At 36.2% G+C, this 144,179-nt stretch overlaps 2 long non-coding RNA genes across 3 annotated transcripts; one reads left to right on the top strand and one right to left on the bottom strand.

The window, feature by feature from the left end:
• Nucleotides 1-8,751: 8,751 nt before the first annotated feature.
• LOC101129557 (uncharacterized) lies at nucleotides 8,752-13,399 on the top strand. Its single transcript, XR_010134376.1, has 3 exons — nucleotides 8,752-8,871; nucleotides 12,295-12,369; nucleotides 13,380-13,399. It is a non-coding gene; the product is annotated as an uncharacterized lncRNA (long non-coding RNA).
• Nucleotides 13,400-18,348: 4,949 nt separating this feature from the next.
• Nucleotides 18,349-69,251, bottom strand: LOC115934968 (uncharacterized). Of its 2 annotated transcripts, none has more exons than XR_008680713.2 (3): nucleotides 20,281-20,510; nucleotides 20,037-20,134; nucleotides 18,349-18,816 (listed from the first exon to the last, which is right to left on the bottom strand). It is a non-coding gene; the product is annotated as an uncharacterized lncRNA (long non-coding RNA). The 2 variants fall into 2 exon arrangements; XR_008680714.2 differs by lacking the exon at nucleotides 20,281-20,510 and adding an exon at nucleotides 69,174-69,251 and having other exon boundaries at nucleotides 18,383-18,816.
• Nucleotides 69,252-144,179: the final 74,928 nt, after the last annotated feature.

Raw genomic sequence — 144,179 nt, forward strand, 5'->3', positions numbered from 1 at the left:
CTGTAATGTAAAGTCCTCAGTGGGTATCAGAACACCTCAGGCTGTTGCTGATAAGGCACTGGATTTAGTATAAGACGTTCCATCACAGTGGAACCCAGTTATCTGGTTTAGAATAAGATGAGGAGTCATTTGAAGTTCTCTAATGCCTATTACATTCCTGACATTGGGCAATTCAAAGAACATGGCCCTCTACGTATAGTCTTTCTAACTATGTTTATGGCTCTTCATCTATGTGGCTTCATACTTGGTGCTTGTACTAAATGATTGTCAACCATTCAAAAAACTCCCTCCATACTGTGAAAAACTGTCTGGGTCCATGTTTTTCACTATACATCCATGCCTCTTTCAATTCTGACAGTGAGTCAAACCCAATTTTTCTTTTCTTTTTTTTTTTTTTTTGAGATGGGGTTCTTGCTCTGTTGCCCAGGCTGGAGTGCAGTGGCGTGATCTCAGCTCACTGCCACCTCTGCCTCCAGGGTTCAAGCAATTCTCGTGCCTCAGCCTCCCGAGTAGCTGGGATTACAGGCATGTGCCACCATGCCCAGCTAATTTTTGTATTTTTAGTAGAGATGAGGTTTCACCATGTTGGCCAGGCTGGTCACAAACTCCTGACCTCAGGTGATCCACCCATCTCGGCCTCCCAAAGTGCCGGGATTACAGGCATGAGCCACAGCGCCCAGCCAGCCAATCGTTTTTTAAGATAAATTCTGGCTCCAGGAGGAAGATCCTGAGTGTCTGCCCTGCAAAGGCTTTGACTCAACACCAGCTCAGATTCTGCTGCTGGAGACAGAATCTCACCTAGAGGTATGTCCTTGTTTTAGTGGATTGCCTTGGGTTTTTCCTCCTGACCTTTTATCTGGAGTATAGCCTTATACAGAACAACAGTGGCAGATAAAAAAATGGGAGTTTGAGGTTCCCATTAAGGACAATGGAAAGGTTCATTAATGGCAATGGAAAGGTTCATTAAGGGCAATGTGAAGAGAATTGCCTTGTTTTGGAGGCAGTGGGAGCAACTGAAATTTTTGCAATGAACCTATTGTCTGAGACACTGAAATGTTTTTTGAATGAATGAATGAAAAAGAGACGATTTAGAGAGAGAGAGATACCTGGATTGGTTGGTTAAAGAAGAAGACAGCTATTAGCTTATTTCCTAAAAGGGAATCATTAATTAGATACGAAGGTGGAAAAGGATGTAGAAAAGAAGGAATGATGGCAGACAAAGTGGCACCTAATTGAACTCAGTAGATATATTTTACATTAAAGTAGTGCTTCCCAAGCTTTAACATATGTAAGAATTATCAACAGAACTTGCAAACAGACTGATTCCTTGGCCCCTACCCCCAGAGATTCTGATTTAGAGGTCTGAGGCAAGCCCCAAGCATTTGTATTTTACTAAGCCAGCTCCCAAGATGATGCCGATGCTGCTTGTCTGAGGACCACACTTGTAATAACGTTGTATTTGGGCTTGGAAACCTGGAGCTAGAATATTTTGTTTTGATTTTGGTTCTTCCACTTACTGCCTGTGATATCTTAAGCAAATCTATTACCTTTTCCAAGTAATAGATTAATACTTAAAACACCATAATGTATCATTTGCTCAGGGATCTTGTTAAATTGCAGATTCTGATTCAGTTGGTCTGGGATGGAGGCTGAGCTTCTGTATTTCTGAAAGTCTCGCAGGTGACAGCCATGCTACTGGTTCATGAACTGGACTACTATTAGCAAGTACCTAGGCATTATTTCTCCATACTTCACATATTTATTACAATTAAATAAAAATATATAGATAGAAACAGTTTGAAAATTGTGGAGCAAAATGTAAATGTAAGGTGATAGTAGTGAATTGATGAAGACAGGAAATGGAAAAAGATGACTGAATTTTAAGCTGACTAGGAGAATTTTGGCACATACATAGAAATAAAGAAGTCAGGAATGACATCTGGTTTAACAGAATGTGGATTTTGGGGGGAAAGTAGCAGGCAGTTGAAAACGTAAGACACGAATAAGCTTGAGAAATAATTTAATTTTGAAATAAGAATTTTGGAGTTGTACACATATGATTGAAAGATATTTCTGTATATATGGGTATATAGAAAAAAAGAGAATAAGTAGAGAATCTGGGAAGAGATACCAGTTGGGAGATGTGAGAAGGAAGAGGTACTATTGGAAGATAGAGCATAGTTTAGCACCTTGTCATAGAGACATTACTTGTCTAACCTCAGGCTGTATCAACAGATTGTATATCCTCCTGATTGAGGATAACAGTCTATTGCATTTCCTAGGCATTTCCCCACTTAGAAATTATTGAAGCATCCCATTTGTGTATGATTTTTGTGGGCAGCGATTCCAAGAATGGTGGAAGATACGTTTCTAAGACTTACGAGTTCCTTGGACCAGGTCATAAGCATTTAGAAAGTAGAGTAATTGAGGGAGATCATGAATTGTATAGAAGTGAGGGATTCTGCAACTGAATATCCTTGCCTCATCAATCAATTCAGATACTTGGACATCTATGAAGCTCAAGACAAAATGTAGTTCAATACCTTACTAGGAGGAGCATTTTCACAGAGATAAATTATCCACTAGGGAGAATAATAAGTAGAATTACATGCCTATTAATAGTTGCGTAATTTTAAAAGAAAAGAGCATGATTTGTTTAAGACACTAGTGTGTTTGACTCTGTCATTGTGATGCTTTGGTCATTTTCTTAAGGATGCTTCCAGATAATGGCCTCAGATCCTGAAAAAGGTTAATAAGAATTCTGGCTGGATGTGGTGGCTCACACGTGTAATCCCAACACTTTGGGAGGCTGAGGTAGGAGGCTCTCTTGAGGCCAGAAATTCAAGACACACCAGGGCAAGAGAGTGAGACCCCATCTCTACGAAAAAACAAAAACAAAAACAAAACAACAACAATAACAAAAACAATAAAATCAATTGGGTGTGGTCCTGCATGCCTGTAGTCCCAGCTGCTGAGGTGGGAGGACAGATTGAGCCTAGGAGCGCGAGGCTGCAGAGAGCTGTCATTGTACTACTGCACTTCCAGCCTGGGTGACAAAGCAAGACACTGTCTGAAAAAAGAAAAAAAAAGTTTTCTTTTTTTCTTTCCCATAATTCACTGGCTCGTTTGCTTTTTGGGTACTTTTAATTTTCCCTCTAAATTTCAAAGTACTAGGTGTTAAAATCTGGACATTTGAAAGTTTGATTTGCAATCATCTAAACTCCTAAAAAACAGAGGTCTCTTTCTAACATTGATTTACTCTCAGAGGGTCACTCATAAACATATTCATTACAGGCACACTCCACGAATATTCAATAATACATCAATCACTAAGCTGTTTATGTTAAGAGACACAATTGAAATTGAACAATATAACTCAATAAAATTACTGGTCTTTTTATTTATTCATCCAAATCCTAGTTGCTCAGTCACTGTAAACAGATCCATTGGAAACAATTCACTTTTCTATTGTTTCAGGATTGATCTTCTCAAACACATGATTATTCTTAATTCAGACAAAATATTTCATTTCTTTAAGTACACGGGAAGGAATTAGAGCCAGCTGAATGCAATAAGAGATGAGGAAGGAAGACGCTCAATAAAAGGAAATCAAACCTGTTTACAAGTCTGGATCTAAACACTTGTAAGATTTGTGGTTTTGGAAACTACGTTCATATGTTAGAGGAGAAAATGATGAATACTGGATAAACATGAGTTTAAATGGCCTAGGCCGGATTCTTATTCCTCTTTGCACCCTAAGTATCTCTTTTAAACAAAGAGTTTCACTTAATTTCAAAAAGACCACATGCAGACAAAAGATCAATGAACAGCAGAGTGACAGAGAAATTCAATTTTTCCGAGAATGTTGATATATCTACCATCCAGAAGACAATTTAAAATGTGGAAGCACTCATAAAAACAATTAATGTATGTAGTCATCATGAGATACACCAAATTATCATCTCATACTAGTGGTAAATCTTGGTTTCCTAAATCTGTTTTTTGTTTCCCGTTCTTCCACTTTGAATATATGATACTGCAAATATGCTAAACAGGGCACTTGGGCAAATTAGAAACAGAGGTTGGCAAAAATATTAGGAATTTTTTTATTTCAATTTAAAATGTGTTTTTTTAGAACGTAAAAAACTTAATATAAGTGTATTCTGGAATCATAAGGATGAACATCAACTAAACGAGTCCTGTCCTGGAACTCTAGTGCCCTTTGGCATATGTATTTATTTATCTACATTTTAAACTTAATAATTTTTTAAAAGTATGAGGACAGCTGGGTTGAAGCTATTCAATATGCAGTCATTTTGGATCAATGTGACTTCAAGTGATGGGTTACCAGAAAAGATGCTGGACTGTAAGAGTTTTTGAATTTGTGGGCTTAGGAATTTTGATGACTGAAAAAATAAAAAAAAAAAGGCTAAAGGGAATTGGCATTTTAATTCCATGTGGCTGAGCTTTTTAGTTGCATTCAGACACTTCTATTTTTATTTCTTCAAGCTGGGCCTGTTTCCAAGAAGGAAGCTGTGGAATTATTGCTCTTACTCCCACATTTAGTGCAATCCCTTACAATACTAAGGATAGGTCAGATTTTTGCCTGTCCCCTGCATTAAACCTGCAAGTAGATCAGATTTCAGGATAAGCAACAAGCAAAAAAGGACAAAAAAATTTCAAGTGAAACATTTGAACCAGCTTGACTTGAATTAGGGTCGAATCAACTGCATAATCTAATGTTCACAGAGTGCTTTGTCTTTAGAACCTGGCTGGTTTTACCCTATAACATTTAAGTTATTCTTCCATTTATTCTTTTTCTTCTTCTCTTCTTCCTTTTATTTTTATTACCCCGCTGTCTTCCTATACATTTAAAAGGTTAGCTGTTTGTGTTTTATGCAATGGAAAAACTGTTGTTGAAGTTTTAGCCTTGAAAAGCACTGACTGTACCTAAAAACGGAAAGAAAGCACTCCTTTGCCTTGCCTCCCATTGGTTGTTTGGAAACAGCTGTTTGACGCCAAGTTTGTACTTCACTCTTATCAGCTCATTTGGTGAGATCAGAATGTGCCTGAATAACTCTGAAGGTTAAAATATGTTGACTGAATTTTCTGCTGCCACCATTCAGCAGCAGCTAGGCTATGCCTCTCATGATCATGACACGTAGTGGAAATTTTCCTGGCTTCTATACATCATCATCTCTGCCTGGTGAGTGTCATACTGAGGATGAGCACAGCAGGATGGCCTGCCAATGGGCCTGACAGAGCTGGCCTACGAACATATGGAATTGTGCTTCCAATGGAAAGCACACTATTTGCATTGACTTGTCATCATTCAGGGACCAAATTTTTTATTTTTGCCTTTTTATCAACCATTGGTGTCTTGTTTAGGGCATCTATAACTTTTTTTTGTTTTTCAGAGAAAATTGGGCATTACGATTTTCTTACTCAATCTCATAATCATTTTAAGCATTCCAAAAATTATATTCCACTGGTCCCGACTGCTACTTAAATTGTATGTGTTCTTTCCAGTCCTTATTTACAATGTAACTCCAAATCCTTGATTGTACAAACAGAAGAGCCTTTGATTTTGATTTTTTTTAATCATTCAATCTTACAGAATTGAATCATGCCATATTGTTATTTTTGCTCAGCAATTAGAAAATACTCACTGTCCAACAGTCCAAGAACTTTTAAGTATTACAAAATCCTTTTCCATAATCTCATGTTAACAATACAGCCTTAGTTTAGAAGCATTTTCTAAAAGATGTTAAGCATTAACCTTGTAATTTGTGGTGTGCTTATATTTATCGCCAAATAATTCGCAGCATTTTGTCAGTTATTTATCTAGTTATTTATATGTTTATCTGATGCCTATGCTGAAATATTCAAGGGCTTTTACAAGTGTGCTGTGTTAGCAGAAAATACTGTTCAAGGGAGAAAAAAAAATATTCTTTTTCACTTGACTACTTCAATACAGCAACTACAGTAGTTACTGTATGACTTATTGAACAACCATTAGAAGGAAAGAGATGAAATAGATCAGCCAATCCCCTAAGTCATAGATACTGAATATCTATTTCGTGTGGGTTTATGTCTAAGATATCATGGGAGCTCCACAAAATATATAACCGTTACCCAAATGGCAAAATAATGAACTTGGGATCAACATAAATTTTAAAAGGCTTGTACCTAATTTTTATTCTTTTTTGTTCCTCAAGTTCTTTTAAACTTAGAGCTTCCCTGGGCCTCAACCAGTGCCATCTGGGCAAAAATTCAATAACCTATGTGGAGATCATTATTGACCAAACATGTTATCAGATTTAGATGGTTTGATATGCAATTATTCTGAAGACCAATTAAATATCACACACTGTGGTCATTAATAGACAAAATTGTATTCTTATATGAATGATACATCTTAGTTTCCCATATCTTTTTTCTCTTCCCAGTATATATTTTTTGAATAAATATTAAAAACCTGCCACATGGACAAACCATGCCAGTGTTTCCTTTTCATCATATACAGTTATTTGAAGAGATTGGCATTAATCTGTGAATTCTCCATCTAGCTTATCAGGAAATAGCTGCAAAGAAGGAATTGTCAAATAGTTACCTTGGTCCCTGTGGGAAGAGTGGGGCTCCTTATGGGGAAGATGGGAGAGACAAATTTAGGAAGAAGAACTGAGAATTGTCTTTTCTTCCTAATTCTTGCCTAAATTCAGATAACTTATTATGGATGCTATTTTCATCTTCTGAAATATCTAACCACCTTTTCAAAGACTAGGTTTAATTGGGGAGGATTTTCCCTTCTACAAGGCTTGCTTCAATTCTAGACTCATTAAGATGTTGAGATATCTATTCTGGTGGTTCTTTCCTTAATGGTATCAGGTTGAATTCTGTCTGAAGTTTTACAGGTTCAGATGTTGAATCTTGTTAAGATGCAGATGTGGTCCAGGATCTCCACCTAGAACAGCCATTCAAAAACCCCAGAGTAGAGCTAAACTTTGTGTGCATGTGAAGTATGATGCACACACAAAACTACAGTGTAGTTGAGAAATGATTGTGAAGATAAAACCATGCCTCGTGTACAAAACCCCACACATATAAAAATAATCATCTTCAACTTTATGTAATTGTTCATAAAATAGATTATTTAATATTAGTTTTTTTAAACACAGTATGAAAGTAAAATTTTAAAAGTGTAATTATTTGAAATGCACAAGAGTGCTTTACATTAAAAAATTGCAACTATATGCCCCTAAGCAAATCAATTAACTTCTCTGGTTGTGGTTTCCTCCTCTGCAAAACCAGAGGATTGGACCAGCTATTTCTCAGGTTTCTCTCAGGTCCAGTATTTAATAATTCTGTGACTCATTTTATGAAATTCATCACACCTAAACTTATGAACTTCTAATTACATATTTGTATGTAGGCTTTTCTTAAAATGGTTTCATACCATTTGTTATATTAATACTTGCTTAACATTTAAAGAGAAATTAAAGATAGAAGAGAATGAACAAGAGACAGGAATAAGAAATAGTTCCTAAAGCCCAAAGTACTAAAAGGCATTACAGGCAATACAATTTTGTGGGTATTTTGAAGAAAAGGAAAGTCACTGTAAACTTTAGTTTCTATTTTGTGCCATATATGTTATGGCTGCTAGTTACTTAATCTCACAACTACTCTAAAATAGATATTAATGTCCAGTGTATATTGCTAAGTAAACTATGGCTCAGAAAAATCCAAATCCATTGAATTAGGAAGTAACACAGTTGAGGTCTTCGGGTTTGAGTGATTCTTTACATGCTCTTACCAGATCATGATGCAGTCTTTGTTTATCAGGATAAAATAGCAAAAGAGAACTGCACATAGAAGGATTAAGTAGCACATGAAATGTCTATGCTCCTAAAGAGTTCTAAAATAATGTCTTTTATCAACATTTGAATTTTTATTAAAAAATTCTTACCCAGGATAAATTGAAATAAGGTATAAAAGACCACATATGGTGCTAACAAAGACTTATGTCTGCTGATGCTATGCTATTCAGTGATATAACAATGCTAATCATAGCAATAAAATATTTACTAAATAAATATGGATTGAAGCTTTGAGCAAAGGCCATCGTTGTTTTTCTCATAACACAGAACTACTTTCACGAGATTGATATGTGCATAAAATTTGCCCTCTACAAGAGATTACCTAAAGAATTATTGTTATTTTGTAGAAGGTTTGTATTGCACTTCAAATCCAATAATGAATATTGAGGGCTTTCTGTTCAGATCTATGAAATAAAGGATAATTTATGCTTATTCATATAATAACTAAGAAGCTATCAAATATTTATTATTGGATTGAAGCAATGGAAATGGTGAGAAGAAGGGAGAATGAATCTATTTTTAAAAGAAGAAAAATGCAATTAAGTCTTTTTGGGGTATAAGAATTTGCAGAACTATTATAAATAGAAGGGCCCATCTCAGCTTGATTACTTCAAAACAGCTTCCTGCAACCTCCCACCAAGTAGATGAGCAATTAGTATAATCACAGCAATAAGTCAAAGACACTTGCTGTTCAAACTTGTGTTGCAACTTTTCCTTTTGGCATTGCTCCTAGCCTATTCCAGTTCCACACACAGACACAAATGCACATATTTAATAAAATTTTATTTGGTAAAAGGCAAATGCCTAGGCTTGACTTCTTTTTTTGTATCAAGGTTAAGTAAAGGGCACTGAACAAGTGAAGCTGTGCTGAAAACAACAGTGGCCAAGGCAGAGATATTCTTATACCTCAACCCGTTGTGCAGATGGAAGTCTGGCCAAAAAACCACAAAGCATCAAGTCTGACTGTGAGTCAATCTGTCAGCACAAGTACAAGGTGACTCAGGAAAAGACTACATTTTGTTTTCTGGGAAATACTCAGGGGTTCTAGTACATTTATGAGTGTTGGATATTGTTTTCAGGAAAGGATAAAAATGACTTCATAAATAGAAAGAATGAAATTTTAATAATTGATTCTCTGCTAAAAAAACAAAGAGTAAGAGTAACCCAAGCGAATTCATTTTTTAAAGAAATTTTCAATAGGCAGATATTAAACCTACACTTCAGTTTGAGATACTTCCATATTTGTAAATCTTATGCTACTAAGTTGACTCAGTACACAATAAATTGTTTCTAAGAAGCAGCAGCACAGTAAAACAGGCTTTGCAACGCCAGTCATGTGACCTTTCAAACTATGTTTTTAGCGTGTCTAATTTTAAGGTTTGCTTTAGGTTTAATCTACACAATTAATTAATTGTTACAAGTTGTCAAATTATTGGTTTGTCTGGATCTTCTATGTTAATATGAATTTAAAGGAATGTTTAATGTTGTTGAATAATAGGGAGAAGAGAGAGCTTTAGATCTTTGATTTTTCAGTCTTCCCGGTATTGCTAGGTATTTTAAATACCCAGCATTTGTCTATTCCATTGTGTCAATTATGACAGCCTTGATTTTTCACTAGTTTGGGAGTTCTTTTATGAGTGTTTCCAAATGCTTTCCTTCTTTTTTACCTAATTAAAGAAATTCACCAACTTATAGGGGAAAACATCAATTTCAACTTTTATGAAATTCTGCTGAGAGGTTACAGAAGGTATACAGCAAAATACATTTAAAACATTCCAGCTATTAAAGGACAACTTTTTTTTTTAATTGAGGATAAGCATTTTTTATGGTCAAAAGGAATCTGACTTTTCTATTGAAATGTTATATAGAAACACCTGAACACACATAGATACTAAGGCTGAGTTCTCAGGAAATAGTATTCTACCTCCCCAAAAAACTTTGCTTACTGAACACATTATTTTAAGAAGAGAGATTATTAGTAACAGTGATAAGTATCAAGGCATAAGATCAAAATGGAAAAAGAGAAAGCACAGAAGATTGGTTTCTAATAGTGTAAATTATCATGAAACTGGATACATGAAAGTTTAGAATAACAGGAAGAAAGGAGAAACTTTAGAGGCAGAAATTCAAGGTCAAAGGTCATCACCATATAAGAATTTGAATCAGCTAGAAAAGATAATTGCAAACCTTGACTTTGTCTTTAAATGTCACAAAAGGAAAAGAACAGTACAAGTATTTCAATACACAATTTACCATAGATGCCATACCATGATGATACAGATGACTGAAAGAATGCAGTTGAAACATATCAATGTAAATATATTATTATTTGAAATATAAAGGTAAATACCTCATAATATTGTGGAACTTGGCTTATTTTTAAAGAATAACTCAGTTTTAAGTAATGTGCATATTATGGGCTGAGTTTTGTTCTCCCAAATTCATGTGTTGAAGTCCTAACCTTCAGTACCTCAGAATGTGACTGTATTTGAAGATAAGGTCTTTCAAGGGGTAATTAAGTTAAAATAAGGTCTTTAGGGTGGACATTAATCCAGTATGGCTGGTGTTCGTATAAGAAACAGAAAGTTGGACACAGACGTGGACAAAGACCATGTGAAGACACAGAAAGAAGATGGCTGTGTACAAGCCCAGAAGAGAGCCCTCTGAAGACACCAATCCTGCCAACATCTTAATCTTTGACTTTCATCCTCCAGAACTTCAGGGAAATACATTTCAGTTGGTTAAGGCATCCACTCTATCCTGCTTTGTTATGGCAACTCCGAGATAACTAATTCAGTTGGAAAGCATTTTATTCAAAGGAAATTAGAAGAGAGAAGTTTCTACAGAACAGGAAACACTGATGATTCTTTTGGAAGACATGAAGAACCTCTTAGATTTCATCTGGCCCAAGTGCCCTTGCGATCAATAAGCTTCATGGGGATCCACATTTGATTTTCCTCATTTTGGAAATGAGTAGTAATTACCCAGAGTGACATGTTGAGAAAAAACTGAAAAACCACAAGGCCTTTAGGTGAGGGTGGGTGTGGGGGGAAGGGGAGAGCTCTAAATGAAGCATGTTCTATATTGATCGGTGATGTCTTCCCTGGGTGAGGGGTAGTGAGTGACCACACACATGCATGTGTTGACCCAGAATTGTATGGTAATTTTTTAATTCAAATGTCTCTGTGTATGAATCCGTTTGTTCGTGGGTCACCTTGGAATTAGGGTTATTTCATGTATTCCCTCATTCTTTATTTGACCAAATAGAAAAGTTTAGATATAAATAAAAACTATGAGACAAATTAAAAATATATAATGTGATGAATAGTATTTTTTCTGAGTGAGGCAAGGAAAGCCATCCTATAGTTACTGTTTTCTAGCAGGTGAGCTCTTTCACAAAATGGTAAAGCTAGAGAAGGTAACTATGATACTTAGATAGCACAGCTACTTAAAGGGTTGATATCCACATTTTCCAGATCTTACAGTTTTTAAATATTTAATGCATAGCAAAATATGATGGTTATTACAGTAATCATCTTTTCTGGATGCTGAGGGAGGGAAGATAGTAATATTTTTGCCTTACTTGCCTATTACCTCATATTATCTGCATTCTCAGAGGTTATAGTGTTCTTCCCCCTTGCTTTTGAAAATGTGATGCAAAGACATGGCATTCTTGTCACTTTTTTTTTCTGTTTTGATGTACTTTAGTGGCTGGAGTTAACTCTGCAATATTGAGCCCCAAATGGCTTCAACTTTGTCACTGAGGAAAGACTCTAAATCTGAAAAGATCTTTCCCATTCTGGTCTTCCTGACAGTTGCTCCTCCTCCCCTTGGGCAGGGAACCCAGAGAATCAGAAGCAGATCTTCTTGCTCTGGGGTCACTCTGTCAGCTTTGATGCTGACCAGCAAGGGATACTCAGCTACTGTTAGAGCAATTTTTTGAGGGGAGGAAGGAAGCTGCATAACCTGATTAAGTATCAGTACATCATTTTTAAAGGGATGCTATGTTCGATTCAGAACCATGCTCCTTTCTAGGAACATGCCAATTATTGGCTAATCAGTATTCTCAGTACCACCTTCCAAATCTCTACAATGTTAATGCTATTTTTAACATTGGATCTACAACAGGAGACCTATTATTCTGCTGAATATTCTGAAATTAGAGGCATAAAGATGACAGAAAAAGCAATTTAGAGATGGATCAAAAATATTATAAAATATCAGGGAGACTATTTCCATATAGTCTCTATTGATGTTATTTTTAATTTTTCAAATTTAGTTCCTTTGCTTTTGAAAACTAAGCTACCTATGTTTTGCACTTTTTAAGCATGTATTCTTTTCTATGCTGAGGTTATTAGTCACAAATTCATCTTTTACATTAATTTATCAAATATGACTTTTCTTCTGTGAATTTCAGATTGGTTTGCCATGGCTCTTTGAAACAGTTACTCTTGTCCTCATTGTAGAGATGGCGATACTAAGGCAGAAAATGGTAAGGTAATTTATTCATAATTTCCGAGAACTCTATACCCTGTCAACTTCAAATTACAAATCATAGTGCACGCTGGAGCATATGTTGGGCTTCCCTTTGATTAACAGGGAGGAGGTTGGGCTTGATGACCTCTGCAGGAGGCTTCCAGCTCTGTAATACTAGGATCTTAATTCTGATGAATGGTCCTGATGGTAACTAGAACCAAGCTACTCCCCCACCCTTTAGTTCAAAACTTAAGACAAATCACACACTCATGCAAAATATTTTTTCTCCCTACTAATTCATAGGGTAAAATATCAATTTCTGCTAAGCATTGTTATGTTCTGATTTAGTCATGAGTGTGAGTTGATGAAAGGACCTATCTTATTTACACTGTTGTTTGGAAACTCTACGGGGATTTTGAACTGGGGGAAGGACACAGTGGGAAGTTTGGTTCCAGCTCAGTGAATGACATGTTTATACTGGACAATGTAGCATAGTTTCTCCTAAGCTTCCAATCTGGGCATCAGCTGACTACACTCACAAAATAAGCTGATGATATTTAGATTTTACCAAGACTAATTAAGCAAGAAGATGCATATTTCCCAGTAGACATCTGTGACTGAGGTGTGAATTCAATTTTTTTAAAATTAACAAAGTGATTTTGTGTAGTTTCTTTTGTTAAATTAGTTTTTATTTTCATTCCAATGCCTTGATTCTTGGTTCATAGGAAGAACAATAACCTCATTTGATTGTAATTAAATAAGGGGGAAAACATTTTACTTTTTTTTTATTATTGCTTCTGAACTCCGAAGGAAGGAAATGACATACTTTAAATAAGGACAGAAGATTCTCTGAGTGGAACTATGATAGCAGTTATTGTGTATCAGATTTTCCTGAGCATTAAGATCTTCTTTTAGAAGTATGTTTATCACCCTACAAACCTTTCTGGAGGTTTAATGTAAACTTGGAGTAGCTGGTAGAGGTGTTGGGATTTGAAAAAGGTTTCTGTTCCTTTACTATTGTCTTAGTTTCTCTTGTTCATCGGACCAAAGTTTGGAATCACGTCTCATCTTCGTGTATTTTGAAAATCTAACAAATCTAGAAGATGGTGTGAATGTGCATATATTTAGACAATTTAAAATTTTGTCAAGGACATGAAAGAAAGACATGTTTTCTAACAAAACAGAAAAAAACAAAAATAAGAACAGAATGCTTTTAACATTGCTTAAAGAACTACAGAACTATGGTGGCAAAGTGAGTATGTCATACAAGGTAGGCTATGTAAATCTATGTGTGATAATTGTGTACTATTCATTGTTAGGGGATGTACTTTCTACTTAACACATGTTCTCCTAGATACCTTGCCTATAGGTACAGAAGTATCTATTATATTGGTTTAGGCTGATTCTAAGGGATATTTCTCTTAATGTAAGCTGAAGCAGAGAGAAACTCTATTGGCAGATGCAAGTGACCTTTTCATCACAATGAGTTACTGAAGGATGGACTCTTAAGCTATGGAATATTGCTGAAATCAAGGCTGCTATAATGCAGTTATACTTTCATAAGTCTGAATAGAAAAAAAGTCACATCATGGAAAAGAGAACTCAATCAAATATTGGACTTCCACACTATTTATGTGTACTATGTGTACTATGTGTTCTTAATAAATATTCTCATAAATACCTGCAAAATTCATGGGGTTTTTTTTGCTTCCAGTATTCAGCAGTCTTGAAGATACGTGATACCTTGGTTTAGGAGCTGTAGAGCTCTGACAGAAGACCCATATTATAATTCCTGCATAACTAAGAAAAAGAAAGTGGACGATACCAATAAAAAAAAAGACTTAGAACCAGAAAGCTGACCTGAAAAGCCATACGTAATGTGTTGATATTTTCAGAAATTGAAATTTATTTGAAAGTTTCTGGTATTTCATAGCAAAATATGATGGAAACTGACAAAAATGTAAGGTGAAAATTTTCCTAATGATAGCTCATTCTCCAAAAGTTTATTCTACAAAGATGAATGAAGACAAAATTTTAAATATCACAACGGCCCTCTTATTTGATGTTCACTGAGAAAGGAGATATTGTTTTTTTCTCTTAAATTATCCCCAGATTGTAATAATAATGTGTATTAACATGATTAATATTATTTATCGATAATTTTAATAACTTTTAAATCCATCTTGTAGGTTTCAGTTTTTCAAAATCTTTGTTTTAAAATTAAAAGCCCAAGCCCATATGAAAAGATACAAATTTTAACAGATTTTATCTGGCATTTAAAAGGCCTTGCCACAGTTTGGCTAACTTAGACAAATATGTCTATCTGGACATTGTAAGTGATTTGGTAGAAATAAAGGCATTACACATGTGGATGCAAACCCACTTACATAGTATCACTGGTAAAACCTTTAAAGATTAGCTTGAACAGCAAAACCTTATGAGAATATGAAGCTGCCACCTTAATAGCATTCATTATGTTTATTTTTAATAAAGAAATAGCTTTATTTTGGCATAACCAGTATAGGAAATCAAGTTGAATTTGTGTCACATTGTACCGAATAGGTTAGGCATAGGACATTTAGAACCTAAGGTTTTTTAATGTAAGTCAATGTTTTACTTGAATATAAGTAATTAATCAGTATCTAATGTGGTTTTGGGGCCACAGGGTAACTTAGTTTTCATATCCTAAACAAACCTACCTTTTTAGTTGCTTTCAGTCAATAGGGAAATGCTTCAAAGAAATGACCAACAACCAAGTTCCGATGGGCAAGATCTTACCAGTTATTATAAAAAGAAGCCTCAAATGCTGTTAACTTGCATATGGACAACCAGATTTACGCCATAAAATAGGAAATACTTCTATTGCATATAAAACTTAAAAAAGGTTTAATTTTAAACATATAAATCATACTTAATCTAACAATATGCACATTATGTGAAAATGTCATCTAACTCTTTGCCTTTCAAGTTCGTATAATATTATAGAAAATGCAGATATTTTCTTTATCTTTCTTTTTTAAAAACAGATTCGTTACCCTGTAGGTTTCAGTTAGTTAATATTGAACAGGGATTCAGGGAAGGATTCTTTTTTAAATTATTGAAGAGATCTGAATATGTTTATAAACTGAGACACATATCCCAGTGGAGGAATAATGAAACCAAAAACTGATGAAATCTGTTCACAGTCCTGGAGGAGATGAACAATGGAGACAGGGGAATTGGAGGTTAAAATTATATCATCTGCAAGTGGGTGAAGAAATTTGCTCTTTCAATGCTGTGAGCACATTGCTTCTCCAGTATAATCCTGGACATGCCCAATTATCCTATTATTTGTGATGTTTATAGATATATATATAATTGGTAAGATGCATTTCTGAGTTTGAAATAGCTTTGAATACTGATTATTTTATTTTACTGATACCTAATATTTTATATATTTGTGGGGTACATATGAGTATTTGTTGATATATTATTATTTGTGCTTACTTTTATGCATGACTTTTCTCTTTTCACATTGGCTCCAGGAGAATTAGAAATTAGGAAGAAAACAAAGAGCAAGTTTTGGTCATTGGTTGGCTGGTGGCTGGTTTTCTTTTCTTTTGTTTTCAAACTTCCAAAGAGGATCTTGAAGCATTCATCAGAAATAATTGGAGGTGGCCGGGTGTGGTGGCTCACGCTTGTAATCCCAGCACTGTGGGAGGCTGAGGTGGGTGGATCACTTGAGGCCAGGAGTTCAAGACCAGCCTGGCCAACATGGCAAAACCCCGTTTCCACTAAAAATACAAAAATTAGCTGGCGTAGTAGTGAGCTCCTGTAGTCCGATCTACAAGGAGGCTGAGGCAGGAGAATCACTTGAACCCGGGAGGCAGAGGTTGCGGTAAGCTGAGGTCCCACCACTGCACTCCAGCCTGGGTGACAGAGCCAGATTTTGTCTCAAAAAAAAAAAAAAAAAAAAAAAAGGAAAAAAGAAAAAAAGAAAGGAAGAAAGAAAAAGAAATAATAATTGGAGGTGTAGGGGAGCAATGTCTTAACTGACAGGCTGTGGAGCAGCTATTATTGCTAGAAGCAAAAACAATGAGGGAATGGAACCAATGCCTAAGACCACCTACTGGCCACCAGGTGAGCACCCCAGCCCTGCTGGGGATTTGCACTGGCTCTTCTCTTCAGAGCTGAGAAGAGTTGCCCAATGGGAGCTCCTTGACTATTGCTTGTTGGTCATCTTAAAATATTGATGGCTGCTTGTGTCCCAAGATATCCTCAGCTCTGTTTGTATATTTCCCTTTCCAATGCGTACCCTAGAACACTTACCACTTCCCCTGGGTTCTGAAGTGGGTTCCAAGATGAGCCAAGATGAGCACTTGTCCTTCAAGAGATTGGAAAGCAGTGACGTCTCAGCTGTTTTACACAGTTAGACACTGGGGATCCATTCAGTGCTTTTTGGAAAGAAAACACAAACATGGCAAGACTTCATGCTTAGGTAGCAAATTACAATTTCCAAAGTCTTTTTATGCCTTCAATATTAAATTCAGTGTTCTAATTATGGTAAATGTTCTAATTATGGTAAACCACCAAGGTTGTAGCCTGAGTTTTTGAGGCTTAAAATTTATACTGTTTAGACAGCTTTTGTTAGGAAAAATAATTACAAGATATAAATTCAAAATTAGATTGCAACGTAACTATTTCTTTTTTTCTTTTTCTTTTTTTCCTTTTTTTTTTTTTTGAGACAGAATCTCACTCATCGCCAGGCTGGAGTGCAGTGGCAAGACCTCAGCTCACTGCAACCTCCACCTCTCAGGTTCAAGCAAGTCTCCTGCCTCAGCCTCCCAAGTAGCTGGGATTCCAGGCACCCACCACTATGCACATCCAATTTTTTTGTGTGTGTTTTTGTATTTTTAGTGGAGACAGGGTTTCACCATGTTGGCCAGCCTGGTCTCGAACTCCCGACCTCAGGTGATCCACCCACCTCAGCCTCCCAAAGTGAGGGGATTACAGGTGTCAGCCACCACGCCTGGCTTAACTATTTCTTTAAAATGAGACATCACAACAATAAATTACAAAATTTTAAAAGCTGAGAAATTGCAAAATCAGAAAATCCAGAAAAAATCCAGAAAATAACATAATATTTGAAAGAATCAACTGCCTCAAACATGTCTGTACATTTTTTTCTATTTTTGGCCACACATTTCTGCTCACTTCTCCATATTACACCATTTATAATATTTTCTATAGAAACAATAAAATGATATTCATTCTTGCCTCTAGCATAATCCTTTCTTTACAACATTAACAATAAAAATAAACTAAAATAAATTTAAATACTTGACAGTTTAGAAAGTTTACTTCAGCTTCAGGCTAGTCATTGATGATGTCATTAAAAATTTCAAAATTGTTGTCATATTTAGAAGCTGTGGTCTTATAGAAAAAATATCTACAAAGTGTTTGTTGAGCACGATCCTTCTCAAATATACTTACTTTATATTCTCTGATACAGGTTTGTGCCCAAGAAGCACACATTTCTGGTAAATTTCATTGTGTGTAAGTCTCATACAAATTACATGGCAAATTGATAATTTGTGTATTTTTAATAACTTCCATTTTGATCAATCATTGATAAGAACCTATCCTTCACTTAGAATTTTACACAGCTAATTCTGTGAAGAATTTTTCTCATATTTTTTCTGGCCCTGTACATTTCAGTATTGTTTTTCATCCAATGTTCACACACTTTGGGTGCCAGTCATCATGGGACAGATTCATTTTGCTGTAGCATTTCTGGCCTTGTACATTGGTGTCATGATGCCAGGACAGTCAGCACAATGGGAGGCATGACTATTGCTGTAGCCCAGTCCCACACATGGAGAGAAGGCGACAACATAACCATATATTAAAGTGACTACAAACCACATCAATACATTCTAATGAAATCAAGCTAAATTATCCTATACCAGTTATCTACAGCTATGCAAGAAAAAAAAGTCCCACATTATGGTGGTTTGAAACAGTAAACATTTTATTGCTTACAGTTTTGTTGGTTGGATATTTGGGGCTCAGTGGGGATGGCTTGTCTCTACTCCATGTGATGTCAGCTGGGGTGACTTGATTAGGGCTAAGAGATCAAAGATTGCTTCATTCTCAATAAATGGAGCTTTGCTGTTACTGTCAAACTGGGGCAATGTGGTTCTCTTCCATGTGGCTTCACTATCCATATGGTAGTTCATTCACTATGATCTTTCTCTCCACATGTTCTCTGTCTCCGCAGGCTAGCCTGGACTTCTTTTTGTGGAGACTGGATTCCAAGATTGAAAGTAGAAGCTACATGTTTTCTCCAAGCAGGGCTTTCAGACTTCACTTCTGCAACATTTTATTGATGAAAGCAAGTCACAAGACCAGACTGATTCAAGGGGTGGAGAAATAGACCCTATTTCTTGATGGAGGGAGCAGTAGAGTTACATTGCAAAGGGATCTGGACAAAAAAAGGAGTGATTTATTAGGAATCATGTTTAACAATTTACCACAATCCCCAGCGCAACTGCCAGCGTTAGCTGGATCCCCAGCGTTAGCTGGATCCAGAAATGTCTATGACTACTGCAATGCCACTTGGCCTTAGGGGTGATGTGACCCAGTGTAAAGAGATGGTGGTCTTAACCAATCACAGTTAAGATAGTTTAGTTTTGGAAGGTATAAAAAATATGTAACAACATGAATGCACTTTTAGGGTCAGACAAGAGACTTGGAAAGAGCCTGCAAAAGGGAGGAACCCTGAGGCCTAAGTCTCATGGGTGTCAGTGCTTACCTGTATCTAGACACTGGCATCCCCCTTTTGATAAGGCCAAGAATGATTGTTTTCCTTTCCTACCTACCCTACATCTAATCCATGTGCAAACACTGTTGACACACAAAAGAACCCTAAATTCAACAATCTGTGAAGAATTTTTGCACTAACATGTTAGTTCAAAAACTCAACATTGCTTGCTAAGACTATTGCAATAAACTCCTCTATGATCCCCTAATTTGATTCTTGCTCCTCTTATTTTTTACACAGTCATCAGAGTAAATCTTTTCAAAGGTAAATTGGATTTTATGACTTTTCTGCTTCTAATTAGTTTCATCTATACATTAAAATATATTTCCAAACTATTCTACACTGGTCTGTCACTGGCCACCTCCAGAATGTGATTTTCAACCATTTTCTCTATTTTGCTCTCTATATCCCTTTCTCTCTGCTCTATTTTTATTATTTTTAACCACTGCTAGAATATAAGATCCAACTTAAGAAGAGAGATTTTTGTCTATCAGCTTATTCCCTGGGCTTAGCCTAGCACAACGTAGTGGCACAATAAGCATTTATTAAATAAGTAGATATTATATAATTAAAATTTAGCAACAAATTCTATAAGATATATATTATCATTCAATTTGAGTGAAGAAGTTCTGATGAAATAATCAAAATCACTTTAAGCATACGAAAGAGTTAAGGCCCAGACATTATTCTACTGCTGTCTGTAGTAAACACATGCTTATTTCTAAACACAGGCTTATTTCAGTGAGAGATTAACTTAACCCAGATTCTTACTATTATAAAGGAGTATCATGAACCCATGAAAGCTGGCTTTATTTCTGAATCTGTTTTCTCTTTTAATTAATAGCAAAACATTTACAAAGGAATAATTAATAGGCACTTACCCTTGGCATACCATGCTGGAACATGTGGTCATTCATGGTAGGGAGCATTTAGGCAAGATTTCTACATCAACCCCACTGTTATCTCTCCAGAGTTGAAGCTATGAGACAATTCAAAAATAATATGGTAGTCAGTTCTGTTTTCTCAGACAGCTCTCACTCACAAACGGATGATGAGTGACTTTTTATTAAGTTCCAGAAAAGAAATCACAGACTATCTTTTAAGAAGTCAGAGTCTCTTTTTTACCTGCTGATGAGGCACAGGACATGGAAATACATCCTCGGCATCCAATAACGACAGACCTTCCAGATCTTATGGTGCTGGGCACCACATGGTTAAGCTTTTTACCGTGTTAATTTGGTTTTGCGAAGGCCATTTATAAATAGAGTTATGAGGAGATGTATGGAAGAAAGGAGAGAAGAGTGGGAACAAAGCAAAGCTAACGTAAAGACTACTATATCATAAGCATCCTGGTTAGAGACAGTGTTGATTATGCTCAGTGTCACTTTTTCTCCCTGTAGGATTGGACAGTGAAGTTTCTCAGCTATCCTGCGGAGCCAGAGCATAAACTGAAACGAGCTGCCTCAGGCTCCAGGCAGGGGAAGAAAAACAAGAACCAATTCCTTTGCCTTGAAAAAGATACAATAAGCAAATAAGCAAAGGTTTAGTAAGGAACTAGTGAAAGATTTAAAATAATTTTATGAAGATTTCTAACCATACATCAGTCCTATCCTCAAGATATACTTACATCAAGAGTCAAATTTTCTCTAGAGATCTATTAGGTATGCCAACTAATTCCTTAATAAGCTTTTGAAATTTGCATATTCCTTAATAAGTTCTTTAAAAATGAGCAAGCAACATATTTATCAGGTAAGCAGTGCACGCTGGGTAAATAATGTATGTTTATTATTTACTTAGGGCATTGCTCTGATCTTTTATGAATATTGTCTGATGGTTAAGAAAAATACATATCTCTCTTCTTTTTTATATTTCTTAAGCCAAAGGCAGGATTTCTACTTCCATTAAAGATTTATTAAATTCAAAAATAAGGAAATTGCATGTTAAAAAAAGCTGGCCTTCTCTTTAGGCCTTTCATATTAAAATAACATTAAAGAAGATGAAAACAAAGCAAATTTAATTTGTTTCCCTGATTTCTCACTTCTTTATTCATACTCTTCTGTCTTCTATTAATTTTCACCAGAGCTAGATTTTCTCTTAACTCTGAAATTCCCTCACTTTTGTTGGTTTAAGCGATACCCACAGGGGACATTTTTCAAAGTGGTATGCTAGGTTTTAGCTGTGGGAGGCCCATTAATACAGCACATAGAATTTTACTCCCCATAATGACATTTAAAGAGAGCTATTTGTTTTGACTGTGTTCTTTGTATAGGCCTGAAGGTTACCATAGTAAAACCCCTTTGGCAAATGTGCAGTCAGAAATTTCTGGGTTAAAGTGGTAGGGGGTAAGGAAGAGGACAATTCCAAAATATTTCATGAGCAAAGTCCTGATAAAAGGGAGGGTCTCTGGGGTCTGGTTTGTTCCTATTTCCTTCTCTGAAAAACAAAGGCAAATGCCTCTCATTCCCTCTTCCATCTACCCTCAGAAACCTACACCTCGAAAACCTACAAATTCTAATCTTTCTGATTCTTGCTACAAATTGGATTTTATGGTATTGTTAGGTTAATTTTTGTTTATGAATATTCAGTTTCTTGACTATGGTAATAAATGATCATGAAACTCAAAACTTCAGAGGTAGTCAACAAGGAAGGACTTTGAAGTTAGCTATGCATTCAAATTCGTAATTTCCTTTGAGAGATCAGCTGTTTACTGTTTAAACTTGCACAAGGCACTTAGCTTCTCTGAGCTTTATTTTCCATCAGCTGTAAAAATGGAATAATACTATATCTTCTAGCAGAGTTGTTATAAAAACTGCTTGAGGTGGAGAGCAATTTTCCAACACAAATCTTGGTCTGTGTTAAGCACAGATAAATGTTAGCTTTCCATCTCTTAACATTTGCTACCGTTTTGGATAGAATAACCAAAGAGAGATGTGCATTCTTTTATTATAACGAATCTTTTGTAAAGTCTTATAAAGACAAGAAAACGGTAACCATCCTGGTTGCTGTAAGTATGCAGCTAAGAGGATTTCATTTGACCCTGCTCAATCTATTCTGTCTGAATTCTATCAGGTACATCCAAATAATGTAACATCCTCTTCTATTGTGGCTGAATGTTTATGTCTTGATGATTCATGCATTTGAAGGGAAACTGAATTAACCAAGGAGGGAAATAAAAAATTTAAGAATAAGTTTAACAAGATCAATTCTTTTATAATTGGAACGCTTGCTCTCAGCCTTGAAAAATAGCATTTAAAAAGGTGTTCATGGTCTGTGACTATCATTTGTAAAGTGAAAACTAAGTGTCTTGCCCAAAGGCTCAACAGAAAATCGTGTCTTTGAAGGGAATTTTTCATTTTAAAGAATCTCACAGCACCTTTATAGCATACTTTCTCCTAGATTATTATTCTTGTCACTATCTTGCTTTAAACTAAGAGTTTAGCATGGAAACATATCATACACTAACTCCTAGCCTTTACCTTATCTCTATCAAAATTGGTATTATTTTATTCTTACAAATTAGCATAATGTACAATAGCATTTCAGAGGTTGATAAAACCATCTGCTACTACTGGTTAGTAGTAGCCAAATGTAACATTTATCAGCCTCAGTTTCTTCATTTGTCAAAAGATATAATAATTCATTCCTCATATGTTTCTGTGATGCATTGATGAGTAATATTTACTGAAAATATCCTATGTGCTGATGTGGCAGTGAGACTCCAAAGCTGGCCACTTGAAAAGATGCCTCCTGAAACTGACACCCTCAAATAGCTTCCTCCCATATTGAATATGAATGGCCCCTGTGATGCACTTTGACACAACTAATATTTGAAAAGATGGGTGGGAGTAAAAAAGAAAAAACATTTTAGAAAAGGCAAAGATCATCAGTAAAAGCCACAGGATAATTTTGGATATGCTTCCGGGATACTAAGAAGACCAACTGAAGAGAAAGTATGCTGGAAAACGAAAGAAATAAAATTTGATAGGTGAATACTGCCGAGTTAACACTGTGCCAGGTCTAGGCCTAAACCTTAAGAAGGCCTAGAAGCATTGGCTTTTGTGCATTTAGGCACCCTGAGCTGCCATGTAGGAAGTCTGTCTACCCTGCTGGAGAGAACATCTGTAGAGATGATGGAGAAATTATCTCTACAGTACTCACAAGGAGCGAGAGAAGAGGCCATGCCATCCTGATATCTGTCCCAGTGTTCCAGCTAGCATGGCCTTTTAGCCATTTCCACCAAGGTCTCAGGTATGTGAACCCCATCTGCCAGCTACCTGAAGCTTCATTAGAGACCCCAAGCAAGATCAGCAGAGAAACCACAGAGCTGAGCACCAGTTAACCCACAGAATGGTGAGAAATAGATGGCTGCTGTTTTCCAGGATGAAGTGTTGTGAGAGTTCATTATACAGCAGCGTAAACAAAACAGCTGAGTACTCTACATATATTTCTTCCTTTTATTTTTATACTTCTTCACTTACTCTGCATGTTTTCCACAGTTTACTCCTTGCTCCCTCCTTCCCCAACATACTCTCTATGGAGAGCCAGCTGATTCTCACAGCTTCAACAACGAACTCTTCATTCACTACCCTGGGTTCTATTTCTCCATTCGTGCCCTTTCATCAGTATTACTGAACTGCAGCTTCACCAGCTTAGTGAATATTTCTTTTCCTCAAACTCATCTTCATAATTATAATACTATTCTATTTAAGGATTTCACTCACTATCCGTATAATTTTTCAAGACCCTCTGCATTTTGTTGGCATTTACCTATCAGATCTTATTTCTCCCTTTCCAGCATGTGTTCTGTTCTCTCATCAGTTGTTTTTTCACTATCCCATAAACAGTAACTACTTTTGTGCCTTTGCTGTCAGTGCTGTTTCTGAAATGTCCCCCAACTCCCCTCTATCTTTTAAAATATCATTCCTCCATTTTTAACTTGGGTCCTATGTCTTCTGTGAATTTCTTCCTAACATCTCTTTCATTGATTTTCTTTATCTCTGTGTTTCCACAGGATTGATGGTATTATTTATACCTCTTCATATATTATTTTATATTTTGACAAGTGGGTATATGTCATTGGCTACAAATCATAATAGATGCACTTTGATTTAATATTGAAAATATTCTTTCTTGAAATCTTATTTTAAGGTCCTATTCGAGTGCCAAATATAAACGTTTAGGAAAACATTTGGAAGCTGGAAATAGCTAGTAGTTTCACTTGGCTCATGTACAAAGTGCAGGGGGAAGGGAGCAGGAGAATGTGACGGGAAGGTAAAAATCATGAGAAGTCTTATGCTGTACAAAAACTTGGTATTTTAACCTGTAGATACTGGGGACCATGAAAATATTTTAGCAGGAGAGGAAAAGCCTCTGATTTATATGTTTGCAAAATAAAATGGCTGCTGTCAAGAGAATAGATTAAAGCGTTGTGCTTTGGTGATAGGGCGTATGGACGAATGTGAAAGTGGCTGCACTAAGATGAGTTAGGAAGCAAAAGCAATTGTTAGGTCAGGTGAGAGATGCAAAAGCCTGGATGGCAGGAGTAGGAGGGCAGAAGGGAGACAGAAAGAGCTCTAAGAGGTCTTCGGGGAAAAAATTTTCAGAACGTGGTGGCCAGTTGGCTAAAGGAGAGAGAGTGAATATGACTCCTAGATTCCTGACTTGGAGACTTGTGGTCTCTTACACCAAGATCAGGGGACAGGATGTGAAGCAAGCAAATAGGGGTGGGGCATGATTAATTCTTCTTTGGAAGTCTTGAACTTGAAATATCTGTTGAAAATACAAGTGAGACGTCTGGATCATTGTGAAAATATAGGTTTGAAGTCAAAGAGAGAAACAGGTCTGACTTAACGATATAGATGTGTGAATCATTACTGTTACCACATGTATAGTAACAATATGGGAATTAATGAAATCTCTCAAAGAGAGTTTTACTAGAGACCAGTAAAATTTGAAGACACGTGAAGAGAATCATTTGAAGAATATTGATTAGATGTGACCAGGAGAGAGAGTGATGGTGTGGAAGAAAGGAGAAGAGACTTCTAAGAAAGTGGTCATGGCCACATGTTAAATGTCCATAGAGAGAAAAAGTTAAGACATAAATTACACAACTGATTTTGACTTCACTAGGGATTTTATTGAAAGGGCAATATTTTCTTGTGGAGTGAAAGTGGGAGATGCAGTGGTTTAAGAGTGAATGGAAAGCAATGAGTAAAGTATGGCCGTGAAGAAAACAAGAGGGGTAGATTATCAATACAGGCAAATGTAATGAGGCAAAACTTTTATTTATTTACTTATTTTAAGACTGGAGACATTTGAGTAACTAAAGAAAAGTACAGGGAGAGAGAAGAGATGCTGGATGCTTTTAATTTCTAAAATTGTGTCCAAATTTCTTCTTTGCTAATGTGCATGATTACATTTGAATTATAATTAACCTCGGTAATTATCTTTTAAATCTGCTATATTAAGAAAATTTTTCTGTTATATAAACTTAGTCTTTTAGCCAAAAAGAAATTTGCTTTGAATGTGTTTCTTTCTTTTCATTAGATCAAGGGATATAAGATCCCACTCAATCACAAAATGTGTAAGAAAACAGAGAAGAACTTTATTTCACTAAGCTTGATTTGTTTTTACAACTACCTGAAGGTGAAATTAGATTGATATGGTTTATTGGTCATGAATGCTGGTATACAATTATCTTAGTATGTAGTTATCAAATAAACTTATTTTTTCTTTTCTTTTTTTTTTTTTTTTTGAGATGGAGTCTCACTTTGTTGCCCAGGCTGCAATGCAGTGGCATGATCTTTGCTCACTGCTACCTCCACCCCCCAGGTTCATGCCATTCTCCTGCCTCAGCCTCCCAAGTAGCTGGGACTACAGGCGCCCGCCACCATGCCTGGCTAATTTTTTTGTATTTTTAGTAGAGACAGGGTTTCATTGTGTTAGCCAGGATGGTCTCGACCTCCTGACCTTGTGATCCACCCGTCTTGGCCTCCCAAAGTGCTGGGATTACAGGCGTGAGTCACCACCCCCGACCTAAACTTATTTTTTCATAATGTTTATTGTCCCACTAAAGACACTAAAATGATATATTTTGGCTTTCTGTATTGAAATCCAAATAAATTGCTGAAAAATATAGAAGTGAATAAAAATTAAATCTGATAATAAAACATCTCTACTATTTAATGTTTTTAATTGCTCAGGCAAAATAAGTTTTTTACTACCACAAATTGACTTCATGAAGGGACAATACAAGAGCCTAGTACGATGAATATTTTCCGCTTACAGTATACTTTTGGAAAAATATAGCAAAATAGGTTTTGATTGTAAGCTAACTAAAGCAATGACCATGTCATCCTCATCATCTTCCTTCTCATCAGACTTTATCAGTAAGGTTTACTGAATGTCTTCTACATGTCAGGCTTACTACTAGGCACTTTCCAGTTCTTTCTTTTTATTCTCATAGTCAACCTATGAAGTTGGACTAACTAGACCACCTCCCTATCAAATAGATACTGGGGAGAAAAATTGCTTTCCTTTACCACACAAAGAAAAATAAAAACCTTTAAAGCCAAAGCCTGTTTTTTGTTCAGCTGAGGGGGCTCCAGTGTTGGCTAAGTATCAGTGGCACCCCATTCCTCTTAGCAGATCTGAAGGGGGAAATTTTTAGTTGTAGGGCACGGGGGTGATGTACCCACTCTTTTGTGAGAGTGTAGCCTTGCAAATTATAAGCAAATGGCAAATTATCTTATTAAGTTGGGTTAAACTGCATTCATGTTGAGAGTTAAGTTTGTCCTTGGAAGGCAGGGACACATGTTAGTGTTTGTGTGTGTGCATGTGTGTTCTAAAAACTATGATATGACAATTAGAAGAATAAAAGTATGAGCCTGAATCACACTGATTCGGTGACACAGAAAGTGGGGCTACTTAAAGTGCTTCCACTCTTCTCAAACTGTTTTGTGGGACATGAAGCTTCACAAACCGCAATGCTTTATGAGTGTGACTTTAGACTGAGGTTTGAGTCTCATCCAAACATCTCAGACATGAAGCAGACATGTCTGCTTGAGAGCTGAGTGCTAAATATAGGTAAGGACAGCTCCTCTAGGCAAGCAGCAGTGTTTCCTAATTGGTGAGTGAAGAGTCACATGGGGGAAGTTAAAAGGTGAAAATTCTCTCTGAGAGAATGATAGACATGGAAGTTGAGGGCGCAGCTAGGAACGGAGATGATCACAAAGTAAAATGCCACTCTTTGTAGAATTTTTTTTCTTGGAGTCATGTCTGTACACTTTTATTTTACTTACTTCATATACTGTATTTCCGCTTAGATTATTCAAACCCTTCTGATACAAGTTTGTTAGGAGAAATTTGGAATGAAGTTATATAATGGAGTGTTCTAAACAGAATTGTAGAAAATAGCAAAGGAGGAAATAGTCAAAATACAGGAAGAGGTTCTAGAACTGAGCTGACTTTTGTGGCAGCCACTAGTCACAGGTGGTTACTGACAACTTAACTACAACCAGTCCCAGCTAAGAGGTGTTGTACATGAAATACACACACCAGATTTCAAGACTTAGTATGAAAAAAAAGTCTTAGTATTTTTGTTGTTGTTGATTACTTGTCAAAATACTAATATTTTGGATGTATTAGTCTAAATAATATATTTTATTAGAAGTAATTTGCTTGTTTTAAAATTATTTTTAATGTAGCTACTAAATTACATATATGATTCACATTATATTTCCACCAGACCATGCTGTTCTAGACTAAAATGGATAGAAAGTGAACAGCGACCTACAGAGGAACAGAGGGGCACAAAAACTTTAAATAAGTGACAACTCTGGAGCAGACCCATAACAAACTGCCTAACAAACTTACTCTTTTCCCATGTTTACTGGAGAGTGATAGCCAAAAAGAGAGATGGGGAAGTTGATGCTTGAGTTCCATACATATGATTATTTAATTTTGTAAATTAGTAAATAGAAATACACAGAAATATAAAATATAGCAGCACACAGAAGATCAGATAAATAACTTTTCTCAGCCATTCTTAATATTTTCCATGTATCTTGGGAATGACTCAATTAATATTAATCTAATTACGTGATCATTCTCTTCTAATTATACAGAAAATAATATTTTTCTAGCTTACAGCCAGGAAAAATAAAATTTTTTTTTTGCTACTTTGGTCAGAGAGGAAAATTTATTTTCTAAGTTTCACAAAAACTTATGGGGAGGTGTTATAGAAAAGGCTGCCACTGCCAGATTCAAATAAAGGTCATCATGCTCCCATCCCTACATCCCAAATTCCCACATCTATGCCTATGGTTTATGCAATCAGGCTCTTCGTGAGGGGTTATATATTTTTTCCGCCTACTAAATCATCATAATACAGCCTCCTCCCACATAGTGAAAAAATACAGAAAAACACGCAAAGAAAATCTTAAAAACATCCATTCCATGTGTATTAAAGGAATGTTTTAAACCATTTTATGCATATATGTATACATTTAAAGTGTGTATATTGTTTTATAACCTGTTTAGATTTTCCTTAACATTTAATCTAAAACATTTATTTTCGTAATTTTTTTTTTTTTTGAGACGGAGTCTCACTCTGTCGCGCCACGTTGGAGTGCAGTGTGGCGAGATCTCGGCTCACTGTAACCTCTGCCTCCCGGGTTCAAGTGATTCTCCTGTCTCAGCCTCCTGAGTAGCTGGGAATATAGGGGTGCGCCACCACGCCCAACTAATTTTTGTATTTTTAGTAGAGACGGGGTTTCACCATACTGGCCAGGATGGCGTTGATCTCTTGACCTCGTAATCTGCCCGCCGTGGCCTCCCAAAGTGCTGGGATTACAGGCATGAGCCACCGCACCCAGCCTATTTTCCACTAAGTACTGTTCTAAAGCAGCTATTTTTAAATATGGGTGCCCTATAGGCTACTGTAAGGGCAGGTAGAGACAAAGCCAAGGGGAACTGGGATACTGTGGATTTGCTTACATCAGTACTCAGTTTTGCTATTCCTATATCATTGAGGTGTCATTTGAAGAGATGGCTCTTCTAATAAAATTAATGTGGGTATATTTTATTCTAAAATATAATGATTGAAGACTACTTGATATTCCATTGCTTTTATAGCCCATCCTTTATTTAACCAATCTACTGTTAAAGAGGATTAAAATGTATTTCTTCTTTTTTCACATTATAAATAACAATATAATAAATATTGAGTACATGAATATTTTATATATTTCAGATAGTTTTGATAAAATACATTTCTGGAAGTATAATCGTTCAGCTAGATGATATAACCAACCATTACTTGTCAAATGTCTTTCCTAACTTTCGCATCAGTACATATTCACCAGCAGTGTGTATATTTTTATTTCATCGAAACCTTGCTTACTATGGGTATTTTAATTTTTAAGAAAATTCTGTAATTTGCAACGTTTTTTCATTAGTTGAATGTATATTGCTTTCTTTATTCATATTTCATGTGCTTAGTAGTTTTTTTCTTCATATGTGAAATTTCTGCTTCTCTTCTTACCTCAATCTTTTCTCAATCATACCAATTTCCTAGACAGTTTTATATAGCAATATTAAGCCTTGTTAATAGTCTACATATATTTTCCCATGTTTTTATTTGATTTTAAATTTAAATTTTTTGCTTATAATGTTTTGACATATGGAAATGTTTAATTTTGTGTATGTAAGTACCTCTAAGATTTCCTTAAAAGATTCTTTTCTACATTTATGCCTAGAAAAGTCTTCCTTACTCCAAGATCAGATACCTTTTCTTCTAGTTCCTTTATTGTGTAAGTTTTTGCATAGATATGATAAATCCATCCATATATTTGAAGCGGGGAGGTGTGTGCAGGTACAATGCAAACTAAAGATTTTCTTTTAAATTCCATCAAGAGGGAATTAAATGACCTATGATCTAGTTATTATCCCTAAATTCTACACTGATTATATTTTATATTCTAAATTTTTCATTGAACTTGGATCCCTTTGATGAAATTTTTAAATTTTTCATTGATCTTTCTATTTTTATTATCATTTAAAAATTAGTGAAGCCTTATGGTGCATATTGAAATGCAAAAGAACAATAACTTTTTTATTAATTTTTTCTTTAAGTTAAATTTTTTTCAATAATCTGTCTACCGGTTTTTTCCTTCTAGATTGGTAGACTTTATATTTATGTCCTTATAAATTAAATGTATCTATTGATTTGGTAGAAACAGGGCAGATATGCTCCAATAAATTTTCTCATGCTTTCTTTGTCTGTTGACTCATGTTTTCTTTTATGCAATTTTGTTTAAAAGGTTTTCCAATAGATTATTGCCTGTTTCTTACTAAGTTTATTTGTGTATGTGGGTGTGGATGTAAAACAGTTTCTTACATATCAGCAATCATCAGTTAAAACATATGAAATTGGAAAATTATATTTGTTAAAATGCTTTTCACTTGATTCTTTGGATTTATAATTAGAAAGTATCTGAACATAATAATTTTTTTCTTTATAGTGGTTTATATCTTATATTTATTTTTATTTTCTTTTTCCTTTGGTGAGAACTTCCAAAGAAATACTAAATATTAGTACTTTTGGTAATAGTTGCTGTTTCTCACTTTAATGAATGCTTCCAGTGTTTCCCAATTATGCATAATATTAGCTTACGGCTTCAGATAAACATCATTCTTGTTTACTCACACTCTTTTTATTGCTTTTTAAAGTTTTTCTATCAGGGTAGAATGAAAAAATGTTTCCTTCCCTCTCTCCCTCCCTCTCTGTCTTCCTTTCTCCCTTCCTTCCTCTCTCCCTTCCTTCCTGCCTTCCTTCCTTCCTTCCTTTTGCTCGTCTTTTTTTTTTCCACTATAGCCATAGCCTGAGTAATGTTAGCTTCACAAAATTAATTCAAAACTGTTCCGTGTTTCCTGTGCTCAGGAATATTTGTCTTAGCATTGGCAGCATTTCTTACTTTAAAATGCATGTCGTCTGACTTTTTAAAGTGTTTATTTTTTAGAACAGTTTTAGGTTCACAGAAAAATTGAGAAGAAGGGGCAGAGATTTCCAACGTATCTCCTGTCCCCACACGTGCACAGCCTCCCCCTTTAATTTAACAACAGCCCCCACCAGAGTGGTACATTTGTTACAACTGATGAAACTTTTCCTGAATGTCAGATACTTGGAATGTAGTCTTTACCAATGTGGCGAAGCGTGGGGGTAAGACAAATATTCTATAGTTCTATGATTAGGTCTCAGTCTTTTAGTGAACTTAGGCCTCTGGACTGTAAATTTCACGAGTGTTTCTCAGTTTTTTCCTACTCTCAGGTGGGTTGGAGTTAGGTATTTTCCTTTTCCCATGTGGAAGGTTAGAGCTGACAGAACTTGGGTATTTCGCTTCCCCCAAGTGAGTTAGGCTCTGTTAACGCCCCAGCACGTTAGACTCTGGTTCGCTGGAGTCTCCTGAGGACAGGATTTGTGAAGCGAAGGCTTTGTTAAGAACAGAATGTTCTGCTACATTTCAAAATGGTTCCTTTTCCCCTCCCCCTGCTGGAAACACGAGGGAATTTTTCTGTGATATTTACTGTGAGAACCTGCCCATGCCCCTGGAGGTAAAACACAAAAGTGTGTGGGGGCCCCCTTTGACTAGTTCCTGGTGGAGTGTTTTAAGTCTCAGAACCGTGCACCCTGAGCCTCCAGCAGTTTCTTAATTACATTTCAGATTTTCTCACCAAGCCCTTGGTTCCCCCCGTTTCTGTTTGTGAGCCTTTGCTATGTAGATTTTTGTCTATTAGTCTTAATGCATTCAACTTTGTAACTTTGTCTGTTTTACTGCTATTTCAAAGTATTTATTCATTGCTTTGTTATTTAAAAATGATAATTTCTTGTATTTTTTTAAATTTCTGATTGTATGTTTGTCTTTTGTGAATTTATTGTTGAATTTAAGTAATTAAATAATTTTATTTTACTTTTTCTCATTTAATAATGAAAACATTTTGAGTTGTGGGAAATATGACATATAATACTTTTTAATTATACATAGTTTTGATTTCCTATTGACCCTAGGATTTCATATGAATATTAAAAAGAAAAAAACCTGTCATTTTGGGTTTTTTTGTTTTGTTGTTGCTATTGTTTCTGTTATTGTTATTTTGCTATTTTATTGTACTTGGGACAAAGATTATTGTTGGCATTGTGTTTGCTTTCTGTGTGTTTTGTAGGTTTCTTTGTGCCTTATTCTGAGATTAGTCTTTATAAATATTCCAAAAGCTGCTTTACAAGAAGGTGATCTCTTAGAACATAAGGCTTAATAAAAAGAAATTGTTAAATCAAACTTATTAACTATTCAGGTAATTATACATTTTTTTCTTTTTTAAGAAATGTCTATTTCCCTTATGACTTTTTCACTGCCCATTCAGACATCTCATTTTTAATCTCAACTCATATTTTTATCATTTCATCATTCATATCTTGTTTCATGGGGTCTATATCTTATTGAATTTTAGCAGTCGATAATTAATATTTTTGGAAAATTATTTGGTGTATTATATCCTCATTCAGTGCTTGTTGAGCACTCTGTCTTCCTCTGCCCCGTGTGTGTGTTTCCCCCTCTTGTTTGCATGCCAGTACTTCTACACGAAGTGTTCTGCAGTACATTGTTCAGATTCTCCTTGAATTCTTACATGTTTCACCTGGGTTACATTAGAATCACCTTATCAGATTCCAAGTTAGAAGGCTGATGTGTATTATCAATTCAATATTCTACATTCTGAAAGAAAAGAGACAGGACAATAGCCATTTCTGGCAAGCCTGAGTCCTTACTGTGATTTATTTTATTTTCTAGTTATAGAATTCTTTCCATTTTACTACAGAGATCTTGCTAGCCTAGTCTGTATTAGTGCCTCAGGCAAGAATTATGTAGCTTTAAATATAGCATCACACTGAGCCTTTTAATAGCAAATTCTTCCTGTGGTGAATGAATATCCAATCCGATGAGAGCCTAATCTTACTTATGGTGACCTGGCTTGAGGGTCCCATGGATGTTAGACTCTCCCTAAATCTATTGTATATATTTTTACACATTTGAACTTCAGTTGTGGGCAGAGATTTAGTTTTTTCTCATGGAAAACCTACCCCCTTACCAGGCTATTGCCTACACATCTGTATATCTATTATAAATATTTATAAATACTCCAAAATAATTAGCAAATTAGTCACTTTTTCACGTGACTTCACTAATTGACTTACTGATGGATATCAAACCCAAGATTGGATGATTAAATCTTTTTCTAAGATTCTTGGAATTTGAGTTGGCTGCAACTATAAGAATATAAGACAAAATTCTCAGAACTGGAATTCTGTTCATGTAGAGAAACCCCTCTAGTATGATCACAGGTGGGCACGGGTGCTCTGGCAAGTAGGCTACTCTCTAATGCTTATTCATCCCTCTTCCCACGTGTATATTTCAATCAGGTAAATTCTATGATTACCTAGAGTCAGCTGGATTCTCCCCCAACAAATATGCTAACATTCAAGCATTTGTAATTATACAATTTAATGGAATATTATGCATATTACAGAAATTAATGTATGATTAGGTGACCTAAGAGAGAGTAATCATTGTTTTATATTTTTTGTAAATTAGTAACAATTCTCCCTAATTATTCCAATTTAGCCATGTTTTAAGTTATAGCCTGCCTATCTGGGCTGGAGTTATGTTTGCCTATTCTTGCGTGCACTGTACCATGTGGTAAACTTTAGCCCTACTCATTAGGTTCTTTGCATTAATGAATCCTTCTTAACACATAAGCTAATCTGAATTAGGTTCTTGTATCATGAAAATAGAACTACATGACAAATACACATAGTGAGGTAACCTCATGACACAGAGAGTGATATGAGTGTGTGAACATTATGCAGTTACATCATTCTAAATGTAAAATAGACTAACCCACTATTTTTTGAAGGATTTTGCAAATACTGAAGAAACTCCTGATCTGCACTTGATAGGGTTTTCTGGGTCTCCAGAGAGCTCCATTCCCTCTGTACCATGTGAGCTGACTGATGCTTATAGAGTACTGGGTACTTGTGGCTAGTAAGCAACTCTAATGCCTACCCCCCATATGTATGCATCTACTAGATATTAATCTACTTTATATTTTTCACAAACATGCCAATATTCTTATATTAATAATTATGAAATCCAATTGAATATGAATAAAATTACAGAAATATCAATGTGAAAATATTTGTTATTTTGATGAAAACTAAACTGACTGCTTTGTAAAAGTTTGATAAAGGTAAGTGAAATTCTATGGGATTAGATCTACTGCGAACAATGAAAAATAATTTTGCCAAATTTTAGAAGATTTTGCATTCACATATAACTAAGATTTTTTTTGACAAGATTTGGTTATGCGAAAAAGATGACTGGAACTATAATCAGCAGATTCACACTCAAAGAGGACTTGCCCTAATGTCAAAATATTACTGAAAGAACGTAGATTAACATTTTCTAAGTTAAGGTAACTATCTGTCATTTTCATGATAATTCATTCCAAAAAATTTTTTAACTTGATTGAATAATTCTTGCCAAATCCTATTTTTGCTAAATTTTCTAAAAAAAAATCATTAACCTTAGGAGAATTCCATTCAATTACTTGAGTTTTTTCCTCACTTTTTTTAATTGTTTATTCCCTATTGTAACTCTCTTGGCTCTTTAATTTTCAAAGCCCAGAAATGGGCAAATTATTCCAATGTTAAACATCACTAAATACCAAGAAACCCTACTTTTTTCTGTTTAAATTAATGCTATTAAATAGAAAGAAGATTTCTTAGGATAGACAGTGGAGAGCCGACTTTTTTGAAGAGGCAGGGTGAAGCAGATCAGAGAATGTGCTGGGAATAACGTAATCTGCATTCAAATCCTGATCCTGCCATTTTCTTGAGTGACTTTGTCAATTTATGGTAGTTCTCTGTGCCTCATTTTCCCTTTGGGTAAAATAAGAAAAGCCATATTGCCTACTTCATATGGCTGTTCTGAATATTAAATGAGTAAACACAGTTAAAGCCATTTAGAATACTGTCTCATTTTTATTAGCCAACTGTAATCTTTAAATGTCTTCAGATTCTTCGAGTTCTCAGATTTTGAGAACTAAACCTAAAACTTACAGTACCCCAAATATTTCTTCTTTCATATATATAATTAAAATACCCATGTTTTTCATAATATTTTGTTATTAATTTTTTGAAAGACATAAATGGGTATATGTGTGTCTCTGTGTGTGTTAAATATAGGAGAAAATTAATTAGAAATGAGTACTTTTATATAAAGAAAGCTGCCTGGTAGGCTGAAACAGTATCTTCAGGGGAAAAAAAATAAACTCAAGGCCTGGATTATCAAATGTAGCAGTTCAGTGGTTCAATTCATACCTGACAGGCTTCAAAGACTCTATGCAAATTGATCTCCCAGCTGCAAGGGTAATGAACACGGGTTTGTTGCAAGGATCTGTTCTTCTATCCATTCTTCTTCATGATTATTTTAGTAGCTTAACAATAGTCTGTAACTACTTAATCCAGTGTTAGAGCAGATATAAAATTACCTTACTCTTGCGTGTAAAATAAGACTTCTACTCTTCAAAATGCCCTCTGCCTACTTGATATGCTAAGGTTGGCATACCAGGTGGAGACGCAGGATAACTAGATGCAGGTAAAATAGCCCTTTTTCATTCAGATACTTATTTGAACTGCTCCCTCTTGATCTTCTAAGTGTTGCATACTTATTAGTGGATTTACTATTAATATTTCTTTTTGGTTCATTAGCAATGAAGCATGTGTGCGTATCTATGTGTGCCTGTGTGTGGTGATGGGTTTTGAGGGGAGAGCACTCCATCTATCATCTAAGCCATCAAGCATAACTGTACTTTTTCTAGCCAGAGAAAGCCACATAAGCTGTTAATAATGTTATAAATGATTAAATAATTAAGAATCACATTCAGTGTTACTCATAGACTCATCACAGTTCTTGATGAGCTTACAGGAGCTGATACAAAGTGCGCATTCACACAATGCTGCCCATTCAGCACTTGAATATGGGCATCTCTACAAAACGAATTTGTAGTAGCTCAGTAATTCAACAACAAAAAATAGCACTTCTGAGTATGGCTTATGGACATAATTATGTAGTTAAAATGTAATAAAATTAGAAATTATAGAGAGCTGACTTTAATACTGTGTCTAGTTAGAAATGGAACAAATCATTTAAAAGTTGGTGGCTTACCACAACAATACTATATTTACCCTTAGGTATCACTGATAAAGAGTATTCCATTGTTTGAATATCCCAGGGTTTATTTTTCCTTTTAACTCTTACTGGCAATCTATGTTAACTTCTGTTATTTCTCCTTGTTTCAAATAATGCTTTTTTGTCTCCTTGTGCATATGTGTGAGATTTTCTCTAGGATTAAACTGCTAGGTTGATGGATGCGTTTTTTCAACTTTACTAGATATTGTCAAATTGCTCGCTAACTGGCTAAACATATGTACACGCTATGGATTTAATTGTGATCCTGCAAAATTGACACGTTGAAGCTCATGATGGGATTAGTGCCCTTGTAAGAAGATAAACTAGAGCTCTCTCCGCACTATGTGAGGACACAGCAAAAAGGTAGCCTTCTGAAAGTCATGAAGAATGTCTTCATAGGACCTAAATCAGCTGGCACCTTGATCTTAGACTTCTTAGCCTCCAGAACTATGCAAAATAAACATACATTATTTAAGCTACCCAGGCTATGGTATTTTTGTCATGGCAGCTCAAACTAATACAGTACACCACTACCAACTGTGTAAATTTTTGTATGTACTCACCATTCACCATCTCTTGGTATTGTCTGATGTTTAAAATGTTGTCATTATGATTGCATATGAAATATCTTGCTATGTCAATTTGTCTTTTCGTGATTATCAAGATGGTTGAGCATCTGTTCAACATTAATTGATTTTGTAGGTTTCATCTTTGGTGAATTGCTCTATGTATCAACTGCCCTATCTTCAATCATTTTCTTTTATATTTGCTTGTATTAATTTCTATATTGCATACCAATCTATTTTGGTCTGTAGATTGTGTTTTCATGTTTTAGTGCCTTTTGATGTATAGCAATTTTTATTTTTATTGTAGACAAATTTGTCCATCTTTTTCTTTATGATTTTTGTTTTGGGGGAGTTGATTAAAAATTCTAACATATCACAATGTTATAAATATATTTTCTTTAATATCCTCCAAAAGTTTTAAAGTTGTACTTTAAAAAATTTGTTTTACCTCAATTGATTTTTGTACATGATATGAAATAGTGACTTTTATTTTTTCACTATGAATAACCATTTGTCCCAGAATCATTTATTGAATAATTAATCTAAATCTTCAAATCCTGTCATATGTGATTCACTTCCAGAGTACTCCGTTTTGTAATATTGTTTTCTTTATTTATTTCTTTACTAACTTCGCAATCTTGGTGATTACTATAACTTTCAAATAAGTGTTGAAATCATCTCATGGGTTATCAGAAAAATTTAAATTATATACATAATTTTAAACATTAACTTGTCAATTACTAATCAAAATCTTACTTGGAATTTAGTCAAAATTACAATGAATGGATAGATTTAGGAAAAACTACTTTTTACTTCTTTTTTTTTTAAACTTGATCTTCTTACTCATGAGTATAGTTTACTTTTCAGCTTATAGATTTTTGTATCTTTCAATAAAACTTTTTACTTTTTCTCTATATTTCAACTAAATGTCTTCAATATGCCCTATTTTTGTGCTATTGCAAATGATATCCTTTATGACACTTATTGCTTTGGAATAGAAATTATAAGTTGATCTTCTATTCACCAGTTTATTCAACTAGTATTAATTCTTGTTGTTTTTCTGTTGCCATCCTTAAGTAATGGCAGTTTATTACTTTTTCCCTAATTTCTTATTAATACAATCTTGTACCAGCAAGAGTCTCATAGCCAATGGTGGATTATGTAGTGATGATGTCTGTTTTGATCCTGATTTTAAAAGCAATGTTTCTGAGAACTCTTCTTTACATGTATTTTAGCCATTGATTTTGGATAGTCTTTATCAGATTCAGTTTTGTTTCTGTATCTCATTTTCTAATACTAATTATGAATAGGTTTTGATTTTTAAAACAAATAAATTGAAAATATCTATTGAGATATTTTTCTGCTTTAATCTGCTAATGTGGTAAATTATGTCGATATTCTTATCTCTAAAACATTTTGTATTCATTGGACAAATCTTAGTCATGATGTATTTTTAAAATAAATCAATAGATACTTTTGCCAAAACTGGTTTAAAATTTTTGATTCCATGTTCATGCATAAAATCATTTGGTGATTATTCCCCATTTTTCTTTTCTCTGAGAGAGTTTGTATAAAGATAGAATTATATGTTTCCCAAAATTTTAGTAGAACATCTCCAGTATCTCCCCTTCTCGCAGAACTCTTAACCCTATTGTTCAAATCCTATGTCTTACTAAGAGAGTATAGATGTGTGCTTCTGGAACTAACATTTCCCTTGAAGGATATTTCCACTGTTTTACTAATCCTTCGTTTCTTCTATTACATACATCTTTTTTTCAAAACCACATATATTATCATTTCTGATAGTCTGTTATTATCTCCACTACCTTATTTTGCTTACCTTGCTGTAACAGAATACGTGAGACTGCGTATTTATAAAAGAAACAAGTTTATTTGGCTCATGGTTGTGGAAACTGGGCAGTCTTAAGAGTATGGCTGTAGCCTCTGGTGAGGGTTTGAATTACTTCATAACATGGCAGAGGAGCAGAAGAGAAAGCAGGCAATGCAAAAGGGGCACCAATGAGGTAGTTAATCCAGTCCTGAGAGAATGAGAACTCACTCCCACCAGAACTAACCCAATCTCCTAAGAGTGGCATTCATTCCTTGTAACCACCTAATCACCTTTTAAAGGCCTTGTCTCCCAGCACCACCACACCAATGACCAAATTTTCAACACAAGGATTCTGGGTAATAACTCAAACCACAGCATTCATTCTGCCTTCCCTTTATTCTATCTTAAGATCTAATTTGTTTGGTTATTTATTTATTGGGGGGAGCAATAAAGACATTTCTTAAGTATTTCCCTTCCATCAAACTCATCCTAATTTCAAGAAGTGCCAGAATGTCTCTGGGATTGGGAGAATCAGGCCAAGAGGAAGTTGAGTTGGGTACATGTAGTTTGGGATTAATAGGATACAATTAATTAGCTTAAACAGTCAATTTCATTTAAGTTATGTTATTGCTACCCACCCTGGTGTATGACTAGCCCCCCAGTATACTGCTACCAGTGATTGTGCCCATCTACTCATCATTGTAAGTCAAAGGTGCGAGTTCACAAGTTATTCTATGAAGTGAATGTTCCCTTCAGCAACTGGCACTGGGGGCATGTTAGCAGTGAGAGAAAAGCAATATTTAAAAGCACAGAGCAAGAAATTGATCTGTTAGAAATTATTCCCATCATTAGGTAGGTAAAATTATAATTAAATGTCTTTGTTTCTCCTGAATACCTAGGAAAAAATGAAGAGTTGTTTTCCCAGAATTATAGAAGTATATCCAGTAAAGTAATTATAGATACACCATACGTTTTTACTGTTGGGAATTACACAAAATAGAGTTGACTAATCTCTGTGCTTTAGTGCACAGATCTGTAGTGAGACTAGAAAGAGTCATACATTTGCATGAGAATATGTGTGTTGAATGTACCCCAACGTATGAGATTGTATTTTAGCAAGTGACATATTTTGTCTTGTTGAAGTCTAGTTGTCCCGAACAGAGTGGATTTCTAGAATGCCACCCACACAGTAAACTGGCCTAAAGATAAATGATTTCTAGTGACCAAAATCTAATGTATACCAATTAGTGAGTCAATGTGAAAAAGGAGTAACTTGATTATACAATCTGCAGTTATTAGAATGTAGAAGCAATTTCAAAATGCACTTAAATTGCCTGTGTATGTGTTAATTTCAGGTTAAATTTGTATGTGACTTTTTCAGAATTATTCATCATACCAAAATGCAAATGTAATAGAAAGCCAAGAATTTACTCCAGAAAAGAAAACTTGTAACTTTAAAATATAAAATAATTCTAGTTTTTCACAATGAGTGCTAGTTATCCACAACTTTTGATGCTGTAAGAAACTCAAACTAGGTTTCCATTCCAAGATGGCTGAATAGGAACAGCTCCAGTCTGTAGCTCCCAGCGTGATCGACACAGAAGACAGGTGATTTCTGCATTTACAACTGAGGTACCTGGTTCATTTCACTGGGACTGGTTGGACAGTGGGTGCAGCCCACGGAGGGCAAGCCAAAGCAGGGCGGGGCATTGCCTCACCTGAGAAATGCAAGGGGTCAAGGGATTTCCCTTTCCTAGCCAAGGGAAGCTGTGACAGACTACCTGGAAAAACGGGACACTCACGCCCAAATACTGCACTTTTCCCAGAGTCTTAGCAACTGGCAGACTAGAAGATTTTCTCCCATGCCTGGTTCGGCAGGTCCAATGCCCACAGAGCCTTGCTCACTGCTACTGCAGAAGTCTGAGATTTACCAGCAAGGCTGCAGCCTATCTGGGGGAGGGGCGTCCACCATTGCTGAGGCTTGAGTAGGTAAACAAAGTGGCCGGGAAGCTTGAACTGGGGCAGAGCCCACTGCAGCTCAACAAGGCCTACTGCCTCTATAGACTCCACCTCTGTGGGCAGGGCATACCTGAACAAAAGGCAGCAGTAACTTCTGCAGACTTAAACATCCCCGTCTGACAGCTCTGAAGAGAGCAGTGGTTCTCCCAGCATGGCGTTTGAGCTCTGAGAACAGACAGACTGGCTCCTCAATTGGGTTCCTGACTCCTGTGTAGCCTAACTGGGAGACACCTCCCAGTAGGGGCCGACAGACACCTCATACAGGTGGTTGCCCCTCTGGCATGAAGCTTCCAGAGGAAGGATCAGGCAGCAATATTTGCTGTTCTGCAATATTTGCTGTTCTGCAATAATTGCTGTTCTGCAGCCACCACTGGTGATACCCATGCAAACAGGGTCTGGAGTGGACCTCCAGCAAACTCCAACAGACCTGCAGCTGAGGGACCTGACTATTAGAAGGAAAACTAACAAACAGAAAGGAATAGCATCAACATCAATGAAAAGGACATCTACACCAAAACCCCATCTGTAGGTCACCAGCATCAAAGACCAAAGGTAGATAAAACCACAAAGATGGGGAGAAACCAGAGCAGAAAAGCTGAAAATTCTAAAAACCAGAGTGCCTCTTCACCTCCAAAGGATCACAGCTCCTCACCAGCAAAGGAACAAAGCTAGAGGGAGAATGACTTTGATGAGTTGACAGAAGTAGGCTTCAGAAGGTTGGTAATACCAAACTTCTCCTAGCTAAAGAAGCATGTTCTAACCCATTACAAGGAAGTTAAAAACCTTGAAAAAAGGTTAGATGAATGGCTAACTAGAATAAACAGTGTAGAGAAGACCTTAAATGACCTGATGGAGCTGAAAACCATGGCACGAGAACTTCATGACGCATGCACAAGCTTCAATAGCTGATTCGATCAAGTGGAAGAAAGAGTATCAGTGATCAAAGATCAAATTAATGAAATAAAGTGAGAAGACAAGTTTAGAAAAAAAAAAAAAGGGTAAAAAGAAACAAACAAATCCTCCAAGAAATATGGGACTATGTGAAAAGACAAAATCTACGTTTGATTGGTGTACCTGAAAGTGACGGGGAGAATGGAACCAAGTTGAAAAACAGTCTTCAGGATATCATCCAGGGGAACTTCCCCAACCTAGCAAGGCAGGCCAACATTCAAATTCAGGAAACACAGAGAACACCATGAAGGTACTCCTCGAGAAGAGCAACCCAAGACACATAATTATCAGATTCACTCAGGTTGAAATGAAGGAAAAAATGTAAAAGGCAGCCAGAGAGAAAGGTCGAGTTGCCCACAAAAGGAAGCCCATCAGACTAACGGCGGATCTCTCAGCAGAAACTCTACAAGCCAGAAGAGAGTGGGGGCCAATTTCAACATTCTTAAAGAAGAGAAGTTTCAACCCAGAATTTCATATCCAGCCAAACTAAGCTTCATAAGTGAAGGAGAAGTAAAATCCTTTACAGACAAGCAAATGCTGAGAGATTTTTTTACCACCAGGCCTGCCTTACAAGAGCTCCTGAAGGAAGCACTAAACATGGAAAGGAACAACCGGTATCAGCCACTGCAAAAACATGCCAAATTGTAAAGGCCACCAATGCTATGAAGAAACTGCATCAATTAACGGGCAAAATAAACAGCGAACATCATAATGACAGGATCAAATTCACACATAACAATATTAACCTTAAAGGTAAATGGGCTAAATGCCCCAATTAAAAGATACAGACTGGCAAATTGGATAAAGAGTTAAGACCCATCAGTGTGCTGTATTCAGGAGACCCATCTCGTGCAGAGACACATAGGCTCAAAATAAAGGGATAGAGGAAGATCTACCAAGCAAATGGAAAGCAAAAAAAAGCAGGAGTTGCAATCCTAGTCTCTGATAAAACAGACTTTAAACCAACAAAGATCAAAAGAGACAAAGAAGGCCATTTCATAATGGTAAAGGGATCAATTCAACAAGAAGAGCTAACTATCCTAAATATATATGCACCCAATACAGCAGCACCCAGATTCAAAAAGCAAGTCCTTAGAAACTACAAAGAGACTTAGACTCCCACACAATAATAATGGGAGACTTTAACACCCCACTGTCAATATTAGACAGATTGAGACAGAAGGTTAACAAGGATACCCAGGACTTGAACTCAGCTCTGCACCAAGCGGACCTAATAGACATTGACAGAACTCTCCACCCTAAATCAACAGAATATACATTCTTCTCAGCACCACATTACACTTATTCTAAAATAGACCACAAAATTGGCAGTAAAGCACACCTCAGCAAATGCAAAAGAAAAGAAATCACAACAAACTGTCTTTCAGACAACAGTGCAATCGAATTAGAATTCTGGATTAAGAAACTCACTCAAAACTGCACATCTACATGGAAATTGAACAACCTTCTCCTGAATGGCTACTGGGTAAATAACGAAATGAAGGCAGAAATAAAGATGTTGTTTGAAACCACTGTGAACAAAGACACAATGTACAAGAATCTCTGGGACACATTAAAAGCAGTGTGTAGAGGGAAATTTATAGCACTAAATGCCCACAAGAGAAAGCAGGAAAGATCTAAAATTGACACCCTAACATCACAATTAAAAGAACTAGAGAAGCAAGAGCAAACACATTCAAAAGCTAGCAGAAGGCAAGAAATAACAAAGATCAGAGAAGAACTGAAGGAGACAGACAAAAAAACCCTTCAAAAAATCAATGAATCCAGGAGCTGGTTTTCTGAAAAGATCAACGAAATTGATAGACTGCTAGCAAGACTAATAAAGAAGAAAACAGAGGAGAATCAAATAGACACAATAAAAAATGATAAAGGGGATATCACCACCGATCCCACAGAAATACAAACTACCATCAGAGAATACTATAAACACCTCTATGCAAATAAACTGGAAAATCTAGAAGAAATGGATAAATTCCTGGACTTTTTTTGGTTGGTAGGCTATTAATTATTGCCTCAATTTCAGAGCCTGTTATTGGTCTATTCAGAGATTCAGCTTCTTCTTGGTTTAGTCTTGGGAGGGTGTAAGTGTCCAGGAATTTATCCAGATGGATTCACAGCTGAATTCTACTAGAGGTAGAAGAAGGAGCTGGTACCGTTCCTTCTGAAACTATTCCAGTCAATAGAAAAAGAAGGAATCCTCCCTAACTCATTTTATGAGGCCAGCATCATCCTGATACAAAAGCCAGGCAGAGACCCAACAAAAAAAAGAGAATTTTAGACCAAAAGCCCTGATGAACATTGATGTGAAAATCCTCAATAAAATACTGGCAAACTGAATCCAGCAGCACATCAAAAAGCTTATCCACCAAAATCAGGTTGGCTTCATCCCTGGGATGCAAGACTGGTTCAACATATGCAAATCAATACACGTAATCCGTCACATAAACAGAACCAATGACAAAAACCACATGATTATCTCAATTGATGCAGAAAAGGCCTTCGACAAAATTCAACAACCCTTCATGCTAAAAACTCTCAATAAGCAAGGTATCGATGGAATGTATCTCAAAATAATAACAGCTATTTATGACAAACCCACAGCCAATATCATACTGAACGGGCAAAAACTGGAAGTATTCCTTTTGAAAACTGGCACAAGACAGGGATGCCCTCTCTCACCACTCCTATTCAACATAGTATTGGAAGTTCTGGCCAGGGCAATCAGGCAGGAGAAGGAAATAAAGGGTATTCAATCAGGAAAAGAGGAAGTCAAATTGTCCCTGTTTGCAGATGACATGATTGTATATTTAGAAAACCCCCATTGTCTCAGCCCCAAATCTCCTTAAGCTGATAAACAACTTCAGCAAAGTCTCAGGACACAAAATCAATGTGCAAAAGTCACAAGCATTCCTATACACCAATAATGGACAAACAGAGAGCCAAATCATGAGTGAACTCCCATTCACAATTGCTTCAAAGAGAATAAAATACTAGGAATCCAACTTACCAGGGAGGTGAAGGACCTCTTCAAGGAGAACTACAAACCACTGCTCAAAGAAATAAAAGAGGACACAAACAAATGGAAGAACATTCCATGCTCATGGATAGGAAGAATCAATATCGTGAAAATGAAAATGACCATACTGCCCAAGGTAACTTATAGATTCAATGCCATCCCCATCAATCTACCAATGACTCTCTTCACAGAATTGGAAAAAACTACTTTAAAGTTCACATGGAACCAAAAAAGAGCCCACATTTCCAAGACAATCCTAAGCAAAAAGAACAGAGCTGGAAGCATCACACTACCTGACTTCAAACTATACTACAAGGCTACAGTAACCAAAACAGCATGGTACTGGTACCAAAACAGATATATAGACTAATGGAACACAACAGAGACCTCAGAAATAACACTACACAACTACAACCATCTGATCTTTGACAAACCTGACAAAAACAAGAAATGGCAAAAGGATTCCCTATTTAATAAATGGTGCTAGGAAAACTGGCTAGCTATATGTAGAAAGCTGAAACTGGATCCCTTCCTTACACCTTACAAAAAAATTAATTCAAGATAGATTAAAGACTTATATGTTAGACCTAAAACCATAAAAACCCTAGAAGAAAAGCTAGGCAATACCATTCAGGACATAGGAATGGGCAAGGAATTTATGACTAAAACACCAAAAGCAGTGACAACAAAAGCCAAAATAGACAAATGGGATCTAATGAAACTAAAGAGCTTCTGCACTGCAAAAGAAACTACTGTCAGAGTGAATAGGCAACCTACAGAATGGGAGAAAATTTTTGCAATCTACCCATCTGACAAAGGGCTAATATCCAAAATCTACAAAGAACTTAAACAAATTTACAAGAAAAAAACAAACAACCCCATCGAAAAGTGAGCAAAGGATATAAACAGACACTTCTCAAAAGAAGACATTTGTGCAGCCAACAGACACATGAAAAAATGCTCATCATCACTGGCCATCAGAGAAATGCAAATCAAAACCACAATGAGATACCATCTCATGCCAGTTAGAATGGCAATCATTAACAAGTCAGGAAACAACAGGTGCTGGAGAGGATGTGGAGAAATAGGAATGCTTTTACACTGTAGGTGGGAGTGTAAATTAGTTCAACCACTGTGGAAGATAGTGTGGTGATTCCTCAAGGATCTAGAGCTAGAAATACCATTTGACCCAGCCATCCCATTACTGGGTATATACCCAAAGGATTATAAATCATGTTAATATAAAGACATATGCACATGTATGTGTATTGCGGCACTATTCACAATAGCAAAGACTTGGAACCAATCCAAATGTCCATCAATGATAGACTGGATTAAGAAAATGTGGCACATATACACCATGGAATACTATGCAGCCATAAAAAAGGATGAGTTCATGTCCTTTGCAGGGACATGGATGAAGCTGGAAACCATCATTCTCAGCAAACTATCACAAGGACAGAAAACCAAACACCGCATGTTCTCACTCATAGGTGGTAATTGAACAATGAGGACACTTGGACACAGGGCAGGGAACATCACACACCATGGCCTCTCAGGGAGTGGGGGTCTGGGGGAGGGATAGCATTAGGAGAAATATTTAATGTAAATGATGAGTTGGTGGGTGCAGCAAACCAACATGGCATATGTATACCTATGTAACAAACGTGCACGTTGTGCACATGTATCCTGTAACTTAAAGTATAATTTAAAAAGCTCAAACTAAAATCGATTTCTTCTTCTCAACTATTTTTTTAAAAAAGATCTACTTTATTGGAAGAAAGATTGATATGTCCATCCTCTCATAGAAAATTACATAAAGATTGTTAGGTAATGGGACAGTAAAAGTATATAAAGTTAAAACACGTAGAAAAAAAGTGTTACAGAGATATATTAGACAGTTAATTTGAGATATATTAGACAGTTAATTATGAAACCATTCTAGTTTTTATTACAGTATCTTTGATTACTTTTAGTTTCTAAATTTTCTTTCATAACTACTTTTGTGTTTTTAAATTTTTCTAAAATTTCCTGTTTTAAAAAACTCAGATATATGCAAAGTTGCAAGTAGCGCACAAATAACTTATTTTTCCTGAATCCTTTGAGTTATTGACGTTATGCTACATTATCCTCAAATACTTTCATATGTATTTCTTACATAAGAAAACATTTTCCTACATAGTCATGATGTAATGGTCAAAATCAGAAAATTAACATCAATGCATTACTACCATCTAATCTTCAAACTTCACTTACTTTTACCCATTATCCCAATAACGACTTTGACAGCAAAAGGATCTAGTTTAGGATTTTGTTTCATTTATTTATCATATGTCTTTCAATCTCCTTCAATCTGTAATAATTGCTCATCTTTTGGTTTTTATAATTTTATTTTTAATTTAAGAATCTTGGCACTTTTGAAAATCATAGAGCATCCATTTTGTAGAATGTTACTCCAGTTATATTTGTCTGATGTTTCTTTGTAATTCCATTGTGACTAAGAGTCCTTGACAGCAATGTCACAGTAGTGACCTTATTCTCATTGGGTACTGTCATGCAGGCACAATTGTATTTTGTCTCATTACTGATGATATTAATGTTGATTACTTAAGATAGTGTCTACCAGGCTCCTTCATGTAAAGTTAATCTTTTCTCTTTGTAATGAATAAATATTTTTGAAGAGATAATTTAAGACCCATTCCTCATCAATATTTCAGTTAATTTGTTTAAGCTATATGGACTCATGCTTTTTCATATAATTGGTTATATTCCTATATTATTATTATTTGTTTTGGTGCTTGAATTGCCCAATATCTGGCCAGTGAGAGCCACGTTTCACTGGCTTCTTTTCATCTTTCTTGTCCTCATTATTCTTTGAGCACTTGTTTAGTTTCTTGTACAATGAGATATTCCAGGCTCATTTTCTATTTTTTCCCTGCCTTATTAGCTTAGAATTATCCATTTCTTTCTTTCTTTCTTTCTTTCTTTTTTTTTTTGAGACAGAGTCAGCTCAGGCTGGAGTGGAGTGGCATGGTCTCAGCTCACTGCAACCTCTGCCTCCCAGGTTCAAGCTATTCTCCTGCCTCACTCTCCCAAGTAGCTGGGACTACAGGTGCGTGCCACCATGCCTGGCTAATTTTAATGTATTTTTAGTAGAGACAGCGTTTTGCCATGTTGGCCAGGCTGGTCTTGAACTCCTGGCCTCAGGTGATCCACACTTCTTGGCCTCCCAAAGTGCTGGGATTACAGGCATGAGCCACCGCTCCCAGCCTCCATTTCTTTAAGGAGCCCTGACTCCTTATTGTGGAAAAAAATATTTAGAAACTAATGTCTCTGCACTAGATGTGCCCATTGCTTTTGAGTATTACTATTACCTTTCTTCCTACTCTACTCTTCTTGTGCATAATCTTTTACCTTGCTCAGCTCCACCTAATGATTTAGACAAAATTGTTTAGGAAAGGCAGGTAAGAGGATAAGAAACAGAAGAGGAAGAGCCACCAGTTTGAATTATTTTTCTTAAAGAGGTTTTCCAAAATTCTATAATCTTCAGGCACCCCAAAATTTATTTTACTATTCTACCATATAAATTATTCTTAGTCTTTCTTGTTTGTTTCTTTTCTCACTAGCATATCACTTCTAAGAGTGCAAGGATTATTACCTTTTTTGTTCCCTAATCTGTTCCAAGGAGATTTATAGTGAAAGGACAGCATTTGCTTCTTCTTGGTGACCAAAAGGGACCTTAGCAACTTACAGTTATGGATAAAAAAAGCAAATAAAAGTAACATACAAATTACCTTTGGGTAGAGAGTGATTTTTTTTCAAGATTAGAAAAAAATGAATTCTTCAATCTTGATTGGCTTAGTGTATTTACCCCTTTTCTGCTTAAGGAATTTTTGCCCTTTTTTTCCTTCGATGATTTATAAAGATTGTCAGAAAAATTTGTATTACTCATTTAGGGACGAATTTTTATTTTATTATGAAATTATTTTCACCATATATCCTAAAAACCAGCACTGGACTTATCTGATCCAGTGATCTAGTCTTGGTTTCATCTGCCTAATTATCTTATAGCAGGAGAATGGCAACACATGAAGAGTAGGCTGTTCAAGAAGAAAGGCCCTGAAAAAAAGTGAAGATGAAAGGTAATTGATCAAACAGAAATGATACATTGTGAGTTACAGTTAATCAAAAGCTGAAGTAATTATGGTACATTATTGTTACAAAATTAGTATAGTAGTTAGGAGTCATTACTGGGATTACAATAGATACTCATTCAAGAAGCATTTATTGAAAACTTCCTTTGTTTTGAGCATTGTTCTAGAAGCTGGAAACGTGTAGGCAGATTAGATATAAACTCTACATGCAAAGACATCTAATCCAGAAGGGAACTCAGTCTATATATGAATAATTACTGGCAGTGTTATAAATACTTGTAGAAAAGTGTCAGAATGCTGAGGGAAATCAAGACCAATTCATCCTCTCAACATACTGGGGTTATATTTAGCTTGGAGAAAAATATACAGGTGGTCTAGGGTTTTATCTTGTCATCACTGCTATTGAGTAGAAAGAAATGTTTCTTTTATGATACTACCAGCATTTTAATGTCTATGGTTTATATGCAAATATCAGGCTGTACTGGAGGTTGATTTTAGGGATATGGTTGAAGATTTTGGCCAATATATGAAGGTAATGAAGTAGTCAAAACCAGAATAAGTTAGAACTCATAGCAAGCTTTGGAAGAATCTGCAGTCATACAAAGCATATTCAGCATGAATACTTCAGAGTGGCATTTCTCCCATCCTTGCATATATGAAAAACCTGTCACAATCACAGTATTTCTAGTGCAAAATACTATATAATAACATAGTGTCACTCATTGGATAAATTTTGGAAGATTTTCCTGTTTTAAAGGATTTTATTTTATTTATAAATTTATTCAAAGAAGCAGTTTCTTCACTTTCTTATAATTCTTAGGGATAAAATATATTCGGCAAGTAAATTATGTCTAAATTTGGGTTCACTGGTTGGAAATAAAAAAGGAAGTAGCTTATCTTTGTTACAGCAATTTTTCAAATGATAGTATCTTTTTACCTTACCAGTTTGTAGAATTACCTCAGTGAAAGAAAAGGTCTATGCCAAACATTTTTCTGCAATCTGGACCAAATGTCTGAGATGAATTAAAATAAGAGAGGTTGGAAATAAGGGTGGAATAGCAAATTCTGGATGTTTTTGTGCATACTTGTTTTTCAGATCGTGTAATATATGATAAAAAATATAAATACCCATTTTTATAAAATCAAGTTGAACTTAACTCAAAAACAATACATATTTGGGGGCAGGTATTCAGCTTTGCCAATATTTAAAAATTTTTCATTCACTCGAGTGTTGAATTTAGCAATTGTCATTGTGTTTAGAACTAGAAATACAATGAAAAACCAGATAGACATGGTTATCTGACCACGGAGTTCAAAGTCTAGCAGGTAAGATAAACAAACTTGAAATTGAAATAAGTGTAATAAATGCCTTGATGGGGAGTGACAGCGGCGTCATGGGTGGGAGGACATAGAAGGAGATCAAGTCTTGTGTGTGTGTGTGTGTGTGTGTGTGTGTGTGTGCCTGTTTGGTGTGTGTGTGTGTGTGTGTGTATCTGTGTACCCATGGAGATGTGCAGGTGTGTGTTTAAACTTTCCAGGAGAAATGATGGTTATGCTGGTATCTTAAAAATAAACACAAAATAAAATAAATAGAATATAGTCTCCATCATCCATAATGCTAGGGGAAATTCAGAATAAAAGAAATAATGCCTTTGAAAGCAGTAATTGCTTGTGTGCCTTAGGTAAGTAATTTAACAGATTAGATGTAATTTAAATATCTTTTTAACTTGAAATTCAATGACTTTATTAAATTAATTCTGAATGGTTAATTTTTTTTCTGCTTTGCAAATTTTATGACTGCAGATTATCTAGATACTTCATAGCTACAACTTATCCATTTTAATTCTGAAGACTGTCCAACACATTAAAAAAAAACAAAACTCTATCTAGGGGAAAATTGTGAATTCCGATTGAGCATAAAGCTAGAAATTCAATAGAAGGAGAGTTTTGACTTTTGAAAGATGTGTTGGCTGAAAAAATATACTCTGTCGTTTAGATTTCCTTTGTGCAGTGGAATAAATAGAGGGCATGAATTCTAGGATGATAGATGAAATGCAGTTTCTTTCAAGGTCTGAGGTGGAGAAAAGTTCAGTAAGAGAGCAAGCAACGGTGATATTATGGTGAATTCTGATCACTGAGGTAAACCAACTGGCAGGGCATTTATTTCTGTCATGTTATGAGAAGCATATCTAGGAAAAGAGGAAAAATATTAAAATGTATACTTTCATTCAATATTTGTTCCACAAATATTTACTGAGTATTTTCTGTTGGACACATACCAGGCTAGCCAAATAAGCAGCTCAAAGTCTACTGGAACTGACAGATAAGAAAAATCAATTATTTCTTTAATAGTAACAGTAATAGTTAATGATAAACAAGGGCCTACTAGGTGCAAGACACTGTGCTAAGTCCCTCACATGGCTGCTCTGATTTAATAGTCACAAAAGTATTATAAATACTTTTTTATGGGTACATTTGCTATTTTTAATCTGGTTTTATAGAAAAGTAAACAGGCTAGAGAAATAAGGTCAGTAGCATACCCCAGGTGATTCAAGTAGTATGGTAATTGCTATGAGAGATGTAAATGCAGTTTTTTTTTTTCTGAGAATATTTTAAATAAATATTTTGTTTTGAAATACATTTAGATAATACAAAGATAGTGTACAGACAGTTCCCATATATTGCTCACCAGTTTTAGGTATGAAATCTCCTTATGTTACTATCTTATGTTTCCATGGTACATTTGTCAAAGCCAGGAAACACACATTGGTACATTGCTATTAACTAAACTCCAAACTTTTTTTGAATTTTAGCTTTTCTTTTCTTTTTTCTGTTTCAGGATCCAATCCAGGATACCATATTATTTCATGCTATGTCTGAAAGCCCTAAAACAGAGCACAAAGAAGGCTCACTAAGGTAGGATGGGTGTGGCAGGAAGAACAATGTGGGGAAAGGATAGACGAATATATACAAAGAGGAGGTGATGCTTGCACTTGGTCTTAAACATTCAGGTGAAGTCATTAAGGAAAAAGTAAGAGAAAAGCATTAAAGACAAGGAGAAAAATATGTTAAAATATGGTGTAAATGGGTAAATTGCAAGTGGTTCAAAAGGACTAAATCATATATTTAGAAAAATGGCATGAGGTAGGACTAGGGAGTTAGGCCAGCAAGAAAACTTAAGGGTCCTGATACCATGTTTATGAATGTTCCCTTTATGTTAAAGTCGTCAAAGCCATTGAAAGATTTAGGCAGAGAATAACAGTCAGATTATGTTTGAAACTGAATTTGATAGCATTATGGAAGTATAGATGTTGAATGGACAAAGAGATTATTTAGAATCTATTATCATAGTCTGGGTAAGAAATAACAGAAATAATGAAATACTGAACAAAATCTATGCCAGTAGATATGGCAGAGTTATACAAAATATGAATGAGTTTAAATTAATATCACTGGAGAGAGATTGAGGATTCAAGTTTAACCATTTGGTTGTTTGATGAACGGTTGTGCTATCCACTAAAATGGGAGATGAAGAAAGATAAATAGAAATTGGAATACAATTGTAAGTTCAATTTGTAACATCTTTTTTCTGAAAAGTCTTTGGTACCACCATTAGCAGGAGTCCAAAACACCATTAAAAACAAAAATATTGCGATCATATCTGAGATGACCATATAGATTTTAATCTCTTTGCATCACATCCATAATGCTAAAGCTAAGCACTGTAAGATTATAGGGTGATAGTAACAGAATCTAAGAACAACAAGGGATTCTATCATGGAAAAATCAGACTAAAGTGAAAAAGCAATACTGATAACGGACTGATATGAAGGAGGGAGAAAGCTGCAATAAATGATGACAGAGAAGACAGAAGAGAAAAGAATTTCAAAAGGGAAATGTGGTCGACTTTGTCAAATGTTTTATAGTTCTCGAACAAAATAAGTGAAAATTAGGCACTTTTTGCTTTAGGTCCAACATGTGAGTCATCATCCCCATTCTTAAAATAAGAAAAAGGTTGAACAAAATGAAAGCACCAACTTTCTTGGACTAATTTTTGCGTGAAGTTTACAGGGCAAAAATTGTCACCCCAAAAGCTGGAGAGTTAGGTGAATACAGAAAGTGAAAGATGCTCTATTACCTGAAGCAGAACCCACTGGAGCCATAATCTGGTAGGGAGACTTAAATGGGAAATTTGACAAATTGAGGAAGCTGAGCGGACCAGCCTGAGAGTAAGAAACTCCTGGGGTATCACATTTCCCTGGTTTCCTCTAGAAATGTCACCAGGTTCTCAAGGTAAAGAGTCAAAATAAATTCCTTCATGACTCTGGCAGGAGAGGGGAAAAGTAACCATTGTGAAATAAGCTCAGAGCATTTTTTATAGTAAAGGCCTACTCCAGAAAAAAACAAAAAAACAAAAAAACGGAACTCTATCCTACCTGAGGGAGAGGCATTTCCCAGATTCTATACCCTCTAGCCTTTTTTTGGTCTCAAATAGTGGTGAAAAACTAAGAAAAATTTGTGAAAGTAACAGCTAATATTTAATTTTAAGATAATATTTAATAATAAGATGATAGAAAGCTCACACACACCCCCCAAAGAAAATTAAGGCACGCACTTTCCAGAGGCTGAGGGCTTTCTATATGAGGCTCTGACAAGTGACTGTGTCCCCAGAGTGGCAAAAACCCTTATGCTTTGGCTTGGGAGTGGTGAGGGAAATTCCCCTTCCCACTCTGCATACTGCCATAGCAGTTGCTGCCACTGGGAGCCAGACAGGTAAGCCTGAGATCTGACTATATGGGGTTGGCGGCAATGACCCCATCCCAACTGATGGAACAGCCTCTGTGCTCTGGCTTTTGAGTAGAGAGCATGATCTCCTCTTTCTCTCTCATCTCACTGCAGCTGCAGCTACTGCTGCTGTCACCAGGGGCTGGGTTGGATAAGGCAGAGGGCTACCTGTATGAGGCTGTAAGTGGCAACCATGCCCCAATTGGTGGCATGGACTCTGTGCTCTAGCTCATGTGCAAGGTGTGAGTCCCTTCTCCCCTCTGAAGGGTGAGACCCCTCCTCTGCATGGCACTGTAGCACTGCTGCCACCAAGAGCAGAAGAGACTAAAAGCTGAACGTCTTGGGTTGTGGATGGCAACCCTGCTTCACAGCCACTGCCAATATCAGGAAGCACTGCTTGGGACCCACAGAGTTGCCCCACAACTGTTGCTGTGGATTGCTCATACCACGCTAGCTGCCTAGGGAGCTGAGAACTCACTCTTCCAGCCAGCTCACTGCTGCTACTACTGGCATCTGAGCAAGCTACTTGGAGGACCATACCTAAAAATAATGAAGACCTTCTATGACAATCCCACAACCAACACTGTATTGAGATGAAGAAAAGTTGAAAGCCTGTCTTCTAAGAATTGGAATAACGCAATAATACATAGCCCACCTGGTTGTGCTATCACCAGTGTTAGTGTATGCCAGTCTGGGGCCCATGAAAAGGCATGCTCAATCCACTACTTTTATCACTGGGGCCCTAAGACTGGCCTACTTTGAGCCTGTGTCTCCGAGAAAACTTCATCATAGCCTCCACTAATAGACACACCTCAAGCCATCTAGAAAATCACAAATACCACTCACATTGTTTACGTTCAAAGAAATCATACAGAAACTACACAGCAGCATGCACTCAGAATCAAAGCCAAAGGGCTCTACCCAGCCAACACCACTGATACCTCTTCAGGAAAAACTCATCCCATAGGAAAGCAAAGTTTAAAAACTGGAAGAAGTGACTGTCACACCAGATGTAGAGATTTCAGTGTGAAGACACAAGAAACATAAAAAACCAAGAAAATATGATACCTCCAAAAGAATGCAATAATTCCTCAACCACAGATTCCAATAAAAATAAAATTTGTAAAATTCTGGAAAAAGAACATAAAATTATGATACTAAAGAAGCACAGTGAGATACAAGATAATTATAAAAAATCAGAAAAAACAATTCAGAACATTAGTAAAAAAATTTAGCAAAGAGGTAGATATCATAAAAAAAGAACAAAACAGAACTTCTGGAATTGAAGAATTCCTTGAATAAAATATAAAATACAATTAAAAACTTCAACAATATATTAGATCAAGCAAAAGAATGAATCTCAGAATATAAAGACAGATTTTTTTGAAATAACCCAGTCAGACACAAAGAAATAAAAAATAATAGAAAAGAATAAAACTTTCATGATATATGGCATAGCACACAAATATATAAATTATTGATAACCCTGAAGGCAATTAGAAAATGTTTGAAATCCTATTTAATAAAATAATAAAAATTTCCCAAGTCCAGCAAGAGAGGTAGACATCCAGATATAGGAATCCCACTAATCCCCAAACAAATACAGTGTAAAAGTTCTTCACATTATAGCCAAACTGTCTAATGTCAATGACAAAATAAAATTCTGGAAAGCAAGAGAAAAGTGTCTAGTCACCTACAAAGGAGACCTCATCAGACTAACAGCAGACTTATGAGCAAAAACCTTAAGGCCAGAAGAGAATAGGATGATGTATTCAAAATGCTGGAAAACAAAAAAACACTGCCACCCAAAGATACTATATCCAGCAAAATTCTCCTATATACATGAAGCAGAAAAAAAGTTTTTCCCAGACAAGCAAATACAGAGGGAATTCATCACCACCAGACCAGCTTTACAAGAAATACTCAGGGGAGTCCAAAACCTGGAAGCAAAAGGATGGTGCCATCATGAAAATGCATATGTATAAAACTCACTTGTAATGCAAACACACAAATAAGGAAGAGAAAAGACTCAAATGTTGCCAACACAGAAAACCAGCAAAACACAAGGACAAGCCATAAGAGGAAAAGGAATAAAGAATATACAAAACAGCCAGAAAACAACTAAGAATATAACCGGAAGTAAACCTTAGATATCAATAATAACCTTGAATATAAATCAATTAAATTTTCCACTTAAAAGATACAGACTGGCTAAATTGATTAAAAAATGATTCAACTCTATGCTTCATATAAGAAACATATTTACCTGTAAAGACACATATAGACTGGAAGTAAGGGAATGCAGAAGGATATTTCATGCAAATGAAAGCCAAAAGTGAACATGAGTAACTATACTTATATCAAATAAAACACACTTTATGTCAAAAACAGTATGAAAAGACAAAGAAGGTTATTACATAATTATAAAGGTATCACTCCAACAATAGGATACAATTCTAAAATATATATGCACCCAACACTGGAGCACCCAGATAAATAAAACAAATTACTAGATCAAAAGAAAAAGATAGACTCCAATGCAATAATAATAGGGAACTTCAAAACCCCGCTTTCAGCATTAGACATATCATCTAGACAGAAAATCAACAAAGAAATATTGGATTTGAACTGGACTTTAGAGCAAATGGACCTAACAGATATTTACAGATTATTTTATCCACCAATTGCACAATACACGTTCTTCTAATTAGCATATGGCACATTCTCCAAGATTAACCATATGTTAGGCCACAACACAAGTCTCAACAAATTTTAAAAAATCAAAATCATATCAAGTATCTTCTCAGATCATAATGGAATAAATCTACAAATCACTACCAAGAGGAGCTTTGGAATGGGTACAAATACATGGAAATTAAACAACATGCTCCTGAATAATCAGGTAAATAAATAAATAAATAAATAAAGATGGAAATTAAAAAATTCTTTAAATAAATAAAAATGGAAACAACATATCAAAACCAATGGGGTATAGCAAAAGCAGTGCCAAGAGGGAATTTTATAGTAATAAATGCCCGCATCTAGAAAAACAGAAAGAATTCAAATAAACAATCTAATAATGCACCTCAATGTACTAGAAAATTAAAAAAAAAAAACCAAAACCCAAATTAGCAGAAGAAAAGAAATAATAAAGATCAGAGCAGAAGTAAAAAAAATAGAAACAAAGAAGCAACACAAAGGATCAATGAAACAAAAAGTTGGGGTTCAAAAAGTTAAGCAAAAGTGATAAACCAGCTTGACTGATCTAGGAAAGAAGAGGGACGACCCAAATAAAATCACAAATGAAAAAGGACAACACAGAAATGCAAAAGATCATCAGAGACTATTATGACAAACTATACAGTAATAAATTGGAAAACCTGGGGAAAATGAACAAATTCCTCTAAACAAGTAAAGAAAACCCTAGGCATAGATGGATTCACAATATAATTCTGTGGAATGTATAAAGAAGGACTTATACCCATCCTTCTGAAACTATTCCAAAAAAATGAAGAGAAGGGAACTCTACACAACCCATTCTACAAGGCCAGCATTACCCTGATATCAAAACCAGACAAGGACACAACAATATCCCTGATGAGCATAGACATAAAAATCCCCAACTAAATACTATCCAACTGAATCCCACAGCACATCGAAAAGATAATACACCACAATCAAGTGGAATTTATACCAGGGATGCAATGATGGTTCCATATATGCAAATTAATAAACATAATACGTCATATCAACAGAATGAAGAACAGAAACCATATGATCATCTCAATAGATGCAGATAAAGCATTTGACAATATTCTAAACCCCTTCATGATAAAAACTGTCAACAAAGTAGGCATAGAAGGACCATACCTAAAAATAGTAAAAGCCATCTATGACAATCCTACAATCAGTACTGTATCGAGTTGAAGAAAAGTTGAAAGCCTAAGAAGTGGAATAACATAAAAATGCCCATTTTCACTACTACTATTCAGCAGAGTACTGGGTCTTAGCCACAGCAATGAGACAAGAGAAAAAAATATAAAGCATCCAAATTGGAAAAGAGAATGTCAACTGTCCCTCCTTTCAGATGACATAATTTTATATATATATATATAACCAATGACTCCATCAAAAATTTTTTATAACTGACAAAAAAATTCAGTAAGTTTGCAGGATACACAATTAATATTCAAAAGTAAGTAGCATTTCTATATACCAATAATGAAGTACCCTAGAAAGAAAGAAAGAAGGTGATCACATTTACAATAGTTATAACATTAAGTAAAATTCCTAGGAATAAATTTAGCCAATAGCTGCAAGATGTCTATAAGAAAATCTATAAAACGTGGATGAAATAAATTAAAGAGGACATAAATGAAACTCATGAACTCATGTTAATGAGTTGGAAGCATTAATATTATTAAAGTGGCCATATTGCCCAAAGCAATATATAGATTTCATGAAAGCCCTATCAAAATTCTAACAACATTTTTCACAGAAATAGAAAAAAAATTCTAAAATTCTTGTAATACCAATAAATGAGCCTGAATAGCCAAAGCAACCTTGAGCAAATAGAACAGATCTGGAGGCATTATACTCTGTGACTTCCAAAACATATTATAAAACACCATCGTATTGGTATAAAAATAGACACATAGACTTATGAGACAGTATAGAGAGTCCAGAAGTAAAACCACATATTTTCAGCCAATTGATCTTCAACAAAGCTTTCAAGGACATACATTGGGGAAATAACACCCTCTTCAGTAAATGGTGCTGGAGAAACTGGATAACCACATGCAGAAGAATAAAACTGCATACCTATATTTCACCATATTCAAAAGTCAACCCAAGATAGATTAAGGACTTAAAGGTAAGACCTGAAACTATAAAACTACTGGAAGAAAACAAACGTAAAATTCTTCAGGACATTGATACAGGCAAAAATTTTATGGTTAAGATCTCAATAGCACAGGCAAGAAAATAAAAAACAGACAAATGGAACTATATTAAGTTTAAAAGCTTCTGCACAGCAAAATAAACAATCAACAGCCTAAAGAGGCAACATTTTGAATGGGAGAAAAATATTTGCAAATTACTCATCTGATAGAGGACTAATATCCAATATATACAGGCCACTCCAACAACTCAGCAGTGAAAAACAAATACTTTTATTTTAAAATGGGCAAAGGACATGAATAGACATTTCTCCAAAGAAGACATAAATGGTCAAAAGGTATATATGAAAAAATGGTGAATTTTAATCATCAGGGAAGTGAAAATACAATCTGTCAATTTTTGTAGAATGCAGAGAAAGCAGTGTTTAGAAAGAAATTTATAATAGTATATGTGTACATTAGAACAGAAAATATAGGAGATTGTAGATAACTTCAGGTAGGAAGCTTTTGTTAAATAATGATGGCAGTGCATTAAGGAGAAAGTAGATGGAAAATAATATATTCATGAGGATAAGCTAATCTTTTAAGAAACATGTTTTTTGAAATATACCTTGGAAGTGTTTGGAATGCTATGATATGAGCCGGATTCAAATAAACTAATCATCTAAAATACCTATGCATCACCTGCTTATAATGCCTTTGTCTTTTCATCAATTTAAATCTTGGAATACTATTCCTAAAATTGAAGGAAACACTCAGTAAATGACTAAGTGTTTCTGGTACAAATAGAGTTAACTATATTGCATACATAAGTAGATTCCTGAGGAAAGGAGGCAGGGGACATAATTCTAAAGTAAGTATGGCAGTTGGAGAAAGGGATGAGAAAGTGATCAGGGAAATCTGGAGACTGAGCCACTGGCCTGGGAAGAAAATGCCAAGGCTGATACCACACAGGGATGGGGCCTGGCAGTCAGCCTTGATTCCTGCATCTTCTTTCCCAACACATGCCATGCTTTAGCAATTCCTGCCAACTTTTTCTGTGAAATATGTCTATGTGTGGGCCTGCACCTCTCTGATTTGCTGCCACTGTCCTAGCCAAAATCACCATCTGGATTATTGCAGTGCCCTCCACACAGGTTCTGCCAACTTTCTCCCTTTCTCCTCTCTAATCCACTCTCTACTCAGCAGCCAGAATGATAATTTGAAAAGTTCCCACTCAAAATTCTTTTCCAGTTGAAATATTCTCACTGCTTGCCATCTCAGAAAGCATAAACCACATACAACAAACCCACACCTAGTATCATACTGAACAGGGGAAAACTGAAAGCCTATCTTCTAAGATCTAGAACAAGACAAGGATGCTGACTTTTATCACTTTTATTCAACATAGTACTGAAAGTTCTAGCCAGAGCAATGAGACAAGAGAAATAAATAAAAAGCATTCAAATTAGAAAGGAAGAAGTCAATTAGAAAGGAAGAAGTCAAATTATCCTGGATAGCAGATGATATTATCTTATATTTAGAAAAATGCAGACATTACCAAAAAACTATTAGAACTGGCAAATAAATTCAGTAAACGTTCGGTTTACAAAATCAACACACAAAAAATTAGTAGCATTTCTATATGCCAATAGCAAACAATTTGAAAAAAAACCAAGAAAGTAATTCCATTTACAATGGCTACAAATAAAATATCTAAAAATTAACAAAAGAAGGGAAAGATCTTTTCAATTAAAACTATAAAACATTGATAAAATAAATTGAAGAAGACACAAAAAATGAAAAGATAGCCCATGTTCATGGATTGGAAGCATCAATATTGTTTAAATGTTCATACTACCCAAAGCAATCTACAGATTCAATGCAATCCCTATCAAAATATCAATGACATTCTTCACAAAAAAACTTAACATTTATATGAAACCACAAAAGACCCAGAATTACCAAAGCCACCCTGAGCAAAAATAACAAAACTGGAAAAATCACATTATCTGACTTCGAATTATACTACAAAGCTATAGTAACAAAACCAGCATGGTACTGGCATAAAAACAGACACAAAGACCAATGGAACAGAATTAAAAAACCCAAAAATCAATTCATGCCTTTCTACCAACTTATTTTTGATAAAGGTGCCAAGAACATACATTGGAGAAAGGACAGTCTTCAACAAATGGTGTTGGGAAAACTGGATATCCATATGCAAAAGAATGAAACTAGATTATTTCTCACCATATATAAAAATCAACTCAAAATGGATTAAAGGCTCAAATCTCAGATGTGAAACTGTGAAACTACTAGAAAAAACACATTTGGGAGTCATTCCAGGGTATTCAGCTAGGCAAAGATTTCTTAAGTAACACCTTGAAGGCACAGGTGATGAAAGCAAAAATGGACAACAGAGATCACATCAAGATAAAAAGCTTCTGCACAGCAAAGGAAACAATTAACAAAATAAAGAGACAACCCACAGATTAGAAGAAAATATTTGCAAACTAACCATCTGACAAGGGATTAAGAACCAGAATGTATAAAGAGCTCAAACAACTCAATAGTAGAAAAACAATCTGCTTAAAAATGGGCAAAAGATCTGAATAGACATTTTTTTTTAAAAAAGAAGACATATATATGGTCAACAGGTATAATAAAAAATGCTCTTCATCACAAATCAGAGAAATGATAATCAAAACTACAATGAGATATCATTTCTCCCCTGTTAAAATGGCTTTTATTCCAAAGACAGTCTGTAACAAGTTGGTGAGGATGTGGAGAAAGGGGAACCCACATACACTGTTGGTGGGAGTGTAAATTAGTATGGCTACTATGGAGAACAGTATGGAGGTTCCAAAAAAAAAAAAAAAACAACTAAAAATAGAACTACCATGTGATACAGCAGTCCTACTGCTGAGTATATACCCAAAAGAAAGGAAATCAGTATACTGAAGAGACATCTGCACTCCGATGTTTATTGCACCAGTATACACAATAGCTAAGATATGGATCAACCTAAGTGCCCATCAAAGGATAAATGGATAAAGTATGGTACATATACACAGTAGAATATTATTCAGCTGTAAAAAGAATAAAATCCTGTCATTTGCAGCCACATGGATGGAATTGGGGTTCATTGTGTTAAGTAAAATTATCCAGACACAGAAAGACAATGTTTTCTGTTCTCCCATGTTATCACTAATACGTGGGAGCTAAAAAAAAAAAAAATGAATTAATGGAGATAGCAGAATGATGGATACCAGAGGCTGAAAGGGTAGCAATGAGTGGAGGATAAAGTGGGGAAGGTTAATTGGTACAAATGAGAGTTAGGATGAATAAAGTCTATTATTCAGTAGCACAATACAGTGATTATAGTAAACAATAATTTATTGTTTATTTTTAAAGTCTAGAATTGAAATATTCTGAACACAAAGAAATGATAAATGCTGGAGGGGTTGGATAGTTCAGTTACCCTGATTTGATCATTACACATTATATGATAGTATCAAAACATCACATGTATCCAATAAATATATACAAATATTATATACCATAATAATTAAAAATAAAACATATTAAAAATAATTGCTTTGGCCTATAAAGTGCTGACTTAATTGAATATTTTTACAATTTTGATTTCATTTTCAGCCACTCTGCTTATTATTCACTCTGGGATTGGCTTTTTCTTCACTAAGCCCATTTCTCACACTTTCTTTCAAAACACTTCCCAATATTTGTAACTACATAGTTAACTGTTACTTTTTTATCTTTCTCTCCACCAATCAATAAACTTCATGAAGCCCAGTTTTATATCCATAGCAAGAACAGTGCTCAATAATTATTTACTGAATAGATGCATGAACACCTGAGGTCAGTGAGCTTGGGGAGCAGGGAAAGGGAATACTGAAATTTCTAACTGGACTATTAGCTGATGTCATTCTGAAAACATTCAGAGTCTTTTAAAGCTTTTGATAACTGAACAAACAAAAGGCAATCTAAATAAAAACTAATTTAATTACTATTTTAACTGTCTTTCCAAATTATTGGTACAAAATTATATGGTATAACAGTATTAATTGTTTACCCAAGTGCATCCTATTTTTCATTGACTGTTCATGTATTAAGTGTGAAATTTTAATTCTCTTTTGTAATAGATCTATTTCTATGTTTTAGTTCATTTGATTTAAAAATACAGCTTAATGACTTGATAATATCAATAGATATTATTCATTTGAGTATTTTTTCTGTACAAGATACTCTTCTTGAAGTGTGCTATCTCAATCCTCCTAACAACATCTAGCTGTCCACATTACTACCCTAAATAAGTATATGAGGTATCTACAGGTCAGAGAGCCTTGGTAACTTGCTGAGGATCACACAGCCAGTAGATGACAAAATCAAATCTTAAGCTCAGGGTTATTCAGCTTCAACATTTTTTTCTTTTTTCTCAGTACGGCCTTACCACCAGCCATTGTTTTTGGTCAGAGATGATGATGCATTCTTGAATGGACTAGATTTTCAGCAAAGGAGCTGCTTTTCACATATGATATGTAAGAAATAAATACGAAGATTTCATAAAAAATAAACTTTCTACTTGTGTGAAAGTTTTCATTTGGATATTTTATTTTATTTTTATTTTTTTGAGATGGAGTCTTGCTCTTGTCGCCCAGGCTGGAGTACAGTGGCACGATCTCGGCTCACTGCAACCTCCGCCTCCTGCGTTCAAGCTATTTTCATGCCTCAGCCTCCTGAGTAGATGGGGATTACAGGAGCCGGCCACCACGCCCAGCTAATTTTTGTACTTTTAGTAAAGACCGGGTTTCACCATGCTGGCCAGGCTAGTCTCTAACTCCTGACCTCAGGTGATCCGCCCACCTTGGCCTCCCGAAGTGCTGGGATTACAGGCGTGAGCCACCACACCTGGCTTTGGATATTTTATTAAGAAATTTGAACGTATCTTCATGTTTGCTCAAAGCTGAAATACCTAATTGATTCAGCCAGATCACTCCCAGTCAAAAAGAAAATGAACCACTGGAGTGAAAACAATTACTTCATTGGAATTTCCTCTCTTTGTTTTGGCTAATGCCATGGCTATGTATTTTGGTTATTAAAAAATAATCTCTTTCCTTTCACCTTCCCAGGTTTCAGCTCCCCTCTAAGTAGACAGTCCAGTTTGAGCTCCTCCTCAGCATGCCTGCCCTCGCCATTGTTCACTGTCTGTCTACCTCACTGCCAGCCCCACAGAAGCTGGGGACTATGTGTCTTTCTTTTAATCTCACATCACATTGTGGAAGGCTATAGTTGGCACTCTGGCTCTGAGGCTGCTTTCTGTCCTAACAACAAACCCTACATTGAGATACCCATCCCAGGAGTGGCCTTTGTATCTTCACACACTGGGGCACTCACTCCAGGACATTTAGCTGCTCTGTTATCCATTTATGTGAAGTGACCTGAAGTCCCCTGGGAATGGTAAGGGCAAGGTCAGAGCACAATGGCGTTTCCTTGAGAACGTGGCTGTCTCTCTTACTGTCTCTTCCTCCTTCACTCCAGTGATTATCAGCAGGCACTCTAATTCCTACTCCAAAGAGAATTGTTTTATCTCAGTCCTTAATAAAAGTTTAATAACAGAGCACTTTGGTGAGCTCACGTTAGTGAGATTTTATTTCACCTAATACACCAGCGTATTATGCACTTGAGTAATCTATGTGCCATTGTAAATAAAGTAAACAACATATATTTACAGAACTAAGCAAACTACATTTTATGATGGTATCCTTGAAACTTTCACACTCTGATCAGTAATAGCTCTCCCACTCATTAACGTGCATCAGTGAGAAGCTCCTCTAGCTATAAACTTACTGCTGAATAGCAGTCATTTCAAGTACCATTTGTTATTAAAACAAATACCTGGAAATTACACTATTAGTACAAAAATCAATCCAATTTTAAGCACAACATTAAAGCAAACTTAATACCCTCACTCCCATATGCAACATGCTATCAGCAAGTCTTCTTTGTAATTGAAGGCCTCTACTAAACCAGGACCCAGTAGAAACATTCATGGAGCCAAGAAGGGAAAAAAGGCATTTCCTCAATTTTCACAATTACTTTGAAAGAAAGGCAGATTGACAACAATTTTTGAAAAGATGGAAATTCTAGTCTCAGTAATCCTGCTTGGATTCAGTTTTGTCTAACTGATGAATATTTTGAAGCACTTACTCTGTTCCAGGCATTGAAGCTGCAGAGATGATGAAGATACTGTCTTGGCTGTCAAGAAACTTACCACATTATAGGAAGTGGGTTGGGGAGAGACGGTTGAGGTGTATACATAAATGCATACATCATGATGGTGAAAACCAAAAGATGTCCAGAGATTTCTGAGCATTGGTGGATTCAGATTAAGAGGGAAAAGCTTGAGAAAGAAGGTTTGTAGGTTTATTTAGGCTTAATGTAATTAACAAAATATATGGCATTTGAAGGTAGCATAGCACAATTTAAGGCAATAGGATGGGCACAAACATTCAGTTTTAGTCTCGTCACCACAGTTTGTTAGCTATGTCACCATTTCTACCATTAAGTAACTGGGTGGGCCATATGTCTTGGACTTAGAATATTTAACATGGAAACATTGTAGCACTAAAATGATGTAAGTAAAGCTTAAATCACAGTACCTGATGAGAGTAGGGTCTCATTAATGTCTACTCCTTTTCTTTCCCAATTCTTTCTCTGCCTCTCTACTCCATCTTTCTTCATCCCAGATATCTTAATCTAGAATTCCAGACCTTTTCACTGCCCTCCAATCTTATGTAGTGTCCTTCTACCATATCCAAGGCATTTCTTCTGCTAGAAATGCCCTCCTTTTCCTTACCTTGCTTGGCATGTCAGAATTCTATTATTTCCTGTGTGCCGTAAATGCTGCTTCCTCAACTAGGACTATCCTGATCTCTCCAACTGTACTTTTTCCTCCTTCTGAATTTTCATTGCATTTTGCATATCTTTCTTCATTCCTGTCACATTACAGTATACATTGTACTTACCTATAGGCACGTCTTATTTATTTTAAGCACATTAGGAATTGGGGTTAAATTGCTTGATACATCTGTAGCACGTAAAACAGTGCAGTAGGCCGGGTGCAGTGGCTCACGCCTGTAATCCCAGCACTATGGGAGGCCGAGGCGGGCGGGTCACAAGGTCAGGAGATTGAGACCATCCTGGCTAAAATGGTGAAACCCCATCTCTATTAAAAAAAAAAAAAATACAAAAAATTAGCCTGGCATGGTGGCGGGCGCCTGTAGTCCCAACTACGCGGGAGTCTGAGGCAGGAGAACAGCATGAACCCGGGAGGCAGAGCTTGCAGTGAGCCGAGATCGCACCACTGCACTCCAGCCTGGGCGACAGAGCGAGACTCTGTCACAAAAAAATAAAATAAAATGAAATGAAATAAAATAAAATAAAACAGTGCAGTAAATATTTAAAAGTTATTTCATAATTATTTTTAAGCTAGTATAAATTCTTCTGTTAAATAAATTAGTTAAATGTCCTTGGATTTAAAATATTTGTACATGAAATTTACCTCACAGAATAGTATGAAAATCAGAAGACTGAAAGATTAAGTGTATACTGAATCACTGCAGGACCAGCAGGTTGGCTCCATATATTCTTAAACAGATGATGAAAAGGTCTTTGTTCATAATCACTTTAGTATTAGACAAAGAGCTCATTATATTTATTTCCTAAAATTTGACTTGGGCTCAGGAGAGTTGCCCTAAATTGAGAGAAAAAAAGGAACTTGCAATGCGACTGGACACTACAAGCCATTGAAAACCATATATTTAAAGAATATTCAATGACATGGGGGAAATTCTATGAAATATTAAAAAAGTTATAGGATGCTAAATTTTAATTTTAGTATATTATTTAAATTTTATATCAGACAAAACAAAGTGTACTGAAATGTAACCAAATCTTTTAAGTAACTACATCTGGATAAAATAAAATAGTGATGATTTTTATTTTGTTTTATTTTTCTGTATTTTATATATATTTTTCAATAAATGATTATTACTTTTATAATCAGGATAACAATAAAAATGTATTTGTAATAAAGTAGTGGCTTTTCAACCAGGAGTGATTTTGTCCTTAAGGGGTTTATTGCAATTTCTGGAGATATATTTGTCATACCTGGTTGTGCTATTGGCATCTAGTGGGTAAAGGCTAGTGATGCTGCTATTAATATCTTCCTACAATGTACAGGGCAGCCCCCACAACAAAGAATTAGCCCCAAATGTCAATAATGCTGAAGTAGAGAAACCCTGAAATATAGAGAATGCAACCAAAATATACGGAATGAGGAAATGATTTACCAAATCATGGTACAACATTTAATATAATGGACTATTATGCAGGTCTTAAAACTTACACTGCCAAAATGCTTATTGAGATGTCAGTCTCACTAAGTCTTTTTCACCCTGAGAAGTTTACATTTCCTCATACAACAGCTCTTTGGTATATTCTAAGTTATATTGTCTTTTGTTTTATACATGTTCTTTTATGTTCCTAACAAAGAGGAGGATTCTTTAGAAGTAGGATCCCCATTTATTTACAGTTTCCTTCAACATCCCTTACTTACACAGTGCTAATATAAGAAAGACAATCTAGTTGTTATGGTTATTCATTCATAACCCTTGAAGTAAATACTCTTTTAGTTGTGTATGCCTGAACTCCAACTCAAACAATATTCCTCAATATTATGTCAAATCGGCATATATGTTATGTCTGTATGTCTATCTATCTATATACCTACCTATCTATCTACCTATCATCTATGTTTTGTCAGTCTATCCATCTATCTAAAAATATTGTGGTAGCTTACAGGGAAAGAGGAAAAGTTGCAGAATTGAGCATAGCTCCTGGGATCTTAGGAACTCAGGATGCAACAAAAGCAATGTCTTTACCTCTCATCTCTTTATCTCCCAGTGTGTCAATTTAATTCTTTCAGGCTTTCCTATATAGTAAGGCTCCAACATTTATCAGCTCTGGTGTCATATTTTATATGGTCGTGACAATGAAGGAATGAAAAATTCTTTCATGATGACTTAAAATTCCAGCAGGAAGATCTTGGAGACAGCCAGTGGCTTACCTTTGTTATAATATCTATCTTTAGACCAAACCATGGAGAGGGATATGGGTTATCATTAATGCCAAACCATGCTAGTGTTTGTGGTAAGGTAAGTTAGGGTCTATCATTTGAAGAGAGAAGAGGCACTGGGTGGTCAAAAACAATAATATGAAATTGTACCGAAGATATTTCACTTAGCATAAGAATGGCACTATGCACTCCAGAGTTCAATGCCCACATGATAGATACCCACTCCGTTCCTTGAAGATGGTATTTGATTTCTTGGGAGGACCTTTTTGCTTTCATTTTATCTGTTAGTATTTGGGAACAACTTAAACTTTAATGTCGTCTTGTTGTAGTTATTCACTGATAGCACACCAATAAGGCATTCAGCCTAATGTTTCAAGATTATTTGTTTATTAATAATATGTAGGATTATAAATATAAGACAAATGTGAACACTCAGTTACAGTGAAGTATTATGCACTGAAATATTATGAAAGCCATTCCAGAAAGTGTACCTGTCCCTTGATATTTCAGGAGATAACGTGAATGTGCTGTACAACCCCAAGCCAATCCAAGGATTTTGTATTAAGGAAGAGGCCATATTTATCATTAGCAAATCCAGACATTACCAAGATTGAAATACAATTTCCTGAGATCTTTTCTTGACATCGTTACAAGTTATGTTTAGAGGAAAATGCCAGCCCAGATAATCAAGAAACGTGCTTTCAAATAATACTTTAGCACTGAAGCAATGCTACTTGCTAGCAATGTAACTCTGATTGGTGGAGGTGAAGGACGGTAATGATGACAAGAAACCTGAGTAATATTGAAACCATTCCATTTAAAGCAATGATTGATATAGTTGGATTAATAGCTACTTTGTTTGTAATCATTTTGTTTATTACACTTATTCTTTGATATTTTTTTCCTTCTGCTGTTGCTGCCACTTCTGTATAAATTGAACATTTCATATAATTCTATCTGTTCTCATCTCTTAGCATATCAATTATTCTTTAAAAAATTTTAGTAGTTTTTCTAGAATTTGAAATACATATTTACAAGTAATTAGAGCCTACTTTTAAATGCTATACTGCTTTACACTTGGTGCAGGTACCTTATAACAAAGTATATACCATTTCCTACCTCCTGTGTCTTAGAACATTTCCAACATTTACTTTACTTATCCACATGCTATAATCACCCAACAAATTGTTACTATTATTACTTTGAATAGTCACCCATTAGATCAATTATGAATAAGAAAAATAAGATTTCATGTTGCAATGGCTATGGAGGCTAAAGTTTCCAAATTCCTCTAGTGTTCTTATTTTTGTCTCCCTTCTTGACTTTGGGGCTTACCTTCGTACTGCTTCTCAAAGGGTATTGGGCTCCTTGCAGCTCTTTGAGCTATGATCCTCTGTTATCTCTTGGACTCCTATTGATATGATATGGAGGAGAGAAATAATTTTATAATTAAATATTATTCTTTTAGTGGGCCTGTGTCCCTAGTTTATGATTTTCACAAGTATTTCTTAGTTTCCCTCCCATTCTCCAGTAGGGAGATAGAAAAGTTAGAAGGTGATGAAGGAAGTACCATCTGTCAAGTGGGATAAGGCTCTGGTAACATCTGTTACCCTGGAAAGTAGGCTTATCTGTGTTATTTGGAATACTCTGGGCCTATTTCAAAATGGTTACTTCTTCTCCCCATCAGAAAAACAAGGGATTTTTTTTTTCTATGTTCTTCACTGCAAAAATCTGTTGGGGTTTTTGGAATTTAAATTTATGAAAGTTTCTTAGGGTTTCTCCCTAAGTCTACAGCCCCAAGGAGTTTCTCATTCTCATATTAGCTCACACTCACCCTCCGATAATTTGTCAACATTGTTATTTAAGAGTTCTCACCAGTTTACGGCTCCATCTGCTTTTGCTTGCTTTTGCTCTATATAAGCTGATCTCCACTGTGATTCTCTTTACTCATCTGACTCTCCAAATTTTGGGGTGACAATTTGCCTTGCCACCATCTCACTTTTCTGATGGGTCTAAGTGAAGTGATAAATTTCACTTTGTTCAGTTGGACTCTTGTAAAGACAGGAGTGACAACTTCTAAGTTCTTTCCATGTCAGAATTAAAACCGGAAGTCCTAAATAATCTTTAAAGACATTTTAATGATTATTAGGTTTTTGTTTCAATATCCATGGGAATATGTATCAAATTTGGTACCCATGGTAATTCTTACTCTTTTCTCAAATATTGTTAAACATCTAACAAAATGTTGCTTAATAACAATGTTTATTTCCCTGTATGCGATCTCCAGAGAGCTATCAGACTCTTTTCGTGATTATTGTACCCATGGTAACTCTCACTCTGTTCTCAAAAATCCTTAACTATTCAAGAAAATGTTACTTAATGGTTAACTCTAATTCCCCAATACGCAATCTCCAGGGAGATATCAGTCTCTTTTTTTGAATAAAATTTTGATCACTGTTTACAAGGAGGAGAAAATTAATAAACAAAAATCTTCTCATTAGTTGAGGCTTTGAGATTTGAATCTGTCCTTGCTGAAAGTAATTCCAAATAATAAAGCTTCCTAAAATAATTTGTTGCAGCCCTCAACAGGATCCCTACTGTTTTACTTTCTTTATTTTGCAAATTATTATTATATTACTATTTTTTTACTTCCCTTTCATTTAAAAATGTACCATTTAAACAAGTCAAATACTATAAAAATGGGGAGGAAGGAAAGAAAAATGATTTGTTAATATTTATCATCAATTCACAAGATTTTTGCAATTTACTTTGCCAATTGTACTGCTATTGGTATTTTAAAAAATAAATCTAAACATACAATTTTCTTTCTAAAATTTGTTTGCAATAAGAATTATTTGGCAATATACTCATGTTAAATTTATTTTCTAAACATGCAATGCATGGTTCTCTGTAGTTAATTGTCTGAAAAGTAATTATATAAGACCACTGTATAATTATAATTTTATACTTATTCACATATCCTTAACATAATGAAATGGCTACTCTGTCTGGGGAATATACCCTGGGGTTCATTGTTACTCGCCAAAAAAGAATTCAGGACATGAACACATATGGGTGGGTTAAGGAGTGGAAAGTTTAATAGAAGAAAGGAAAGAAGAGAGCAACTCCTTTTGGGGGAGAGAGAGACGTCCGAAAAGTGGGGAGGCAGCAGACCACAGCAGATTTTAAAGGCAGGCTGGATTGGTCTGATCAGGTATGATATCTACATAGTGAGAGGGGAAGGCTGGTGCCCCACCCTAATCTTATTATGCAAATGGACTTTCCAATTGATAGGTGCCATCTTGTCTGCTTCCTACTGTACATGCTGCTGACAAAGAGAAGGGAAGAGGGAGCCACCATCTTGAGCATGATTGGCACAACTGCCGGTATCTATGTCTGGAGCTCGATTTTACAGGCTGCTCTTCATTAGAAAGGAAAATAATTTGGGGCTCCTTTTCATTAAAAAGAAAAGCCTTACCGAGGACTCCGATACACTTACTATCTGCCTAGGTTATTTATTCTTAACTCCTGTATCAATAAGGTTTAGCAGAGATATAAATTTTATAATTTATAGTATTTATAAGATTATATTAATTACTATATTATTTTTCTGTCATTTCTATTTTGTAAATAAATATTAAGAAGTAATAGTTAAGTGGAATATACTGTGTTAAATGTTTTCATAGGTTGTACTATTTAATTTCATTAATCTCTTCAAAACTATTTTTTCTTGCAAAAAAGCATTGCCAATTATAAACAAGTTGAAACAATTTACAAGTGGTTCTTTGTACATTTTTATATAATTTAATTGATACATTTTATGTATCAATTTATTCCTTGCTTCTATATCCAATCAGATTTATATTGAGAGCTTGGGAGTCAAGAGTTTTATATTGTTTTGTCTGAGTGGTTCATCTGTGGAAAATGTATACCTCAACATTCTTTTCAAACAAATGCAAAGCTTTTATGAAGAGAGATATATTCTGGGCCATAAAATGAGTGTCATAAACTTAAAGAGCCCATTTATACAAAATATATTCCCTAACCATAGAACATTAAATTATAAATCAACAACAGAAAAATATCTGTGAAATCCAGAAATATTTGGAAGCTAAATAACAAACTTCAATCTAACAGGTATTTCAAAGAAGAAAAGACAAATGTTTTTAAGTATATGAAAATGCAAGCATGACACATGAAAATTAAGGCATGCTACGAATGCAGTAACTAGGTGGAAATTATAACCACAAAAATCCTATAGTAGAAATAAAAAAAGTCTCAAATTAGTGTCCATAGCATTTTCCTTGAGAAACTAGAAAAGCAAATTGAACCCAAATTAATCAGAGAAAGAAAACAATAATAAAGGCAGAAATCAGTGAAATAGAAAACAGTAAAAACAATAATGAAATCAATGTAACAGCAATTCTGTGAAATAATCAATAAAATAGATAAACCTCTATCTAGCCAGGCTAAACAGGATATGAAGAAGGAAGACACAAATTATCCATACCAGGATTGAGAGAGGTGGCATCAGTACAAATTCTACAAGCTATTAAAAGGATAGTAAAAGAATATTCTTAACTTTATGGCCATAAATTCAACCACTTAGATGAAATGGACAAATTTCTTGAAAGACACAAACTCTCAATACTCGTACAATAAATAAAGTCTTCTCTATGTTAACAAATATTCTGAAGAGAACTATATCCATTCATTGTATTTATAATTGCAAACTTTTCCACAAACTCCAGGCTCCGATCACTTCATTGGTGAATTCTTCTAGACGTTTAAAGAAGAAATAATACCTAAACAAATGTTTCCAGAAAATTTAAGAGAAGTTAATACTTAGTCAACACATTTTCTGACGCCAGCATTACCCCAATTCCCAAACCCAAAGACATCACAAGAAAAAAATAACTACAGACTAATAGCTTTCATGAATATAAGTGTAAGCAATTCTTAATGAAAACTTAACAATTAAACATAGTATTATGTAAAAATATGACAGCATAACAATATGGAGTTTATCTCAGGAATTCGAGGGTAGTTTTATATTCAAGAATCAGTCAATATAATTAATATGTCAACAAACTAAAGAAAAACATATGATCACTACAGTAGATACAGCAAAAGCACTTAACACAATCTCAAATTCACAGCGGATATAACATGTTCAGAGAATGAAAAGACAAAGCAAAGATTAGGAGTGCTGACTGGTGCATTTACAAACCTTGAGCTAAATACAGAGTGCCGATTGGTGCATTCACAATCCCTTAGCTAGACATAAAGTTTCTCCAAGTCCCCACCAGATTAACTAGACACAGAGCGCTGATTGGTGCATTTACAAACCTTGAGCTAGACACAGAGTGCTGGTTGGTGCATTTACAAACCTTGAGTTAGATACAGAGTGCCGCTTGATGCATTCACAAGCCCTTGGCTAGACATAAAGATTCTCCAAGTCCCCACCAGATTAGCTAGACACAGAGCGCTGATTAGTGCATTTACAAACCTTGAGCTAGACACAGAGTGCTGGTTGGTGCATTTACAAACCTTGAGCTAGATACAGAGTGCCGATTGGTGCATTCACAATCCCTTAGCTAGACATAAGATTCTCCAAGTCCCCACTAGACTCAGGAGTCCAGCTGGCTTCACCCAGTGGATCTCGCACCGGACCGCAGGTGGAACTGACCTGCCAGTCGCGCGCCGTGCGCCAGCACTCCTCAGCCATTGGGCGGTGGATGGGACCGGGTGCCGCGGAGCAGGGCGCGGCGCTCCTCGGGAAGACTCAGGCGGCGCAGGAGCCCACGGCCGGGGTGGGGAGACTCACGCATGGCAGGCTGCAGGTCCGGAGCTCTGCCCCCGGGGGAGGCAGCTAAGGCCCGGCGAGAAATCCAGCGCAGCGCCAGTGGGCCGGCACTGCTGGTGGACCCGGCGCACCCTCCACAGCTGCTGGCCCAGGTGCTGAGCCCCTCACTGCCCGGGGCTTGCGGGCCGGCCAGCCGCTCCGAGTGAGGGGCCGTCGAGACCACGCCCACCCGGAACTCGCGCTGGCCCGCAAGCGCAGTGTGCAGCCCAGGTTCCCGCCCGCGCCTCTCTCTCCACACCTCCCCGCAGGCTGAGGGAGCTGGCTCCGGCCTCGGCCATCCCAGGAAGGGGCTCCCACAGTGCAGCGGCGGGTTGAGGGGCTCCTCAAGTGCGGCCAGAGTGGGCGCCGAGGCCGAGGAGGCGCCAAGAGTGAGCGAGGGCTGCGAGGGCTGCCACTACGATGTCACCTCTCAGTTCTAGGCAAGTACAGAGCTGCAGTCGGAGATCCTGGGTTGGGGGTGAGGTAAGGGGGTGGCTGGGGTGCCAGGTGGCGAGGCCCTGCCCGGCAAGGAGTAGGAGGGGCGGGAACCTGCATGGAAAACAGTCTGCCACTTTTCCATGAGGCAGCTATGCTGTGCTAAGGGTCTGCGTTAGTCCCTAATCACTGCCCTCCCTCATGAGGCTGAGAGCAACAGAAGTGCAGCCATGATTCCTATTTTATTAATAATTGTGCTGATGGTTTAATGCGTATAGTCATAGGTCAGAACATTAAAGTGTCCCTTCAAAATGTGTTTTTATTTTATGTCAATTATACCTAAATAAATAAATATTTATAAAATCTCACCATGCAAGTAACATTTAGCATAAGAAACATTATGTGGAAATACGAGAGTCTACTCAAATATATGGCTGTCTGTGATGTGTGCCTTTCCCCCCTCTGAATTTACTTGCATATTTAATTTTATGTATGTCAGTTAATTTATTATCTTTAGTAACCTATATTCTGCTCCTTGCAATTTTCTTATTTCCTATATCTGGCATAGTTTTGATTTGTCTTCAGTTTGCTTCTTTATCTCAAAGTGTAGGGCGTTTTTTTTTTTAAAACTCTTTCACTGTTTAAAAAAATCAAATATATGGTCAGAGTAAGTTTTTTCCTAGTCTTAGATGTAATTTTCAGAGATTCTTTTCTATTCCTTGGTTTTGTTTGTTGTTGATGTTTCAGTTTTTTTTTCTTTGCTTTACGTGATGCATTTTCCTCTAATTGTTTTTTCTCTTTCTGCGAGAATGTTTAGTACTGGCAGCTTCATTTTTCTAATATTGTGGGGAGTAAATTATCTTGAGTCCATCCCCTCTTTCTTGAGATCTATCTTCTCCTTAGGGTGTGAGGATTTAAGTGTATCTTCTGTTTCAGGAAGTTAGTGGCAAGGAAGAGATGACCTTAGTTGGAGTTATATAAAACCTTAGAAGAATTGTGTTTCTACTTTTCCTGTAGATGTTAAATTTCCTGTCATGGTTCACTTCCCGTACTGGAGCTAGGGCTTGGAGTAGGCAATGATGTAGTGTTTCACGATGTGGGGTATGCCTTAGAAGCATTTCTTTAATTCAGTTTGATACTTTGTAGCTTGTACTTAAGTCAGAGAAACTTGTCCCCAGGAGTTGCTTGCTTAAAAGCCATGTTTACTTCCTGCTAGTCAGGTAGGGTAATTTGTATGTATTACAAGAATTCTGACGATCATTTAGATTCAGCATTATGATTTTGGGGCAAAGAAAATTCCGAGCCATGTCACGCAAAACTTTTAGTATCGTTTTGTGTTTCCTTGTTTTGAGTTTTTGGCAAATTAGGTATATTATTTTTAGTGGTACTTTTTTTGTAGCTATTTTGTATTTGTATAGGGAGAATATTTTACCAGGCTTGACTTCACTATCTTCATGCATAAATTCCAAAGATAAACTCCATATATAAATATCTGAATTATCATTTAAAAGAATTTGCCAATGTATCAATTACTGAAAAATGTGATTTTAAATATATAAAATGGTTTGAATTTTAACCTAAAAAAATAAATTTTGCCGTGAGTGGATAGATCTATTAAATGAAATTCCAATGAGAATTCCTAAGAATTTGTCTAAGAAAGAGCTCTAAATCCTGGAGAGCTGATATAAAGTTAATTTTTAAAAATGTCTTCTCTGAGCTTTCTTTATTTAAATTTTTCAGTTTGGGGGGGTGGACCTAACAAATATGTGCTTTGTTATTGCTGGAGTTCATGTTTCTTAGAATGCCCTTGGCAGGGCAACATATTTAATGAATAATGAAACTGGTGAAAAGGGGCAGTGTCCAAAGATTAAGAAGCTCTAGGTAAGGTGACACTAAATTCCTCATTTGCTTAATCCAGCCTAAAATCATATACATTTTTTATATTAAAATTACAACATATTCACCACCTTTTATACCATCTTGAGAATTGTGAAAAGGGCGAAGAAACAGAGTTAGATCTTACATATTGAAAGATCCTATTTCTAGTGAGAAATTGACACTATTAAGACTATTTTTAAATTTTTAAAAATTATGATAATCAGTATGCTTTTGCAAAGATCAAGTCTGGTTGAATATCATTAATCACTGGATAAATTTAATCTACAATGACTTTAATAAAGCTTTTGATATATTCTTGAAAGATGCTTATCAATTAACCAGCATAATATCATATGTAGGATAATAAAATATAGAGCGATAATTTTGCAAAATTTCATTTTATTTTGTTTTATGTGAGGATCCTACTTGTTTCAGCATTGAGAATTTCATCTCTTTTTTTGCTTTGGGTAATTTGGGGTTGTAACCACTTGATTTTTCAGTGGCTCTGCATGAAACAGGTACAGCATGATTCCATATGAGGATTTAGGGCAGCCTCAAGAGCAAAGATTTTGAAATCATGATCTGAAGATCCTTTGAATTTTTCTTGCCATCTTATTATTATCAAAAGTGTCAAGTGGGCAGGAACAGCTGTTAATGAGAACAGCTCGTTTATTAATGCCTTATATACTGGGTTTCTTTGTTAAATGCAGTAGCACAAAGAGTTGTGCTCCTACAAAATTAAACCTAAACTCAGTGACTACAAAATGTCAGTGAGGGAGATATTTATTAGATTAGATGATCACATCCAGAGTGGACATGGATCTCTTTTGCCTAAATTCTATTCTGGAACTACAATATTTTAACATTAACAACCTATATGAAAATAATTAATATGTTTTGAAACAAAGTAGAAGGGGTGATAGTTATTAAGAGAAAAGCTAACATAATTCAGAAATATTCTACAAATATCAAAAAGAATAAGGCTGCGTATGGAAACTTAAATGGTAACATGACAAGGGCAGGAGACATTCTCAAATTAAAGATGGGTAATGATAAAGTATGGCCAAGTGTCATCACAACCTAACCATCAAAAAGAATCTTCTGTAAAGAACGCCTTACATTTAAGCATGATATTATGTAATCAAAATATAAACACTAAAAATAAACCAAAATTCACTAGGCATCTATTATGAATTATATTAATGATAGGTAACTTGGTTTTTTAACTTTGGAAATTAAATATAAGCATTGAGAGATAATTATCTAATTGGGCGATAACACACTATATTCATTGGTGGAATCTCAAAACTAACAGAATCTATACTTAGAAATTACTTATTAGATGCTCACTGAAGTGACAGATGGGAAAACAAACTATGAGAAAAATAGTGAAGAATTTTTGAACAGATGACCAAGTTTAAGAGTAATTCCAAGTAACTTGCTAGACAAAGGATGATGAATGAATGTTAATTTTCTCGCTGAAAACCAAACTGACATATACAGAAACACACACGAAGTCTTGCACAGATATGCAGAAGTGTTGTGGGACTTAAGTTAGACATCTAAGGGATAAAGTGAAAGTGAACTTTACCATGAAATGGCCAAAAACACCAAGAATATATAAAGTTTTGTTTTTCTAAATTTTATTGAAATTGATTTTTTTTTGCTGAAAAGTGGGATGATAATGCATAGTAGTTTTACTGAATATTAATAAAAAATTTCTCATAAATAACATTTCAGACAAAAAACAGAAGAATAGAGAGCAAGAAAGACAGCAATATGTGAATAAATGGATATAATTATGAGTTTAGAAATTAGATCTCATTTCTAGTTAGAGAACATTTTGAGCTGCATTTGTTTGCATTCTTGGGCCCTGTCATGGGCAATTTGGGTTGCTATTAAAAATGGAGAAACCCCATCCTTACTAAAAATGCAAAATTAGCCAGGTGTGGTAGAGCATGCCTGTGATCCCAGCTACTTGGGAGGCTAAGGCAGGAGAATCACTTGAACCCAGGAGGCAGAGGTTGTGGTGAGCGGAGATCATGCCGTTGCACTCTAGCCTGGGCAACAAGAACGAAACTCCATCTCAAAAAAAAAAAAAAAAGTACTATAGACTGGGTGGCTTAAATAACAATTTTTTTCCTCATGGTTCTAGAGGCTGGAAAGTCCCAAGTCAAGGTGCCATAGACCTGTGTGAGAATTAGGATGTTGGTCTCTTCCTACCCAGAAGTCCTAGACACCTATTTACCTACTCACTAGTGACCAACTATACATGCTAAGGGGAGGGTCATATTTTGCCAAAGTACTAAAAGACAACAAAAGTGTTTTCCCTTTGAATAATAGATTTCTTCTTATTATAATTTGGTTAATAGAGTCTTTCATAGGAGGTTCATTCCAAGTTGACTTGTGGTCCTTTACTCTTAGACATCAGATAATATAATTTTGTGGACACCTTTCAAAGAATTGCTTAATCTCATTGACTCTCTGCTTTAATAGACACCCCATTATACCAATAATATTCCCAGTGGGACAAGCACGCACATATACACACAGAATTGGCTGTAAGATATTGTATTCGTTTGCTAGGGATGTCATAACAAAATACCACAGACTGCATGGCTAAAACAACAGAAATTTATTTTGTCACAGCTCTGGAGTCTGGAAGTCTGAGATCAAGGAGATTTTTTTCTGAAGCCTCTGTTTGTGTTTGGCTTATAGATGGCGATCTTCTTGCTGTGTGTTGACATGGTTGTCTCTTTGCGCATGCAAGTTTTTGGCCTCTCTGTGTGTGTGTGTGTGTGTATGTGTGTGTGTGTCTCAGTCTCCTCTTATAAAGACACAGTCATATTGGATTAGGGCCTACCCTAAGACTTCATTTTAATTTAGTTACCTCTTTAAAGCGCTAACCACCAACTGTGATTACATTTTGAGGTACTAGGATTCAGAACTTCAACATGATTTTTTTTTTGGTGGGAGGAGCACAGTTAAGCCCATAACAGAGATAAGAGTAAGTATGACCATGAAAGGAGAAGTGAGCTGGTGTCCTTAAATTACAGTGTTACAATGAGAGTTCTCAGAGGTCACATGTGGAAAACCATTCCATGAGTCAAGCTGCTGAAACAATGAATGTACTTACTGGAAGATTTTATTATTGGATGCTGACTCTTGGAATTATACTGATTATATTATCTCATTGTAGATTTGATGAGATGATTTTTGAGGGCTCTTTTTAGTCTATAAGTACAGATGAAAGGAAAAACAGTGAGGAGACAAAGGGAAGAAATCAATGACTTAAATATGTACTCAGCTTGATCCACTTGCTGAAATGATTGTTATTGTCTATCACTACTATATTATTTGCCCTTCCTCATTTCCTCCTAAGAATTTATTTATATGTACACATCAAATGATAGCAGCAAATATCCAGGACTCTCCAACAATAAAATTAATTTGCTCTTTTCCTGAATGTCAAAGGTAGACATTTGTGGGGGTGAATTATGATACACCACCATTTTACTCATTTTATAATGTAATATATGCCTTAAACTTTTAAATGTTAATTCTGTACCAATACTGTGGAGGAATTTTTATGACATGAAATTTTAATGATCTTTCATTGTGATAAGCCAATAAAAAGAAAAAAGGGAGAAAACCAGGTCTAAAAATATAGTAAACTTCAGAGCCTCAGCAGTTGTGACTATAATCATGCACCACATAATGATGTTTCAGTCAATGACAGGCCGCATAGAGGACAGTAGTCCCATAAGATTATAATATCATATTTTACTCGACCTTATCTATGTTTAGATACACAAATACTTACCATGTATTATAATTGCCTACAGTATTTATCACAGTAACATGCTGTGCAGATTTGTAGCCTAGGAGCAATAGGCTATAGCTTATAGCTTAGGTGTGTAGTAGGCCACACCATCTACATTGGTATAATCTGTGATGTTCACACAATAACAGAATCGCCTAAGGACACATTTCTCAGAATGTATTCCAGTCATTAAGCAACACATAATACTGCATTTATGGTCAATCTTGATAATGAGCTGATATAGGGTATTTGGTATAAGGAAAGTTTCATGCATACCACATTCCAACATTATAACACAGCCACCTTCCTCTCCACTCAGGTTATTTGTCTGGATAAGCTAGGTTTTAAAGCTTTTGTTTACTTTTTCTGTAAAAAAAAAACACTACCTTCCATTTGCAGTAATTTAGAAGCAGAATGTATTGAGTTATATACTGTGCAATTTCATGTAGCAAATGAAAACAAAAACATATTTTGATGGGTATTTATAGCCTAAGTAATCTCATTTAAATTATGCCCCAGTTTGGTTTGGGAGGTTTTTTTCTTTGTTTCTTTTTTTTTTTCTTTTTACTTTGAAGGGTAGTATATGCAATGGCATTTATAATAAGATATTCCCAAGCGTGAGGGAAAAAAAGAGATTAAAAAAAGAGAATTTTTCTTTATCAGTAATTCAACAGAACTCAAAGAATGTACAATTGCAGAAAAAAATGGGTCTTTTTGATGGTTAACTTAGCAAGAAAATGGAATTTTAACATGGATACAATTTTTTCCAAATAAGAATCTCTTGCTTAAATCTGTCATTGAGAAAAAAGTATCAACCAATATAATAACAGAATTTATAGCAATAACAATAAAACTTGTATTTGTTTTGCCTTTTATTTGCTTCCAAAAAGCTTATTGTCCTTTATGAATCAGATTTTTGAATCTCCATGGTCAGTGGATTACTCTGAAGTGGGTATTAGTCTTCATTTTATAAGCTGCAAAGACTCATGGGCTGAGAGGAGGCTTGCCTGAGATCATGTAGAAAGTCCATAGAACTAAAAGGATTCAGAATTTGGGGCTCACAAATCAGGGCATTACTCTTTAGATAATACTGTTTCCCAGCAAATCTAACTTGTATGTTAACTAAAAATTTGCTGTTTTGAAGTTTTTATTCACTGAAATAACTAACAAAATGGAAAATGCATAATAGCTCATTTACAGAACATTTTATATCCTGTAATTTAGGCTCTATGAATCAAATTATGCAGTGTCAGCTCTATTTCTTTTAGCAGATATCATTGAAAATGAGGCAGTTAGCATCTGCCACTGACTTTGACTTGGAGGCGGCTAAATTAACCTTTTGCTTTTATAACAATCCTATTGGCTAAAAATATAGATACTTTCATATAGAGTGAGTATAGATGTCTGGCAAGAGTAACACATAACCATATTATTTTCTCGTGCACTAGTTCTTTTATGATTCAGTAATTAGTGAATATAACTGTCAACTTCTTAGGGATATGCTTGAAAACATACAGTAGTTACCTTTTATCCATGGTTTCACTTTCCGTGGTTTCAATTACCCACGGTTAACCATTGTTCAAAAATGTTAAATGAAAAATTCCAGAATTAAGCAATTCATACATTTGAAATTGCATGCCATTGTGAATAGCATGATAAAATCTCATGGCATCCAGCTCTGTCCCACCTGGGACATTAATCATCCTTTTGTCCAGCATATCCATGCTGTATACACTTCCTGTCCCTTAGTCACCTAGTAGCCGTCTGTGTTACGGGATCAACTGTGGCAGTATCACATTGGTTGTGTTCAAGTAACACTTATTTTACTTAATAATGGCCCCAAAAAGCAAGAGTAGTGATGCCAAAGAGAAGCCCTGAAGTTCTTTTTTAAGTGAAAGGTGAAATTCTTGACTTAATAAGGAAAAAACATAGTGTATGTAACGCTATGGTGGGAGTGTAAACTAGCTCAGCCATTGTGGAAGACAGTGTGGAGATTCTGCAAAGACCTAAAGACAGAAATACCATTTAACCCAGCAATCCCATTACTGGGCACATACTCAAAGGAATATAAATCATTCTATTGTAAAGATATATGCACACTTATGTTCACTGCAGCACTATTCACTATAGCAAAGACATTCAGTCAACCTAAATGCCCATTAGTGATAGACTAGATAAAGAATATGTGGTACGTATCCGTCATGGAATACTATGCAGTCATAAAAGAGAATGAGATTATGTCCTTTGCTAGGACATGGATGGGATTGGAGGCCATTGTCCTTATCAAATTAACGCAGGAACAGAAAACCAAATACCACATGTTCTCAATTATAAGGGGGAGCTAAATGATGAGAACACATGGACACATAGAGGGGAACAACACACACTGGGGCTTTTCCGAGTGTGGAGGGTGGGAGGAAGAAGAGGATCAGGAAGAATAACTAGTGGGTACTAGGCTTAATACATGTGTGATGAAATAATCTGCAAAATAAACCCCCATAACACAAGTTTACCTATGTAACAAACCTGCATTTGTACCCTTGAGCTTAAAATAAAAGTTAAAAAAAAAAAAAAGAAAAAAACATGTTGTATATAGGCTGGGCTCATGCCCATAATCCCAACACTTTGGGAGGCCGAGGTGGGTGTATCATGAGGTCAGGAGTTTGAGACCAGCCTGTCCAACATGGCAAAACCCCGTCTCTACTAAAAATACAAAAATTAGCTGGGCGTGGTGGTGGGCGGCTGTAATCCCAGCTACTCGGGAGGCTGAGGCAGGAGAACCACTTGAGCCCAGGAAGTGGAGGCTGCAGTGAGCTGAGATAGTGCCACTTCACTCCAGCCTGGGGGACAGAGCGAGACTCTGTCTCAAAACAAACAAACAAACAAACAAAAAACCAAAAAATAGTATATATAGGGTTCAGTACAATCTGTGGTTTTAGGCATCCCCAGAGGGTCTTGGAACATATTCCCCACAGATGAGGGTGAGCTACTATAGTTTCAAATTACTCAAGTCATTTTAGCAGCATTCCTAATTTCTTATATTTTACTAAGTTTTGTCACTCTGGCAGTTGTTTTAAATCATGAGCAAACTGTGATATCTATCAGAGCAAACTGTGACCACTATCGGAGTCAGGTCAGTATCTAAATGTATGAATTAGATCTGGGAAAATAACAGGTAGGGGTGAGGGTTTGACTGAGCTGAAGAGTTTATGCCTCCTCTGTCAGAAGTCTAGTTCAATATATATTTTTTTGAGACAATGTCTTAATTCTGCCTTCCAGGATGGAGTGCAGTGGCACAATCATGGCTAACCACAGCCTCAAACTCCCAGGCTCAAGGGATCCTCCTGCCTCAGCCTCCCAAGTAGCTGAGACTACAGGTGTGCACCAATGTGCCTGGCTAAATTTTTTAGTTTTTGTAGAGATGAGGTTTCACCACATTGCCCAGGCTGTTCTTGAACTCAGGGGCTCAAGTGAATTTCCCGCCTAGACCTCCCAAAGTGCTAGGATTACAGGCCTGAGCCACCACACCTAGCCTTAATTTTTATTGAAGACTTTGTCAGCTTGAAAAAGCATTGTATATATGGGCTGTGTCTTGCCCGCTAATTACCACAGGGCAACTCCTACAGTGAGTACTTGGCATGGTGTAATTGGCACTCCAGGACATTTCTATTCTAGTGACCTGAACATTTTAAACCCTTATTTATAGTTGCCTAACTTCAAACTTAAATTGGAAGAAGCTATAACATTAATATAGAAAAGCCATTAATGCAGCAAAAAATCAATTGTTACACAATTGCTTTAAATAAAAATCCCATGCAATTTGTGTAATCCATATGAATTGTATTTGACATTAGAAAGGTGATTTAAGAAAAAATCAGAGAGTGGTGTGAATCATAACTTGTTACCATTTCTCCCATCCAACTACTAAGCAGGCTTCACCCTGCTTAGCTTCCAAGATTAGGTGTGTTCAGGGTGGTATAACCATAGACAACTTATCAACATTTCTGTTCATTAAATTTTATTTTTCTGCTTATTTAACAAAGTTATAGAAGCTATGAATATTCACCAGTGACACTGGGAATTGGCTGGTCTCTGGATTTTAGTTTAACTGCTTCATCATTCCAGAGTTGATAGTCTCCACAGTGGCAAAAATCCTTCCCCAAGTTATGTATTATTGTGCATAGGAAGTATATACATCCAGTGCCAAGATCTCTCTGTATTAGTTTGTTCTCACATTGCTATAAAGAACTACCTGAGACTGGGTAAACTATACAGAAAAGAGGTTTAATTGACTCACAGTTCCACAGGCTGTACAGTAAGCATGGTTGGGAGACCTCAGGAAACTTACAATCATGGCAGAAGGGTGAAGGGGAAGCAAGCACATCTTCACATGGTGGTAGGAGAGAGAGAGAGTGAGGGAGTGATGTGCTACTCACTTTTAAACAACCAGATCTCACGAGAACTCACTCACTATCACAAGAACAACAGTGGGTAAATCCACCCCCATGATCCAATAATCTCCCAACAGGTCCCTCCCCCAACATTGGGAATTACAATTCAATATGAGATTTGGGTGGGAACATAGAGCCAAACCATATTCTCCAAGGAAATCGTGACTCCTTAGCACTTCCACACATATTAGGAAAGAAGAAAAATACTATGTAAATCAATTGTACACATGAGAAAACTTAAAGGGAGGCTAAGGTTGTTTTCTAGAATCACACAATGAACACAAATTAGAATGGTAGACTTTGGTCTCCTGTTTCCTCCTTGAATCATCCATTCTGTAGGTGTTTTTTTTTTTTTTTTTGAAGAAAACATTTGTGGAAGTTTGTAGCATAAACAATGTAAAAGAAAAGAGAGACGGATTTCCTAAAATGATGGAAACAGATCTATTATGTAAACATTAATTGATGGAACCAGGAGTGACCTGGTTGTTCATTCCTATGGAATAACTGAGCATGCCTTATGGCAGAGCACATTGTAGTGTATCAGAGTGTCTGCATATTTTTTAATGAAACAGGTTTACTTGATCTGTCGTTTACATCTAACCATCTCTCCAAATCTATAATCTATATCTGTATCAGTCATTTATACATATCAATCATCTATATTTATTCATCTGTCCTCTGTATCTCTCAGTCATCTATTTGTCTGCATCCATCAGTTCACCCATCTATCCAACCCTTTATCAATCATCTTTTTTTTTAATAGAAAAAGAAGTTTACTTATGAAGTCTTGAAAAGGGACATGCTTTAAATGGTGTTCAAATAAATATTCCAATTTGTATTAGAACCTTGAAATTGTGAAGTTGTGGAGCTCGCGGGAGGCCCTTTTTACCTTCATGTGCTTTAGCTTTCTTGGCTACCCTCAGGTGCCATGTGGGTGCTATTCTTACCTGTCTTGGGCTCTGACTCCCCATAAAATATCCTCTTCTGCTGCTGATACTGATGCCATCTTCACCCTGTCTGGGCTCTGATACCCTTCACAAGTGCACTCATTTGACAGATATCCTCCTCACCCTCTTAGACTGTAACTCGTCATGCTAAGTCTTCCCCTGCATGGATGTCTTTATCTGAGGCCAACGCAGGCTGTTCTTTTAGTAGGACATTCTCTTTGCTCTCTTGGACTCTGACTCCCTGCTAGATCATTCTCTAGAAGGATGTCCTACTCATCTTGACTGGACTCTGACCACCTGAGTATAGACGCTGCAGCTATTTCCCCCCAACCACCACTACAGACACCTGCCTTTTGTATACCACATGATAGCTGTAGAATGGAATTGCTTAGGAAAGGAGGGAAAGAGAGGATTAAAAAGAAGGGGGGGGGAGAAAGAGAAAAAGGAAGCTAAAATATACTTAATAAAATACTAGTTCAGATATTTACGAATGCCAGTATTTTATCTGCCAGCTGCATTTACACAGAAGTTTGGCTTTGGATTTAGGGCTTATCAAATAGATGCTCTGGTGCTTTGGTCTCAGATTCAGCATTTGGAAAGCTGAAGACCAAATGCATGTTCTGCTTTAATTTTTGGTACCTCTGAACCTGTTTGTGAACAATAGTCATATAATTATGTTAGATCATGTTTAAACAGCATTAAAAAGTAGTCATTGAAATATGCCATCTGCATTTTGCTCAAATCTTATAGGTTAATATCTTGTAATTCCTTCAATTATAAATAAGAATTCCAGCTGTAACTTAAAATGAAAATCTCCTCAAGTGCTTTATATGCTGAAATTCTATTAGTTGGGTATATATAAATGTGTATTTATTATTTCCACATTTATTGATGATTATGAAAGCGGGTAATTTATGTATAAATATTATTGGGCATATTTATCTTAAGTAATATACATAAATCATCCGCTTTCATAATCAATAATTAAAATAGGACATTTTAATTTAAATACTTAAATAATAATTATTTAAAAATGTTAAATAAATAGGACATTGTAAAACAATGTTTTGCAAAACATTGTTGGACAATTAATATGAATATTATGTAGCACAGTGCTAAAATACTGTGAGGACTTTAAATCCTTTCTGAGCCTTATACCCATATAACCTTACATATCCATGAGTAATTTAAGCTGCAATGATGGAGATTATCTTATTATCCATATTCTAATCTTTGTGCTAATATTTATAACATTAACCAGAATAACTTTACAATTTAAGAATTAAAGTTTAGCTATTATCCCACTCAGGCCTGAAACATCAAAGAAAAAGTCCTATCTAGATATACTTCACATTATAAAAGAAGAAAACTTTCACCTCTCAAAAATTTATAAGAAAGGAAAATTTCAGGGATGAAGCCCACTTGATAATGGTGGATAAACTTTTTGATGTGCTGCTGGATTCGGTTTGCCAGTATTTTATTGAGGATTTTTGCATCAATGTTCATCAAGGATATTGGTCTAAAATTCTCTTTTTTGGTTGTGTATCTGCCCGGCTTTGGTATCAGGATGATGCTGGCCTCATAAAATGAGTTAGGGAGGATTCCCTCTTTTTCTATTGATTGGAATAGTTTCAGTAGGAATGGTACCAGTTCCTCCTCGTACCTCTGGTAGAATTCGGCTGTGAATCCATCTGGTCCTGGACTCTTTTTGGTTGGTAAGCTATTGATTATTGCCACAATTTCAGCTCCTGTTATTGGTCTATTCAGAGATTCAACTTCTTTCTGGTTTAGTCTTGGGAGAGTGTATGTGTCGAGGAATTTATCCATTTCTTCTAGATTTTCTAGTTTATTTGCGTAGAGGTGTTTGTAGTATTCTCTGATGGTAGTTTGTGTTTCTGTGGGATCAGTGGTGATATCCCCTTTATCATTTTTTATTGCGTCTATTTGATCCTTCTCTCTTTTTTTCTTTATTAGTCTTGCTAGCGGTCTATCAATTTTGTTGATCCTTGCCAAAAACCAGCGCCTGGAATCATTAATTTTTTGAAGGGTTTTTTTTTGTCTCTATTTCCTTCAGTTCTGCTCTGATTTTAGTTTTTTCTTGCCTTCTGCTAGCTTTTGAATATGTTTGCTCATGCTTTTCTAGTTCTTTTAATTGTGATGTTAGGGTGTCAATTTTGGATCTTTCCTGCTTTCTCTTGTGGGCATTTAGTGCTGTAAATTTCCCTGTACACACTGCTTTGAATGTGTCCCAGAGATTCTGGTATGTTGTGTCTTTGTTCTCATTGGGAAAATCTCCTTAAGCTGATAAGCAACTTCAGCAAAGTCTCAGGATACAAAATCAGTGTACAAAAATCACAAGCATTCTTATACACCAATAAGAGACAAACAGAGAGCCAAATCATGAGTGAACTCCCATTCACAATTGCTTCAAAGAGAATAAAATACTTAGAAATCCAACTTACAAGGGAAGTGAAGGACCTCTTCAAGGAGAACTACAAACCACTGCTCAATGAAATAAAAAAGGACACAAACAAATGGAAGAACATTCCATGCTCATGGGTAGGAATAATCAATATCGTGAAAATGGCCATACTGCCCAAGGTAATTTATAGATTCAATGCCATCCCCATCAAGCTACCAATGACTTTCTTCACAGAATTGGAAAAAACTACTTTAAAGTTCATAAGGAACCAAAAAAGAGCCCACATCACCAAGTCAATCCTAAGCCAAAACAACAAAGCCAGAGGCATCATGCTACCTGACTTCAAACTATACTACAAGGCTACAGTAACCAAAACAGCATGGTACTGGTACCAAAACAGAGATATAGATCAATGGAACAGAACAGAGCCCTCAGAAATAACGCCGCATATCTACAACTATCTGATCTTTGACAAACTGAGAAAAACAAGCAATGGGGAAAGGATTCCCTATTTAATAAATGATGCTGGGAAAACTGGCTAACCCTATGTAGAAAGCTGAAACTGGATCCCTTCCTTACACCTTATACAAAAATTAATTCAAGATGGATTAAAGACTTAAACGTTAGACCTAAAACCATAAAAACCCTAGAAGAAAACCTAGACAATACCATTCAGGACATAGGCATGGGCAAGGACTTTATGTCTAAAACACCAGAAGCAATGGCAACAAAAGCCAAAATTGACAAATGGGATCTAATTAAACTAAAGAGCTTCTGCACAGCAAAAGAAACTACTATCAGAGTGAACAGGCAACCTACAAAATGGGAGAAAATTTTCTCAACCTACTCATCTGACAAAGGGCTAATATCCAGAATCTACAATGAACTCGAACAAATTTACAAAAAAAAAAAAAACAACCCCATCAAAAAGTGGGCAAAGGATATGAACAGACACTTCTCAAAAGAAGACATTTATGCAGCCAAAAAACACATGAAAAAATGCTCATCATCACTGGCCATCAGAGAAATGCAAATCAAAACCACAATGAGATACCATCTCATACCAGTTAGAATGGCAATCATTAAAAAGTCAGGAAACAACAGGTGCTGGAGAGGATGTGGAGAAATAGGAACACTTTTACAATGTTGGTGGGACTGTACACTAGTTCAACCACTGTGGAAGTCAGTGTGGCGATTCCTCAGGGATCTAGAACTAGAAATACCATTTGACCCAGCCATCCCATTACTGGGTATATACCCAAAGGACTATAAATCATGCTCCTATAAAGACCCATGCACACGTATGTTTATTGTGGCACTATTCACAATAGCAAAGACTTGGAACCAACCCGAATGTCCAACAATGATAGACTGGATTAAGAAAATGTGGCACATACACACCATGGAATACTATGCAGCCATAAAAAATGATGAGTTCGTGTCCTTTGTAGGGACATGGATGAAATTGGAAATCATCATTCTCAGTAAACTATTGCAAGGACAAAAAACCAGACACTGCATGTTCTCACTCATAGGTGGGAATTGAACAATGAGAACACGTGGACATAGGAAGGGGAACATCACACTCTGGGGACTGTTGTGGGGTGGGGGGAGGGGGGCGGGATAGCATTAGGAGATATACCTAATGCTAAATGACGAGTTAATGGGTGCAGCACACCAGCATGGCACATGTATACATATGTAACTAACCTGCACATTGTGCACATGTACCCTAAAACTTAAAGTATAATAATAATAATAAAAAAAGAAAGGAAAATTTCAAAATCGAGTACAATTAATAGTCAGGATAAGTCAATGTTGATCAAGAAATAAGCATATAGGGAGTTTAGAGATTTAAGAAAATGAAAATATTACAAAAAAACAAAGTATTCTTCAAATAGCTGCCTCTTCCATGGCCCTTAGGTGAAAATAAGCACCCGTAAGTACCATTTTGTACCACCAATCTTCATTAGATACTGCAGAAATCTAACTGTTGAAGGTGCTGAGAAAGTATTGTTCCTGTATTACCTGCATTATTAAATTAAAAGTCAACTTGTTAAAAAATTGTTTTTTAAAAATATTTAGATTATATATAAAATTCAATCTGTATTATATTATTACTTTCTCATTGTATTCATAATGATTTTGGCTTTGTCTTCATTCAGCCATTCAACATTAATCTAAAATGTGTATTAGTAGGAGCACCTCTAAGCCATACCTTTGCTTGAAAAGAAATCTCTTTCGAAACATAGATAGATGCCTATCATTTTCTCACATCACAGATTTGCTCCTGACTAATTTGTGTTTATTAGGACAGTGGAAATTGCATTGAATCAGTTTGGCTAAGCTACTGAAATTTCTCAGATAAACTGTTTGTTTTGCAAATTGTGTAAATGCAGATACCCTCAGAGGATTTCTGATACTTCCTGATTCTAGTCTCTTCCCAGAGCATTTGTAACTTCTGTAGGGTGTATTGTTTTATGTTTTCATCAAAGCTTCACTGGAATCATAGGGCACAGTCAGGGTGATACTGATTCAATAATCCTTCTTTCCTTAGTACTTTATAAGAATCACTCTCTTTTATTGCATTTGGTTTCTTTGAACTTTCAACAATTTCTCTTGGGCTTTCTGGAATATATTAAGATGTATGAAACACTAAAATATGATGTCTGAAACCTAACAAATGAGAAAATCATACGGGCTTCCTACGATAAATGTACTCAAGATGAATATAAGAGTTTAGTTTAGATATCCTAAAAGAAATTTAAACAGTAAATCACTTTAATGTGAATTATTTTCTGAAATCTTTGTCATCGTGTAATCTTTGCTAATCATTCAGCAATTGCATGCCTGAACTATTAATTTTTTAACGTGTTAGACATTTAATGAGTTACGTAAAATTTATTGAGTTTCTTTCTATATGTTATCTAATTTATTCATCACAACTCTGTGGAGTCAGTACTATTAATATCACTATTTTACAAAAGAGGAAATTGATGCTTAGTGAGGCTATTATGCCCCAAATTATGCTGGAACATGTAGAGCTAGATTTGAACTTAAAGAGTCTCATTTCAAAGCTTGGCCCTTTATTCATATGCTACTCAGAATATAGTTAGTGAAATCAATAAAATATAGTGGTTTACATAATGGTGATTCTTAACTCTGAGCAATTAGATTCCTAATACCAGTAAAGACAGATAATATGTGGCTTAGGATGAACATACAGTCATGGAGGAAGTGATTGGGACAAGGTGGGTGGTAGTAATATTGGATGAATCTCAGAAGCTTTTGTATACCTTACATAGCTCATTAATATCTCTATTTTTTATCATTTCCTTGTTTTTTAATTAAAATAAACTTTGAAATCATAGTAAACTATGATTAACATTAAAGTTACTATTTTAAAGTTGTACAATAAAGTTTTTAGTAGATTTACACCACCACCACCACTATCTAATTCCAAAACATTTTCATTACTACTGAAGAAACCCTGGGCCCATTGAACAGTTCTCCATTCCCTGCTCCCCGCAACACCTGGTAACCTCCGTTTTACTTTATGTCTCTATGAATATACCTATTCTAGATACCCAATATATGTGGAATCATATAATATTTGTCCATTGATGTCTGGATTATTTTAATTAGCATGTTTTCAAGGTTCATTTATGTTGCAGCATGTATCCCTCATGGCTTTTAATGGCCAATCTTTCATTGTGTGTGTCTGTGTGTCTGTGTGTGTACACACAGTACATTTTGTTTATCCATTCACCTTTTATTGAACACTTGGGTTGTTTCCACCTTTTGGGCATTGTCAATAATGCTGCTGTGAACACTGGTGTACAATTACCTGAGTCCCTGTTTTCCATTCTGTGGGTATATACCTTGGAGTGGAATAGATAGCTCATATGGAAATCCTATGTTCAGCTTTTTGAGGAACCACCAAACTTTTCCACAATGGCTGCATCATTTACTTTACCACCAGCTATTCAGGAGGGCTCCAATTTCTCTATATCTTTGATTACACTTATTGTTTTATATATTTGTTGTAGTTGTTATTGTATTATAGCCTTCCTAATAAGTAGGAAGCTTTATGTCATTGTAGTTTTGATTTACATTTTCATTATGACTCATGATATTGAACATCTTATCATGTGCGTATTTGTGTATCTCTTTTGTAAAAATATTTGCCCGTGGTCTTGTGTAGCTCCACCTCTGTGATTCTGCAGGGTAAAGCCTCCCTCCCGGCTGCTTTCACAGGCTGGTGTTCAGTGTCTGTGGCTTTTCCAGGCACATGGTGCAAGCTGTCAGTGGATCAATCATTCTGGGGTCTGGAGGATTGTGGCCTTCTTCTCACAGCTCCACTAGGCAGTGCCACAGTAGGGACTCAGTGTGGGGGTTCTGACCCCACATTTCCTTTCCGTACCACCCTAGCAGAGGTTCTCCATGACAGCCATGCCCCTGCAGCAAGCTTCTACCTGGACATTCAGGTGTTTACATACATCCTGTGAAAACTAGGCGGAGGTTCCCAAACCTCAATTCTTGACTTTTGTGCACCCACAGCCTCAACACCATGTGGAAGCTGCCAAGGCTTGGGTCGTCCACCCTCTGAAGCAACAGCCTGAGCTGTACTTTGACTCTTTTAGTCATGGCTGGAGCGACTGGGATGCAGGACACCAAGTCTTTAGACTGTACACAGCAGAGGGACCCTGGGCCCAGTCCATGAAACCATTTTTTCTTTCTAAACTTCTGGGCCTGTAATGAAAGGGGCTACTGAAAAGGTCTCTGACATTTCCTGGAGACATTTTCCTCATTGTCTTGGTGATTAACATTCAGCTCCTTGTTACTTATGCAAATTTATGCAGCCAGCTTGAAGCTTGAATTTCTTCTCAGAAAATAGGATTTTCTTTGCTACAGCATTGTCAGGCTGCAAGTTTTCCAAACTTTTATGCCGTGTTTCCTTTTTAAAACAGAATGCCTTTAACAGCACCCAAGTCACCTCTTGAATGCTTTTCTGCTTAGAAATTTATTCTGCCATATACCCTAAATCATCTCCCTGAAGTTCAAAGTTCCACAAATCTTTAGGGCAGGAGCAATATGCCACCAGTCTCTTTGCTAAAACATAACAAGAATCACCTTTGCTCCAGTTCCCAACAAGTTCCTCATCTCTATCTGAGGCCACCTCAGCCTGGATTTTATTGTCCATATCATTATCAGCATTTTGGTCAAAGCCATTCAGCAAGTCTCTAGGGAGTTCTAAGCTTTACCACATTTTCCTGTCTTCTGAGCCCTCCAAACTGTTCCAGTCTCTGCCTGTTACCCAGTTCCAAAGTCGCTTCCACATTTTCAGGTATCTTTTCAGTAGCACCCTGCTCTACTGGTACCAATTTACTGTATTAGTTCATCTTCATGTTGCTGATAAAGACATACCTGAGACTGGGCAATTTACAAAAGAAAGAGGTTTATTGGACTTACAGTTCCATGTGGCTGAGGAGGCCTCACAATCATGGTGGAAGGTGAAAGCATGTTTCCCATGGTGGCAGACAAGAGAAGATAATTTGTGCAGGGAAACTCCCTCACCCTTTTTTCTTTTTTTTTTTTTTGAGATGGGGTCTTGCTCTTTTGCCCAGGCTGGAGTGTGCACTGCTGCAGTCTTGGCTCACTGCAACCTCTGCCTCCCGGGTTCAAGTGATTCTTCTGCCTCAGCCTCCCAAGTAGCTGGGGCTATAGGCACACGCCATCATGCCTGGCTAATTTTTGTATTTTTAGTAGAGACGAGGTTTCACCATATTGGCCAGGTTGCTGTCGAACTCCTGACCTTATGTGATCTGCCTGCCTCAGCCTCCCAAAGAGCTGGGATTTCAGGCTTGAGCCACCGTGCCTGGTCCCCCCTTTTAAAATCATCAGATTGGCCAGGCATGGGGGCTCATGCCTGTAATCCTAGCACTTTGGGAGGCTGAGGTGGGTGGATCATGAGGTCAAGAGATTGAGACCATCCTGGCTAACACAGTGAAAACCCGTCTCTACTAAAAATACAAAAAATTAGCCGGGTGTGGTGGCAGGCGCCTGTAGTCACAGCTACTCAGGAAGCTGAGGCAGGAGAATGGTGTGAACTTGCAGTTCACGGGAGGCGGAGCTTGCAGTGAGCTGAGATCGTGCCACTGCACTCCAGCCTGGGTGAGAGAGCGAGACTCCGTCTCAAAAAAAAAAAAAAAAAAACCCATCAGATTTCCTGAGACTTATTAACCACAAGAACAGCACGGGAAAGACCCATCCTTATGATTCAATCACCTGGCACCAGGTCCCTCCCATGACGTGGGAATTCAGAATGAGATTTGTGTGGGGACACTGCCAAACCACATCAATATGTTATACCCTTTCATTCTATCCTGTAGAGCTTTTAACCTTTATCATGTTTCTCTCTGCTGCATTTTACATAATTTCTGTTGATCTATCCTTGAATGCAACAATTCTCTGTTTTTATATATTAAATATTCTGTTTAACATTACTTCTAATTACTTAGTAGTAATTTTAATTAAATACTTCCAATGTTTATATTTCTACTCCTGGAATTCTGTTTCAGTCATTAACACTAGAATTAAATGTTGATCATAGCATATGTGTGTGTGTGTATACACACAAATGAATTACCACATAATAAAAGTGAGTGTATTACAGCTGTAATTGTGAACATATATGAATATCAGAAAGGCTAATTTTGAGCAAAATAAGAATAACCAAATGAATAAGGTACAGTTCTGTGTATGTAGAATTTAGATATAAACAAAGCTAAACATTATATTAAGAAAACTGTGAGTAAATTAAGGGAATAATTATTCTATAAGTCAAGGTAGTGGCTACAATGGTGAGGGGGAAAGATCTTGATTGTTAAGAATCATAAAAGGATCCTCTAAGGTTCTACAAAGGTTTTTTTTCTTAAAAACTAAGTGGGGTTTACATGGATATGGGCCTGTACGTTTTATATGCTCTTATGCAAAGATTCTGTTTTATTCTTTTAAAAGCATTTCCAATTTTGCTTGAAAATACCTTTTGTCTTATTCATGCTCTAACTTCATTTATTTTAAAAAAGAAAAATCAAATGCGCTTACTCTAAAATGCACATTTGGTAGTTGGAATATCTAAACTCCTTCCTTGTCTAATTCAATCATATGTTCTTTCTGCTCACTACACCTCTCATTGGCATAGTTCTTTCTGTATTGTGAGTTCATGTCTGGTTGGGGTTTGTCTTTTTGTGCTGCATGTAGTCTCAGTGGTTATGAATCCTTATAGAGAGGACTTTGGAGCCTACCAACACAGGACCCACTTAATTGTTTAACTTGAGATTTAATTAATTGCAAGAGCTATAAATTCAAATCCCTATCAGTGTAAAGGCAGGCCTGAGTTACACATTTTTAGAGCAGATTTTTTCTATTTTATTATATTTTTCCACCAAGAGTCCTTTCTAAGATAAGTTTCCTGTGACATCTCCTTCCTGGAGGATGGATTTTCCTTAGTCCATCTTCACACTGAGCTTGAAGGCCTTTCAATGCTCCAACTTTATTCAGGTGGTACTGAATAAATTGTCTGTTTGGACCACGATGTCTTATCTTTCTTCTCTGGCTTTGCTCCTAACATTCAAGATTCTAGATTATTGGAACAGTAAGTATCCCGAGACTGCAGTGGCTTCAGTGCAGCTTCCCAGCTTGGCATCTTAAAACCCTTTAATTTTTGATCAAAAATGTTGAGATTATTTACCTTTTTCTATTTACTTAAAACGCATGTTTATTTTTATTTTATCTAGCATTTCTTTTTTTTTTCAGGAAGACTGTTAATATGTAGTCACAAATAAACAAGAAATAGAAGATACAACCAACCATTGTTGGTTTGGAATCTGCCTTTTTTTTTCAGGAAGACTGTTAATATGTAGTCACAAATAAACAAGAAATAGAAGATACAACCAACCATTGTTGGTTTGGAATCTGCCTGTTAAAAGCCATGAGCCAAGTATTAGTAAGCAACTACATGATGACCACAGAATATACCTTGAAGGCAGAATGTGGGTTAAATCTGTAGCAAATGGTGCAATCCTCAAGTCACTTAGATCAAACTAAATTTTAAAGAGTCCCTGACTCACCAGACCAGATTGCTGAATAGAGCTTTACACTTAATATGTAAATATGTCACTATAAGAATAACATTTTTGGCCAGGTGCAGTGGCTTACACCTGTAATCTCAGCACTTTGGGAGGCCGAGGCAGGCAGGTCACTGGAGCTCTTGAGTTTAAGACCAGGCTGGCCAACATGATGAAACCCCATCTCTACTAAAAATAAAAAAATTAGCTGGGGGTGGTGGTGTGTGCCCATAGTCCCAGCTACTCGGGAGGCTGAGGTGGAAGGATGGCTAGAGCCTGGGAGGTGGAGGTTGCAATGAGCTGAGATCATGCCTGGGCCGTAGAGCCAGACCTTGTCTAAAAAAAAAAAAAAAAAAAAAAGATTCACTTTTTAAGGTATGGCATTAAAGACTATGTCATTATCTACAAAAGACTATCATTAGATTTCCATGGGTTACCCTATAGGGGCTCAATTTTGTTTTCTAGGGAAAACAGTATACATAGCCTCATTATTTTTAAGTCTGCTATATGTAAATGTAATAAGATATGTATCACATATATGTCATATAGAGAAAGATGATTTTTGGTATTGATAACTTTGAACCAGCTCCTTTTTATGCTTTAGGATGCTGAGTTATCTGGAGGAGATGAGATGCTTATTGGGGCAGAGCTAAAGAAGTAATGCAGCACTTGTACTTCAATGATGTAGTTGCTAGCTCGGGCACAAACGTGCTTACTGAAGGGTGGGAGACTAGTGAATGAATTTTATTGAGCCAGGGATTGTCAGGAACAGAGAATATGCCATCATGGTGACTGTGAGGTGGTAGGATCTCCAACATCTGGCAAGTCTCAGCAGCACAGTTGTGCCTTCAATGACCAGCTAAACATCTGATTCACCTAGCACGTTTCTTAAAGTATATACTGTACTCTGGGATGTAAGCAGCTCTTGGACAGGGCAGGTCAATCTGTTTACTTATGACTCTCATGGAGATTTGGACACAGACTAGATAGCAAACCACCTTTGTGCCTACAGTGGCTTGTCAAGTGTCAAGGATCCCAGAACCTATTGCTCTCCATGATTCCAACATAATAGGTTCACAGCCCTGCATTTTGGAACCCTTGAAAAGATGAACAGGCCTCAGGAATCATGAGCACACCACTCACCAATAGCCCTGGGGTCTGCAATTAATAGCCACTACTTGGGCCTGCCGCAGTCTTGTATTTATGGGTCTGTTTCACCCTGTGTTACAGTTTGCCTTGTTTATGGTCAGATGGGAACCTCTTTTTCTCCCTCTACATTTGCCAGACTTGTGGAGGGCAGAATCCAGACCTTGTTAAAAATTTAATCCTCTGTAAGAATTCAAAAACTACTTTCTGAACTGAATAAAATTTTAATTGTTGTCATTTTCCAAGTTATGCTCACCCAATATCCTGATTGGTTGTTTATAATAACAATAAATCCTGTCAAGCACATAATATGTAGCTGTAGGCTCTTTTTGGAACTAACACCACTCACTATTTTCTGCTGCTTCTGCAAGCTTTGTGGAGTGGCACTGTATTTTTTTTAGTCTACATTGACAGCATACAATATAATGGTTCATTTAGGATGAGTTTTTATGGGGCCTGTCAAGATTTAGCTGTGTTTTGCATACTAAAACTAATATTAAATGACAAAATGCATCATAGCAGATACTTCACAACCATTAAGGTGGAGGCAGCAAATGTGTAGAAGATTACTGTGCATTGCAAATGGTGGAGCTGCTAAGATAATAAATAAAGTATAATTGAAATCCAGGGGGCTTTGAATATTAGTGGTGTAACAACTCTCTGATCTACAGTGTGTGTGAGAAATGCTGTAGGAAGATTGGCTGCAACTCGTGTGTGTTGGTCTCTTTGCACAGCAGGTGATGTGCTGAACTTAATAACCCGCTGTTCAATTTTTTATTTAAAAAATAAGATGGGAGCTAAGTCACAATTGCTTTGGGCAAGTGTCTTATAAAAATGTTTGTGTTTAGAAGTGAGCTAATTTGATTAGAGAGCCATGAAATCTGTTCAACAGGGTAATGGAACGTCAACTAAATCTAAACTGGCAAAAACCCAGGACTTTGAAAATTAATGAATATTCAATATTGACATGCTCTGAAAATAGATGTCTTAAATACGAGGAAGGAAAAAGGGCAGGAGAGAAACGGAGAGACTCTACAGCATTTGTGACATTTCCATTTCTGTCATAAAGTGTTGTGGGAAAACAATCACACAGGTAAGTCACCGTAACAATTTATAACTCTGTGAGGTCAGGGAATATGTTTTATTTATTTTTGTAATTCCTGACCCTCAAAATCCATATCTCATGCTTTTCACCTAGCAACATTTCAAACACTTGCTACATTTTTGCCAGATAAGGAGTAACATCATCTATCAGGATGTACTTCACGTTTATTGGCTACAGAAGCCAGTTAGATACAGAACAGGGAATTAGGTTTTAATGGCAAATAAAGGAATGGCCCCTGCTTTTAAAAAAGTAAAATGAATGGGAAAGACATTAGTTATATCTATAAAACCAATTGCTAAAAACATGAGAGTAAGTAGCCCGCTGGTGTTCACTTACTTTGTTAGAGGTCAGACACTGACCTGGGTTATCAAAGTGTTATTAATACTTAAAAAATTCCTCCATTTATTTTTATTTTATTTATGTATTTATGTATGTATGTATGTATGTATGTATTTATTTATTTATTTATTTATTTATTTTTGAGACAGAGTCTTGCTCTTTCACCCAGGCTGGAGTGGAATGGTGTGATCTTGGTTCACTGTAACCTCTGCCTCCCAGGTTCAAGCGATTCTCCTGCATCAGCCTCTTGAGTAGCTGAGACTACAGGTATCAGCATCATGCCCGACTAATTTTTGCATTTTTGTAGAGACAGGGTTTCACCATGTTGGCTAGGCTGGTCTTGAACTCCTGACCTTGGGTGATCCGCACGCCTGGGCCTTCCAAAGTGCTGGGATTACAGGCGTGAGCCACCGTGCTCAGTACATTTATCTTATTAAAATAAAAAAGAAGAGTATTTTCCAACACCTCAAACATATCTCCTCAAAAATAAAAAGTTTTAAAAAAGATCGCATAAAAATATGTAACACTACTTAATCAGTGTCACAACAAAACCTTTGTCTACTCCATTGCTCAGTAAAGACGTGAGACCTTTATGTGCGACACAGTTAAATTAATTTATATTTTGGCTCACTTTCCTTTTTTCTTTCTTTTTTGAGACAGGGTCTTTCTCTGTCACCCAAGCTGGAATGCAGTGGCACAATCAGAACTCACTACAGCCTTGGCCTCTTGGGCCCAAACAATCCTCCGACCTCAGCCTCCTCCTTTTTACCTGGGACTACAGGTGCGCACCACCACACCTGACTAATTAAAAAAAAAATTTTTGTAAAGATGGGGGCCTTGCCGTGTTGCCTAGGCTGGTCTCCACCTCCTGGGCTATCCCAAAGTGCTGGAATTACAGGTGTGATCTATTGCACCTGGCCTCCAACTCACTTTCAAGCAACACAGGAATCTTATTATAGCTCAGTCCCTGGCTGACATTAATTCTTAGACTCTTCTTTATTTCTACATGGCAAAGCATATTGAATAGTAGCAGGCTTTGTTTAGGTGAAGGATGAGGCATGGCAAAGCCATGGCAGGACAGAGACACAGTAACAGATGCACTATTTAAGTGGCCTAAGTAAAACACATCTTTAACTCAACAAGTATTTATTAGCATCTTTTCCATATGCAACATTATGCTAAACCTAATGGTTTACAAAAGTGAATTAGAAGCTGGCACTGCCCCAAAGAATCTTAGATTGCAGTGGAGAAAATAATTCACAGACATAAATAGTTAAGAAGGAGAGAGTTTCTACCAAAGAAATTACCTCTGTGGTAGAGCAGATTCATTGTTTATGTTGACAAGATTTCAATTTCTATTTTTTGTCTCATGTTCTCAACTGACCATTAGTTTGGCCTTGTACTATCAAATGCTCTTTGAGCTGGGAATTTCCAATCTTATATCCAAAAAAAATGGCCCTTTTATCTCTTTTCCCAACTCCCACATACTTTACTTTATTGCTCAATTTCTCAATTGCACAAAAATGAAATCTATTTCTGAAGAATTCAGGTTTATAATCTAAAAATGGTTTATTCCTAAACTGACTATGTATCTCTGTTTGATGGAAACCATCTTGGAATATACCTATTTTCTTACCTGAAATATTAATGGAATTTTTTTAAATCACTTCCAGAAGTGTTCTGCTTTGGATAAATTATATGATTACCCTATAAATCCCATCCCCTCATGTTTCTTATTCTCTATAATTAAGAGATCCCATGTGTCCCTTGTGATTCATCTTTACTTTTTGTCAGCCTCATGACTCAGGCTTGTATCAGTTTTTGCCCAGATGTCTTTAGGATTCTCTAAATTATCTTTGAATCCTTCAGTCTTTTCAGCACCATTTTACTGTGAAAAACAAAAGGAATAGGCTGGGCACAGTGGCTTATGCCTGTAATCCCAGCACTTTGGAAGGATGAAGTGGGCAGATCACTTGAGGTCAGGAGTTCAAGACCAGCCTGACCAACATGATGAAACCTCGCCTCTACTAAAAATACAAAATTAGCTGGGCGTGGTAGCACGTGCCTATAACCCCAGCTACTTGGGAGGCCGAGGCAGGAGAATTGCTTGAACCCAGGAAGTGGAGTTTGCCGTGGGCCGAGATCATACCATTGCACTCCAACTGGGGCAACAAGAGCAAAACACTGTCTCAAAACAAACAAACAAGCCAAGAAACAAACAAACAAAAAACGAGGAATATAATGAAATTGTACTTTCAACATGCTCTGATTATACTTATAAAACTTTTCTAATTTTTTTTCTTATTAATCAAACTCTAAAGTCCTCTGGATTTGGGGCCTTTATTAACTGCCCTTCTTCTGGTGATTCCACTTTACTTTTCACTTTCCTTAATATTTCTGTCTAGTTTAGTTAGGCCAGTCCCACTTTTTGCTAAGTACAACTCACTGTTTCCCATATTGTTCCTATATCCTAACTGACCTTTGGTGTCATTCATGGTCTTGACAGGAAGTGGATGGCACATTCTACCAGGTGGGTTGAAGGAGTTTAGTTAGTGGACTATGAAGTGTGTGCATGACTTAAGGAATCCAACGTTCCACCCCTTGGGCTAGCCAGAATAGGAAGCCCCTAATCCTAGCTTTGAAATAACTAGAGACAGGAAGAGTTACTGGAACCAGAAAAGCTCTATGAGAAAGGCCTGTTAATTAGAGCAGTGAAATTGTATACAGGGACACAGCCGACCCATGGCGAATTACTAGAGGAGAGAGAGCTGGGGAAATAATTTCTATGACATTATTCTCTACCTCCTTACTTATTTCCTGCTGGTGCCTCTTAATGGCCAAACCCAACCGGGAATCAGAAGAGCAAAAGAATAGATTCAGTCTATACAGATGAGGTACTGGAACACAGGCCAGGGTGCAGAAATGAAGGCAGTGAATCTGGAGGAACAAATGGAAAATATCCAGCACAGCTCTAATTTGTGCAATGACCTCTTCTCTACTTAGTGAAGCCTTATTATGTATGCCTTTGGATGGAGAATCTGAAGTCACAAACACCCTTATGCCAGGTTAATAATTTGTACCTGTTCATCTATTCACATATTTTACGTACCCACTGACTTATATTTGGACTCACACTAATTAGCTCAGGGGCCCAATTAGAAAAACAGAGAACCGAAAACTGAGGAATTGAAGCATGTGGTTTGCTTTGGAAAGGTAAGAGAATTGTAGAATGTAATTTAATTAGTGGTGGGGCTGTATGCATTATTATCTCATTCTACTATTGGATAGAAAGCCATTTACATTTGAGATTATTTTTTAAGTATTAACCAGTAGAGTACATTATCAAAGGGATTGTGTTCAGTGATTTCTTGGGTCATTTTCCATGAATGTTGGAACTCTAAATTGGCAGGAGAAAGGGAGAAGGCAGCTTCTTGTAATAAACACATTTGATGATGAGGCTCTTCATGGAAGGAATGAGAATTGGCTTAGTAGTTTTGTAGACTGATTTTTACACACATGATTTTTCTATTAATTACTTAAAAGACAAAGAGACGATTAGTGAGAAGGTAGAAATGTTTGACACAGTTATGTACATTTTCTGTTAGACACCAGCATCCATTCCCCTTTCCTCTTGATAAAAGTATATTCTTTTTATTGGGGTTTTGTCATTTCCCCATGCAGCCCATATATTTCAGAGGAAACTAGATGCCTCTTCAGCCACAGAAGTAAGGCCTCATTGGCTAAAAATAATCTACCACATCTCTTCCTCTGTTAAGAGTGATTGATTCAGGGCCTGTATTCTAAATGTGAGCAAGGAACTGAGGGGTAACATTATCTGAAATTCCTGGAAAATATACTTTTTCACTATTCTGACAGAACCATGGTAGAGACATTTGCTCTTATCTATGTGACATAAATGAAAAAGAACAGAAGCCTGGGAGACATTGTAAGACAATGTAAGGGCCACAAGGACAGAAAGTTGCTAAGAATGGAGTGAATACCAAGGAGGAAGAACTGGGGAAAGGAGAGGGTTTTGGTCAGAAATGTGAACTGCCAAAGCAAGCTTTCTCTGAATATAGATAGAAAAGTCCATAACATTTTACTTAGGTGGGCCAATATAATTCTTTTATAGTTTGTGCTATTTTGACTTAACTTTTCTTTGGTAACAACCAAAAGATTATACATTGATATTGAAGAGTAGAACCATAATAGTAACTTAATTTTTGGCATCTTCCTTCCTCATTTTGGTCTACTGCTTGTTTGATATGATTATTTTTTATTTCTGTGAATTAATCATTCTTCGCCTTTTAAAAGAGTTATATGTATTAAAATTTAAATATAAGAACCATTTTGAGTTTTGCTTAAATCTTTTATTAGTCTTTCCCTTATCTGCAGATAACTGTAAATGCCACATATTCCTGTTAACCAGTATCAGGGGCAGACTGGGTCTGGGCAGATTACATTAAATGGAGCCTCACCCAACCCTAATTACCACCCAAAGGTCCCGTCTTCAAATGCCATCACATTAGAGGTTAGAGTTTCAACATATGAATTTTGGAAGGACATAAACATTCAGCTCATAAGAGCAGGCCTGAAAAGTTTTTATTTAGCCAATGCAACTTATATTGGCCCCAACTAATTTTCCTGGCACTCATCCCCAATCTTTCACTGTTTCTATATATATCACAGCAAAACTGGTGATAACTTAATGTAAGGGGCTAGTGCCCATATAAGAAGAAACACCAGAGAGCTTACTGTCTCTCTTTCTCTTTACCATGTAAGGACACAGCCAAAAGGTGGTTGTCTGCAAGCCTGGAAGTGAGCCCTCACTAGGAACTGAGTTGACTAGAACCTTGACCTTGAACGTACCAGCCATCAGAACTTTAAGAAAATAAATTTTTTGTTGTTTAATACATTTGGTATTTTTTTTGTTACGGCAGCTTGAGCAGACTAGGACATCACCCTTTCTTCGTGAATATTTGGCCATGTTTTCATTCGTATTTTAATATTTTAAAATTTTAACTATCACTTTTGAATTCTTTGCAGAGGGATGATGCATTCTTCAAGGAGGTTATATATGACAGCAGTAACTTATAGATGTTAGTCATTATGTGAAATCCGTCAGTCTTTACTGGGCTTTTCTATTCCTTTAGAAGCTGGACAAGTGGAAAAATATAACATTTCAGTAGAAAGAAAACCTATGGATTTGCAGAAAAAAATGTAATTCACTTACATACACTAATAAAAGTTTCAGTATGTTAGTATAGCTGACAATCAAGGTGTATTAAATTCTTAATTTGAGGAGTGAATATTGTTAGGATGAATAATAATCAGTAATTCTCATTTTCGAGCATACAACATTAAAAACATTCATTTCCTCCAAATGGCTGAGCAGTTTTATGTCAACCATAACAAATTTAACCATGAAAATCTTTTAGCAAATTTCATGTGTATTAACTTAAAAATGTGTAATGAAAACTTTAGTTTACAACAAAGAGCACCTTAATTTATTAAATTAAATAAGGAGTGCTAAGTATAATAATATATACTGCTCGAACAACCAACAATTAAGAAAAATTATTTCTGAATGTTTTGTCAATTACTTGGTAATCTGCAAAGTTCTGTAATATGGCCTCCTGCCATAGTAAATTGAGGTTTCAGTGTAAACTAGATGATGCATTCTTCTGGAAATTCCTTTTACAACACAATTAACCTCTTCACCTTGCCAAAAACACATTGTTACCATATTGGGATGCTATTTAATTTAATATGCTGTATATGGTACTAATCAGTGCCAAATAACATTTTTAATTTCCCTAAAATTTATTTTACATTTGTTAGGCTTTCAGCTAATTACACCATATTTCAGTTTTTATATAATACTTTGATCCAGTATATAATAATAATGTGATAAACATTAACTGCAAGGCATTCTGGTGGTGGAATCTGTTTTATCAGATGTTAGTGAGTTGTTCAATGAAAAACCAAAAGAGTCACTAGGAATAACTACATGATGTATCTTGCATGAAACTACCATTTCAAAAGACATGCCGAGCTTTTTCTCTTTCAGAAAATGTTTCATTCAAGAAGTAATAAAAGTGTTTCAGAAGCACATATGAATAATGAATAAAGAAAATCATAAACAGGAACAAAAATACTAACACAACAGCAAGCGAATGCTTTAAGAAGGGGTTTATTTTATAGCTTTAACTGTAAACTATATTATTTTAGGGCTTATGTTAAGATTGGAAGTGCACTTAGAAATGATTCACTGCCACTCTCTAGCCTGATATCAATCCCTGTTATAACAATGCCACTGAGTGGAAGGCCAGCCTGTGCTTGAACACCTCCAGGGAGAGGAAATTCATCACCTTATAGGGCAGCTCATTACCTTGCCATGAAATATTCCTTCATAATCTATAAGGCTGCATATATGTATGTCACCCTTCTTTGATTGTAAACTAGAGATAGAGACTAAGTCTTATTCATATTGTTATCTTGTCATAATATCTAGCACAGGGCCACTTACATGAAAGGTGTTCAACTATTGTGTTAACTGGATGCTGAGCTAAGGATGGATGTCTATTCTAAGTAGCTTTAAAAGAGTCCTAGCTGTGATCTCTTTAAAGAATCTCAGAAAGCTTCCCTAGGGTGTCACCACAGATATATGTAAAAATAATAGATAACCAACATGTGTTTTTATTTAACTCTACTACCAGTGTGATTTTATTTCATGAATTCTCCTTTTGTTGCTCATCCTTTTGCTGATGCTTCTATTAAATGTGTCTGAACTAGATAAATCGTATCACAAAAACTTTATTTTACCATATTTAGGAGGAAAACACAAACTGAGACACTGGTCATAAAAATTTACTGTTTAAGCAGCTGTTTGGTTATAAAATTATTGTACTAAAAGCTTATAAATATGTGCTGCACATTCATTTAGGGGGGAGTAGCACTTTATGGCTTTTTATCACTTTTTAGACATGATATTCAGTAATGAGTTAAAGCAATTTTTAGGAAAACCACTTTTATGAATTTGCTCCAGAATCACACTGTCTTGTCAGAGTTAAGGCAGGGAAGAAAAGGAATATTGACCCAGAGTCCAAGGTCTGAGTTTTGAGTACTGATCTGCTACTTTTTACCAAGTGACATTGAAATATCATTTAACTTTGAAAAGATTCAGCTTTCTTATGTGTAAAATGATGAAAAGGCACATGCCCTGCCTATTCAAAGGGTAGCAGCAGGATCAAACAAATCATTGTGCTGAAAATTACTTTGTGAAATAGAAAGCTCTCTATGTGCCCCGATGGACTATGTCCTCCCTGCAGTGTCCCTGCTTTCCCCACTGGAGCACTTTTTCTGACAGCCTCCCACCAGGGTGTGTTTGTCTACAACCCCACTGCCATTCCCCAACCACCAGAGTGCTTTCTGCCTCTGCCATCCCCACTTCCCCCACCAGAAAGCTTCCCCCCAGCACCCCTGCCACTCCTGATGGAGTACTGCTGACAGTGGTCTGGGAGCACGTTGGCCTCTCCAGCCCAAATGGGACTTGACCTCAAGAGACCAGAAGACAAGGTCACAGGTCCAGTTCCCGCCACCCGGGGTTACAGCATGCATCCCAGGAGTGAGGAGTTGAGCTTTGGCCCTCTGAAATGAAGTCATTTAACTATACCCAACTTGTATGATAGTCAAACCCTCAAGTACAATAAAGAACATAAAAAAAAGCCCCATCTAAAAAATAGTCATTTTAAAGGATAAAGTAACATCAGCCCTCACAGATGAGAAAGGATCAACTCAAGAACTCTGGCAACTTAAAAAGCCACAGTGTCTTCTTATCTCCAAATGATTACACTAGCTTCCCAGCCATGGGTCTTAACCATATTGAAATGGCTGAAATGTCAGAATTAGAATTCAGAATCTGGGTGGCAGGAAAGCTCATCAAAATACAATAGAAGATGTAGAAACCCAATCCAAGGAAAACAGTAAAGTGATCCAAGATTTGAAACATGCCACAACCATTTTAAAAAGAAACCAAACTGAATTTCTGGAAATAAAGTCACTATAGGAATGTCAAAATACAATTGGAAGCATTAACAAAAGAATAGATCAAGGTGAGAAAGAATCTCAGAACTTGAAGACCACTCCCTCAAAGCAACACAGCAGACAAAATTTTTTTTAAAAAAAGTATTTTTAAAAAATGAACAAAACCTTTGAGAAATACAGGATTCCAAAAAGAGACCAAATCTAGGTATCATTGGCATTCCTGAAAGAGAAAGAGAAAGAACAAGCAATTTGGGAAACTTATTTATGGATATAGTCCCCTTGAAAAATTTCCCAATATTACTATAGAGGTCACCATGCAAAGTCAAGAAATTCAGAGAAACCTTGTGAGATTGTGTACAAGATGACTACCCCAAGACACATGGTTATCAGAGTCTGCAAGGTCAACATGAAAGAGAAAATCTTAAAGGCAGGTAGAAAGAAGGGGCAGGTCACTTAGAAGGGGAAACCCATTGAGCTAACAGTAAACCTTTCAGAGGAACCCTTACAAGCCAGAAGAGATTGGGGGCCTATTTTTGACATCCTTAAGGAAAAGAAATTCCAACCAAGTATTTCATATTCCACCAAACTAAGATTCGTAAGTGAAGGAGAAACAAAATTCTTGTCAGACAAGCAAATGCTAAGGGAATTCACTACCATTAGAGAGGCTTTTCAAGAGGTCCTAAAGGAAGTGCTAAACATGGAAATGAAAGAATAATAGTTGCCACCACAAAAACACACTTAATTACATAGTCCATTGACATTATAAAACAACTCTACAGTCAAATCTACATAACAACTAGCTAACAGCATAACAGGATTAAATCCTCACATATGAATACTGACCTTGAATATAAATGGGCTACATGCCATACTTAAAAGGCATTGAGTAGCAAGTTGGATAAAGAAGCAAGATCTAATTTCTGCTGTCTTCAAGAAAACTTTCTCACAAGTAATAACACTTATAGGCTCAAAGTAAAGGGATAGAGGAAAGATCTGTCAGGCAAACAAAACAAAAAAGAGCAGAGGTGGCTATTACATAAAATAAAACAGAGTTTAAATCAGTGTGATCGAATAGGGCAAAGAAGGGCATTATTACATAATGATAAAAGATCCAATCTAACAAGAGACTTACATCTTAAATATATATTCACCCAACATTGGAGCACCTATTTTCATAAAACAAGTTCTTAGAGATCTATGAAGCAATTTAGATAATCACACAATAATAGTGGGGGACTTCAGCATCCCACTGATGGCAGTAGAAAGATCATCAAGAAAGATAACTAATAAAGATATTCAGGACTTCACCTCAACACTTGACTAATTGGCCCTAATAGACATACAGAACTCTCCACCCAACAACAAAATATACATTATTCTCATCTGCATGTGGCACATAATCTAAAATCAGCTACATGCTCAGCCGTAACACAAGTCTGCACAAATTCAAAAAAAGTAAAATTATATCAACCACACTCTCAGCCCACATTTCAATAAAAAAAGAAATCAATACCAAGAAGATCTATCAAAACCATAAAATTACATGAAAGTTAAACAGCCTGCTCCTGAATGACTTTGGGTAAAGATCAAAATTAACACAGAAATCAAAAAATTCTTTGAAACTAATGAAAACAGACACAACATACCAAAATCTCTGGAACACAGCTGAAGCAGTGTTAAGAGGAAAGTTTACAGAGCTAAATGCCTACATCAAAACATTAGAAAGATCTCAAATTCACAACCTAATGTTGCACCTATAGGAATTAGAAAAATAAGAACAACCCCAGAACTAACAGAAGAAAAGAAATAACCAAAATACAAGCTGAACCAGAAGAAATTGAGATGCAGAAATTGACACAAAAGCTCAAGAATGCAATAGCTGGTTTGTCTAAAGATTACAGAAGATTGATAAACCACTAGCTAGATTAATAAGGAAAAAAGAGAAAATATCCAATTAAACACTGATATGGTCTGGCTATGTCTCCACCCAAATCTCAGGTTGAATTCCCACATCTGTGGGAGGCACTTAGTGGGAGGTAATTGAATCGTGGAGGCAGGTCTTTCCCACTCAGTTCTCATGATAGTGAGTAAGTCTCATGAGATCTGATGGCTTTATAAGGCAGAGTTTCCCTGCACAAGCTCTCTTTTTGCCTGCTGCCATTCAAGTAAGATGTCACTTGCTCCTCCTTGCCTTCCATCATGATTGTAATGCCTTCCCAGCCATGTGGAACTGTAAGTCCATTAAACCCTTTTTCCTGTATAAATTATCCAGTCTTGGTATGTCTTTATCAGCAGTGTGAAAATGGACTAATACAGTAAATTGGCACCAGTAGAGTGGGTGCTGCTGAAAAGATACCTGAAAATGTGGAGGCAGCTTTGGAACTGGTTAACAGGCAGAAGTTGGAGCAGTTTGGAGGGCTCAGAAGAAGACTGGAAAATGTGGGAAGGTTTGGAACTCCCTAGAGAGTTGTTGAATGGCTTTGACCAAAATGCTGATAATGATACAGACAAGGAAATCCAGTCTGAGGTAGTTTCAGATGGAGATGAGGAACTTGTTGGAAACTGGAGCAAATGTGACTCTTGTTATATTTTAGGAAAGAGTCTAGCAGCATTTTTCTCCTGCCCTAGAGATTTGTGGAACTTTGAACTTGACAGAGATGACTTAGGGTATCTGGCAGAAGAAATTTCTAAGCAGAAAAGCATTCAAGAGGTGACTTGGGTGCTGCTAAAGGCATTCAGTTTTATAAGGGAAGCAGAGCATAAAAGTTCAGAAAATTTCCAGCCTGACAATGTGATAGAAAAGAAAATCCCATTTTTTGAGGAAAAATTCAAGTTGGCTGCAGAAATTTGCATAAGTAACAGGGAGCCAAATGTTGATCGGCAAGAGAATGGGGAAGATGTCTCCAGGGCATGTCAGAGGTCTTCATGGCAGCCCCTCCCATCACAGGCCCAGAGGCCTCAGAGGAAAAAGTGGTTTCATAGGTTGGGCCCAGTGTCCCTGTGCTGTGTAGAGCCTAGGGACTTGGTGCCCTGCATCCCAGCCACTCCAGCCGTGGCTGAAAGGGGCCAACATAGAGCTTGGGCCATGGCTTTTGAGGGCGCAAGCCTCAAGCCTTGGGAGCTTCCATATAATATTGAGCATGCAGGTGCATGGAAATCAAGAATTGGGGTTTGGGAACCTGTGCCTAGATTTCAGAGAATGCATGGAAATACCTGGATGCCCAGGCAGAAGTTTGCTGCAGGAGCAGGGTCCTCAGGGAAAACCTTTAGTAAGGCAGTGCAGAAGGGACATGTGGGGTTGGAGTCCCCATACAGAGTCCCTACTGGGGCACTGCTTAGTGGAGCTGTGAGAAGAGGGCCACTGTCCTCCATTCACCTGAAAAAGCCACAGATACACAATGCCAGCCTTTGATAGCAGCCAGGAGGGAGGCTGTACCCATCAGAGCCACAGGGGTGGAGCTGCATAAGACCATGGGAATCCACCTCTTGCATCTGTGTGACCTGGATGTGAGACAAGTATGTAGTCAAAGGAGATCATTTTGGAGATTTAAGCTTTGACTTCCCTTATGGATTTCATACTTGCATGGGGCCTGCAGTCCCTTTGTTTTGGCCAATTTCTTCCATTTGGAATAACTGTATTTACCAATGCCTGTGCCCTAACTGTATCTAGGAATTAATTGACCTGCTTTTGATTTTACAGGCTCGTAGGTGGAAGAGACTTGCCTTGTCTTGGATGAGACTTTGGACTGTGGACTTTTGAGTTAATGCTGAAATTAGTTAAGTCTTTGGGGGACTGTTGGGAAGGCATGATTGGTTTTGAAATGTGAGGATGTGAGATTTGGGGCAGGGGGTGGGCAGGGGCTGAATGATCTGAATGATATGGCCTGGCTGTGTCCCCACCCAAATCTCATCTTGAATTTCCACATATTGTGGGAGGTACCTGGTGGGAGGTAATTGAATCATGAGGGCAGGTCTTTCCCATGCTGTTCTCATGATAGTGAGTAAGTCTCATGAGATCTGATGGCTTTATAAGGTGGAGTTTCCCTGCAAAACCTCTCTTTTTTCCTGCTACCATCTGTGTAAGATGTTCCTTGCTCCTCCTTGCCTCCTGCCATGATTGTGAGGTCTCCCCATTCATGTGGAACTGTAAGTCCATGTATAAATTTCCTTATAAATTGGTTATGTCTTTATCAGCAGCATGAAAATGAACTAATACAAGCACAATCAGCAAAACCAACGTAACATTACAATTGACTCCACAGAAATACAAAAAATTCCCAGGCACTGTTGTAGACATCTCTATGCTACAAACTAGAAAACCTAGAAGAAATGGATAAATTCCTGGCAAAACACAGCCTCTCGAGATTGAACCAGGAAGAAATTGAAATCCTGAACAAACCAATAATGCATTCCAAAATTGAGTCAGTAATAAAATAAACTACCAATCAAAAGATGCCCTAGATCAGTTGGATTCAGAGTCAAATTCTACCATATGTACAAAGAAGAGCTAGTATCAATCATACTAAAGTTATTCCAAAAATTAAGAAGAAGGGACTCCTCCCTAATTCATTCTATGAAGCCAGAATCATTCTGATGTCAAAACCTGGCAGAGACACAACAACAAAACAGAAGCTTTAGGTCCATATCCTTGATGAGCGTAGATGCAAAACTCCACAACAAAATACTAGGAAAATGAATCCAGCAGCACATCAAAAAGTTAATTGACCACAATCAAGTAGACTTTATTCCTGGGATGCAAGGTTGCTTCAACATACACCAATTAATAAATGTGATTCACCACATTAATAGAATTAAAAAGAAAAACCACATGATTATCTCAATAGATGCAGAAAAGGCTTTCAATAAAATTCAGCATACTTTTGTGTTAAAAACCCTGCACAAATTAGGCATTGAAGAAAAATATTTCAAAATAATAAGAGCTATATTTGACAAATGACAGCCAATATCATACTGAATGGGAAGCAGTCCCCTTGAGAACTGGAACAAGACAAGGATAACCAGTCTTACTACTTCCCTTCAACATACTATAAGTCCTAGCCAGAGAAATTATGCAAGAGAAAGAAGAGGTCTCTATATAGGAAAAGAGGGAGTCAAATAATCTCCCTTCACAGATAATAAGATTCTCTATCAAGAACACCTAGTAGGTTTTGCCAGAAGGCTCCTAGAACTAATAATTGACTTCAGTAACCTTTCAGGATACAAAATCAATGTACAAAAATCAGTAGCATTTCTATGCCACATAAACGTCCATGTTGACAACAAAATCAAGAATGTGATCCCATTTATCATAGCCAGAAAAAGAATAAAATACCTAGGAATACAACTTACTAAGGAGTTGAAAGATTTCTACAATGAGAATTATAAAACATTACCCAAATCAGAGATGAATCCAGGCTGTCATTGTAAAATTGTGAAGCCTTTGCTGCTGAGCTACAGCATTGGGTAATTTCCATGGCCCTTCTCAGAAGGAGCCTAGAGATCCAGTTTGGAGCTTGCAGAGGCTTTTAACTGCTCAAGATAATTTTTAGAGCTAACTATGACGTGAATTCCAAAATTCCTGTTCTCCAGAAGGCAGAGACCAAAAGAAAGTACCACCATGTGGTTATAAGGTCAAGCTCCCAAGGACGTAGAACAGGAGGAGAGGAGAGCCTCATCCAGATTTTTTTTTCAGGAACCTGCAGCAAAGTTTATAACTGACTAGTTTCCTGGGCTGTCTTGAACAGCAGGTTACAAGGAATCCTAGGATTACATTCTATCGCATGATACCCCTCTTTTACGACAGAACAATACAGAAAGACACAAAAAGCACACGAGGTTTGCTACAACTTAAGACTGGCCTCACAAATCCTTTTTCCAATTACTCAAAACTTTGCAAGAGATAGTGATTTTTTTTAAACCATTCATTCAATTGTTTTGCACAGAGAGAGAAAGGAAAGGGAGGGAGAAAAGTATTGCCTGTGGCAGGGTGGAGAAATTGAGGAGCTCAGGAAGGCCAGAGAAAGGCCTACCCGTTGTAAGCTGACACTGAATCAAAAGTTCAGGTGGCCGCTTATCAGTTGGGAAGGGATATTTTCCAGCAGTCCCATCAGCTCTCAAGTTTCCCCCTTTAGGGAGAGAAAAAACTCCCCATGTCGCATGATCATATTCCAGCTTAAGGAATGAGTTTTTTTTTCTGGTTTGATATCTGTGTGACCTTCACCATTTGTTCATTCTCTTCCCCTCATGAACTGTCTTGAATTTTCCTTTCTCTGAGCATAGAAATGCTGCCTATTTAGACTGGATAGAGTCTGTTAATAAGAGATTAAAAAAAAACTTTTTAAAGAGTTAAAAGCCAGCTTAATTAAAAATGAATATTCAAGTTCTAACAGCCTGGGACTCCTTGGTAAAAACAGAGGAGGTGCCACAGACTCTGTTTTGGGAAAAATCTGTTTTACTCATAAAACCCCAGAAATTGGAAGCAAATAGATTCCTCACAATACAAGGCTCTCTTCTGTTTTGTATTGTGTTAGCTGATGTTTTTTACTTCTGTGGGTATCAGAAATTATTTCACATTATGAGAGAGCTTTAGTGTATAATAAATTAGGTAGAAAAAATACTTTTGGAGATGGCTAATAGCAGTTGTGGAGGGATACTAGGCTTCTTGCATGTTTGGATCAGAGATGCATGCTCTTGACCACCAAGGAAATATGGAAATGTCCCCACTCCCCACTGAGATGTAAGACTCCCACAGAGTTGAGCTGATTCCCCTTTTTTGGATCCAGGATTTGTTATGAAAATGGGACCCTTAATTTCTGAGTCCTGCTTTGCCTTCCAACTGTGCCTGCTTATTAGGCCCTAGACTTAGAAACTGGCAAATGAAAAATATTACAACTACTGGATCTTCTGTCTGTCTGTGTGTTTATATGTGTTGTGTGTGTGATATAAAAGAGCTTCAATTAATTTGTTTAAAAATAGTGTTCAAATCAAATATTTTGTCTGAAAAAGTATAAAGTATAATGTCTTAGTTCACGTGACTTAAGTAATCTTTGGGAAATAGAAAGTGTTACATGCAAAGTGTGTAAGGAAAGTGAAATGTGTTTTTGTAAAAAATTACAAGAAGGCATGGGAATGTGGATTTTTTACCTATACTAAAGAGTAAAAGTATTGTTTTAAGTGAGATAGGGAATATTCTAAAGGTTTAAACAAGTTGTAGAAGGTTTATAAAAATATTAATTGTAAAAGATTCTGTGTGTGAACATATTGGCTAAAGTTAAAAGGGTATTCAGTTTTTCTGTAAATTAAACATTGGAATAAAAGCACAACAGGTTTTTTGTGAGCACTGATCTGCTCTTCAACAAAAACTTGTAAAGGGTTATAGAAGGTTTGTGAGAATCTTACCTTTTGGTCAGACATTAAAATTTGATACATTTGTCTATAAGATTTTATTAAGAATTGGGTTTAACATTAATAGTACACTAATGTAAAGGTGAAATTTGGCTTTTTTAGTATAAAAACCATACAGGAACCATTGTCAAATATCAAATGGTCTTTGGCTTTCTTTGTATGAATATGTTATTGTTATGTGTTTCAAACTTATGAGAAACTCTTATAATTCTTATATGACTTAGTATATGTTATTAATAATTACAATTGTTATGTAATATTTTTATATGCCACAGAAATAACCCAAATTCTTTGTCAATCATGGCTTTAATAGAGGCTGCCCTAAGGTATTTTGTTATCCACAGACAATTGTTGTTTTGATCCTCTTTAAAAGGTGGTTTATAATCTGCTATAGGACTCTAACAGGTGCTCTTAAATGCACATTTCTGATAACTTTGGAGATTGTGACATTAGAATAGAGGAAAAATTTCAGGACTCATGGAAAGCTGAAATGTTCGTGAATCTCAAGCAGCACAGGAGTTAACTGCATGGGCTAAACTAATAGAAAACTGAAGTAATCTTTTCAGCTTTTGGCTAAAAGTGTTGCTGATCCTTTGTTTTATTTTGCAAAGTCAAGAAAACCCTGTTCTTTTGAGCTATTTACAGCTTTTTAACAATTGAGTAGAAAATGTACTCCTATGAACAAAATGTGGGGCATATTTATTTCTCTCTACCTGGTTTCTCCAAAATTTGGAAACTATGTGTGAGTATTCTTAACTCATGGCAGTATTTGTTATTTGCATAAGTGCAATAAGAATCTGTTTTCTTTTTCTGTTTCTTTTTCTTTCTTTCTTTCTTTTTTTTTTTCTTGAAATGGAGCCTTCATCTGTTCCCAAGGCTGGAGTGCAGTGGCACAATCTTGGCTCACTGTAACCTTCACCTCCCGTGTTCAAGCAATTCTCCTGCCTCAGTCTCCGGCATGGCTGGGATTACAGGCACGCGCCACCACGCCTGGCTAATTTTTATATTTTTAGTAGAGATGGGGTTTCAACATGTTGGCCAGGCTGATCTCGAACTCCTGACCTCATGGTCAGCCTGCAAGAATCTGTTTTCTTTTGCAACAGAACACAATTGGAGAAATTGGTTATTTTACCAAGGTGTGAGTAGAATGAGGTGCTTTCTTTAACGAATCAAATTTGACTTATAGAGCCAATGAAAGCCCCCTGGGAAAACTAGCCTGATACCTTGTCTACATAGAGCCTGTGCAGAGTTCCTAGCCTGTGGTACATAAAGAATGTCGTTTTCAGACAGGCCCAGGGGTCCCAAGTTATCTTGGGACCTCAAGAGGAGAGGAATTTACCCAACTCATAAGTATTTGATGGCACAAAGCCATTGTTGGGCTTGGCTTTTTAAAAAAGTCTTATCTGAGATTACTTATAGAGTTCCATCAAAGCCAATTTTAAACGCCTATGTAAAAAATAATTATTCTTGCATTTTATACAAATAATCAGGCCAAGCATAATAAAGCAAATCAATCTTACCACGATTTGTCTGGGTAAATCTGACACATGGGAGACTGCAGAGGGAAAAATTATGTTTCAAGAACTATGTTACACCTGTTATTAAATTCTAGTCTCCTCAGTTATTTTTAAGGTGTTTTTCCTGTTATTTAGACTGACCCTGCTTATTCCTCTGAACCAACCACTGTTAGGTAATGTAAAAATCTGGATCAATATTCTAATTCTGGGCACACATTGGAATCAGCTAGCAACCACATTATCAGCTTGGTTCCAGCAGTTGTTCAGTTCATGAAAAACCTTCTTATTTAGTTTACTTAAAATAATTTTGCTTATTTTGTTTTACTGTTGTGGAATATATTGCTGTTGTACTCTTTGTATATGAATGCAAGATAAGCTTACTGAATGTTTTCTTAAATTGAACACTTCTTAATCTTCCAGATAACACCTTTTTTTGGAACCGAATGACTCTTGTCATACTGACACTTTCGGACTGTACTCCTCCCTACCCTGAATACAAGAGACTCTAATAGTGAAGCAGGAATATCATCACCTTCATTCAGCATGAAGAATTTACAAAAGATGGATCTTTGTCCTCTGTGACTCTTACAATTGAGGGTTCTCTTATAAAAGGGAGGAGGGAAATATCAGAGGTGCTTGAACCGGAGCAACTCCATCTTGAATATGGGCTGGGTTAAATAAGGCTAAGACCTCCTGGGCTGTATTTCCAGTAAGTTAAGGAATTCTTAGTCTCAGGATGAAATAGGAGGTTGGCGCAAGATACAGGACATAAAGACCTTGCTGATAAAACAGATTGCAGTAAAGAAGCTGACTAAAACCCACCAAAACAAAGATGGCGATGAGAGTGACCTATGGTCATTCTCACTGCTACACTCCCACCAGCGCAATGACAGTGTACTAATGCCATGGCAATGTCAGAAAGTTACTCTATATGGTTTAAAAAGGGGAGGCATGAATAATTCACACCTTGTTTAGCATATATTTAAGAAATAACCATAAAAATGGGCAACTAACTGTCCTCAGGACTGTTCTGCCTATGGAGTAGCCATTCTTTTGTTTCCTGCTTCTCTTATAAACTTGTCTTCACTTAAAAAAAGGAAATCAGAGACAACATAAACAAATAAAAAAACATTTCATGCTTATGGATAGGAAGAATCAGAATTGTTAAAATGGCCACATTGCCCAAAGCAATTTACAGATTCAGTGATATTTCTATCAAACTGCCAATGCCTTTATTCACCAAATTAGAAGAAATTATTCTAAAATTCATATGGAACTAAAAAAAGAACCTGAATCACCAGAGCAATCCTAAGCAAAAAGAACAAAGCTGGAGGCATCACACTACCCAACTTCAAACTATGCTGCAGGGCTACAGTAACCAAAACAGCATAGTACCATTACAAAAACAGATGCATAAACCAATGGAACAGACTAGAGAATCCAGAAATATAGCCAGACACCCACAACCACCAGAGCTTTGACAAAGTCAATAATAACAAACTATGGGGAGAGGACTCCCTAGGCAATAAATGGTGATGGCATAACTGGCTAGCCAGATGCAGAAGGTTGAAACTGGACCCCTTCCTTTTATCATATACAAAAATTAACTCAAGATAGATTAGAGACTTAAATGTAAGAACTGAAACAATAAAACCCCTAAAAGGAAACCTAGGAAATACCATTTTGGACATTGGCCTTGGGAAATAATTTATGATTGAGTCCCCAAAAGCAATTGCAACAAAAACGAAAATTGACAAGCAGGACCTAATTAAACAAAAGAGCTTCTGCACAGCAAAAGAAACTATCAACAGAGTAAACAGACAACATACAAAATGTGACAAAATATTCACAAACTATGCATCTAACAAAGGTATAATATCCCGAATCTATAAAAAACTTAATTCAACAAACAGAAACAGACAAAAACTCCCTTTAAAAATGTCCAAAGGACATGAACAGAGACACTTCTATAAAAGAAGACATACACATGGGCAACAAATATAAGAATGAAAATCATCACTAATTAGAGAAATGCAAATTAAAACCACAGTAAGATTCCATCTCATGCCAGTCAGAATGACTATCATTAAAAAGTCAAAAAACAGATGATGGCATGCTTGCAGACGAAAAGGAATACATATACACTGCTGGTAAGAATGTAAATTAATTTAGCTACTATGTAAAGCAGTGTGGACATATCTCAAAGAACTTAAAGAAGAACTACCATTTGACCCAGCTATTCCACTACTGTGTACACACTCAAAGAAAAATAAGTTGTTCTAAAAAGATGCATGCACTCATATGTTTATTGCAGCACTAGTAACAATAGCAAAGATACGGAATCAACCAAGATGCCCATCAGCAGTGGACTGGATAAAGAAAATGTGGCCATAGAACTCTACACAGCCACAAAAGAATGAAACCATGTCCTTTGCAGCAACAAGGGATCAGCTGGAGGGCATTATCCTAAGTGAACTAACACAGGAACAGAAAACCAAATACTGCATGTTCTCACTTACAAATGGGAGTTAAACATTGAATATACAGGGACACAAAGATAGGAACAATAGACTCTGGGGACTATTTGTGGGGAAAGAATGGGAAGAGGTTGTGGGTTGGAAGGCTACCTATTGAGTACTATGCTCACTACCTGGGTGATGAGATCATTCATTCACCAAGCCTCAGTGATTTACCCATGTGTCAAACCTGTATATTATACCCTCACAATCTAAAATAAAAGTAGAAGGAAAAAAAAATAAACTCTATATCACTATAAGGAACTACAGTCTATATGACTATAAGGAACTGCAATAATGAACCACTCCTGCTCCATATTTGAGTACCATACAACAGATCAATGGTTATGTTCATAGAAATCATAGACTAAGATATTATCCAGTCACTGTTCCAACCTGGTGGGTCAGTGCTAATGTGATCTGCACAAACAGATTAGGAAGGCACAGTAGTTTCATGCCTCTACTTAATTGAATATTATATATTTCCAGAGTAGGATCAGATAATTTTAGGTTTCATGAGCCATACATGCATCAAAATCCCACTTCAATAAAATTTTTAATTTTAAGGGCCACAATTCTCAGTAAATAATTACCCTATTTATCAAAATTATTTATACAGTGGCTTGAATATGAATGAAGTGTGCCTTAAAAGGCTAGCAAATTCCCACCTCATACCATGTATAAAATTAACTGAAAATGGATCATGACCTAAATGAAAGATCTAAGACTATAAAACTCTTAGACTAAAACATAGTGGTAAATCTTCATGACCTTGGATTTAATAAAGGATGCTTAAATGTGACAGAAAAAATACAAGCAACAAAAGAAAAAATAGATAAATTGGACTTCATCAAAATTTAAAACTTTTGGGCATCAATGGGCAATATTGAGAAAGTGAAGAGAAAATCCAAAAGTAGGAGAAAATTCTTTAAACCATATATCTAATAAGGGTTAATATTTCAGAATATCTAAAGAACTCTTACAAATCAACAACAAAAAGACAAGCAATTGGCCTGGTGTGGTGGCTCATGCCTGCAATCCCAGCACTTTGGGAGGCTGAGGTAGGTGGATCACCTGAAATCAGAAGTTCGAGACCACCTGACCAAAATGGTGAAACCCCGTTTCTACTAAAAAAAAAAAAATACAAAAATTAGCTGGGTGTGGTGGCATGCACCTGTAGTCCCAGCTACTTGGGAGGCTGAGACAGGAGAACTGCTTGAATCCAGGAGGCAGAAGTTGCAGTGAGCTGAGATCGCACCACTGTACTTCAGCCTGGGCAACAGAGCAAGACTTCATTAAAAAAACAAACAAACAAAAAAAAAAAACAAAAAAAACAAGCAATTAATTTAGAAAATGGCAAAGGGCTTGAAGAGACATTTCTCCAAAGATGATATACAAATGGCCAACACATGCAAATATCTTTAACAGAATTTGGTCATTACAGAAATGCACATCAAAACTACAATATGATAAGACTTCACACCCACCAGGAGAGCTGTAATTATCTACATTGCCCACATCATCTTATCATCATTATGAAAAATAACAAGTGTTGGAGAGAATGTACAAAAATTTTGACCCTCATACCTTGCTAGTGAAGCCATTGTGGGAAATAGTTTGGCAGCTCCTCAAAACATAAAAGATAGAATTATTATATGACCTAGGAATTTTTCTCCTAGGTATATACCCTAAAGAGTTGAAAACACAGATACTCAAGCAAATACTTGTACATGAATGTTCATGGAAACACTTTCATAATAGCTAAATGGTAGAAACAACCCACATGTGTTACCAGATAAATGGATAAACAAAGTATGATATATACATACAATGGTGTATTATTCAGCTATACAAAACAGTGAAGTACTGATACATGCTACAACATGGACAAACCTTGAAAGCATTATGCTAAGTGAAGGAAGACAAACTCAACAGGTTACATGTTGCATATTTCCATTTATTTGAAATATCCAAACTAGTTAAATTCACACAGAGAGAAAGCAGGTTCCCATTTACCGGAAACTGAAATAGGAAGAAATGGGAGACGGGGGAGTGATTGCTCAATGGATGCAGGGTTTCCTTTTGGGATGATGAAAATATTTTGGAACTTGATAGATGTGGCGATTGCCTAACTTTATGAATGTATTAAATGCCATTCAATTGTGTATTTTAAAATGATTAATTTTATGTTACATAGATTTCACCTCAATAAAATGAAATCATTCTACCTGTTATTTCTTTTTTGCACTGGTAAAATGAAAAGTTTAAAATACATAATGTCCAATGTAGTTTCCTTTCTGTGTATATCAATTCTAGTTTTGGATTTCAGTTTGGATAATAAATGTTGTTAAACACACACACAAATTGCAGCTGATAAAAATTAAAAGACTTTCTTACATGTTATGATAGGGAAATAAAAGTTCTTACTGTTTTTCTGTGGCAATTAAGTTGTCATGGGGATATGAGTCTGAACCATAGAAAAGATCTGCTATTCAAGAGCACATTTTCCTTTTTTAAAAAAATTCTCCTTCCCTGTCTTTCCCGGGGGGAAATGGCTTTCAAGAAATTTAAAGAAATTTCAAGAGATGCAATTGGATTTTGAGATACTCCATATTTGGGGACAGAAAGAGGCCAGGGGGTCAGGACATTGAAAGAAAGAAAGGAATTATTAAAAACAAATAGGTGAAGTTTCATTTTTGAAGTAAACATCTACATTTAGGAATATTTTGTCAATGCAAATGAAGTCCAGTAAATATAGAATCAATATTTTATAATTTTATCTTCACTTGAAGCTAATATTTTCATATGCAAAATGCAAAATAGTCTCTTAAACTGTTACCTAGTTTTTCTTTTCAAAAGTTGACAGATGATAGAAAAATTCTTGAATTAAAATACCGTGCTATTGGAATGGGAGTAAACAAACTCAAAACATGTCTGTATGATAATAGAGGACTTAAAGATTTGCCTCTGCAATTCATTTAAATAACTTTTATCACTGTGATATCATGTGACAAATACTATTCTGAATCAAGTCCTTAATTTTATTTTTATTTATATGGGCAAGAGTGGATAGCAATATTTCTGAAATACACTGTTTTAAACCTGGTAACCAAGAGAAGATACTTCAAATGTTTTTCTGTAGAAATATAATTATCATTGGAATATTCAGGAAAATGGTGATGCCAAATTTTAACAGAAAAAGGCAGGTATAAATAAATATATCTATAAGCAATTGAGTAGTTAACTAAATATATAGTGACTACTAATCAAGTTGAACTATTTATTAGAAGCATATGAGATTATAATTTTTGTTGCTCAAAAATAGCTGAATATTAGCAATTTCATATATTTAAGTTTATGTTATCTACTTTCTCAATTCATTTATATGTAAGGATCATAGACATCTATTATTTAGTTTTTCAAGTGAAAATATTATAAAAAGTGAAACTAGAATATATTCCATATCTATTTTTATATATTGTTACATTTATCAGGGCCCTGAGATACAGGTGACAGAGACCCAACCCAGCCTAATTAAATAAGACATAAGAAACAAAGAGATGGATCCCTTGACTCAGAAATGATGATAGTTTAAGTCTCAGGCAAACCCTCTCCAAGTGACCAGAAGCTCCAAATCTACAAATAAATGATCAATGATAAAAAAATAAAAATAAGAGCACTCTTTCTTTCGTGGTCCATGAATTAATCTCAGAACTGAGATTGACCAGTGTAAATCACACTTTCCATGCTTAAATCATTCATTCTAGTCAAGGGAATAAAGTTGTTTTATTGGCCAGCCTAGTTCTAGGCATTAATCCTGGCAGATGGGAAGCAAGGCCCTATCTAGCTCATGTTTAGTGTGGGGAGGAAACAGAGCATAACTTCTCTCCCCAAATATAGCTTCCTATTGTTAGAAGAAATGGAAATGGATACAGGCAGACATAAGTGAGAGAGGTCCACTGTTACACTTAGTTTTTCAAAATACATTTAAAATTTCATCTTTAGAATAAAGCTTGCCAAGTATAACATAAAAAGTCCAAGAAGTAACTTTGATGGGGTTACTTTCAACCTAAAAAAATAATTAGTATATTTAAGAGGCTGGTGCAGCAAAGTGACATTATGATAAAACTGGAAAAGTATTTTTTCAGTTTGAAATAATTATGAATTCATTTTGAAATTGAAAAGATAGTACAGATAGGTTCCATGCATTCTCAATCCAGTTTCCCTTAATGGTTACATCGTATATACTTACAGTTCAATATAAAATCCAGGAATTTGGCATCAGTGCAATGTGCATGTATATATTTTTATGTCTTTTCATCACATATGTAGCTAGCTTTGTATAATCACTACCTCAATCAAGATAAAGAACTATTTCATCACCACAAAGATCTCTCATACTACTCTTTTGTAGTCACCTCCATCCTTCTCCCCTCCAACATCTTCGATCCCTAGCTACCACTAATTTGTGTTTCTTCTCTATCATGTTTTCATTTTGAGAAAGTTATATAAGTAGAAACATGCAGTATGTGACTTAGAAAATAGATACAGGGTGTACATTTGCTTATTTGTTACATGGGTATATTGCATGTTGCTGGGGACTAGGCTTCTAGTGTACCCATTACCCAAACGGTGAACATTGTACCCTGTAGGTAATCCTTAAGCCCCTGTCCCCATTCCACCTTCCACACATTTGGAGTCCCAGTGTCTATTATTTCCATCTTTATGTGCATGTGACCTTTTTAAATTAGCCTTATTTTTCACTCAGTGTAGGGCCCTGAGATCCATACAAGTTGTTGAATGTATCAATAGCTTGCTTCATTTCATTATTGACTGGTATTCCATGGTATGGATGTACCACAGTTTGTTTAACCACTGACTTACTGAAGGACATTCTCATTTTTTCCAGCTTTTTGCTATTATTACAAATGAAGCTGACATGAGCAATCATGTTCAGATTTTTTTTGGGGGGGCATGCAAGTTTTCATTCCTCTGAGAAAAATCCGTAGAGATACCATTGCTGGGTTGTACGGTATGTGTATGCATTGTTTTTGAAGAAACTACTAAATTACTTTCCAAAGTGACTGTATTATTTTACATTTCCATCAACAATGATTGAGACATGCAGTTTTCTCTACATCGTCACCAGCATTTTCTGTTGTAACTTTTTAGATTTTACCCATTCTGAAAAATATCCCATGATATCTCATTGTGGTTTTCATGTGCATTTTCCTAAAGCTAGTGATGATCATCTTTTCATGGTCTTCCACCTTTCATGTACTACCCATATATCCTTTTTGGTGAAATGTGTATTCATTTGTTTGCCCATTCTCTGACTGAATTGGTATTTCAATGTTGAATTTTGAGAGTTCTTTGTATAATATAGATAGGAGTCATTTGTCAGGTATGTGTTTTGCAAATATTTTCTCCCAGTCTGTAGCTTGTATTTTCATCCTCTTTATAGGTTGTTTTGGAGAGCAAACATTTTAAATTTTGATGATGTCCAATTTATTACTTTTTGGAGGGCAAATGTTTTTAATTTTGATGAAGTCCACTTTGTAAATTTTTCCTTTTATGAATCATACTTTTGGTGTCATGTCACAGATTTGCTCACCAGGCCTTAAAACTCAACCTAAATCTCACATCTTATACAAAAATTAACTCAAAATGTATCCTAGGTTAAAATGTAAAATTATAGAACTTTTAGAAGATAACATGAAAATTTTTTTCATGTGAAATTGATTTATATTCTCTTTTTTTGTAAAAAATTTTTTTCATGTGAAATTGATTTATATTCTCTTTTTTTGTAAAAAAATTTTTAATGTAAAATTTATTTATTTTCTCTTTAATTTAGGATTGATTTGAGAGTGTAGGAATGTAAGAAAATATTCATAATTTCTTTATGTAAACTGAAAAGGCAGTTAGTCGAGAATTATTTTGGATTATTTTCAAAGGGTAAGTAATCATCTTTATTTAGCCTGCTCCCTTCCTGACGCGTTAGACAATTTTAGCAATAGTTGAAGAGTTCTTCCCTGATTGCAAAAAGGCATTAAAATGATAGACACCAAAGTGGTCAAGGCATTTATTTCCATTGTAATAACATGAAAATCTTATTAATCAAAATGTTTGTGTAATAAGTAGTAATTGTGGTGTTTATAGATTTTGAATTCAGTTGAAAATTACTGTGATAGAAAACCGCTTTTGAGGTACAGGGCATTTGTCAAAAATATTGGTGGAAAACAGTTTCTCAGTACTCTGTTTTGAGGAGGTGCTGAGTGTTTTATAATAGGAGTATTTTCTACAGATTGAAGCAAATGATATCTGTCATAACACAGTGAGGGCCAAACTGAGAGCTGCTGAACGGAAATGGCCTTTCCTTCCTCCTCAAGCTGTATTTAAAACTTCCTATTCATTTTTAGTTTGGCTACACTGGTGTGGAAATTTGCTTCTGACTGACCCATGAAATAAAAATTTACTTCTAGCTGGTTGGTAGGTAAATTCAAGATCACCAGTTAAAACAATAACAGCACTGGGAATCGAATAAGGCAAACTTCTTTGGCAAGCATCCTTAATGAAAGTGTTGGATGAGTATTGATCTGGAAATTAAGTCTTAGACTCCTTTTAACGGAGAATGTTTAATCCATAAGAGCTATAACTTATTATAAGCAAAACATCACCTTACCTTTTGGCAGGTTTTGTAAAAAAGAAAGATATAGTAGGCTTATGGTACTCTATAGTTTAGTTTTAAATAAAATGGATGTGATTAAATGTAAAAAAATTTGATAACTGACGGGAGACCAGAGTTAATTGAACTTAGCAGAGAGCAGAGTTTAGTACTCCAGGCTACAATATTGACAAAAATTCTCAATGAATCATTCAAAAAACTCAAGTGGGGCTGGAGTATGTTTGAGCTGTTGCCAGGCTAACCTTGGAGACCCTTTGTTGTAAAGAATAGAATAGTCATATCACATGGAAGTGCTGATAAGGTAAAGGAGAGGAGATATTCTTTATTACTGCTGTCAACCTCGTAGAGACAATTGGGAGACATGTTTTTGGTTACTGTGGGTATCTCTTGGGATAGTAGTGACAACTGTCACCATCCAATTTATTAAATCCCAATAGGAATGTTTCCATCATCTCTTTGCAAAAAAATTGTTAGATGTAACATTTTCCAGAAGTACTGGAAAATTTATTTATGAGCCAAAAATAAGAGTGAAATTGACTAGAAGCAGAAAGTCCCTGTCCAAGCTAAGGAAATGCAAAAAGTAAACAAATGGTATAAATAGCAAAAGAATGTAAGTCTGTGGTTAGCAGTGACGTCTGAATGTCCAGTTTAAAGTTTTGTGCTTTATTCCCAACCCTAGTTACAAAGTGAATGAAACTGACACAATATAAATATCTGAATCTTCTGATTCTTCTTTAATTAAATGAACATTCCCTTAATATGTGATTCTGAAATGTTTTGAGATTTCAATGTCAGAAATGATTGTCTGTGTCAAAAGCAACTCATTCTAATTGCTCCTTTTAAGTTCATGTTGCAGATAATTGTATGTTCTCTTAACCTAGGCACCCCAAAGAGGCTTTTATTGTGAGTCATAGATTCTCCAATCCTGAATTATGTTGGTTGGTGCTATTAATTACCATTTGAAAAATCATCGATGGGGATGCTTAAGGAAACTTGTTTGATTTAGTTTTGTTTTTGGTCTTAAATCTTTAGGATATTCATTTTCAAATGCAAATGTTCATAGCCTAACAGACATGAAATATTTTCAGGTTTCTTTCTACAACTTCTTTGAGTAGAGATTCTCCCAGGTACTGGTTACCTTGAATATTACTGAATAAAGATTTTTTTTAAAAAAAAATGTTACTATCAATACCATGTAATTTACCTGTTAATCATGTAATATTTTGAAAGTACAGCAACTAACTATGATACTATAATACAGGCATTTTCGTTCTAACACTTTGGAAAAGAGATTAGCATTACGGATGATTTAGATTCATGTTTTGATAGTAAAGGTATCTGTTGAAATATATAGCAGTTCATTTATTTTATATCCTGTATTTAAAATTCTATGATTATATTGGCTCTAATTTTAAAATGTGTTACAAAACTTATAGTACATATCTTTAATTGCAAATCCTTATTATTTTACAATACCTAATGAAAATGATCAGTTATGTTCATTTCTACACAAGGTGATATAATAAGACACAAAAATGAGTGAAACAGGTGTTAAATCTCTTTCCCTCACACTGGGGTCATCATCTGCTTTTTTGAAATATATTTTGTACAAAGAAAAAGATCTGGAAGAGAGTCATTGGTAGTCTAAAATTTCTTGCCTGGCTGTATTTTAGAAAAATATTACACTAGTCCTTTCTCCTTTCCTTTCTGTATCTCTTCTATTTATAACTATTTTACAACTATTTAAAAATGTCTTAGAGTTTAACTGGCCTAAAATATATGAAATGTAGAGATTGATCAAAATAGTTTTTATCAAAATAGTTTTGATCAATCTCTGCAATTTTATATATGAGGAAACTGAAGTCTGAAAGTATTATGCCCTTTGTGTCTCTATTTTGAAAGGCAGTGACAAAATTAAGACATATGACCAGCATCTGCTGAACCATGGATCTTTTTTATAACTAACTATATTATTTCTTTTTTTTTCCCCAGAAAAGATGATGGCAGAAAAAGCTTAGAATAATATATATGTTTTTTTCTATTCTATCTAATCAATCAATCAGTTTTGTTTCACTGTAACCCTAACCTTTGTCAACGTCATCAATAGCATCGCTTGTTCGAAAACAAATGCACATTTTTGGAGTCAAAAAGTTAAACTCCATCTTACTGATATGGAAGTGCTGGGAAGGGAGGAGCGTGGCTCCTTTAAATGATATGGAAGGGGTGAAGGAAAGTGCTAGGTAGAGGAAGGGCATGGTCCCTGGCTGGGGCTCCACCCCCACGGACCTAGGTAAGGACAGGCACTCCTGCCTTCATGCCCAAATGTTGTATTTCCAAAGACCACCCTGGCCCACCATGCCCTCATCCTGTGCGTATAAAAACCAAGACCCTAGCAAGGCAGAGAAGAAGCAGCTGGACATTGAGAGGAGCACATCAGCAGAGGAACACACAGGCACAGGATGTTCAGAGGGATGCACCAGCACCCGCATGCTGGCAGGCTACTGACCAGCAGAACAACATGGAGTTTGGCTGGGGTTGTTGGAGGAGAGCCCGGGAGAGCCCGCGCCTCTGAGTGGCACAACTCCAGGGGAAAACCGTCTCCTTTCTGGCTCCCCCATGTGCAGAGAGCTACTTCCACTCAATAAAACCTTGCACTCATTCTTCAAGCCCACATGTGAACCAATTCTTCCAGTACACCAAGGCAAGAAACCCTGGGATACAGAAAGCCCTCTGTCCTTGTGACAAGGTAGAGGGTCTAATTGAGCTGACATAAGTCGCCTATAGACGGCAAACTAAAAGAGCACTCTGTAACACACCCCACTGGGGCTTCAGGAGCTGTAAACTTTCACCCCTAGACACAGCCCTGGGGGCGGAGCCCCACAGCCTGCCCATCTGTATGCTCCCCTAGAGGTTTGAGGAGCGGGGCACTGAAGTAGCAAGCCACACCCGCATCGCATGCCTGGCGAGGGGACAAGGGAACTTTTCCTGTTTCGTTACTAGATGTATGACCTTTGAAATTTACTTACATGTTCACATTTTAAAATGGGAACTATAATGAATACCCACAGGTGAAATGAGTGATTTTAACCAGTCTCATTTTGCTTAGTGACATGATCCAGATATATCTGTTAGTCATTTAGTGATTTGTTGATTGATTATTCCTGTTTCTAAAAAAAAAATCCCATTTGTATTTGATGAAAACTGAAAAGGCATCTTCATCTTCAGTTTTGGAAACTGCAATGGACTGAATGTTTTTCTCCAAAATTTATATGTTGAAATTCGAATCCCCAAGGTGATAATGATATTAGGATGGAGAGTCTTTGGGAGCCCTCATAAATGAGATTAGTGCCCTTATCAAAGAGACCACAGAGAGATCCCCTACCCCTTCCCCCATGTGAGGATACATGAAAAGATGGCCATGTTTGAATCAGGAAGCAGCCCCTCACCAGATACAAAATGTGCTGGCGTCTTGATCTTGGACTTCTCAGCCTCCAGAACTGTGAGAAATAAATGTTTGTTGTTTATAAGCCATCCAGTTTATGGTATTTTGTTACAGCAGCCTGAATAGTTTAAGATAGCAATTCAATAATATTTAAAAATGCATGAAGTACTGCTGCTTAAATATTAAAGTCAGTGAGAACTCCATGAAATTTAGAGATGGAAGAGGATGCTGAATTTGTTTGTTACCAATCTCACATTTTACAGTACCAAAGGCAAAAAACTTAACCTAAGATGGCAGTGGTTACACAGAAAGTTAATGTTATGTCTGGGGCTAAAACACAGATCTCCTCATTTTCAGTTCTCAGCATTTTCCTCAATAGCATGCCACCTTTCTTAATAAAAGGGTAATTGTGTTGGGACCAGGAACACTGGTATATTTTAACAGATACGTCTAAACCATGAGAATTGCCAGATGCATTTTGCAAAGATTTTATTAATTGTACACACACATTAGGATATGAATTTCTTCAGATGAATATTTAATTATTAATGTGACACAAGTTAGAATCAGTTGTTAAGTATGTGCTTTAAGCTATACCAAAACTAAATGTTACACTGGAAATTATCACAGGCCATTTTAAAGTAAAGCTACAATTTTTTTTCCTATAACTCATGAAACAATAACATGTTTCCCTTATTCTTTATTTATTGTTTTTATTTTTAATGTTTATAATTATTATATATGTTGGTTCATAGGAAATGCAAAGGCATATTTTCAGCCCACTTAGGTATTATTTTATGGCATTCATTGATGTATTAACTTTCCTCTGACTTTATGTCATTCATTCTCTCTTTATTTTTATCACTTACTTTTTAGCCTATCAGAATGCATGCAATTGTATAAAGAGCCTTAAATCATTCTGAGAGTAGATGTTTGAATAAATAGTATTTGTTATTCAAAATGACCGTCACTGGAGAAGCGATTTGATATACAATTTTTTGCTTTACATACAGCTACCTAGTAGCTAAAATGCAGCTTCTTTAAAGGACAACTGAAAAATCTTTAGAAAACATAGGTAAGGGAATGTGTCCCTGAATGTGTGAAAATGACAATGACACTAATAGTATTAAACTAAAAGAAGAGAAATATTAAGGAAGTTAAAGGAATGAAAAAGGGAGGAAGGAGAAGAACTTAGTGTGTGCTAGGCACTGTGCAAAGAACAAACAACAAGAAAACATCTAACTCAATTTCACTCAGGAGGAAAATGAATCCTAGGAGTTAAGTGACTTGCCTGATGTTAGACAATGTGTAAGTAACAAAAATGAAACCTTTTTAACTCTACTACAATTTTTTTAAATTAAAAACGTGAATTAAAATTATGTTTTCTACTTTTACTTTCGTTTGATTCATTAATCTCACAAGTAACTTTGGATCCCACTGGAGTTTCTCATATAATCCATGCTACTACATCCTGAGAGAATTTAACTCTGTCCTGAAATGACATCTGAAGCCAATATTTATAACCCAGTCCTGTGTCATTGCCAAGTTTCCTGTGCTAATGATCTTAAGCTTCAATAACAGCTGTCATGTAGATGAATTGCAAGGTACTTTGGGAGCTATAGGAATGTATCGCATGGCTTATATCACACATACATTTCCTGCATCACCTCTGGATTAAAATGTCACCTATTTTAAGAATTCTAGAAAAGTATAAAGAAAAGCATGACTACCAATACCATGGCCAACTGAAAATTCCGAGTAAAAATTAAGCTTGACAGAATGTCATTATCACACAAATTAGATTGGACATGGAAATTAATCTTTGGAACTTATAAAATGATAAAATTATCATATCTTTGTATTTTTATTCATTTGCTTTTAAAAAGAAAATGTAGGAAGGAAACTAGTTATCAGCATTTTATGGTTAATTCAGGGGTTATTCAATGGCATAAAATGACGTTATAATTGAGAAATAGCTAATTTAAATCTTGCCTCTACTACAGCATACTAAATAAATTATTTTTATTATAAAATATTTCTCTCCTATATATAATGTAACCTCAATATATTTTAAGCTATTATATAAATTTTGGGGGAAAACTTTGCATTTTGTTTTTTTTTTATAGACGTTACTACTAAGCAAAATCCATTAGGTGAGTGTTTTACAAACGTGTGGTCATAAGACTCTTGTTAAAAATCCAGATTCCTGGGCCCCTCACAGACAATATTGAATCAGCTCTCAAACGGAGGGCCTGAGAACCTAAACCTATTTTACAAATCTAGTGGATTCTTATTATCAAGAAAGTGTGGGAAATAATGCTTAAGATAATGTTCATAGCAAGATAGAAAAACGCTAAGTATATGAGTGGTGCTTTTATGTAATGAACCCATTTAGCTCACCAATGTAACCCCACTGTGCAGCGCACCACTGCAGTACCCCCACAAATTCTGATTGCTTTAAATATGTTATTGTGTTAAAATTTTTATTGTGTCTTAATATGTTAATAATGCCTTTTACTAACATATTTACTTGATACTTTGTTACTTATTCCTTAATTGGTAGTGTGGATATTTGGCATTTGCAACAGATTGTGACAAACCAAAATACATGATGCTTGTAAGCCAAATACTTTTGACAAAAAAATTGCATTTTCTAAGGTCGTAAATGCTCCAGTGAAAGCAGATCCACCTACCATTTAAAAAACAACTATCGAATATATATTGCAAATCTCAGTCCATATTCCTAAAGTTAAAGCCATAACTAAACCTCAAAAAAGACCCTTGTAAGAAGCAGGCTTATCAGGCTCAGACTCTAAGCACATTCCTTTGAAAACTTCTGCTAATATGCACCAGCTATCTTTCAGTCTGCTCATTCAACTTTGTGAATATAACACCACTCTCTGGAGACAGCCAGACTGTGAGAATGCTTGGTGAGAGAACCCAGGTTTATTTGACCATAGAAGCTTACTTTTGTGGAATGCTTACTGTCATCTAGTAGAACACTAGAGCCCAGGGGATACAAGCTTGGAATAAAAGGCTCACAGATATCTGAACCCTCTACGTATCCATCTTCATTTCCCATGATCTCTGGCTCACACTTTTTGATTGAGCAACACATGGAAGCTTGTAGCCCCCTGTATGCAGTATGTTGCTTTTCATCCCCATGTCTTTATTCTGCAACTTCCTGGATGGTAATACTTTTCTCCTTCATCTTCTTTTATTCCTTCATCCTCACCATCTTTTTCCCTTGATTATTCCTATTAAAATGTTTCACGCATCCCTTGGTCTATAGAATCTTTTTTCACATACTCCTCATAAGTTACCTTTCCACACCTGAGCCTTTGTAAAACCCTGGGCACTCCTCAGCCATTATGTTGACATAGATATGATAAGATCTGCAGAGTGTTATTTTCACCCAAGTTTGAGTAGATATTTTAGACAGCTAATATGGTGAAAGACTGAAAGCCATTCAGAGAGTGGCAAACATTCTGTATGATGTGCAATAAAACATCCATAATTATTTTGAAAGTTTTATTTATAATATGAATTTTTGTGGCTGGGCGCAGTGGCTCATGCCTGTAATCCCAGAACTTTGGGAGGCCGAGGTGGGCGGATCACCTGAGGTCAGAAGTTCGAGACCAGCCTGGCCAACATGGTGAAACCCTGTCTATACTAAAAATACAAAAATGAGCCAGGTGTGGTAGCAGGCGCCTGTAGTCCCAGCTACTCGGGAGGCTGAGGGAGGAGAATCACTTGAACCCAGGAGGCAGAGGTTGCAGTGAGCTGGGATTTCACCACTGCACTCCAGCCTGGGCAACAGAGCGAGATTCCATCTCCAAAATATATATATATATATATATATATATATATATATATATATATGCATTTTTGTAGGAGAGAGGTAATTGGTACAGAGTGCATATTTTAGTCTTGGATGAAAGTTAAGTTTGTGTTCATTTGTGGGGCTTTTTTCTTTTTTCCAATTTACATCAAGAAGTTATTTTGGAAACGATATTTTAACCTTTGGAATCAAATTGTTTTTTATTTGGGAGCATAATGTATATAGATTGGTATTATGCTATACAATAAAATTCTTCTAACGTAGTGCCATTTGCTGGATGACAATGGTATTTTTGTATTTCAAGCCATTCTTTTATGTTGTGTGTCAATATATCATTGCACAGAAGAGCTTTTCAATCCAAATATTATATGTTCTCTGTGTAATTGAATTTTATTTATCTTTTATAAATCAGAAACATTCATAGGGAAAAAATGCAGTTGAGGCTTTAATGACCCCTTTTTTCCTCTCTTAGTTGTAAATATTATGAAGGCATTTACCAGCACTTTATTCGGATTCACATGTCTAGCAACCTAGTCTGCCATATAATAGGTGGTTAATACTTGATGGCTGGCTGGATGGATGAATGGATGGACAGATGTGTAGCTAGATGAATGAATGAGGACGAATGGGTAGATTTTGCTCTACAAGTAGACGTCAAGCCAAAGCATATGGCGTAGATTCTAGGCTTGAGTGAGTTCTCAAGCAGTGCACACAGCTTCTATAGTAAGTCAAGGCAGGGCTACAATCAAGGAGGCACCAGGAGGACACTCAGCCTAAAAGCGAGAAATCAAGTGCTGTAAGGTGAGGTGGTTGCTAGCCTTCAAATGCTCACTGAAGCTCAAGGCAGGAGCCCTTGGTTCTGAAATCACCTTTCCTTACTCAGTTCTCTCTCAATTTGTGTGTGTGTGTGTGTGTGTGTGTGTGTGTGTGTGTGTGTGTGATAATCATTGCTAGTGCTGAACCAAACTTGAACAAGGTGAAGCTTCAGTGTAGCCACTTGCCACACCTGAAAGAGCCTGAAAAGTTCACACTGATTCATTGTAGTGCAATTGATTCTTGCTCTTTCTTCTAGTCAGAGGACAAGAGTCTTGAAGGGTAGGGTGTAATTTGCTTCCCATTTGAGAAACTTGGATAAAAGCTAGACATACGATCTCAAAACAAATTAAGTTATAAATGTATTAGGCAGAGCCTTGATTCGGTGTTCTAAAGAATGGGGAAGAGGGAGGTAGGTCAGAGGGTTGAGTTCCTCTCACATAGACTATGAGTGATATCACAGCTTGGGTCCTCTTGATTTGTAATGGAAATTAGACTCAGTAAGGAGCATCTTACCTTTTAAGCCATGACATTTTTGAAATTATACATTCTAAGTAGGCTGGATAACATTTTAAACAAAACACAATTGAAAATTCAGTTCATCGAAGTCACTGCACATACTCAATTGCTGATTTTTATATTGCAGTATTTTTGGCTCTAAAATCATGATGAAATAACACCAAAAGCAAATGGGCCATATTATGCACAAATTGTTTGCTAAATCTAAATTGCTAAATTGAGGCTTTTTTCCAGCTGTGTCAGAACAAAAATATATTCAGCTACAAATATATAAAATCGAGATATTTTGAAGGCAAGAAAATATGCTAGGGTTCTATTATAAAACTGATGGAAAAAACGAAGTCTTTCCTTTAAATTATGTTTTTTAAACAGAGGAAATTCATATTTCTGAATAAATCTTTTCACATTAACATTTCCTGGTACATGTGTCCCATTTGGTCTATAAACTCCTAAAATAGGATTATGAAAGGATAAATCTGCTCATCACATAAGAAGGAATGGATGACTGCTTTGTAAAATTAAAACTGGATGTCTATAGCTCAGGGTACCTTAGGTTCTATGGGATGCACAATGACACAAAAATTTGGAATTAATATGTAGATCCTTAAGGTTCCTGGAAAGGTCCTTCTTGATAAATTTGTTTTAGAATTACAATGCTGTAAAAACTAAAGAGAAGTTAATAAATATAATCATATCTTTCAAATTCAAATGCCTAGAAGGCAGATAATGCAACTGGGTGGTGATTTTCCAACTCCTTGGGAATTTGTAATGTGTAAGAATAGGGACCCACTGTCATAACATCTTTTTTATTTTGAAAGAGAAGTTCAAAATTCAAATTTTAAGTGGATTCTTCTCATGTTTAACTGTGTGCACTAAACCATTTTCATCTATGACATGCATTTGGGTTTTGAGTCACTTACTTGCCATTTATGTTTCAGACAGTGACTCTACCTTAAGGTGGTAACAGAGCTAAACCCGCCCCATGCCAAGCTACATCCTCTGCTTCTGAATGTCTGCCCCTTTCTTTGAGGACCACAAACTCCCCTTGACTTCCCACCCTGCTTTGAAAGTTTAGAGGAAGGTTGATTCTTTAGCAATCTTTCCTTCTTCTCAAGCTTACAGTATTCTCTTTGCCTCCATATTCCTTCAGAATGGCATTGTATCCCACCTGTTTGGTAGGAATTATATAGCATTGCCAGACCTCTGCTATGAAATCATCTTGTGCTGCCCATTACTTTTCACATTTTGAAATTGAGATGAAATTCATGTAATATAAAATTAGCCATTTTACCATTTTAAGGTGTATAATTCAGTGGCTTTTTGTACACTTACAATATTGTACGACATCACCAAAATCAAGTTCCAGAGTATTTTTATCACCCCAAAGAAAACAACTTACCCATTAAGCAGTCACTCCCATTTCTCCCTCCCTCCAATCCCTGGCAACCATTAAATAGTCATTCTCTCTTCCCTATTACCCTAGACCCTAGGATCTGTCTGTTATGACATTTCATATGAGTGAAATAATAAAATATATTGCCCTTTGTGTCTTCCTTTTCTTACTTAGCATCATGTTTTTGATTCATTCATGTTGGTAGCATGTATCATTGTTTCATTTCTTTTATGGGTGACTAATATTCCATTGTATGCATATAGCACATTTTGTTTATCCATTCATGAGCTGATGGATATTTGGGTTATTGTCACCTTTTGGCTAATTTGAATACAGCTGCTTTAAACACTTATACAAAAGTTTTTGTTTGTACACTTGCTTTCAACTCTTTGGAGTATACAACTAGGAGTGGAACTGCTGGGTTTTATGGTAATTCTATGTTGAACTTTTGAAGAGCTGCCAACAATTTTCCACAGTGGCTGCACCATTTTCCATTCTTACCAGCAATGTATGAAAGTTCCCATTTTTCCATATGCTCACCAACACCTGTTCTTTTCTTTTTTAAAATATGTTTTTATTATAGTCATCTTAATTGGTGTGAGGTGATATCTCATTGTGGGTTTAATTTGCATTTCTCTAATGACAAATGGTGTCGAGCATCTTTTCGTGTGCTTGCTGAACATGTAGATATCATTTTAGAGGAAATGTCTATTCAAGTCTTTTGCTCATTTTTAAATTGGGTTGTCTTTCTGTTGTTGAGTTGTAAGTGTTCCTGTTATAATCTAAACAGACATCAGCAATATGCTTAGAAAATAGTTTAACCCATTTTGTGGATTGTCTTTTTACTTTCTTAATGTTGTTCTTTGGAGCACAGTAGTTTCTAATTTTGATAAGGCCCAATTAATCTTTTTTTTTGCCTGTGCTTTTGGGATTATAGTAAACCATTGCTAAATCTAAGGTCACAAGGATTACCCTTTATTTTATTCTAAGAGTTTTGTAGTTTTAACTCTTAAATTTAGGTCTTTATTTTGAATTAATTTTTGTAGATGGTATATGGTGAGTCCAGTTTCATTCCTTTGCGTGTGAATGCCCAGTTTTTCAAGCATCATTTGTTGAAGAGACTATTTTTTCTCTGAAGAATGGCACTGACCTCATTGTCAAAAATGAAAGTATTATAGATATATGGGTTTATTTCTGGACTCTTAATTCTATTCTACTGATTTATATGTCTGTGTAGGGGAGAAAAAGTAATATGTTTTCCTTACCTGTTACAAAGTTCATAGCTGATACTTCTATAACAAAAGAAAACAAAACTGTTTCTGTGGTCTTTCTCAATTTCCTTTGGCTTAAAATATTCAGCATGCCAATGTGCCGTATTTTCAGGCAGCACTTCCTGCACCCCTTCTATCCTTATGCTGGTATCATGGTGTTTTACTTACTGTATCTTTGTGATAAGTTTTGAAATTTAGAAGTACATCTTCCAACTTCATTTTTCTTTTAGAAGATTGTTTTAGTTACTTGAAATCCCTTACAATTCCATATGGATTTTAGGATTACCTTTTCCATTTCTGCAAAAAAGACAGTTGGGATTTTAATAGGGATTGCATTATGTCTTTAGATTGCTTTGATAAATATTGCCATTTTGAAAATGCGAGCTTTTAAAAACTCTTAGTCACTAAGTTTCTCATTTCCGAGACTCTTCATTCTTAAGCATCTTTGTCTATATTTTGTTGCAGCTATTATACTTTGCTTCAGGTGTTCATAGCTAATACCACATTTAATATGTAATACTACACTTAAGCCTTTAAATGCTTTCAACAAATACTACCTAGGTAGTTGCTTCAATCCTATGGTAGCTCTGAGGCAGATAAAACACATCAAGCTTTTGAAATGATCCTTCAGAGGACCACCAGATAGGTAAAAATAAACACTCTGTATATAAAAAAATACAGATTTTTAAAATCTTTATAAATGTCTGAGGTATAAGTACAATTTTTACATGCATATATTACTTAGTGATCAAGTCAGGACTTTTAGTGTATCCCTCACCAGAATAAAACACATTGTACCCATTAAGTAATTTCTTCTTATCCATGCTCTTTTCACTCCCTCTTACTTCTGAGTCTCCATCGTCCATCATACCACCCTCTACTTCCATGTATATCCATTTTTTAGCTCCCACTTATAAGTGAGAACATATGATAATTGTCTTTCTGGGTCTGATTTGTTTTATGTAAGATAATGGCATTCGGTTCCATCCAGATTGATGAAAAAGACACAATTTCATTCTTTTGTATGGCTGAACAGTATTCTATAGTGTATGCATGCAATATTTTCTTTATCCATTCATCTCTTGATGGACACTTTGGTTGATTCCATATTTTTTTCTATTGTGAATAGTGCTAGAAAAAATATACAAGTGCATGTATCTTATATATTAATGTCTTTTCCTTTGGGTAGATATCCAGTAGTAGGATTGCTGTATCAAAGATAGTTCTATTTTTAGTTATTCAAGAAGTCTTCATATCATTTACCATAAAGATTGTACAAATTTCATTCCCATCAACAGTGTATAGGAATTCTCTTTTCTTCATATTCCCACCAACATTGTTTTTTACAATTTTTAATAACAGCTATTCTGACTGGGGTAAAGATATCTCAAAGTGGTTTTAATTTGCATTTCTCCAATGATTAGTGATATTGGCCTTTTTTTCATATACCTGTTGGCCATTTGTATGTTTTCTTTTGAGAAAATAGCTATTCACATCCTTTGCCCACATTTTAATGGCACACTTTGTTTTGTTGTTGTTCTTGTTGAGTTTGAACTTCTTGTATATTCTGGATATTTGTCCTCTGTTAGATACATAGTTTGCAAATATTTTTGCCGCTTATGCTCACTCTGTTTGTTATTTCCTTTGCTGTGGAGAAACTTTTTAGTTTAATTAAGCCCAATTGGCTATTTTTTATTTTGTTGCCTGTACTTTTGAGATTTTAGTCATGAATTCTTTGCCTAGGCCAATGGCCAGAAGACTTTTCCTTGTCTTCTTCTAGTATTGTTATAGTTGCAGGTCTTATGTTTAAGTATTTAATCCATCTTGAGTTGACTCTTGTATATGATGAGAGACAAGAGTCCGGTTTCATTCTTCTCCATATGGCAATGCAATTTTCCCAGAACCATTTATTGAAAAGGGCTTCTTTTCTCCGATGTATGATCTTGTTGACTATCAAGGATTTGTTGGCTGTAAGCATCTGGCTTTATTTCTGGATTCTCTGAACTCCCTACTATTAACTGTACCTATCTCTGTTTTAGGTCCTGTAATATTGTTTAATGAATCTGGGTGCTCTGGTGTTGGTATATATGTATGTATATATATAAAATTGTTATAGCCTCTTGCTGAACTGATCCCTTTATCATTATATAATGAAATTATTTGTCTTTTGTAACTGTTTCATTGATTTAAAATTTGTTTTATCTGATATAAGTGTAGCTACTTCTGTTCACTTTTGATTTCTGTTTGGGCAGAATATCTTTTCTACCATTTTATTTTCAGTCTATATGTGTCTTTACAAATAAAGTGAGGTTTTTTGTAAGCAGCATATCATTAGATCATATTTTATTAGCCATTCAGTCAGTCTCTCTTTGAAGTGGAGTATTTAATCCACTCATGTTTAAGGTTATTTTTGATATGTGAGGTTTTGTTTGTTATATTTTTAATTGTCTTCTAATTGTTTTATAAATTCTTTGTTTCTTTCTCTTTCTCTGACTGTCTTTGGGATTTGGTGGAATTTTGTAGTGATGTCCTTTGATACCTTTCTTTTTCTCTTTAGTGTGATTATTTTACCAGCGAGTTTTATACTTTTCTGTGTTTTCATGATGGTGAATACTGCTCTTTCCATTCCAAGTTTAGGATTTCTTTCAAGATTTCTTGTAGTACTGGTTTAGTGCTGATCAATTCCCCTAGCACTTACTTACCTGGGAAAGACTATTTCTCTTTCACTTATCAAACTTAATATTGCTGAGTATAAAATTTTTGGTTGGCAGCATTTTTCCTAGCACTTTGAGTGTGTCATCCCATGCTCTTCTGACCTTTAAGGTTTCTGCTGAGAAGTCCACTGTTAGTCTGATGGGGACTATTTTATAGGTGACTAGATGCCTTTCTCATGTTGATTTTAGAATTCATTCTTTCACTTTGACTTAAGAAATTCTTATTATACTATGCTGTGATAAAGTCATTTTTGCATTGCATTTTCTTGGATATCACTAAGCTTCCCATATTGGGATGTCTAAATCGCTTTCCAGACTTGGGAGTCTTTCTCTAGTAAATAAGGTTTCACAACTTTTAAAAATCTTTTTGGCTTCTTGGGAATACTGATAATTCATAAGTTCAATGACTTTATGTAGTCCCAGTGTCTTGAAGTCTTTGTTCATTATTTTTAGTACTTTTCTTTTTTTGTCTAACTAGATTATTTCAAAAGACCTGCCTCTAAGTTCTGAATTATTTTTCTTCTGCTTGGAGTAGTCTATTTCTTTAAGTTTTTGAATGTATTTTATATTTCCTTCAATAAATGTTTCAGTTCCAGGATTTCTGGGGTTTTGTTTGTTTTTTAAAGATATCTATCTTATTGGTATACATTTTTCATTCACGTTCTGAATTGATTTTCTGAGTTCTTTGTTTTGGAGTTCAGATTTCTCTTGCATCTCATCAAGCTTCTTTAAAATCTATATTTTGAATTATTTACCTGGATTTTGAGGATTTTTTTGGGTTAGGATCTATTGTTGGAGAGTCATTGGGCTCCTTTGCAGAGAGTGTGGTAAAGTTTTGATGAGAAATGGAATGCCAGATGGGTACTTCCTCATGTTTTGGTGGTGATGGTGGTGGGCTAAGCATGCCTGTCTTTGTGTCCAGGGGCAGCATATGCTGACACCATTTTTGGTGGTTTCAGGGAGACCAATTCTTGGGCCTCTGGGTGGCTTTCTCAGATGCCAATTATTATAGTGGCATACCAAGTGAGTGAGCAGGTTCTCAAGTTCCTGGCAGCTGGGGTGGGGTGAGATGGGCAATAGTGGTAGCAGTGTGGTAAGATGGTCTTCTAGTTTCCAAGTGCTATGCTGTTGTGTTGGCAGTGGTTACAATGGAAGGTACCAGCTGGCCCCCAAGTGACACTTGCAGGTAGAAGCCAGCTGAAGTAGTTGTGGTAGGGTGTTTATTCCTGACATCTGTCCCTTGTGGGAAGTGTTCAGGTGGTGGGTTGATCTGTGGCTCCAGGTGCCAAGATCCTGCATTGCATCTCAGAGGGTGGGGAGAAGCCATGTGAATCTGGACCAGGCTATTTTGTGCCAAGGCCCCCCAATGGCAAGTGCACACACCAGCTGCACTGGGGGGAGGAGCTGGGCAGAACAATTTTTAGAACCCTGGTGAAATACTTGGGTGAGGGTGATTGCCTCTGCATGGAGGCCTTGCTATGGAAGGGTGAGCCTGCTGGTCCCAGAAGTTGCAGCCTTGGCTGGCAAGTGGAGGACTTGCATTTTTCTCACACTCCATACTGGGCAGGGTTCTCTCTTCTGTCCTGACTTTCGAAGCTGATGCTGCAGTTCCGTCAGATTAGACAGTTCACTCCTATTCCATCACTCAGCCCCAGGCTGAGCAGGAGCACCCACTCAGCTCAGGACCAAGCCTCCTTGGCAACTCTCATCCTTTTTATATCCCAAGGGGATTGCCTGGTTCCAGTGTTAGTGGATGTAGCCCACACCAGGTTTGCTTTTCAGTTCTGGTTGTGGGAGTCCATTTCCCCTCAATCCCTAGTTTTACAAGCCACAGCTTAAGCTTTCCTAACACCTAGGACTGGCACCACCAGATCCAAGCACTGCACACAGTATGTTAAGAGCTACGATCAAGAATGGCATGTTATTGCAGATGCTTAAGTCTCCGAGAGGGTATGGAACACAGGACATGCTACCTCCTTGGAGTAGTTTCTTCTCACAGTCTCCTGGACACTCCCTAAGTTAGATTCAGGGTCTGGGAGGTTCAAGATGTACATCCATGGCCTAAAATGCATAATTACCCAGTGGGAAAGTGAACGACAAAAATGCATTCACTCACCCTCTCCTGTATTAGGGATTCTCTCCCAGGTCTTGGGCAGCCTTAACCATTCAAGCTACCTGTTTTCTTTCCCCTTTCTAGATTTTGGTGTTTCCTTTTCCTTTTCTGACAAACTCCCATCTTCCTTTGGGATAATGTATTCAAAGTGTGATTGCCTACACACTGTTTTGGTTCTTCTACGTGGATGAGGCGTGCTCAAGAGGCCTCTAGACAGCCATCTTGGGGGGAAAAATCCACATTTCTTTAAGAATAAGGTCTGTATTATTTCCTATAACATGAATAACTTGCCCCCAAAATGCGGGATGTCATCCTCAAGTGTGTCACTGATTTGGGTTATAGAAAATGGTAAGTGGGTAAATAAAAATTCCGCAAAGCTCTCTTACCATAATCCAAGCTTTTTCCTTCATTGAGCATTCTCCTGATTGTTGTAAGATTTTGTTTTGATTCCAAAACTCACAAAAGTTGATTCTGACAATTTTTGCAATCTTAGTGTTTGCTTTTGCAGTGTGACAGAGTTTTGGAGTTCTCTATTCTGTTGTTTTTTTTCCCAAGGCCATTCTAACTTACTTTTTAATACTGATTTTAATTTACAATTAGAATAGTCACTTCTTGCAGTGTGGACTTTTATTTTATACTACTTGTTCTCTACTATGAAGTCCAGAATTCTACATATAGTAAATATTAAACAGTATTTTGAGAGTGAATGCATGAATGAATCAATAAATCAGTGCCCACATAAAGAGGTTTTATTACCTGCCTAAGTGACTGCAGTATAAGAATCCTGAATGTAAGATAATTTTCCTTATACTCTAAAGTATATTATTTATAGTCACATTAATTTTCCTTTGCTCAATTGTTAGTGAAGATCGAAAACATACCATCACTATATATATTTTTATAATATCTTTGTATACACAGAATAGTTTTTAATGTAATCGTCTCATAATTTCCTCAATCTAAAATAAACAATATTTTATCCCTTCCCAATTAGTTTTATTTTCTGCCTGAATTATCCAGATAAGAATTGGAAAATAGTGACCTATTAGTTTGCGGTCTTAAATTCACTTGGGAGTTGAGCAATCCTTTTGCAATAAACTTTGGTTTAAAAATTTTTAATTGACTGTGATAATATGAAATAGTCACAGAAATATTACCCTTGGGGATGATATTTCTTCCACAGTGCTAGTGACTGACCTGATGTAGTTCATGGATTTTCCATGGTTGATGCAGTTGAGTAAGGGTTATTCCCTTACAAGCAGATCCAGGATTGACACTGACAAACTTAGAGTGATACTTTTTTTTTTTTTGAGCTGGAGTCTCACTCTGTTGCCCAGGCTGGAGTGCAGTGGTACCATCTCAGTTCACTGCAACATCCGCCCCCCAGGTTGAAGACATTCTCAGGCCTCAGCCTCTGGAGTAGCTGGGATTACAGGTGTGCACCAACACACCCAGCTAATTTTTGTATTTTTAGTAGAGACGGGGTTTCACCATGTTGGCCAGGCTGGTCTCGAACTCCTGACCTCGGGTGATCCATCCACCTTGGCCTCCCAAAGTGCTGGAATTACAGGCATGAGCCACCGCGCCTGGCAGAATGATACATTCTGAAAGACCATTTCCATACTTTATAACCAAAGTCTAACAAACATCTATATAAAAATAGAGTTTTTAAAATGCTGAAAGTGGTATTGTTTAATGCCCTGCATTTATTTTCATGGAAATACTGTTTTAGAATACTCACATGTGCCAGGCAAATTCCTTGATACTTTTAGTGATTATTTCTTGCAATATAATGCTAACACCTTAAATTAGGTACAAGGTCACCATCTTAGGGAGACTAAGGATCAGAGCTGCAAAGGAATTTACAGGAAGATAGCAGCTGTAGAGGAGCACCACTCTGATTGCCCCTTCAGGAGAAATCTCACCATGAAGAAATTGGTCAGCATTGGGCTGACCATCTCCAATTGCAGTGCCTTTAGAATTCCTACAGCAGTGTAGCTGGAGATATGCTCTTCTCAGGCAGTGTCAGCCAATGTTCAAGTACAGTAGAACAACAGGGTTTGCTCAAGGAAGGATTCCTCTGCTGGCAATCTTTGCTTTAGAGCTTGCCTTTGGGCTCTAGACTTTCTCAGATTTGTACCACAGTCTGAGTCTCCTCCTTCCCAGCTGTCTTCCCTTTCTTCCACAGATATCAGACCTGATCTACAGCCTGAAGGCTCTTCCTGCCCACTCTTACTCCTTCTACTGTTACCTTTGACACACATTACTCCAAATAAATATCTTCTACTGCAAACTCTGTTTTGGCATTTTCTTTCCAGAAGATTCGAATTTACATGGGCAGAAAGAATAATATATTGAAAGCAAGGAAGAGTTATTTACCTATTTGGGGTAGATGTCGTTGCTATTAAGCATACTTAGGTTTTAATTCTGTTTCTCCCAGTTAGCAATTTAGTCTTTTTGCACTTTAATATTCTTTTTGTAAAATGAGGACAATCACATCTACATTGGTTGTTGTAAATTTCTCGAATGATGTAGTAAAACCTAGCCCTTATTAGTCTCTCAAAAAAAGGTAAATGTTACCATTTTTGTTTACCATTATTGTTGTTGTTAAGAAAAATAATATTATATATTAAATATTATAAAATAAAATATATATAATAATATATATTTAAATATTGATTCTAGTTTTAAAATTTAAACATTTCTTCCCCCACAAACTATTTCTTTTCTATGCTCCATACCTCTTCCCAGCATGATTCTAATGAATGAGTTAGGCTTTATATTTCTTAACAGATTGTTATTTTCTAGATGAGACATTGAGTTTATATTGCCACAAAATGTTTGAATTGGTGATATACTGTAATGATATTCAACTATCTGCACAGTAATTTGTAGTACCTGCCAACAATCAGTAACATAGCTCTAAATGTCTGAAAATGGCATCACACACATTTTCTGGTCAATTATCTTCTAAAAGGATTAGTCAAAGAGGATACATGATTTGACAGTAAAATGCTTAGACCCAAAATGAAAAAGTTTACTGTCAAGTTTAAGTCATCTCCCTAACTAACTATTATTTGGGGCAGTCATTAACTCACACAAAACTTTAGTTTCCTTATTTATAAAATGGAGAAATTAGGACAGTTTATTTCTAAAGTCTGATTCAGCTATAAAATCTAAATACTGATTATAACTAGTTCCCTACAATTTACAATTTAAGGCCACAAGTTATACCATAATATTTCTAGATGTTCAATATTGTAGGGTAAGTTTTTATAATGTGTGCTGAGGATTATTATTACTATTATTATTTTATTTTTATTTTTTTGCGATGGAGTTTTGCTCTTGTTGCCCAGGCTGGAGTGCAATGGCGCAATCTCGGCTCACTGCAACCTCCGCCTCCAGGGTTCAAGCAATTCTCCTACCTCAGTCTCCAGAGTAGCTGGGATTACAGGTGCCTGTCACCATGCCTGGCTAATTTTTGTATTTTTACTAGAGACAGGGTTTCACCACGTTGGTCAGGCTTGTCTAGAACTCCTGATCTTAG

Source organism: Gorilla gorilla, chromosome 5 (genome assembly GCF_029281585.2).
Source record: "Gorilla gorilla gorilla isolate KB3781 chromosome 5, NHGRI_mGorGor1-v2.1_pri, whole genome shotgun sequence".
NCBI lineage: Eukaryota > Metazoa > Chordata > Mammalia > Primates > Hominidae > Gorilla > Gorilla gorilla.